At 41.9% G+C, this 144,179-nt stretch overlaps 1 protein-coding gene across 2 annotated transcripts; it reads left to right on the forward strand.

The window, feature by feature from the left end:
* Positions 1-28,958: 28,958 nt before the first annotated feature.
* On the forward strand, positions 28,959-95,743 carry SH3BGRL2 (SH3 domain binding glutamate rich protein like 2). Of its 2 annotated transcripts, XR_010599496.1 has the most exons (5): positions 28,959-29,236; positions 57,202-57,387; positions 82,300-82,380; positions 83,959-84,151; positions 94,404-95,743. XR_010599496.1 is itself a non-coding variant. In XM_005299608.4 (4 exons), exons 1-4 carry the CDS (start codon positions 29,192-29,194, stop codon positions 83,971-83,973), a joined length of 327 nt encoding a protein of 108 aa, XP_005299665.1. In that variant the 5' UTR covers positions 28,959-29,191; the 3' UTR covers positions 83,974-87,864. The 2 variants fall into 2 exon arrangements, 1 of the variants encoding a protein (XP_005299665.1); XM_005299608.4 differs by lacking the exon at positions 94,404-95,743 and having other exon boundaries at positions 83,959-87,864.
* The last annotated feature ends 48,436 nt before the right edge of the window (positions 95,744-144,179 follow it).

The raw sequence follows: 144,179 nt of genomic DNA on the forward strand, positions 1-144,179 counted from the left end.
ACCAAATTCTCAGATGAGGATCTGCTCTCAAAGTGCATAGGCTGTTTATTTTGTTGTCTTAGGTGAAAAAGAGAGATGGCTAGGGAGAGAACTTGGGGTGTTTTTACCACTCCCTTTTATATTCAGTCACCATTTGAAATGCATTTTCCTGAGCGTTACTCCTAGATAAAGTTCCATCTTACTTTGAGGATGGAGACCTAGAGTCTGGTGATGAAAGAGGTCCCATTCTGTTTGCTAAGATGCAGATCTGGTTGTTCCACCCCCACTTCTTTGCCAAAGGATGGCCCATCAGCTTCAATGACTCTTGGCTAGAGATGTCAACTTATCCATTGTCTCTGAGAAACAGGTTTACCCAGTCCCCAGGCTTATCTGGTAAACACACTTCTGTCATGAATTCAGCTTATGTTCATAACTTTACATATAATGTTGCTATATACATTTCACCATGATATTGACCAGCAAGTTATTAGTTTTCAGATGATACCTCACAAGGCATGTTTTGAACAAAGATTACAGTAGGGTGTGAATACAGGGATGCACTCAGTCACAGGAGGTAACTGGGTGGTTAGGGGTGTTATGTAGATGTAAGCCAGACCTGAGAATGGGATTCACATAAGCCAGCATGCTCACCTAAAATAGCTAAGGGAGATGCCAAGCTAAGGGGGTATGTGCTAAGACTCACCCACTCTCTCAAAGCTAGTCGTCTAAATCCAGTTGCAGGGAGGCACCTCCCTTGGCATTATGGATAAATAGTGAAAGAATCACTGGGCGAGAGAGAGACTGACTCTGTAGCCTAGTGATTAGAGCATTTGCTTGGGAAGTGGGAGACCCAGGGTCCAGTCACCCTGCTTCAGTGACCTTTTTATTTATTCACAGTGAAACAACTTCTTCAGGAGAGACTGGAGGAGCCCCGTATCAGAATATCCTGTAGCTCAGTGGCTAGGGCATGTAACTGAAATCCCTGTTCAAATCCCTTCTCCTCCTCAAGCAGAAAGGGGACTTGAACTGGGGGTCTTGCATATCCCAGGAGAGTACCCTAAGCTGGGCTCAAGGTTATGAGGGAGGTTGTCCTCCCCGCTCTTGCTATTTGGGGTAAGCTTGTCTATAGGACCCAATCTGGTAGGTGAGTTCTGAGCATGCTTACCAGATTGGGCCCCAGAGGCAATTTAGATAGAACACAATCTTCTTCCAGTGTGTGGTTTGCCCTGGAGCTTGGGCGTCTTGACACCCGCAGTGGGGCTGCAGTCTGTAGAAACATAGGTGCCTACGGAACTTTTACTGCAAAAATATAGGTGCTGAGTGAGTTTAGATGCCTAGTGTTTGGAGGCAGCTGAGTGAGGGTTTTGTGAATTCCAATGGGACCTGATACTGGGATTTAGGCCCCTACAGTGTCAATGAGGTACCTGAATCCTTTTGTGAATCCAGCCCTAAGTTTTTTGTTTGGGCATGAAGGCTTTCTAGATACCAGGTTCTTTTGTTAAAAAATGTATGTTGGAATATTCTCTGGCATGGTTAAAACATTTCAATGAATCATAAACATCACTCACTTTGTTTTACTGCCCTCTATGTATAAAAGTGTCTTAAATACTAATACAAAATAAAGTTTTTAAAAGTCAATCTGATTCAATGGGAACTATTTGTGGTCTCCTTTTAATGGTAAACTCTTTAGTCCAAGTAAATCACTCTGTCGCTGCAGGCCAGAGTGTTCCCCCCGTCCATGACTCACCTGGTCACCATCCTGAGAAGTGAGAAACCCAAGGTCACTCACAAGCTTGTCTCCCATGCCCCACTAAGATGACCTGAAATCTCTTCATTGTTTCCTTTCTCAAGTGCTTCTGAGTCATCCTTTCAGATTTGACCACTTACCTTTTATCATTGATCATTTATTTTTCTTTAGACTTTCCATTGTTATCAACTTTCATCCTATGGCTATTTGCAGCTCCCGCAACAGGATTTTCTTGTGCAGCCTCCAGATTGCAATTGCATTATCGTTGCTTCTGGCATTACTGACATTCCTTTTGTATCATTAAGAGGCAACAAAGAATCAGCTTCCATGAGCTGAACTGAACTTGAAGATGTACAAAAGAAGCACATTTGGCATTGTTCATGCTGAATTATTTTCAATAATTGCTATTTTCCAGGTCTCTGTAATGTTGAAAGATTAAGGGGGAAATAAAATTTAAATACATTTATATATTTCACACCACGTGTCAATTTCACAGTTTTCACTAATTTGTCAAGATCTTTCTTCTAATTCACCTGTTTTGATTTTGAACTCATAATTAGACTTGATTGTTGAGATACACTGTGTGAGTGTAAAAAGCAGAGTGGTGCTGCTCATTCACAAGAATATAATTTTGGAAACCAATGAATTAACACTTCTTCGGGGTGGAAGAATACTGCAACTATTCAATTTCTGCAACTGTGAATCAAACAGTTCATATTATATATGCATGTGTATAATCAAGATTCATATTAATACAGAACAAAGCCAGGTACTAGTTATGGAGGCATGAGAGATATTTTATGGGCAGTTTTTTAAAAAACCATGATCTCGTACACCAAAAAGATGCTGAAGGAAGTGAGTGGTAGCAAAAACTTGATTAAAAAGAATTGTTTGAAGGAGGCATTTGAATGCAGTATGTTCTTTTTCTAGTAGCCATGTTTCATGCAGATTCTTCAGGATGTTCTTCCTAGTGGTCTTCTATTAGATGAGGATATTTCCTAATAGCAGTCTTTGATAACTTTTATACAGGTAAGTCACCATCCTTCTTGGAAGACAAACATACCAGCTCTGGGAATTTGTTTTTTGCTTTTTTTGTGTAATCTATAGCTTCTTATTTTGTTCACAACTATTCATATTTACAACCTTTGCCAAAAATAATTTAAAAGGTATGTTAGTGGTATGACCAAGTAGCTTAGAGGCATGCTTTAGTACAGTGACAAGGGAAGTTACTTCTGAACATCCATTCTTTTTTAATTTTACCTTTTCATTTCTATTGCAGAGCTACCACATACATGTTGCTCTGTCCATGTAGAAATCAGTGGGATAAAGCAGTGGCTCTCAACCTTTCCAGGCTACTGTTCCCCTTTCAGGAGTATGATTTGTCTTGTATACCCCCAACTTTCACCTCACTTAAAAACTACTTGCTTACACAATCGGAAATAAAAATACAAACATGTCAGAGCACACTATTACTTAAAAATTGCATACTTTCTGATTTTTACTATTTAATTATAAAATAAATCACTTGGAACATAAAGATTGTACTTTCATTTCAGTGTATTGTATATAGAGCAGTATAAACAAATTGTCTATATGAAATTTTAGTTTATATTGACTTCACTAGTGCTTTTAATGTAACCTGTTGTAAAACTAGGCAAATATCTAAATGAGCTGATGTACCTCCTGGAAGATCTCTCTGTATCCTCAGGGGTATGCGTATCACTGGTGTGAAGGCTGGAGTAAAGAGATCACGTCAAATGCATCTGTGGCATAATTGCTTTGAAGGCAATGGGTGTTACACTAAGGAGAAATTTGGCCCAATTCCTTTATGTGGCAGAAAGCTTTTCTGTTGCCCTGTTATTACAATGTCTCTTTATTCAGATTTAAATGTATTACTCTGACCTGGGCACATAGGAGCCAACTCCGTGGGTGCTCCGGGGCTGGAGCATCCATGGGGAAAAACTAGTGGATGCTCTACACCCACTGGCAGCCAAGCTCCCCTCCCACCCCCACCTCCTCTGCCTCACCCCTGAGCACGCCTCATCCCTGCTCCTCCACTTACCTCCCAGCACTTCCTGCCAGGCCGCTGCCAAGCAGCTGTTTGGTGGTGTAGCAAGCTCTAGGAGGGAGGGGGAAGAGTAGGGTGACAGACGTCCCGATTTTATCGGGACTGTCCCGACGTTTGCTGATTTGTCCCGTGTCCCGACCTACCTTCGGTTGGGACGTCCAGCACAGGCGGAGCCCGGAGGGGGCTCATGCCCTCCCCCCCTCACCCCCCGCCCAGACTCCGTGGAAGAGACAGAGCGAAGGCAAGCTCGCCACCCAGCTGCAGGCAGTGCTGGGGTCAGGCAGGCTGAGCGGCGCCCCGATCCGCAGGGCAGTGTGAGCCAGCTGCTTTGTCTCGGAGGGCCTGGTTGCTGCTGCGGGAGGTGCTGGGAGGCGCAGAGGTGTTAAACTCCCCGCCCTCTGGTTACCTGGTGGGCTGGGGACACCGTGCTCTGCTCTCCAGCCAGGTAACAGCTGCTCTCACAGCCTCTGCCTCTTCCCTCTTCCGTGTGTGGAGTCAGCGAGCGAGCCATGAAGTGAAGATCTGTGTCCGTCAGCGGACGAGAGCGGTTACGTGGGAGAGTGTTTGTCCCGTTCGCAGTGTAGGCCCAGCTGCTGCAGGGCTCTCCAAGTCACCCGCTTATTGTTGGCACCTTGAAAGACTCAAGTTGGCAACATAAGCTGGTGCTGGGGGAGCCCATCCCGCTCCTGCAGGGACTGACTGTTGTGGAGATGAGCCTCCCCCTCAGACAAGCAGCACTTCCCCTTTAAGAGGTCCACTTGGCTTCGCAGCGTCCCCTCCCCTTCCTGCAACGCCTGCGAGTGCGGTTCAGACGCAGAGTCGCCACCAGAGCCTGGGCTGGCCTGGCCCGATGGGCAGCCGGGACTAGGCTGTGGGCTGGCAGCGGCAGGAGGCTACTCGCCGGGACTCCAGGCTCACCAGGGCCCAGGACCGTGGGATAGCGAGTGTGACGGAGCTGGCCAGGGACAAGCTGCAGCCCTGCTGCCTGCGCCCAGTGGGGCCAGGGAGTGCAGCACAATAACCCAGGAGGAGGGAGCAAGGGGCGTGGACCTCTGGCGGACGTGGTTTTTTTTTTTTGCTCTGCCCCCCCCCGTGTCCTGATATTTCCCCTGTGTGATCTGGTCACCCTAGGGAAGAGTGGGAACATGGAGCGATCAGGGGAGGAGATGGGGAAGAGGCAAGGCCGGGGATTTGGGGTAGGAGTTGGAATAGAGGCAGGGAGGAAGCAGAGTGGGGACTTTGGGGAAGGAGTTGGAATGGGAGTGGGGAGGGGGCAGGACAGGGGCAGGGCCTCCTGGAAGGGTGGAGTCGGGGCTGGGCCGGGGACAGTGTGGGGGTCTAACACCCACCGGTGGGAGCAGAAGTCGGCGTCTGTGCCTGGATGAAACCTTGTTAGGGTTGAGTTAAAACACCATTGAGTCTGCTAGATGTGAACTCATCCTTCAGCATAAGCCCCTACCTAAGACAAAAGGAGTATGTGAACCCACTGTGACCAGTGGTCACTGGATGAGTAGTTTTCTGTTCCCTGAGTGACCAGAGCACTAGAGTAATCAGGAACCTGCTAGAATCAATTAAGGCAGGCTAATCAGGGCACCTGGGTTTTAAAAAGGAGCTCACTTCAGTTTGTGGTGTGAGTGTGAGGAGCTGGGAGCAAGAGGCGCAAGGAGCTGAGAGTGAGAGGGTGTGCTGCTGGAGGACTGAGGAGCACAAGCGTTATCAGACACCAGGAGGAAGGTCCTGTGGTGAGAATAAGGAAGGTGTTTGGAGGAGGCCCTGGGGAAGTAGCCCAGGGAGTTGAAGCTGTCATGCAGGTGTTACAGGAGGCACTATAGACAGCTGTAGTCCACAGGGCCCTGGGCTGGAACCCGGAGTAGAGGGTGGGCCCGGGTTCCCCCCAAACCTCCCAATTGACCTGGACTGTGGGTTCTTCCCAGAGGGGAAGGTCTCTGGTCTGTTCCCCAACCCACATGGTGCATCTCTGAGGCAAGAAAATCCGCCAATAAACGCAGGACCTACCACGATAGAGGAGGAATTTTATCACACCACCCAGGAGCTTTTTGCTGAGTATTATTTTGGGTAGGTATGCATAGAAGGAGGAAAGGAGAACAAACCAAAAAACAAACACAAAATAAAAAGTTGGGAAAGAAAGAGCCTGAAGGAGCAGCTGAAAGCAACCAGTGGCTGACCATGGAAGAAACCTGGGAAGAAGTTTTTGGGTCAGGAGTGCAGGCTGAAAAGAAATACTCTTGGTGCTGTGAGCAGAACCCCATTTATCTAATCAGGGCCAGCTGGGATAATCAAAAATTTGGATAATCTGGAGAATGGGCAAGTGCAAGACTGAAGCGCCATCTAATGGCCACAGGAGAGATTGTCCGCTTCTGGACCTGTGTGCACTAGTTGTTTGGTTAAACAGAGTTCTAATATATTTTATTCCTTCTGCATTCAGAGACACAGGACTTCGTACATTCTTTGTAAATAAACAAAACTGCATCAAAGAAATACCTGCCTATCACCAGTTTCTTCTAACTGGAACAACCTACTAGACGCCAAATTTTTGGCTAGCTGCTTGTCAAAAGAGGCAACAGCATCTTCTTTATTCTATTTTTTTGATCCAGTAATTTAGTAACTTGGCAATTCAAAAGGCAACAACATACACTTGTAAAGCCTTGCAATCTATACATCACTTTATTGTAATCTTCTGTCAGAATTAAACACCATTAAGCCAGCAACCTCATCTTCCCATTTCCAGGATCTGTAATAAATTAAGTTTGTATTTGTCTTAATGGTAAAAGCCAAGATAATGTTTTATTTATATGATGTATCTATATAGTGTATTGATTGCTGTAGCTTGTTTTACGGGTGGTTTTTTTTTTCTTTCCACTTTTGTAACTGAAACCATCGATCCCTTTTTAGGACCTACTACATCATGAGATCAATCATTGTAAAGTCTGAATCAAAGCAAAGACATTGATTGAGCCAGCACTGGAATGCAGCAGAAGAGAACAACAGGGAAGAAATATTTCAGATAGTCCTTCTTAGGGCCAAATCCTAGGGCTGTGTGTATGCAGTTTTAAGGGGGAATATAAGCCCATGTGGTCATGTATGCTGTCTGCTTACTAGGTTGCACTATCATGAGAATGATCTTCCTGCCCTACAAGTGGGAGGGAAGAAGCTTGGCTGGAGGGAATTCTTGCTCACTATACAGGAGTAAGGGCTTGAGTATTGAGCTACTTTTTTCCTCCTGTGACACGCCACTGATTCTCCCCTTCTTTCTGTCCCAGATGTATTTAGGATCTGCAGTTTTAGGACTGGGGGAGAGAAAATTCAGAATAGAGTGCTGAACTTCTTAATGAAAAAATAAAAGCCAGTAGTTGGAAGGGAGGTTGATCACTATGGATGGCCTCTATCTTACTCCATCATGGGCTAGTAGCCATTGGTGAAAAGGGAAAAAGCTTTTTTCTGATGGACTCTGAATCCTCTCCCTACCTCCTACTTCAGTGTGAGATCCTTTTGTCAGTGAGGGGCTCACAGTCTTTGGGTCTATAGGAGACTCACAATATGCTTAGTACTTCTTGGATATTATCCTTAGCACCCTGTAGAAGAGTCAGGCTTTTCCCTGGGCCAGGGGGAACAAGATGTGTGACTATGAATTTTAAACAGCCACCCCAGGATTCCATTAGGCTTGCATATCTGAGGAGTGGGGCCTGGCTGTGAAGGAATGCACCAGGATCAGGATTAGGCAGCAATTTCACTTAGCCAGAGAAGAATCCATTGACAAATATGGATATACAAACTTATCTTAAACATGATTTATTTAAGTATGACAAGTAAACATGATTTTAACATGTCCAGCAAACTTTGGATAAGGTCCAAAGTAGAAAATACTTTATTCACAAAATAAATATTTATCACTGAGGGCACATCAGACAAGTCGCTTAGGGCTGGACCCAAAGCTCTTTAAAGTCAAACTCTTTAGCAAAGCCATTTGAGTCTCCTCTCCTAATGTAGGTTTTCCGTTCCTCTGATCATCCTAGTAGCCCTTCTCTGCACTTGTTCCAGTTTGAATTAATCTTTCTTAAACAGGGAGACCAGAATTGCACACAGTATTCCAGATGGGGTCTGACCAGTGCTTTGTATGATAGTAATAACATTTCCCTGTCTCTACTGGAAATACCTGATGCATCCTAGGATTGCATTAGCTTTTTTCATGACTGCATCACAGTGGTGGCTCATAGTCATCCTGTAATCAACCAATACACCCTGGTCTTTCTCCTCCTCCGACTTCCAACTGATACGTCTCCAGCTTATACCAAAAGTTCTTGTTGTTAGTCTCTAAGTGCACGACCTGGCACTTTGCACTATTAAATTTCATCCCATTTCTATTACTTCAGTTTAGAAGGTCATCCAGATCTTCTTGTGTGGTATTCTGGGACTTCTCCATATTGGCAATCCCTCCCAACTTTGGGTAATCAATTGAGGACTTAAAACATTACTGTCTGGGACAAGTATCCCAAGAGTGGCAAGCCACAGCCACAAAACTTTATATATCTGCTGTTGTTTTTTATCCCCGCCCCACCAAGTTATGTTTTTCATATAGCTAATTTATACTCCTCTTATAGAATTCTTGAAATACAAATAAATTTGTGCAGCATGCTCAACACACCCTGACTGTATATTACTGCTTCCTTAGATCAGCCACATTCCCACATGGCTAAGTCTTCTCCCAGCTGGGGCTTGTTATTTCAGTTAATTCCACTGAATTCTTACATTGCAGGCCAGGCAGGAAGGGCCTAAACCCAATGCATCGTTCCATCCTTGCCTGCCATTGCTAACCCTGTGTGGTGTCATTACATCTCCCCATCGTCCATTAGCCAGGGAGAGCGGACACATTTGAGCTTATGATTGAAGGCTTGAAGCCCGTCGCGGCCAAAAAGCAGAAGCTCAGCAATGATTTACTTCTGTAACCCTCTTCAGAGCCTAATGCAGTACTCTGAATACAGTTGCACTGAAATGCTCTAGGTGGAGCTTCAGCACCGACTGAGGCATTGAATAAAGTATGTCCAGGAGCCAGCTGCAGCAAAATCTAGCATATCCCTGCATTTCTACCTAATTCTCTCCAGCTATGTACAAACAAACAAAAGAACCATTTATAGAGAATTAGGAATTGAACTAGTTTTTCCTTTCTTATGAGCTCTTTTCTTTCACTTTTGATCCAATGAACATATTTCGGTGTAATTTATTTTATTTAATAAGACCAACTTTTTATTGGGGCTACTTATTCATCTCTTAAAATGTGTTTATTACCACCAAACAGTAGGGAACACTTTCCAAAATAAAATTATAGGTGGTAGTTTCCAAAGCAGTGCAGAGATTTAGACATTTAATGGAAGAAGTGTGTCTAAATCCCCTAAACTGTTTTGAAAATCTCAACCTTATATTTTAAAAATAGGTCCTAATCTGTACTGAATTCTGTGCCAGTAGGCTATCTGCACAGAGTTCAGTCCAAGACCAGGGCCTCAATAGACTATAAATTCTATGGGGCAGGAACTCTGTTTATTCTGTGTTTGTAGGGCCTAGCAGAATACATAAGAATAGTATGACACAGTATTGCCAAAGGTCCATCTAGCCCAGTATCCTGTCTTCTGACAGTGGCCAATGCCAGGTTCCCCAGAGGGAATGAACAGAACAAGTAAGTATCAAGTGATCCATCCCCTGTCGCCCATTCCCAGCTTCTGGTGAACAGAGGTTAGGGACACCATCCTTGCTCATCCTGGCTAACCACCATTGATGGACCTATCCTCCATGAATTTGTCTAGTTCTTTTTTCAACCAAGGAGGGCTGGGGATGGCCATGTGTAGGGAATGAAGCTCGGCGGAGGAGAATGTGGCTTGGAAGAGTCTGGATACATGGGAGTTAGGCAGACCAGGGGGGTGTGTGACCTGGCACCAGTTGGGGGAGTCCCTAGCCCCATCACCAGTGGTTTACCTCTCCGCTGGCTGCCCCGGGTGCCTGAAATGATGTGCCTGTGCTGCTGGGGAAGGGTACGTGACTGCTCTTGCAGCTCCCCTTTGCTTCCCCATCAGAGTCATTTTTCTGCGGGGAAGCAAAGAAATCTGCAGGGCCCATGAATTCTGCATGTGTAGTGGTGCAGAATTCCCCCAGGAGTAATATATTGATTAGCAACTTAGTTGTCCATTATCATACTAAATATATTTGGTTTTAACCACTAAAGCTCCATTCTGCAAGTGTTCCACTAAGGCAGATCCTTATACCCACCTCAAGTCCTACTAAAGTCATTGTAGTTCTGCACAGGTATAGGGCCTGTGATAATCAGAGCCTTCCAGAAAAAGAATCTGGATCTGACTTGCCTGATTCATCCTGTTTTTCTAAATCCTTTTTTTCAGCTCCTATTCATCCACTTAGGAAATAAAACATTCAAGTCAATCCATGTCCTAGAAAATAAAAATATCCCTTTGGTGAATCATGCAGAAGTTAGCAGGTTATAATGGAGCAGCCTTAATGCCCTTTTCTGTGAGTACCAGTTAAAAGAACATTTTAGAAAGAATTCTTGTCAAGGTGTTTTTTATATTTAAAAAAATATTTTACTATATTTAAAATAGCTTACTGGAAGCTACCAATTAAATCTATTTCATTTATTAATGTTTCCTCCTGTATGATGCCTAAAATTTATATCACCTGCATAAAGCCTGAATAATCGGATGTGCAGGAGTAATATTGACTCCCCAGCCCAGAGCCAGGGTGTAAGGATAGATTGTAACCTCCTCCCTGTGACTCTACCTGCAGCTCCTACTCTAATTTTTCAGAGTTAAATAAAGTCTCATCCCTTCTTTGACACCTCTGTGAGGTATCAAGGCCACTGAATCTGTGTAATCATGGAGCCTGTAAACCCTGACCCCTTCCTGATTTCAACCTCTGGTGGGCTAGCATGTAGACCCCCTTTACAGACAGGAGTCAGACAGCCCATTTGTGTGGGTGCTCTACCTACAATTCAGCACAGGTGCAGATGAACTGGTGCTGGTCAAATTTTACTCCGTGCATATATATGGGTTTGGTGCTTGGATTCTAGGGTGATGAATGTGGTATCTAGGCTGATAGTGATGGGAAAATGGCACTGATTTTTAAAAAAATAAAAACATCTTTTTAAAGTATTTAGCTTTTTTTCTGGGGATGGATACGGGGGTGGGGGAAAGTTGGAGAGGCTCAACATGGATATTAGATAGATATTTTAAAATATTATATTGGCCAAAGTGTGTCAGAGGAGGAGAAAAGGGAAAGAACACAATATTATTGTTGTAATTCTTAACTTTTCTATCCCTTCTTCTTATAGAAGAATCACAGCCATCAGATCAGCAGCTTTTAATAAAACTGCTCGTGCTTCTAATCCATTAAGATTTTAAAATTTCATAACTTTTTTTGAAACAGGATGTTCATTTTCTATTTGAGAAAAGTTAGATCTGACATGACAGTTGAAGATCATGTGACCCCAAACAAAATGGCTGCCAATATACAGTAAACTGAACAGAGGTGTACAATTTCTACAGTATTTAAGATTAACCTCATTACATAACTGGCTTACATTTCTAATCCAATATATCAGACTCTAAATATACCATTTCAAGCCATTTGCTTTCCACACAAATAATCACTGGAGGTTAAGAATGAGTAAAAATATGTATTAAAAATATGTTTTATTAAATTACTGAAGAATTGTCATCTTGCTGGAACATCTTGCATTGTTCTGAAATTACATAAATAGAAGCTACCTGCACCCCTGGTGAACCCAAAAAGGAAAAAAATAAACTCTGGAAAATAAAATATAGGAATATATATTTACATAGAGAGATTTTCTGAAAGCTGTCACTGACCACCTACCAAAGATCTAACTTCAGAGGCATCACTGTAGGTTTTCAGACATCTCATTTTTTAGCATTATATTTCATTCATTAAGCATAAATGGAGTCACTGAATGATTGGCAGGGTTTCTGAATAATTCCTAACAACTAAAACTCACTCTGGTTTGTCTCTCCCGACATTGCTCAGGGGCAGGGGCTTTGGGGAAGAGGTGGAGTTGGGGTGGGAAGAGGCAGGGCAGAGCAGCGGGCACCCCACTAATCCCCCAGACTACCCTGGACCACATGTCCCCCTGAATCACAGGGCCCCCTAAAGTGCAGGGCTTGGGGCAGTTGCCCCAGCCCATCCTATGGATGGGACGGATCCATTTGGGCACCACCAAAAATTATACAAACCTGCCACCCATGAATCCTACTGCAACACGCTGCCCTCAGAGTGGTGGGAGATACCACTCCCTTCCCTTCCCTGGGTCACTTCCTACCAGTTCTCTAAACATAGCAGTCCCTGTGGCATCAGGGTCTCCAGGTTCTTCAGCACCTGGCACTCCCAGGGGTTTCCAACAGCCTCCGGTCCCCAGCTCTCTCTGGTAAGGGTTGCAACTGCTCCTGGGCTGGGGCCTCCACTGGGCATCCTCCTTCCTCAACTGCCACCCCTGACTGAGCAACTATGCAGGCTTTTATACTTGACTCCCAGTTGGAGCATGCCCAGCAGAGCCTCAGGGGCTTGGCTTCTTCTGCCAGCAGGGAAGGGTTAACCCTTTCAGTCCCAGTGTGGGGCCAGTCTGCCCCATCACACAGAGGAAGAAGAGTCAAATCTTGGGTGGAATTCACCAATGGCATAAGACCCAAACACAGAAGAAATGACATAATCCAGTTACACTAGAATGCTAGTGTCATAACTATAAAGGGAAGGGTAACAGCTCTCCGGTGTACAGTACTATAAAATCCCTCCTGGCCAGAGACTCCAAAATCCTTTTACCTGTAAAGGGTTAAGAAGCTCAGGTAACCTGGATGACACCTGACCCAAAGGACCAATAAGGGGACAAGATACTTTCAGATCTTGGGGGGGGGGGGTGGTGTGAAGTGAAGGCTTTTGTTTGTGCTCTTTGTTTGGGAAGTTGTTCGCTCTTGGGATTGAGAGGGACCAGACATCAATCCAGGTTCTCCAAATCTTTCTGAACAAGTCTCTCATATTTCAAACATGTAAGTAAACAGCCAGGCAAGGCGTGTTAGTTTATCTTTGTTTTCTCAACTTGTAAATGTACCTTTTGCTAGAGTGTTTATCTCTGTTTGCTGTACTTTGAACCTAAGGCTAGAGGGGGGTCCTCTGAGCTCTTTAAGTTTGATTACCCTGTAAAGTTATTTTTCCATCCTGATTTTACAGAGAGGATTTTTACCTTTTTCTTTAATTAAAAGCCTTCTTTTTAAGAACCTGATTGATTTTTTTCCTTGTTTTTAGATCCAAGGGGGTTGGATCTTGATCCACCAGGAGTTGGTGGGAGAAAGGAGGGGGATGGTTAATTTCTCCTTGTTTTAAGATCCAAGGGGTTTGGATCTGTATTCACCAGGGAATTGGTGAAGGTCTCTCAAGGCTACCCAGGGAAGGGAATTAGCTTTGGGATGGTGGCAGTGGGCCAGATCTAAGCTGGTAGTTAAGCTTAGAAGTTTTCATGCAGGCCCCCACATTTGTACCCTAAAGTTCAGAGTGGGGAAGCAGCCTTGACAGCTAGACATCAGCGAGCTTGCAGAAAGCTACTTCACACACAGGCGCTATATAAGAGGCTTCAAGGGTAGTTCTCAGCACAGCACTGCAGAGAGGGTGTGCCTAATATACAGAGAATGAGTCCACAGGTCCCAATCCTGACAATAGAGAGAAATCGCACTGCATCACTTCTAGGGCAACATATTCATTTGGGAGGGGCTAGTCAGAACTGAGATAGTTGTGGCAGAACCTGTTTGTCTCATTTGTGTCCATGAGGGCTCTTGGATAAAGCTCTAAGCTTGAGTCTCTCCGTGAATTAAGAGTCAAACGGGTGGACTGCAGCTGCAGGTTACTCCTGGGGGAATTCTGTGCCACTGCACACATGCAGAATTCATGTCCCCCACAGATTTATTTGCTTCCCTGCAGAAAAATGACTTTCTGACAGGAAAGCAAAGGGAAGCTGCAAGAGCCGTCATATACCCCTCCCCAGCAGCCCAGGCATATTGTTTCAGGCACCTGGAGCAGCTGGTGGAGAGGCAAATCACTGGTGGGAGGGCTGGGAATGCCCTGGACAGTGCCATGTCAGACCCACCCCACCCCTGTCTGGCCAACCCTTGTGCATCTGGACCCGCCCAAACCTCTCCATTGAGTCTCACCTCCCTGCACCTGGCCTCCCCAGAGGTGGGAAACCCTGGCTGGTGGCTCCTTTCCTGTGCCGGGCTCAGCTGCTAGTCCCAACTGGCTTGGGAGAGGAGGAGGAGCGCACTCCACACCTGTGTGGAGTGGCCAGGGCCAGACCCACCCCTAAAAACCTCTCCCAGCTCCACACCCACCCAGCTGCTCTTCCATTCACCCAATCCCCATGCATCTGGACTCCCCCCTTGCCCAGACCCCCTGCCAAGCCTCACCCACTGCACCCGGAACCCTTAGTGATCCCCACACCTCTGCATTTGTATCCCCATCCCTGCACCCAAACCACCCTCCACTGAGCCCTCTACACTCGAACCTGTCCCCCCAACAATCCCAGACCCTATGTACCTGGTCCACCCCAACAAGCCTGCACCTGGACCCCCACCCCACTGAGACCCAACCAGCTGCACTTGAACCCCCAACCCACCATGCCCAACTTCCCCAGCACCTGGATCCCCCCACTGAGCCTCCTACACCCAGACTCCCCGTTGAGTCCCATGTTGCCACACCCAGACACCCCCCCCGTGCTGAGCCCCAACTACCTTCACCTGGACCACTCTACAGAGCGCCATTGCCCCTGCATCTGGAATCCTACCCCAACGAGTCCCTGTGTATCCAGATCCCCTGAACCTGGATCCCCCGCCACTGAGTCACTCACATCCAGAGTGCCCCGCAGAGAACCCTTTTGCCCCACACCTGGATCCCCCCCAAACTAAGCCCATCCACACCCGGATCCTGCTGGGCTGAGCCAACTAATCTAGACAATAGGAGATGCTGACAACAGAGCGCAGTGGGTCTGGGGCTGGCCCGGCCCCTGTGCTGTGTCTTGGTCGAGTGCAGCCTCCACGCCGGATATGTGTCTTGGAGGGGGAGAGCTGCAGGGTGATCTTCACTAGCATGCTGGAGCCTCCACATTTATTTATTGACAAATAAAATTTGCAGAATTTTAAATATTGTGTGCAGAATTTTTATTTTTTTGTGCAGAATTCCCTCAGGAGTAGCAATTGTCCTACTTGTTACCCTGGTCAGTTGTCACAGGTAAAGACTTTCAAACCTACCAGGTGGCGCTGAACGGGTTATGAATCTTGCTCATGTTTGTAGAATACAAGAAATCCAGTTCTTCTGGCAGCAACAGGGAACTTTGGAAACTAAGGTTCAGATCCACAAAGATGGTTAGACATTGCAATACTGAGCATCATGGTGCCTACCTTTTAGGTGCCTAGAAATATCACAAGAACAACACTGTGATCCACCAAGCCTAAGCTGGGTGCTTAGGCTCCCAATACAATGAATGGGGAGATACAGGCGCTTTAGAATGTAATCTACCAAAGCTAGCATGGTAGGCTGGGAGCCACCTAATCTAGCCAATAGGAGATGCTGACGAGAGCTCTGCTAAGCCCCACTCCTGTCATGGAGATAGGTGCATATGTCTGGGCTATAGGGAGGTGCCTAGCTCTCTAGTGATCCATGAATGGAAGCATAGGCACTGACTCCGTGGGTGCTCCAGGGCTGGAGCACCCACAGGGAAAAATTAGTGGGTGCTTTGCATCCACCGGCAGCCAAGCTCCCCCCGTCCTTGCCTCCTTCTCCCCTGGCCCAGTGCGCCGCATCCCTGCTCCTCACCTTCCCTCCCAGCGCTTCCCGCTGCCCCCCTGCCTAACAGCTGTTTGACAGTGCTTAGGACTTTCCAGGAGGGAGGGGGAGGAGTGGGGACATGGCATGGTCAGGGGAGGAGGCGGAGAAGAGGCGGGGCAGGGACTTGAGGGAAGGGGGTGGAATGGGGGTGGGAAGGGGGTGGGGACTTTGGGGAAGGGGTGGAGGCGAGGATGGTGCAGGGGCGGGGCTAGGGGCAGGGGGGCTTGAGCACCCACCGGGAAAAGGGGAAATCGGCGCCTATGAATGGAAGCAGCTGCCTGGAGTCAGTCTGCTTAGGTGCCTAAGATGTTTCTTGTGTGAATGAATTAGGCACCCGCTTCTCTCTATACAAAACAGCTAGAAGAGGAGGCAGACACCTTATAACCCAGTAGTTAGCACACTTGCCTGGGATGTGGGAGAACTCAGTTCAATTTCCATCCTTTCAGCTTGAGAGGAGACAGGATTTGAATAGTGATTTCCTACCTCTCAGGAGCATGCTCTAACTGTTGAGCTGCAGCATATTCTGATGTAGGAGTCTCTGCTGTTGAAGTTGTTCCGCTGTAGACAATTAATGAAAAAGTGATTAGAGCAGTGGGCCAGGACCTGCGATCTCCCAATTCCCAGATGGGTGCCCTAAACACGGATTACAGAGTGTGTCTCTCTCTGGCCCATTGACTGTTCTACTGTGGATAAATACATAATAGTCTGAGACAGAGTGTCTCTGTGTTATTTGCTCTACTTGTCACAATGCATATTTGCTGTAGGTGTCATATAGATAACAACTGCTTGCGGAAATATTGGCAACTAGGAGCCAGTGTAGTAGGTTAACACCCCAAAAGATAGGGGAGGGGAAAATATTTCTGTTTGTATGATGAGTTTGGGTTTTGTTCTGTTTTGTTTTGCTTCAGAGAACTTCTTGGGCCTACCCTGAGGCCCACCATGTAAATAAAGGAAAATAAAACTTGAGTGAACAGAAAAACCCTCTGGAATTGGATTTCTTTACTCCAGGCCCCCTACTGCCCAAGGGAGAAATGCTGAGACTGATAAGGCAGTACTCTTCCACAGTGTGTACAGACCACAAGTGAGACTGGGGCTCTACTGTACTCACGTAGCAAGTGACAATGCCTGCTCTGCAGAGTACACAGACTTAATAAGGGTTGGAGGGGAAACAGAGGCAAAGAGAGGTGAAATTACTTGTCCAAGGCGAGGCTACACAGCAGGTCAGTTGCAAAGCTGGGAATAGAACCCACGTGTCTTGAAGCTCAGTCTAGTGCCCTAGCCACTGGATCACACAGCTTGCCATGTCTTATTTATGAAGGGCAAAAATTCAGAGTTGGTCAGAGGTGACCTGTCTACATATCCTCACTATAACTTTGCTATCTTACATTTTACTATAGCTGTCTTGGGCCTGATTCTGGAACCCTTAACACTGAATAGCACTTACTTGTGTGACTAGTCCTATTTACTTCACAGGTTGCTACTTGCATGAGTAAGCACTATTCAGCATGCATGAGAGCTGCAGACTTGGACTCTAAATAACTGGACTGGAAAGAAAGCAAGGCAACTATTCTGTGAAGGGAAATCTCAACACTTATTGGGTCTTTATTTCTATCTCCAATACTGTTATTCTAGCTGTGAATCTTCTGACAAATAGGTTCAGCTTATTTTGGTGGTGATGGGGGACATACAATTACTTGATATTGTCCCCTTACATTTGATCTTCTTTCATGAAGTTAGATGGCTATTGTCTTTCCAAAAGACTGTTTCCTGTTTTCCATCTTGTGCATCTAACCAAAAGAAATGTAATTCATTGATCTGGTTCTCACAAAAAAGTTCATTAATGGGCACTTACTCTAAGCCAAATCATATTGCGATCCTGGAGAAACAGATGGAGGTTTCAGGGAGTTGGAATTCTGCTTAGAAGTACAACTTCCATATTACAGTTTTTCAGATAGGTCACTTAAGAACCAGTTTAGGAAATAATTTTGTATATCAATGAATGTTCCCAATATTATTTAGAACACATGCATCTCTCTCTTCCAAAATACCACTAACTGGAACGTACTTTTATATATATTTATCATTTTTGTAGTATTTATTTGTGTCACCGGCTCAGGTAAGTTTGCTCTCAAACTCTGCAAGCTTTTAAATCCTTCTCAGCTAGGTCTGATCCAAAGCCCATCAAAGTTAATGGAAGGCATCCCAGGGACTTCAGTGGGCTGTGGTTGAAGGACTTACCCAGAATGTAAACTCTTTGCTTAATCAATCAAATTCCACCTTAAATGTATCAGTACAAATATATTAGTATCTGGTAAGACATTTTGGAAAGGTTCCAGATCCTATAGATGCTAACTGATTGGGTATTTTATCTACATTCTGTGTAAAAATTATTGTTCTCTATTGTTTTGTTGATATGAACGCATCCACTGGGCCAATAAATTTGAGACCAACACGACTGAAACGTATCACCTGCGGTGGTCACCATTAAAAAGTTAATATTTACCCACGTCTATCACAGATTCTTGAGGTACAGGCTGCATTTGTTGTGTAGCCTGGGTTCCCCTTCCCCGATTCAAGTCCTTTGTCGTCCAGACAAGGGAAGGTGTTGAGTTGTGGGGAAATGAAGACAAATCATGACGTCGCTCCCCACTTTATATAGTTTCTCCACATGGCGGGAACCCTTTGTTCCAGGCTAAGTTCCCAGCCCAGTTTGTGGAAAAATATAGGTACCAAAATGGAGTTCAGTGTCATGTTGTCTGGTTACATGCCCTTGCCTGCCTTCCTGAGTCAGAGCAGCCATTATTCATAGGCTGGCTGAAGCTTTCCCAGGTGAGGACAAACCTTTTCCATGGTCCATTGTCTTTACTGATGGGCGATTAGCACTGTTTAGCTTCTTTATTGTTGTTCCTGAAAGGTTAGTTGTGGGTGTTTTCACAACATCTTTCAGTAACACATACATAGAAAAACTTCATAACTTCACATACAATGATAACAAATACAATCCCACAAGATATTAATGTTTAGCAGATCAAGACTTTTAGAACAATACCTCACAAAGGATACTTTGTACAAAACATATAATTATATGACAGGGGTGAATATGCGGGTGCCAGAGTGTTGCTTTGGGGCACAGAGTGTCACAGAGTATTCCAAGTTCTAGCTACATTTTATAGTTTTAGTTGGACACATAGGTTGGTTTTTTTGTGGGGTGGGGGGTGGGTTGTTTGTGTGTGTGTGTATATATATATCTCACTGGATAAGCCTAACTTTTCAAATTAGGTATGTGATAGTACTGTTTGTGTTTACAAGTTAAAAAATTGCTCTCTAGGAATATTCTCTAATATTAAAAAACACCCCCAAACCCATGCACCACAGTTGCCACTATGTGCCACAGTTACTTCACTGGAACATTCTGGGAAAACAAACACCATGGAGGCATGAACGTAGCAAAAACATAGTATTGTTTCTTATTGGAGTGTATATGCATAAAAAGAGTGACATTTACCCCTGTACAGATGATCCTTACAGGCTTGTGTATCACTTAAGTCCCACTTAAATCTTATTTTAACCTAGGTGGTGCCTAGACCTTGTGTGGGTCTTCTGCACAGAGGTGAATTTCCTAAAAAAGTATCGATTTTTGCAAGTTCCATTCCACCCTGTTGCAGATTTAATGACAAATCCAGATATGGTCATTAAGTGAGTGCAGCTCTATGCACATCTATGGAACTGCACTCACCTACATCAGGTCTAAATTTGGCCCATAAATGTATGTGGTGTTGTTTAATCTCTTTTGTGCATATGATGTGTTTATGAGAATAAACTTGTCCTTTCTCCATTGGGAGTGTGGAAGCTAGGAGAGGTATGGAGAATGGAAAAAATCATTTTACATTTCCTCATACACTGATGCTGGTCTGCATCCCCAAAAATGTCAAGTATTGGGAATTGAACAGGAAAAAAACTTTTCAGCTTGGGTCAAAGACTAATTTTCAATTTAGTATTTCATGCTTTTTAAGTTGTCAACTAACCAACACAGAAAATCACTTCCATCACATCTCACATAGTATCTGAAACAAAAACCATAGGGCCAGATATTATCCTGGATTGAAGTCAATGAGAGCCACATATCTGTCACCAAGGGTGGAATTTGACCTTTAGTAACTGAAATGCTTCCTATTTCCATCTCTCCAAGTTTGTCCTTTCAAGATTTCCTTTAGCTCTTTATGCACAAGCCATGTTTGGAGAGAGTCCAGAGAAGAGGGACAAAAATGATTAAAGGTCTAGAAAACATGACCTATGAGGGAAAATTGAACAAATTGGGTTTGTTTAGTCTGGAAAAGAGAAGACTGAGAGGGGACATAACAGTTTTCAAGTATGTAAAAGGTTGTTACAAGGAGGAGGAAGAAAAATTGTTTTTCTTAACCTCTGAGGATAGGACAAGAAGCAATGGGCTTAAATTGCAAGGGAAGTTTAGGTTGGACATTAGGAAAAACTTGCTAACTGTCAGGGTGGTAAGCACTAGAATACATTGCATAGGGAGGTTGTGGAATCTCCATCATTGGAGATTTTTAAGAGCAGGTTACAGAAACACCTGCCAGGAATGGTCTAGATAATACTTAGACATGACATGAGTGCAGGGGACTGGACTAGATGACCTCTCAAGGTCCCTTCCAGTTCTTTGATTCTATGATTATTACTATTTTCTAAGACAAAAGACTCCATAACATATTTTTTCATGGCTTATCGTTCTCTTGATCAATTAATGGCTGAATAAAATAAGTTATGATTCAGTAGAGCTACATATTAGGTATATTGCTCTTATAATTATTTTAATTTGTCTGGTTTTTGCATTTATTTCTACTTTCTACACAACCACTCATATCTATATTGAGTAACCATGTGATTTTTTTTTTTTTTTGCTTAACAATAGTCTATCTTCACTCATTTCTCCCCCTCAAAAACACACATACCGTCTTGTTACCCCCAATTGTCACATCATGTGCACATTTGTCTGGCAAACTCCTCTTTGGAAGGGAGATCATTTTCTTCTATCTGCCCTATATATAAAGCACCTAAGAAACTTCTGAACTCTGTAATAATAATAAATAAGGTAGACTTCTCAGATTCCTTGGCATGAGCATTTTACAAAAGTTGCCAATATTTATTCAGCTAAGTTTCTTGTTCTGTATAAGATGACTCACTCGTTGTCCACATTATACATATATTATTGCTGACTCACTTCTTATGTGACTCATGGAAGAAATTAGTCTTCTGTAGTGGCTTGACAGCAGAATTGGAAGGGCATTCCATGTGCAGAGGGAGGCATGGAAAAAAGATGTCTGGGAGAGAAGCAGACATATGGAGTATCAAAACATGCATCATTTGCAGAGTGGAAAGGGGCTGCGGAGATATGATTTAGTAAGAATAGTTTTTAGCATGACTTCTAGGAGGATGACTGTGGTATCTTGAAACAAGATGTTAGTTCATAATTTAGATTTCATTTGGGCCTGTAAATGGGGGGATGATATTGTGATTCTCCACTGTTAACTTTACTCTTCATTTCTTCTCCAGTGACATTGGTTAGTAAGGGCTGCAGAAGTGAGGAGTTTCCACCAAATGGTCTTCATTATTAAAAGAACTTGATTGTGCAGTTTTGCAGTAATCATCACAAATAACTTCAGTGCCTGAGAAGTGTCAGTGACACAGGGAGTAGTGGCATTTCATGAGGGTAGAATCTGAAGACTGAATTGCATGGGCTAAACTGGGAGCTGGGCATTTTGTACAGTGTGCAGCTGAAAATATAGAACCTGTTGGATATCTTAAAAAACCCCACAAAAATAAGAGTGTAGGCTTTGAGGAGCAGGTAGCTGTGTAAGTGCTGCAGTGGATTTTTAAACACAAGAGTGCAAACTGAACTCCTAAGCTTCAGCAGTATGTACATTTAAGGAAATCTGAATAATTAAAAGCACACAATGTCTGAATAATGCTTTCCTCTCCAGTTTCATTTATTACAAATCAAATGCCGGGGATTTGTCAGACTGTGAACATATTTGGAAAATGTTTTCATTGTTGTCTCTTTTAAAAGTCTTTAGTATGAAGAGTTTACGGATTGGGAAAAGGCAACCATGACTACCCACTGCTAACCATAGCTTCAGCTAAAGGGCAGCATCTGGAAAGGGCAAAATTTTTATATTAAGTGGTGGGTCCAGATAGACCAGTTCTCTTCCAGATTCTTTTAATTTAATGGTAAACACTAAATTTTATAATTACAGGAGGACACTGAGTGGTGGTCATTAATGGCCATAAATAAGATTGTTCACAGTAGTTGGTCTATGGCTTTGTGCACATTAGTAGCCAGTAACGCATATTGTGGGGGTGTTATTACTTAAGTATACTTTAAAAAAATGCATAAGCTCTTGTATTGGCGTAAGTACAACAACACTCTTCTCTAAGCCAATCAGAAAATATTTATTCTGTAATAACAGAGTAAACAATTACCACTGAATTTCATTGCCATCCCTCATGTTAAATGGACACCCATCAGGTGCGTGGTATAATAGAAATAAAATTAACGGAATGAAACATTGTCATGGGATCCAGGATACCTGCTTTAAAAACAAATGCTGAAATTACTTTTGATAAATGTTTTGGCATTATCAAGAGGTGTACTGTACTTATTTAGATTTGAATACAATAGCCTAAAAGAAGGCCTATCCCAGGCTCCACGTGCTTTTGACACCAATTAAAAATACAACACAAATCATAGCCAAAACCAAAACAGCAGCACCTTTCTCCCCTTCCCCACATGCTGCTAGTCTCCCTCAAAATTATTCCACCTCCACCAGCCTCAGCCCTCCACAACTGCTTACTCAAATGTTTTGTCTTTTGCAGTGGGCCCAGGTGATAGACAGGTTCAGGGTATTTCAGACCAAAGCAGGGGAAACTTTATCTTGGGACAATGGACATTATCACTAACACTCAACTGTGGGAAAGGTTATGAAGTGTTTGGAACATAATTCTCTAGTTATAGTCTGAGCTGCCCTGAAGAACAGAATCTCTATGAAGCTGAGTTTGCTACTGGAGGACTCCAGTGTATTATATAAAAACTTCAGTGCTTTCTTGCAAACTGTAGGATGATCTTGAATGATGACTTGTTTGACTTGTTGTGTGTGCAACAATGAAGTTGGGATATTGTGCACAATACATGGCTGCACCATTTAATAAGTGAACCCTGAGTCTCCTGAAGAGATTAAATTTAAATCTTAAAATATACTGGGGCTTCTGGGAAGTGTATTCACCATCAGCTCCAAAATCTTCATCTTATCCACTTCTAATAATGTGCACTCTCTCTTTCTAGCTAATATTATATAGGTGCCATTATTAGATAATTGAATGAATCTAATCATTTACCATACATCGCCCCCAACCCTCTTAATATGGTTTAGTGCCTTTATTTTATCCCTCCTTTTTCTTGGATTGAGAGGCGGGGAGTAGTCCTCCATATCCCTGCTGGAGCCACACTGGTCCTTTTTCTTTGTTTCTTATCTATTTCACTCTGTGAGGTCCAGCATTGTAGCCATATTTCCACCCAGAGAAGACTGGTCAGGATGCTCACAGCCCATTAATGCCCCTCTTAAATGTACAAATACTATTGCTGCGGATTAATGCAAGCCACTCCTTTCCAACCAAGGTGGAGGGCACAGCCTCCTTTTTATTGTCATCCATCTTACTCAGCCCTAGGATAGAGATTCGATTTCTGCAGGTTTTTGGTTTATTATTTCTTCACAAAGATCAGACAAACATAAGATTTGGAAAAAAGAGGTGCGACAATTAGAGGTGTCAAGAAAACAAAATATGAAAGCAATATACCAAAAAAGGTTACATGGTATGGAAACAGAATTAGGCCAACAAAGCCGGTGATAAAAAAGGATACCAATGAATTGACAACAAATGCCAAAGAGGTGCTGATATTATAGACGGGGCATTTTGACAAAGTGCTGAATCCTGTCTTTTATCCAGATGCAAGCATTCTACACACCCTAGATGAACAGGGCAGCTTGCAAGGCAGAATGGATATCAGCACTGAACCACCATCTGAAGAAAAAATAGAGCAGAGAAGCAGTAAAAAATTGGGAAAGCTGAAGGATTAGACAATATAACAGCTGAGCTGCTAAAAGCCTGCAGGACAAGTGCTATCAAAGTAACAGGAAAAAATATACAAGAAGGTATAACAAGAGGAGGTATCAGATGACTGGCTAAAGGCAATAGTTGTACTAATCTTGAAGAAAGGAGACAGTGCTGATCCAAATAATTATAGAGTTATAAGCTCATTGCCAGTATGATGAAAGTAATTGTCAACAGATTAAGGCCAGTTTTAGAGGAAGTGTGCAACTTCTGACCAGGCCAAAGTTGCATTTATCGGATATTCACATTCTGACAGCTGATGGGGAAAAAAAGCAAGAATGGGGATTAAAGATGTTTACTGTTTTCATTGACTTTACAAGGCATTTGATTCAGTTTGGAGGGAAGCATTATGGAAAGAAGCAAAATCATATGGCTTTCCAGATAAGATAATTGCAATTACAAAAGTTATGTACGAAGATTCCTGCAACTGCCATAAAAAATGGTGGAAAATAAAGCAACTGTTTCAAGTCAAAGTTTTGTGAAAGACAAGGGGAAATGGAATCGCCATCACTTTTCATCATGTTCTGAAACTGGACCTTAAGAATGTTAGACAAGTTGAAAGGTGTGACATTGGATGATCTAGAATTAGGCTCCTTGGTTTATGCAGATAACATTGTACAGCTAGGACGCACATTTGAATTAATGATGATAGTATTTACGAGCTTGGGAAATTGGTGTTTTCTATTTGGATTTCAATAAATGCCAAGAAGATGAAGTGGTTGCAGCTTGGAAAAGAGACAATAGGTAAAGTATTGAAATGCAGCAGCAGTGAAGTTGGGGGGGAGGGATAGCTCAGTGGTTTGAGCATTGGCCTGCTAAACTCAGGGTTATGAGCTCAATCCTTGAGGGGGCCATTTAGGGATCTGGGGCAAAAATCTGTCTGGGGATTGGTCCTACTTTGAGCAGTAGGTTGGACTAAATGACCTTCTGAGGGTCCCTTCCAACCCTGATATTCTAAGTTGTAAAACAAGCTGACTCTTACATGTACCTAGGAAGTTTGATCAGTGCCAACAGTTCCTTCAAGAAAAAGGTTAAAAGAAGATACACCTTAGCCACCAGTGCTGCACAGAAACTGATGAAATTATAGACTAATAAAAACATTACATTTGGCACCAAAATAAAAATTTATCAAAACAGTGTACTAACAGTATTACTATATGGTCTGGAAGCAGTTGCGTTACATGAAATAGACATCAGAATGCTGGAGTCAATAGAGATGAGAATTCTTCAAAAACTGGCAGGCATAAGGTGGAATGATTTTAAGACAAATGAAGAAGTTAGAAGGAGAGTGGGATGTGAAATCAGGATATAGGATTGGCTACAACAAAAAAGATGAAGATGGTGAATACACTGCAGACAAACAGATGATAGGATGCCAAAGAAAATAATGCAAACACAGTTAAGCGACTGACCACTGATTAGATGGTGGGACACCGTATGCAGGGACATGACCAGGCTGGGTTTAAGGGAAGAACAAGCTATGGACAGGAATGAAAAGTGATGCTGTTCTGCTCCAGGTTTCTGCAAAGATGTTTTGGGATGAAGAGAGAGATATTTCTTCATTGCCCCTTCTCTAGAGCATTGGCCTGTACAAACAATCTTCAACCACAACTGGAATCGGCTCGTCAGCTACACATCTGCACACTCACTTCTACCATCCTCTGTTTCCCAGATATTTATTTTTGTGCCCTCTATTACATTTGTAGCAGCACAGTTTTGTTTAATCTTCCATAAAGTACTGGTATAACAATGAATTATTTTTACCATGAAACCTTTTTTAAAACAATCATAGTTTACATTTTCAACTTGTCTCAGAATGCAAATATTTCAGCCTTCCCTGTAAACATGAAAAACTGCTCATAAATCATTTGAACAATATTTTCTTTTATGGCAAGTTTCTTACATTCAACCAAATGTTTCTGCCATTTGGTTTCCAAGCATCTAATGTTGTACATGGAATGAGAGTCTGCTACAGGATATGGACAGGAGTGGCTGCAGAAACTGACTTTAAGGGCTAGTCATGCAAAGGTTCTGCATTTATATGATTTCTTGGTGTAAAATTTCACATGGCTGCTAGCTGTTTATCTCTAGAGAGTTCATAGTATCTCTGTATAGTGTACACACAGGCTAAAATGCAGATCTACACGATTATGTCTCTGTAATTTCTCAGTATAAAATTTCTTATACTTAACCATTGCGAGTTGAATGTTCTTGGTCCCTTGTAGGATAGGATGTTTCATATGCATGGACTATAAAGAGAAATAAAAAGCAATCTGGATTTGCAATAGTTTTCAACCTATGGCTTGTAAAATTTTATACTGAGAAATTACAGACACAAGCCCTGTGAGTGGGCCCAAACTAATAGAAACTGATTGCAAAAATTGAGAATGTGACAATAGAAACACATTGAAATGAGGCATGCTCTTAATCAGAAGAGAGCAAAACATGGGAGAGATATTCCAGTGTGTATATTACAAAACTTTCAGGGCTAGTGATGCAGATGGATAATGAGAGAGAATAAAGGGGGATGAACTGTCAGGAATCGTTTGATCTCTTGTCAAAAGTATTTGTGGCAGAGCAGACATAAGACCACTGTTCCCGTTCATTGCCTGCCTGATCACATCCGTCACTTCTTTTCAATCGCTGCATTCAAGTCCCCAAAAAAATGTTATTTTTATCTGAAGTTGTACATGAAACACAGATTTCTTTTTAGCTTTCTCTCATTGCTGTAGGCACACATCAAAGTATTCATTTTAAATGGAAGATAAAGGCAGCATTTGTTTAACATCAGAAGATGGGCCCAGACAAAATCTCCATGTCTAACCCCCGCTCAGATATTGGGGTTGTCCAAACTTACTTAAGCCCAACTCTATTTACAGTAAGACATTAAAAAAAAACCTATGCAATTTAAACCAGCTCACAATATAATACCATGATTTATAATTAATATCCCTAAAAATAGAAAGAAAATGCTGACTATAAAAACCAAAATGTCAGCAATAATCCAGATGCACTTTCAGAATATTTGAATACAGCATTTAAAAGGTTTTAAGAGCCTTAAAGTACTCAAGAATATTTTATGTGGAAAGTCCTCTAACTTCTTAGTAATGTTGCCTGAGGCTACCTAAACAAATAGAACAAGCTTTTCTCTTCCCGTAGCTTCTCTTCCCATGGTGAGTTTATTGCAGCTCTGTAATGCAATGATGCAACATGAACTCTTTGATATATTTTAAAAGACAGACATGAAACTGGAGGAAAAAAATAATGGATATGAGATATGTGGCTTTGGAACTTAGCAAATAATAGAAGAAACCTTAATATAAGAGAAAAATCTTACAGTATTTTGCTGCCAGACTTTAGTAGCATGTTAGCATTTTAAAATTTTCTATTTCCTTACTGCATTCTTTCCAAATATACAATAGTTTAATTGGATTCAATTCCTGGCTCTGTTAAACAATCTGACTGAGCACATATTAGGACTGTTCGTGAGAGGCGTTGAGTGACCTCAGCTTCAGTTTACTCAAATCAGAGTTAAGAACACTCAGCACCCCACAGAATTGGACTCTTAATCGCTCTGTACCTCAGTTTCCCTATCTGTAAAATGAGATTAATAATACTTCTCTCCCTCACAGCAGCGTTGGAAGGCTAGAGTCACTAATATTTGTAAAACATTATGAGATCTTCAAATGGAAAATGCTGTATTCATTAGGCCTGATTTGGCCTGTTGTACTTTACCAATAAATATTTAGTATGGCCAGACTAGGAATATCAGGATAAAATACTGAATAGAGAACATTTAGGTGAGATATTAAGCTAAATAATTTTCCAAAGTGAAATCTATTAGATTGTAGAATCAGGTGGGAAGTCATAAAAGTTCCACCCTTAAAACCAGTCTGGAACACCACTGGAAGACAGAATGTAGAAAACAATCCTGCATTGAAAGGAGAGTGGACTAATCTGTGTAATGGGTAATGTCCATCAGATTCTTATGACCACCACCCTGCCATCAAGAAATGTTAACAGATTGTTCCTGGTTATACAACAACTAACCATAATTAAAGTTTTGGCTCCTTTGGGCCCTCTGCTGGCTCTTCACCAGCAGTTACCCAGTAACTGCTGTGTGATGGGTTTCAGAGTAGCAGCCGTGTTAGTCTGTATCCGCAAAAAGAACAGGAGTACTTGTGGCACCTTAGAGACCAGCAAATTTATTTGAGCATAAGCTTTCATGGGCTACAGCCCACTTCATCAGATGCATAGAATGGAACATATAGTAAGAAGATATATATATACATACAGAGAACATGAAAAGGTGGAAGTTGCCAATATCAACTCTAAGAGGCTAATTAATTAAGATGAGCTATTTATCACTATAAAAGTTTTATTTTCTCCTGCTGATAATAGCTCATCTTAATTAATTAGCCTCTTAGAGTTGGTATTGGCAACTTCCACCTTTTCATGTTCTCTGTATGTATATATATATCTTCTTACTATATGTTCCATTCTATGCATCTGATGAAGTGGGCTGTAGCCCATGAAAGCTTATGCTCAAATAAATTTGTTAGTCTCTAAGGTGCCACACTTGGCATGTAGGCAAAACTCAATGTGAAAGAAGCCCTTATTACGGATGTACTTTAATAATGCTGCGGATTAAAACAAGCTATTAGGCACTGTGGCCTGTATCTTCAAAAATGGTCCTTACTTGTCTCTGTTCCACTGTTGATTTGCTAGGGTAGCTAGATCATTGGCCATAAATAACTGGGGTGACCAGCATGCCTAGCACACTGTGGTACTGAGCCCCCCAACTCAGGCCCAAGTCAATGGGAGCTGCGGGTGTGCTACATGATCCCTGGGAATCAGTGTCCCCTCTGGGGGGGCACCAGAATTTGAAGACAGCCAGAATTAGAGGCTACTAAGTAGGTTGTTCCCCATTAATCTACTTGACCTGTCGCCCCCCCCCATCTGGGAGGTGCAGGTTGCCCCCTGGAAACACATCCACCAGCTGGCAGAGCCGCAGCACTACAATTCCCAGCAATCATTGCGCACCCTCCCTTTCCCCCCTTCTGCTTTCATCTCCTGCCTCCCGCTAAGCTCTGGGTGTCTGAGCTGCGCTGCCGCTGCCCAGGCGAAGCGGGAGTCCCCAGGCGAACGCTGTGCTGTAGCTGCTAGAGCGTCTGGGCTTCAGCGGGGTGAGCAAGGCGGGCTAGGTCCTGCAAGCAACTCCCCAGCTCGCAGCAGCGGCTTACAGCTGCAGGAGTGGGAGCTCCCTTAACCCTTTCACGTCTCCCCTTGGCTGGAGAGAAGCGGCGAATGAAGTGAGGATGATTATCCGGGTGTTCATCGCATCCTCCTCCTGCTCGGTGGCGGTGAGTGATGGGGGCGTGGGAGGCGCACCTGGAGGTGCAGAGGGGCAGGCGATAGCTGAGGCCAGCTGGCTGCTTGGGATCCCGAGCCACCCACGCTGCTATCGCTAAAGCTGGCTGGGGGTTGGCTTTTCCCGGCTGCAAACATTCAGCGCAGGAGAGAAACACACAACTCTGCCGCTCATCAAGTGTTTGGAAATTCCAAGGAACCACTTGGATTTGGGTGCTGCTAGTTGCTTAAGGGACCTACATTTCAGATAGTAGTTCGTGGTGAACAGGGGTGCCTTTGTTGATGAGATTTGGTGGGGTGGAGTAAGAAAAGAGGTCTCAAATTTGAGCTATAAATTCCTTGTTTATTTGCGAAACTACAGTATCTGAGGAACTGCCTCATACAAGAATTATTGTTCTTTTTAACCTCTGAGGATAGGACAAGAAGCAATGGGCTTAAATTGCAGCAAGGGTGGTTTAGGTTGGTCATTAGGGAAAAACTTCCTGTCAGGGTGTTTAAGCACTGAAATAAATTGGAGCCGAAGACCTCTCGAGGTCTCTTCCAGTTCTACCATTCTATGATTCCCATAATTTAGTTTAAAAGCAAGCAGAACAGGATACCTGCTTGGTGGTGGTGTTTTTTTTATTTAAACAAAGTGCATTTCCTAGTTTGATTATAAGAGTATTGCTGTGATCGATTGTTCTTATCATGGAACAGCCCTGCCTGTTGTTATTCCACCATTTCCGTGCTAAACTGGATTTAGACTAGAATGCGTTAGCATTAACTGTAGCATTGCTTCCAACATTATTATACTTGCAGGGCCGGCTCCAGGGTTTTGGCCGCCCCAAGCAGCCAAAAAAAAAATAAAGCTGCGATCGCGATTTGCGGCGGCAATTTGGCGGAAGGTCCCCCGCTCCCAGCGGGAGTGAGGGACTGTCCACCAAATTGCCGCTGAATAGCTGGAGGTGCCGCCCCTTCCCGAGCGGCTGCCCCAAGCACCTGCTTGCCAAGCTGGTGCCTGGAGCCGGCCCTGTATACTTGGTTGTAGTCAGTCTTCATCTAGCACTGGCATACAAAAACTTTACTGTGAGAGAAAATTTATTTATGCTGTCCCACTTGTTTTTTGTTTTTTAAAATCAGCCTGCCTGCTTTAAAATAAAAGGTATCTAAAATGTGCAGGGGGGTCTGGGGCCATGTGTGTGTGCTTGGAAAAAAATAAAATGACTAAAGAAAGTATAACAAAATTGGTGAGCTGACACTTAAAAAACATTATCTTAACTCTTCCTTAAGTTACTGATGAGATTTCTTGAGTAAAGTAGCCTAGTTTTACCACGGTTAGTCACGTCCCATGGATAGAGAAGGGGAGTCTTGCAACAGCATTGCTTTAGTCTGAAATATGTGTTTTTCCTCAGGGCACTGTAACAAACAAAATAAATTCTACTGATAATTACAAATTATTGTAAAAAGCAACAGAGGGTCCTGTGGCACCTTTGAGACTAACAGAAGTACTGGGAGCATAAGCTTTCGTGGGTAAGAACCTCACTTCTTCAGATAAGAAGTGAGGTTCTTACCCACGAAAGCTTATGCTCCCAGTACTTCTGTTAGTCTCAAAGGTGCCACAGGACCCTCTGTTGCTTTTTACAGATTCAGACTAACACGGCTACCCCTCTGATACACTACAAATTATTGGAGTCTTTTAGAAAACCCCACAGACCAGCCTCAGGACAAAGGCATATCTGCAAGTTAACAAGTATTTTGAAGTGGGCACAACTCTTTCCTTGAATTAAATTTTGAAGGGCATCAATCATTATGTCCTTTGATTGATAGTAGCTGAAGTCCTTAGTTTTTCTCTTGGCTAATTAATTATGCATGTGACCTATAAATATCTATATTCCTATTTAAAGTGACAGCTTATATTTCCATGAAGACAATCTGAATGTAAATGCTCATCTGAATGTGTTCTTTAATGAGAAACATCAGAGGGCTTCAGATATAATTGGTATACTTTATGCTTGAGCAGTGCTATTACTGGCATTCTTATTTTTTGTTTGTTTGTAGAGAGACAGTGGACTTTGTTCCTGACTGAAGGTTTGTGTATTCTCTTCCTTTGGTCTTTTTATTGTGCACTGTTTGTGTTCAGGTCAGTGGCATGGTGACAGGTTTGTCGTCTGATACAGTTTGGCATGAAGTGCTTGGAATGCTTAGTAGTTGCATACTTAACAGCTAATACAAACTAATTATCCATTTCAGTAGCATATTTAGCAAATACAGAATCTCTTGAGAACTTTAACAGAACATGTTCACTGAGCATTCATCATAGAAACACAACCTCCCATTAACTGTCAGTCAGTTCATATTGTAGTTTCTCATATTTATTTCAAACAATAATGACCTATTTCAGCTTTTGGGTGGGGCTAGAGGAGGAGAAGCTTGATCCAGTAATCACCAGCTAGAATAGTTAGGAATAAGAATGGCTAAAGGTCCATCTAGTCCAGTATCCTGTCTTCTGGCATTGGCCACTGTTAAGTGCTTCAGAGGCAATGAACAGAACAGGTAATCATCAAGTGATCCATCCCCTGTCACCTGTTCCCAGTTTCAGGCAAACAGGGTAGGGATGGATGGGCTAATCTAGCTAGTTATTACCTGACTGACAAACAAGTTAATTTTTACACCAAGATAAGCAGCAGTTAGAGATTCCCTACCATTACCGTGCCATCCCAGTTCTGTGGTTGAAGTGTAGTTTAATTTTCATGTCAATTCATCCACTGGCTTTTCTGCTTTGGTTGCCAGCAGTAGGGCCAATTGTGATGGTGACTTAGATCAGTGGTCTTGGCAGGAGGAGGTTTTTTGTTTTTTTTTTGGCTTCGCGTCAGTTTGGGCGGGAGTCAGTGGTTTTTTTTTTTATGCTTTGGCAAAAATGGTAGAGTTGGCGTGGCAGGGGGTGCTTGCTCAAAAATTTTTTACTGATAGTGTTGTGCGGTTGGAGACCACTGACTTAGATGACATGGACCATTAGTACTGGACTGAGACCATCAACTCACTTCATATAGGCTATTGTACAGCCATCTGAGAGGAAAGACTTTCATTTGTTACTATCCTTGGCCAGAATAGAATAGGTGACATAGAGGGGAAAGGCAGTACAACCCATTACCAATTCCCTGCATTAGTAATACTGTACTCTAAAACAGTGAAGTTTTAAAACTTATTTCTTGATGTTTTAAAAGACCATTTTAGAATCAGGTATCAGAGAAGGGAAAGACTAGCTAGGGCAGGGGTCGGCAAACTCTGGCACGCGGCTCGCCAGGGTAGGCACCCTGGTGGGCCAGGCCAGTTAGTTTACCTGCCGCGTCGGCAGCTTTGGCCGATTGTGGCTCCCACTGGCCACGGTTCGCTGCTCCAGGCCAATGGGGGCTGCGGGAAGCCGGGGCCAGCACATCCCTTGCCAGCACAGCGCCGCTTCCCGCAGCCCCCATTGGCCTGGAGCCCCGAACCTGCCGACGCGGCAGGTAAACAAACTGGCCTGGCCTGCCAGGGTGCTTACTCTGGCAAGCTGCGTGCCAGAGGTTGCCGACCCCTGAGCTAGGTCATGTCCATCATCTTCCAAGTGCATGGAAAGCTTAGCCTGCATCTTCTCCTGTGCAATTCAGGACACAGCATTATCTCCCTGTTTGCCAGGGGCATTAGAAAATAATGAAACAACACATCTCCAGAACCCCACACCAACAGGTCTGGAAGGAACTGATGGTTTGGTTTCCACTCCTTATGACCGCTTGGGTGAAGCTGTAGGACATCCATACGTGTAGGACTGTTCTCTCAAGTGCATTTGCTAGTGCTTTGTCCAATCAAGTTTTACATGTCTTAGGCAATGCTTCTTCCACCATTCTGTCTAGAAAATTATTACTGCCCTTCTGTTCTGCTGTGGATGTACACCTCTACCCCGATGTAACGCGACCTGATATAACATGTATTTGGATATAACGCGGTAAAGCAGCGCTCTGGGGGGCGGGGCTGCGCACTCCGGCGGATCAAAGCAAGTTCGATATAATGCGGTTTTTAGCTCCCGAGGACAGCATTATATCGGGGTAGAGGTGTACTATCTTCTCTTTCTGTTCCATTGTTTGTAGATAAACTAGTTTGATTTAATATTAAATCATGCTAGTATGTCATTCATCGGAATGTTGATTAGTAAGAAAAGACTCAGATGGCTTGGACATGTCAAGTGAATGCTGGATTACAGGATCCCAAAGAATGTGCTATACTCTGAAGCTCGAGAAGTATTTAAAATAGAGGCAGACCACTGTGCAGATTTCATGATGCTTGCAAAGATGATTTAGTATCCTTTGGAATCCTTTGGATGATTGGGAAAGGAGTGAAGAATGTCACGCTGGCTAGCGGCATCAGCTTGTATGTAGATAGATGGAGCAAGGCGTTGTGAAGCAGACTGAATCGGGGTTTGTGATGACCAGCGTCAGAGGAAGAAAGAATCTGCTGCTCGGATTGAGAGCATCGTTAGTGTGTGGGTGTGGCCTATCTGTGGACGGGACTGTCACTCATGCATCGGACTCAGCAGCCATCAAAGAACTCATTGGCGCATACACTATGCTCTGTAAAGAGTGATGGTGCCATTGATTGAATTCTATTTACAATGTGAGCAAATTAAGATTTTTTTTTGTTATATTTGCAATTTTCATAATGCATATCTGAAATAGGAGTGTCAACAAAAGGAAATATGCAAGCATAAGAAGTTACAAAGAAATATCTTTAGACATTGAGACTTAAATTAGTGACTGATTCCTTAGAAGTACCTTAGATTGAAATGTACTCTCTTCCTTGACTGGCACTTGATTTGGAGCAAAGATGCTACATACAAATATAATGTAATGTGGATGTTTCCATGCCTGTGTTGTAGTACTGACTAGGGGATGGGCAGTTTTTGAAAATGCAAAACATTATGACTAGTTGGTATTTGCAGATATACAAATAAAATAGTTTTTTTCACAGTTATGCAAAATCCAAGGGCTGAATTCTGATATACCATCATTTTTAAATGTGTGTGATTTGTTTAAGAAATGTATACCTTTACTACCTGGTCCTTAACAGTGCACTGCTTTGTACCAGAGGCAAAATTCTGAGCTCTGTAAATCGGGAATAACTCCACTGATGTCAAATAGATTTAAATGGTATCAGAATCTGGCCCATTGTAGCTATATTTATAACATTTAGATCAATGTTCTGTAACAAGGCGTGTGGCATGACTGTTTTGTTTTTCATTTCTTAACCTCACTACTGGTATTTTGGTTAAATTACTAGTTATTTTTTTTTTTAAATAAAGATTCAGCGAGCCTCCAATACTGGGCTTGGTTTCTTTGTTATCTACCCAGCAATGTGTTGCCAATACTCTAACAGGGAGACTTAACAAACCTTCTTCCTCTTTAGCCTGTGATAAATCTGGTGTGAATGTGCTTGCATGGAAGGCAGGGTGAAGGACAGGGGAATCAATCATCTTATTTTCATTTAAACTAACCCCCTGTATGCTAACCACGAGGAGTGGTGACATTGCTTGGCAAGTATAATGGTCCAAGTTTACTCCAGTATAATTCCTTTGACATCTCCAGAATTATACCCAGGTTGAATTAAGTGCAATGAGCTGGAAATGTCTCTGAAAAATATACTAACCATTGCTAGCACAGTGTTCCCTTTGTTTAGATGTATCCTCACTGTTTTTTTCTTTCTTTTTAAATCCCTGACATGTGCAATCTGACCTAATCCAAAGAAAAGAAAAATGGTCTGTCTATAAATATATGTAGGAGTTCGAGGGATAAGCCCTCTTGGGGAGGGATGGTGAAATGGTATCCAGCGAGAGGTTGAGCACCAGAAGCAGCAGAGAAAATACCTCAACACTCAATTTTGGTGTTAGAATCCCAAGACTTCTCGAGCACATCACTGTTTCTAGCCCTGCGTATGGTTGATGATGAACTGCAATAGCTCTGATGGCTTTATTTTATTACAAAACCTGTAGATGCAAATGCTTCATGAATTTAAAAATATCCAGTAAAACACCTTTACTTGGAATGTAAATATTCCTTTCAATGTTTGCACCACACAGTCCCGTATCAGTGCTTGTGGGCACTATAGGAAACCCTAAGGCCTTGGGCAGACTAAAATAAAAGTTTTTAAAAATACCCTAGTGTAGACAGGACAAGTTGTAGTTTAACATGTTTGAGCTGGTGCAGTTGAAACCTAATGGGAAACGTCGTAAAGACAGCCTAGCAGGTTTTTGCTGGCCCTGCCACCTCTTGCTTCTTCACCCTATACTTCTGTCCCTTCAGGGGAAGATGTCCTGAACTCAGTGTGCTAATTTACAGGCCTGAGGCAGTGAGTTTTACCTTTGTGTGTATTTTTATCAATAGAAGAAAAGGTGATGGTTGCTATTGTAAAAAAGTTTTTATTTTTTCCTAGCAGTGGTTTAGTGTCTGTGTGCCAGAAAACACCTGTTCTGACTTTTCACCAAATAATTCTAGGGGACTAGAATTTGATCTTTCTTTTGCTTTACTTTTACGAAAAACCTATATTTTTGTCCACATGTTGCTTGTAGTATGATGAAAATTAGTTGAAGATTTGAAGATGTAAACAATCTAACATTCTTCACAGCTTTAGTTACCTTGGACTAATCAGGAACCTGGTTCCATGTACCCTCTGTGTCTGGGATGCCCACTGACAACATGCACAGAGGAGTTGCAAGATTGGGCCTCAACTTGGTAGGATTTCATTAAACAGATTCCAAACTATTGGAGAAAGTTTTAAACAGTTATTTAAACTAATGTAATTCTCCTCTGTGGTAACAATTTATTATAATAGAGCCATGTTCTTTCTCTACGTCTTTTTAAATTAAGCAGAATGATATTAAAGTGAAATTATTAAAATAATGGAATCCAGAGATTTAGTCCACCTGGTGTGCAATACAACATTTAAAAATAACTTCTCACTTTGGAATTTTGTATGCTTTCATGCGTTGCGAAAACCACTATGTTGAAAATGAATTGTATCTGCTAAATTACAAGCTCCATTCAGCCACATGGGCTATCAATGCTTGGGGGAGGGGAATGGAATGACACCAACATGAAAAAAGAATAGGCTTTGATAACAGTGATTAGAAGCTGGACTTTGATTTTTTTTACCAATGTGTAATGAAGATAATTATGGATTTTTTTTTTTAAGGAAACCTGATAGCACTGTAGTAATTACAGTATTACCATTGTGTTTTTTCTATTGTAAAGACTGGTTTGGAGAGATTGCTATCTTAGCTGTTAAGTTTTAGCTTGTTGCAGTTTTACATATAAATTTATAAGTGCAGATTAACTGGAATTTTTTTCCGTTTCCTGAGTTGGATTTTTAACAAAGTGGATATTCTAGTATTTTACAATGAAATTTGACCCAACTTGCTCCAAATGATTTAGACAATATTGTGTGTTATGAAGAAACACATCATCTCTCCATATTAAGGCTGAAGTTAGTTTCTCGTGATAAACCTGGATTTTCAACTCCTCTCTAATTTCTCCAGAACATTGTACCCCAGTTTTTGTAATCACAGAATAGTTTTTATTGAAAAATCATGCAAATGGTCTGAGAGGTTTTACTATTTACTTTCCAGAGATGATATTAATGCTTTTGTGCATCTTTCTATCCTAGAAACAGAATAGTCAAAATAAAAAATGATTTATTCTTTAGTGCTTGATAAGATTTCATTGGTTACCCTAATAATTTGGAGACGTCTACAACTTATTACACAAATACAATTGATCCTAAAAAACAATTGTGATATATATTAAGTATATAGAGATACAAGGTGGGTGAGGTAATACCTTTTTATTGGACTAACTTCTATTGATGTGGGAGACAAGCTTCTCACCAACAGAAGTTGGTCCAATAAAAGATATTACCTCACCTACCTGGCAAGTAACAGTTCTGCAATATTAAAATCAGGAAGAGACAACAATTTACACAAATCACTCCACTGACTTATTATTAAGCCCCCAGAATATTGGGAGCATTCTGGGCTTATAGTTGAACCAGTAAAGTTCATATGCATTGACATTTTAATTTAAGGGCATCTTTCTATTAATGTTAGCAGGCTTTGGATCAACCACTAAAGGTGTGTCTGCTCTGCAGATGGCCCGTGCCTTTGGGCTCGGGCTATGGGGCTGTTTCATTGCTGTGTAGCTTCCGGGCTCTAGCCCGAGCTGTGGGAACCTTGCACGGTGCTAGAACCCAGGCTCCAGCCCAAGCTTGGAAGTCTATATAGCAATGAAACAGCCCCGCAGTCTGAACCTGTGAGCCTAAGTCAGCGGGCACGGGCTAGCTGTGGCTTTTTCCTTTGCTGTGTAGACATACCCTAAGTGCTTAACTATTGCCACATTTTGATAATTTAATATTAAATTGTACCTCTCCGATGTTTGTTCAGTTTCTTCTCAGTCTGTAGTATTACTTCCTGTCAGAATCTTTATTTAAAAAAAAAAAAGTGGATAGACTCCTGTGGGTAACTAAAGAACATGGCAAAATCTACATGAGGATATATAATCTATGATCTTTGCTTATCCTTGTAAGCAAAGGTCAGTAAAAGTAACAGTAGTAGTTGTAATAATGCTTCAAGGAGGCACTGTTCTGATCATGTTCCCAAAAGTCCTTTTGAACATCTGTTTTGCTGTGACTTCTAGTGTGCTAAACTGCTTTATATTCAGATATGACTCCAATCTCTAGCAATTGTGTAACAAAAAGGTTAGCCCTTTTCTCTGAATTCACTCACTCTGGCATGATTGTGAAATGATAAAGAACAATTTTATACATTTTTAAAGATTGTTTCTTTAGCTGGTAGAACTAACAGTTACATGACACAGCTGGCCGATAAAGGGGCCAAGGTGACCACTAGTGAAAAAAAGGTGTATTCATGGGCTAGGCCATTGTCTCATGGAAGTCTAGACACTTACTTCATTCTTTATTGTCACTACTGGCACTGTTTGTAGAATATCCTTAATCTATAAATCACCATGTCTGCTAACTGAATTTGATTTCAATGAGTAACACAAAATTGGATTAAAACAGTTAAGGTTACTGACATTTAGCATCCACAATGCAAATGTGAAAAATCAAGGAAAAGCAAAATTAAGATATTCAAATCACATTTGTTTTGGAAATTGAAAAATAATCCATAACACATTTCATTTGTTAGAAAGCAGCTGTGTAATCCAACTAAAACCCAAAGAGGTAAGAGAACCTGTAGCTGTGTTTGTATTCAGCATCAGGTTTACTTACTATAGTGACAGAAACTTAGGCTTTGATCCTGAAAGACTTCAGTGCTGCTTTGTGTGGGTACAAGAGTCTATCCACACGCAGCTCACTGTAGGCTTTGGTCTTAGATGACTGGTTTTACTCCTATTACCCCCTGCAAAGCCAACAAAACCAAGAGAGTGAGTTGAATTCCATTCTATTTCATGGATCAATTGGATTGTGTGAAAGTTCTTATTAGCTACACCTAGGCAATCCAAAAGCCAAAGTGCCTATTTGGGCAAAGCATTCTAAGCAGCACAAAACTTCAGCATTTTTCCTTTACCTAGTTTCAATATTTTAATTATTGAAACAAATTATTCTAAAACAAATTGTAGGCATGAATTACATTGAATGCAGAGTGCCGACATTTTGTTAAAGGAAAATATCAAGTTAATGTCAGACCTTCTAGGCTGCAATGTTTTACTGTGTTAAGTATCCACATCAGATTTTATCTTGATTTCCTCCTTACTGCAGCAGCGTCTTGACCGTCGTGTTAGCAAAAGATGGTGTAATAGCTGCTGTACCAGATACAGTAAGGCCCCGATACAAAGATCCTTGATGAATTCAGTGGGTTTTGAATCAGACCCCAATTGACTAAATACAATGTTCACAGTATTGCATTGCAGCTTTCTGTGCCTAGTAATTAAACCTTAAGGGTATCTTATTTGTGTGTGTTTGTTTGGCAATGGGGGGGGGGGAGCAGGGACGAGTTGAAAACTTGAGTGTTCTTCAAAAAACAAAATATCTTCAGTTTGTATTTTTGCTAATGTTTTATATTGCTATTCCGAAATGTGAAACTTGTGCAATGTTCTAGGCTCCAGCCTGAAAGCACCCTATTGATGTAATTTATAAATGTAATATAATGCCCCTGGGGTCAGTAGTGGGGATTGAACCAGATAGAAAAGTTGAACCCTGTACTGTCTGAGCTAAAACACTCAGCTCTGTTAGGAAAAAAGGATGTAGGAGACTCATAAGCCTTGGTGGTCCAGCAAACCACACCGAGTAAATGTGGGTTACAAAATCAGAGGTCCGGGTCCAGCAAAGAGAATCAAATTTACTGCAAGACAATTATTAAGAGGGCAAGTGAAGTCTTAGAATGGGATTAGGAACCAACAACTCCATTTCCAATTCTGGATTTTTCACTAATTTTTCACATGGCTTTGGGCAAATCAGGTAGCTTTTTCTACATCTGTGTTCCCCTTGTAAAATCCCGATAAATAATGTTACAGGCTATGAACTAGCTTTTGATCATTTGAAATTTAAAAGGTGTGTGTGTGTGTGTGTCTCATGAAAAGCTGAAGGATGAATAGCTCTGTCTATTTGGAATCTGAGTCATCTAGACAGCATCTCTTTGAAATGCTTCCCCCTCCCCCTCCATGCACATCAAAAATATCAGAAATATCATTAGTCTTGCAAAGTAATGCAAAGGGAATCTGTTGTACTACAGGAGCCATAATAACTAGTTAATACACTGGATTATTATCTCTGTTTCTCATATTGATGATGATTAAATCACATTCCCTGTTACATCTTGCTGTGAAAATATTAAGCCATAACAGGAGATGTGATGAAGCCTTAGCAGAATCAGATGAACATATCTCTAGTTTAATACTGATTAACTGCAGACCCACCTCACCTTTCTTTATTCAGATTTATAAAATGACAGGAGGTGACAGTCCCGGCACTCCAGGTGGCATTTGCATTCATTTGTCTCCTATTTTGTTGCATTGCTATTTTGATATAAGCACAGAAAAGAAACCATTGCAGAGTCCCTCGTAAAGCCATGCAAATTTCTGATGCTCTTGTTACATTTGAGCCTGCAGTGACAGAGGCACTCTACCTATTTTTGCTTCTACTGCATTTCTTAGGTAAGGAAAGCATGTCTGATTCAAGGCAATTTCTATACTCATACTGGGGCTTTTATGTGACAGAAGTGTAATTTTACCAAAGCCAGTTGCATTGACTCCCAGTCCCCTGTTGTAAGTGCAAGACAACACCACTCACCTATGTGCATCTTAGGAAAAAAGAGACATGAGAAGCTAAACCCCCCCACCCCCACCCCAGCAGTATTACATAACCATTCACTACCTAGCTAAACCAATGGTTACTTGCCATAGCAACTGCTGCACTACGTATGCCACAGGAGAGAGGCACTCTTTTCAAAACAGACATCCAAATAGCTTGAAACACCTTGGACATTTCAGAGTTTAAGGAAAAATATGATGCTCCACTTTCCACTATCTAATCTTTAATACAGAGGTGCGACCTTAGGAGGTCCCATATGGTATGGGGCAGCAGTCTTTCCATTTTTATTCTAAATAGGCTTTGACTCCCAGAAAGCTGCTGCAGTGTCACTTAACCAGGCAGTTTGCCATAGCATAGTGTGTACAGTTAGCGCTCTTCCTTAGCGATTTCTAATGTGTTTATTACTCCAGTAGCTAGCTAGCTATCTTTTTAAGAGCTCAGGGTATGGGGGGAGGGACAGCTCAGTGGTTTGAGCATTGGCCTGCTAAACCCAGTGTTGTGAGCTCAATCCCTGAGGGGGCCATTTAGGGATTTGGGACAAAAATCTGTCCGGGAATTGGTCCTGCTTTGAGCAGGGGGTTGGACTAGATGACCTCCTGAGGTCCCTTCCCACCAGGGCTGGCTCCAGGGTTTTGGCCTCCCCAAGCAGCCAAACAAACAAACAAAAAAAGCCGCGATCGCGATCTGCGGCGGCAATTCGGCGGGAGGTCCTTCGCTCCGAGCAGGAGTGAGGGACCATCCGCCGAATTGCCGCCGAACAGCTGGACGTGCCGCCCCTCTCCGAAGTGGCCGCCCCAAGCACCTGCTTGGTAAGCTGGTACCTGGAGCCGGCCCTGCTTCCCACCCTGATATTCTATGATTCTCTATGTTTGAATTGCTTTCAATAGAAAGTACAGGAACTCCTCACTTAACATTGTAGTTATGTTCCTGAAAAATGTGACTTTAAGCGAAACGATGTTAAGCAAATCCAATTTCCCCATAAGACTTAATGTAAATGAGGGGGTTAGGTTCCAGGGAAATTTTTTTCATCAGACAAAAGACATATACACTGTGTGATTATATATAACACATACACACACAGTATAAGTTTTAAACAAACAATTTAATACTGGTACACAGTGATGATGATTGTGAAGCTGGGTTGAGGTGGAGGAGTCAGAGGGTGGGATATTTCACAGGGAATGCCTTATTGCTAAATGATGAACTAACATTTGGCTGAGCCCTCAAGGGTTAACTCGTTAATGTAGCCTCACTCTACAAGACAGCAGGCATGGAGGGAGGGGAGAGAGAATCGCAGACAGAGACACACACTGTGTGTGTGAGAGTGAGAGATGCACATTTCCCCTTTAAGTAGCTGACCCCAGATTTAAGTACACTGCCTTGTTAATTAGATCAGCTTGTTGAGACCGCAGCTACTGCCTGGAAGCTCCCTCTGTCCTGAACCCTGTTGTGTGTACTCCCTGCTCTATGGAAATGGGGTAAGTGAGGTGCAGGAGCAGGGGGAAGGGGGAAACCCCCACTTCCTCCCTCCCCCTGTACAGCAAGCAGGAGGCTCCCCGGAGCAGCTCCAAGGCTGAGGGCAGGAGCAGCACATGGCAGTGGGGGGAGGGACAGCTGAATGCCGGCAATTGGTAGCCTGCTGGGCAGCTGCAGCACAGGGAACTTAGGGGAGTGGGGAGCTGATAGGGGGGCTGCCAGTCCATCCTGATTCCAAGCCCCCCCCAGCTAGCTGCAATGGGCTGCTCTTCCTGCAAGCAGTGGACAAAGCAGGTGGCTGCCAAACGATGTTAAAAGGGAGCATTGCACAACTTTAAATGAGCATGTTCCCTAATTGGTCAGCAACAAAACAACATTAACCGGGACAACTTTAAGTGAGGAGTTACTGTACTCTAAGGAAGAGGCACATGTGATGGTTTGGAGAACCTCATAGACTTTAAGGTCAGAAGGGACCATTATGATCATCTAGTCCAGGGGTGTCAAACTCAATTGCACAGGGGGCCAAAACTCAAAACTCGCGGGCCGAACAGTATAACCATTTATTTAACAGACTAAATATTTATGTTTTTTAACCATTAATATGAACCAAAATACAGGATATCATTCCAAAATAAATACATTTCAACTTAAAATATTTTGCTCTTCATAAAAAAATATCCTGTCAATACAATACATTCAAAATCTGTACATGCTGGAATATTAAAAAATCTGAAAATATAAATAAAAAATTGAATTTAAAGCAAAAGTATAATCATAACAAATCATAACATTCCATTTTCTTGTCCTATTTAGTCAGAGCCTGATACTTGGAGTCTTTTCTTTGCAACAAGTTCGTTTATGTTTGGGGTTAGGTTCTGTGTTGTGAAGATTCTCAGGATCGATTGCAGGTGTTCATCAGTGAGGCGACTCCTGTGTGACGTTTTGTTAATTTTCATCACAGAGAACAGCTGCTCGCACAGATATGTGCTGCCAAACATGGACAGGATTCGAGCCGCATGTTGGCGGAGCTGCGGCATCGCTTCAGGAATGAAGCGAGTGAACTGTGCTGGCCCCGCAGTGTCGTACTTTGCCTTCAGTGTCCCGTTACATTGCAGTTCTATCAGCTCCATCTGCATTTCTACAGGTGCGGTTTCCACATCGACTGCAAATGGGTTGCGAAGCAGCTCGAAGTTACTTTTCTGTGCCTCAAAGTCACTGAAGCGCCGTGCGAACTCAGTGCGCAGCGCGCTGAGTTTTTCAGCAAAGGTGGCATTTGGGAAAACTGTGGCACTTTCTTGGTTCCGTATTACTTGGCAACAGGGAAAGTGAGACAAGTTGCATTGGTGCATTTGTGTCTCCCATAAGCGCAGCTTCACTTGAAATACCTTCACTGCATCATGCATATCGGTTATTATGTGCTCCCGTCCCTGGAGTTGAAGGTTTAAAGCGCTAAGATGCGACGTTATGTCAGCCAGGAATGCCAACTCACATTTCCACTTTTCATCCCGCAGAACTGTGCAGTCTTTCCCCTTACTGTCCATGAACTGGCAGATTTCCTCTCGCAGCTCAAAGTGTCTTTTGAGAACTTTTCCCCGACTTAGCCACCGGACCTCCGTATGATATGGCATATCGCCAAACTCGCTATCTATTTCCCGCAGAAAAGACTGGAATTGGCGGTGATTTAAACCGTGGGCTCTGATAAAGTTGACGGTTTGTGTTACAGTGTTCATCACATGATCCATTTTTAGGACTTTAGCACTCAGCGATTCCTGGTGTATGATGCAGTGATACACTGTCAACTCACCGGCACAGTTCTCCTCCCGCATCTTTGAGCGCATCCTTCCCACCAGTCCATTTTTTTCACCACACATAGCAGGTGCGCCATCTGTTGTAAGTCCAACGAGTTTTTCCCACGGCAGTTTCATGTCGGTTACACTTTGAAATACATTTCCAAAGATGTCTTCTCCTTTCGTTGTCCCGTGCATCGATTTAATGTCCAGTATTTCCTCTGTTACGCACAAATTGGAATCCACACCACGGATAAATATCGCCAGCTGTGCAGTGTCAGTCGCGTCAGTAGTTTCATCCACGGCAAGGGAGTATGCAACAAAATCTTTTGCTCTTTCAATCAACTGTGTTTTCAAATCAGTCGCCATCTCACAAACCCGATTAGCAACAGTGTTTCTGCTGAGGCTTACATTTGCAAACGCTCGCGTTTTATCTGGACAAAGGACGTCGCACACTTTCATCATACAATTCTTTACGAATTCCCCCTCGGTAAACGGCCGTCCTGATTTGGCGATCTCTTCGGCCACAATGAAACTTGCTTTCACAGCAGCTTCACTTTGTGATTTTGCTTTGGTGAAAAACGTCTGCTGGGATGTCAAATTCTTCTTCAACTCCTCTACCTTTTGTAGCTTCTGTCCTGCGCTCAGGTTTTTGAATTTGTTCTCATGTTTCGTCTCGTAGTGCCGTCTTAGGTTATACTCCTTCATTATAGCGATATTACTCCCGCAAAGGAGACACACTGGTTTACCTGCAATTTCAGTAAACATATACTCATTCTCCCACCGGCTTTGAAAGCCTCGGTTTTCAGAATCAATTTTTCTCTTGGCCATTGTTGGGGTCTAGCTTTGATTTGATATTAGCGTTGTATACATCAACAGACCGTGAACTTGAACCGCGGCTTGCCGTTGGCGGCAATTGCACTGCATCATGGGATTTGTAGTGTGTGTTATTGGGGCGTCATATCACAGGGCCATTAAAAACAGATATATAAAACGATTTCGCGGGCCGGATATAATTGTATGGCGGGCCGGATGTGGCCCGCGGGCCTTGAGTTTGACACATGTGATCTAGTCTGACCTCCCGCATGATGCAGGCCACAAAAGCTGACCCACCCACTCCTGGAATAATTCTCTCCCTTGACTCAGCTGTTGATGTCCCCAAATCATGCTTTAAAGACTTCAAGTCGCAGAGAATCCTCCAGCAAGCGACCCCTACCCCATGCTGCGGAGGAAAGCGAAAAACCTCCAGGGCCTCTGCCAATCTACCCTGGAGGAAAATTCCTTCCCGACCCCAAATATGGTGATCAGCTGAACCCCGAGCATGCGAGCAAGATTCTCCAGTCAGACCGTCCGGAAAAAAGTTCTCTGTAGTAACTTTTAATATCCCATCATTGACCATTGTTACTAATTACCAGCGATGGCACGTTATTGACCTACTGACTAAAATCACGTTATCCCATTAAACCATCCCCTCCATAAACTTATCAAGCTTAATCTTAAAGCCAGAGAGGTCTTTCGCCCCCACTGTTTCCCTCGGAAGGTTGTTCCAGAACTTCACCCCTCTGATGGTTAGAAACCTTTGTCTAATTTCAAGCCTAAACTTCCCGACGGCCAGTTTATATCCATTTGTTCTCGTGTCCACGTTAGTACTGAGCTGAAATAATTCCTCTCCCTCCCTGGTATTTATCCCTCTGATATATTTAAAGAGAGCAATCATATCCCCCCTCAGCCTTCTTTTGGTTAAGGTAAACAAACGGAGCTCCTCGAGTCTCCTTTCATACGACAGATTTTCCATTCCTCGGATCATCCTAGTGGCCCTTCTCTGTACCCGTTCCAGTTTGAGTTCATCCCTTTTAAACATGGGAGACCAGAACTGCACACAGTACTCCAAATGAGGTCTCACCAGTGCCTTGTATAACGAAACCAGCACCTCCTTATCCCTACTAGAAATACCTCGCCTAATGCATCCCAGGACCGCATTAGCTTTTTTCACGGCCATGTCACATTGCCGACTCATAGTCATCCTGCGATCAACCAGGACTCCGAGGTCCTTCTCCTCTTCCGTTACTTCCAACCGATGCGTCCCCAGCTTATAACTAAAATTCTTGTTAGTCATCCCTAAATGCATAACCTTACACTTCTCACTATTAAATTTCATCCTATTACTATTACTCCAGTTTACAAGGTCATCCAAAGCTCCCTGCAGGATATCCCGATCCTTCTCCGAATTGGCAGTTCCTCCCAATCTGTCTATGTACAACTTATGAATTCTGGTTGATTTTATGAAATTGCTGTATCACTGAGTGCCTCAGTGTATGCGGAATCCTCGATCTGCTCTCAGAGCTGGTATCATGCCTCTCTCAGACAATGGACATTCATTAACCTGCATGCTTCCATTCAGATGGAAGCACTTTAGGACACTGGGATGGCTGAAGGTTAGGAGGACCAGTTCTCACTGAAGATAAGGGTGGGGGGTGTGTGGGGGGAGAGGAAGAGGAGCAGTGGAATTTCCCCAGAAAGGGAATAAAGAGACTGAGGTGTTGGTTAAAAGCAGAGAAGGAGTCACAGAGAGGAACAGAAGGGTCAGGCTTTAGGAGCCAAGGAGGACCTGCTGACTGCAGACCAGCCAGCACTGAAGGAAACTGACTGCGAAGGTCAGAGAGACTCCATGATTCGGAGGATAAGCCATGAGCTGGAGGAGCATGGTCCTGAAGAGGGGGTGAAGGCTCCAAGAGGGAGTTTGGGTGCGGGAGGGGACTCAGGGCTGGGGCAGGCGGTTAGGGTGTGCGGGAGGGGGGAGGGTTAGGGCTCTGGTTGGGGGTGTGGGCTCTGGGGTGGGGCCAGGGATGAGGGGTTTGGGGTATGGGAGGTGGATCCAGGCTGGGGCAGGGAGTTGGGGTGCAGGAGGGAGTGCGGGCTCTGGACAGCGCTTACCTCTGTGGGCTCCCAGGAAGTGGCAAGATGCCCCTCCCGGCCAATGGGAGCTGCAGAGCCAGCGCTCAGGGCAGGGGCAGCGCACGGAGCTCCCATGGCCATTCCTACACCTACGAGACGGAGGGACATGCTGGCAACTTTCTGGGAGCCGTGCGGAGCTGAGTAGGGAACCTGCCAGTCCTATGCCAACTGGACTTGTAATGGCCTGGTCGCCATCAGAGTCCCTTTTTGACCAGGGGTTCTGGTAGAAAACTGGACACCTGGCAACCCTAGTTCTGGGAAAGGATGTGCTTGAGCTATTGGGGTGTGGAGGGAGTCAGCACTAGTCCTTGGGACCTAGGGCAGCTGGCTATGGGGGTCCCAATTCCAGAAGGAGTATCAGACAGAGAGGCCATGCCCAGGAAGTGTGCCAGAGATGTCATAGCCATAGTCTATGCTGGAGCGTACTCAGATGAAGGAAAGCTTGAAAGCACCCAGGCTCAGCATCTGGGTCCAAACAAAGCAGTCTGGTGAGCATCCAGCAGGAGGAGCTTAACTAGAGCTGTAACAGTGCATTTGAAGCCAAATCTGTGCATACAGGTTGCTGAGAAGATAAAAGTATGGAGGCAAGGCTACAGCTCGTTCAAGAAATCAAAGCAGCTGAGAAGACTGAATGCATCTTTGTGCCCAGCACCTGTCATTTGCCTAGCTATGCTAGTACTGGAAAAATGTGCATACTATTTTGCAACTCCAGGGATTAATAAATGTGTATATTTCCAAACCCAGATGACAGCTAAATTATATCCATTATTTCCAGTGTTGGAGACTAATGTTTCATTTGTAATCTAGCAGATGGTTAAGTAATTTTCAGGAAAATGGCTGAAAAGCAGGTATTATTTTCTTGTATGTCTCCAATACAAGATTTCTCAAGCTTGTCAGAGGATAATCTGAATCCTTTATTTAGTACTCTACATTTAACTCCCTCTGATACCACTCTCCTTTGTTAAAATGTCATATTTTTAACAAGCATTTTGCATGTTGACAAAAAAATTGAATCTAGCAAAGTCTACCTTCCCCATCAAAATGTATTTTGTACATATACTGTGCAATCACAACCCTTAATTCAGTTACTCCTAACTGACAGGAAGGTTTTTCTCCTAATTAATGTAATTTGTTCTCTAATCTACATGTGGCATAATATTTACTAATGTGTATTATCCTTCTATTTTGTTGTTTTCATTTCAAGGAATACACTTCTTCTCCAGTAAAGCCTCCGTTCAATAAGGTAACTGAATGTTTCGAAAGTTGGGGAACTGAAAACTAAATCCCTGATCCTGCAATGTACTGAGAGGACTGATCCCTGAATATTCCTGGCAAACTTTACAGGATTACGTGGGCGCAACCTGTCCTCCTTGTGAGGGCTCGATCCTGCTCTAGTTTAAGTCAGTGGGTGTGTTGCCATTACATTAATGAGCAGGATTATGCTAAGGCCAATAGCTCTGCTAACGTAAGGGCTGCAAGACAAAACCACTGTTACATGATTTAGATGGTATTAAAGAGTAGAATCTTTTACAAGTTTGTGGGGTTTTTTTAAATTAAATGTGAGGTTATTAAATAAACTAAGCACTTTACCATCCTGGTTATTAAGGGGCCAATGCTAAAATCCTCACTTAGAGCTCCTACTATTGGTCAATGGGAGCTTTGCCTGAGTCAAGGTCTTAGCATAGGGCCTGAAGAGCTTTTCATGAAGCAGGAGGAGGGATGCCATTTATTTTTTATCATCCGTTAAAATTCTTTATTGTATGCGGGCAGTAACTTTAAAAAATGTTTCCTTTTAGTACAGGACAGTCCCTCTTTTATAGCAAGATATTTAACTCTTCCCACTCCTTTACTTTCAAAAAGCTCTCCTAGTCTCCACTTTTTCTTCCCATGCAGCCCCACCTACACCTATTCAGTGTTGGCAGGTATGTTTGAAGCCACCAAAGAATTCTACCCTGAAAAAATAAACTGTGTGAAGACAGTGAGCCTGACTATTACACTGGCACATGTGGTACTGGATACAGATCCAATATGTTTAAATTTGCAATCAGCAATTATGTTTAAATTTGCAATTAGTCTTGACAGTTATATTTCTGTTTTGTAATTTTCTCAAGATGTGGGCACAAGTATCAGTTACTCAGCATTTGCTAACCTGTAGCTAGTTGAAGCAGATTTGGTAGCAGCTTTTAAAAAGCAAGGAGCTGCTACTTCCTAGTATCTTCACAACTTTTTAAAAATTAAAACAATTGCTGGTGCTCTCAAAACAAACAGTGAATGTGCTGCAAGCCCTGGAATTTATTCATCAGTTACACTGTAAAACTGCAAGCACAGACCACATTTAACAAAATTCATGGCCAGAGTGTGTGTCAGCAAAACATTGCTACAGAATCATTTGACTGATAAAGCACATAGCATTAGCTCAGAATGCTTGCTCTGAATAAAGCACCTCCCCTCACTCCTGAGTATTTACTGCAAATGAGACATGGAAATAGGTTTCTCTGCACTGTTTCTTCCCCTCTCGTGTAATTTAAGGCAGCAAAACCAAGTGGTGTAGGAGCATACTAAGTACTATCATAGAAGGAAGATATTGGTAAGTAACAGTCCCTGTGAAATGTTAAGTAAACATGATTTAGTCCTGCCTGTTACATATTGGCTCCAACTCAGAATCCAGGTGCTACAACATGGCATAAAACCACCTTTGCCCCACCCTTTCCCATAGTGCTGCCCCTTTTGTTCTTTGTTTCTCAGGTGGTGTGGCCCAGGATCTAGCCAAGTCTCATTGGAGTGCTATACATTTTCAAAGCAATGGCTGGTTGAGGAGAGTACTGGAGCCCGAACGGCGCTCCAAGCAGCATTGTTCCCTAGCAGAGTGGCAGATTTTCAGAGCAGCATTAATGCCTGCCTCAAGGCTCTGAGCCCTTCCTCCCATGATCTATAGCCTGATTTATAGTTTCTTTGTGAGGTTACTACTAAATTGTCTGATTATGAATAACAAACATTTAATAGCATACTCAGTAGCCACTATCGTACAGTGCCACATGTCGAAGTCTCAGGGAAACCAATTGCGAGGGTTGTGGTGGATGCTCCATCACTAGAAATTTTTAACTCAAGACTGGCTGTTTTTCTGAAAATGATGCTCTAGCTCTAGAAGGAATTAATTCCGGGCTTTCCTATGGCCAGTGATATGCAGGTCAGACTAAATTATCACAATGGCTTTATTAATCTATGAATTCATACAATCTGCATAAAGGAAGTAATAAAATTCTGTCTTCTGTAAAAGTAAACAACCAAAGTCCAAGAGGAATATTTATCAGCATCTGCAATGAGCATATAAACAATAAGCACAGTAGAACAATGGTTCTCAAACTGTGGTCTGGTGAGTGTTTGCTGCTCATACAATGCAGTTTCTCTTTCCTGTCTTCAGCTGCTACGTGTAGTTTCGTTGGAAGACAGCACTGTGTACGTTTGTGCATAGATCATTAAAAAACCCACAGAACCAACATGACGGTGGCTTCTACTTGCTCTGACCCCTTTAGTTTATATTGCATCTCCCTCCCACTCTTCCTCTGTCTTGCCTGTTGGGGCTTGACTTTGTATGCTCTCCATAAAGTGATGGCAAAACTCATTGATTTTAGTGGTACAAGACTGGGCCCTTAAATTGTAAATTCATTGAGTCTGTGACAGTTTTTGTTTGTTTGTTTGTGTGGATTTTTTGGGAGCGGGGGGACAGTAACTGTGCTTAGTACAATGCACTTCCAATCGTAACTGGGTCTTTTGTGCTGGATTACAGATAGTAATTATTGTTTGCAGTGCTATTGTAGCTGTGTTGGTCCCAGGATATTAGAGAGATAACGTGGGTGAGTTAATATATTTTTATTGGACCCACTTCTGTTGGTGAAGGAGACGAGCTTTCAAGCTACACAAAGAAGAACTGTGTGTAGTTCAAAAGCATGTCTCTTTCACCAACAGAAGTTGGCCCAATAAGAGAGAGTACCTCACCCACCTTGTGTCTCAGATTCAGTAGAACCTCAGAGTTACGGACACCTCAGGAATGGAGGTTGTTTGTAACTCTGAAAAGTTCGTAACTCTGAACAAAGTGTTATGGTTTTTCTTTCAAAAGTTTATAACTGAACATTGACTTAATACAGCTTTGAAACTTTACTATGCAGAAGAAAAACACTGTTTTGAACCATCTTAATTTAAGTGAAAAAAGCAGAGAAGCAGTTTCCTTACTTTGTCAAATCCTTGTTTTAAAACTTTCATTTGTTTGAGTAGTTTACATTTAACACAGTGCTATACTGTATTTGCTTTTTTTATTTTTGGCTCTGCTGCTGGTTATTTGTGCACTTCCAGTTCCAAGTGAGGTGTGTGGTTGACTGGTCAGTTTGTAACTCTGGTGTTCATAACTCTGAGGTTCTACTGTAATAATAATCCTTTCCTAACAGTACTTTTTCATGTGACCGATTGTTGTGTTTCGCTAGGAATGCTATTGGTTTGTCTATGGGTGGGGGGGGCAGTATTTGCACTTGTGAATGAGGGTGGTGCATGTCTGCAAGATAATTTCTTATTAATAAGAATTAATTAACCCTGTGGGACAATGACCATAAATAACTGTATTAATTGCATATTTAGATGTATATTCAGAATTGGATTTACATGCTTTACTTCTACAGACAAATTGTACCACTTTAACGCTAGTATCGTTTAAAGCAATACAATTCTCTTAGTGAGAGCTCAGTAATATTGGTATAAATGTGCTTACACTTGTATGGGAAAGGAAATAACTATTGGGGCTGGCTGGAAAACAATATTTCTGTTTTGATACTTGTTTTCATTTCAAAGTGGAATATATGATAGAAGAGAATGAGAAGACCAGTGGTTAGGGCACTCACCTGGGATGGGGGAGACCCAGGTTCAAATCCCTCCTCTGCCTTTTTTGGCAAAGGGACCTGAACCTGGGTCTCCCACATTGTAGTTGAGTGCCCTAATCCCTGTGTCATACAGTCTCTCTCTCCCTCTCATTGGAGCTGTTCCATTTTGTATAATAAAATATTTATTGGACCAGAGAGAGACTAACTCTATAGCCCAGTAGTTAGGACAACTCATATGGGATGTTAGAGACCCAGGATCAAGTCCCTGGACTTAGGCAAAGCAAGGTTCAAATGGCTCCTCTGCCTAATTTAGGGGACTTGATCCTAGGTCTCTCGCATACTAGGTAAGTGACCTAACTATCAGGCTACTGGCTAATCAGGGGTGTCTCTGTCTCTCCTGCAGGTGCCTGAAACCCAGTCAGGCCTGCAATGTGTATACCAACCACTTACCACAAGGTGGTGTATCTGGGTCCTGGTCTAAGAATGGAACTGGGAGATTCCACCCTGGGACCAGTAAGGGCAGAATATCTGAGGAGGGAGGGTTGCACTCAGAGAGACCAGATGGGGAACAGAGGTGCAGCTAGCCCTGTAACAACAACTCCCTACCAAAGAACAAATGCTATATGAAAGAATGTGTCCACACTTTCTATGCTCCTTCAGACACCCCCAGTTCAGAAATGGCTAGAGTTCACCAGATCACTTTGATTCCTCTCTAAGTATCAGGCCAAATCCTGTTCCCATTACTCATGAGTCCCACTGAAGTTAATCTAGTGTCTGTTTTTAGAGATGGAAGTAAACCGTTATTTAAGTTCATGAACTTGTCTATCTGCCCACCTCATGGGTGGTGATGAAATAATACAGAAATCCTAGGAGAGACGGTTCTGAAAAGAATCTAGTGGCTCCAGAGGGACTGAATGGCTCTTGGGTACAATTTACTGCAGGTTGTTATCATTTTAATAGCATTTCGATCAACAGTCACACCTTATAATGCACAGCTACCAAATCTATTTTTCCCCTCAAAGATAAATTGCTTACATTTAAGAGATTTACAAAACATTTACTTATCTTTTGTAAAAACACTGTCTGAACACTAACATGGTAACAGAAGACGCTGATTTAATAGTTTTATATCCACAACATGTTGCTGACCTATTTTTACTTTGGAAGAGTGGGGGGAAAAAAGCTTATGTAAAGAAAGTATTGGTAACTGATCACCACTTTCTGGAGACAGACATACAGTATCTGTGTCAAGACAGATAAACTTAGACTTCCATTTGAACAAAAAAATAGTAGTCCTCACATATCCATTATTTCCATGAAGACTTTCATTGTGCCTGCAAAATAAAAGGGCGTGGTATTTCATTATGGAGTCTGATCCCCTGAAGATGGTAGTTCCCTTGGGTCAAGCTGATGAAACAGTTGTTATATCTGCCTGAAAAACATTACAGCATAGGTTTCTAGTCATAGTCCCAATTCTTTACATTTCACTTGCACTCAGATTTCTAAAGACATATTGATCCTATGTTTATAGGACAAAAAGGTATAATATCTAGCTAATTTCTTCATAAATCCCAAACTCTTCGACATTTCCTTCTGTCGATAATACAAGTATAAATTGTCTAAAATTAAATGTAAAGATTACATATTACAATATTTCTCTCTTTGATCAATATAACAGAGGTCACTAGAATCCTGTGGCACTCCAGAGCTAATTTTTATATTGTCCTTGGTTAGAGCCCAAAGCATTGCTGCAGCAAATGCTATGAAATTTGGCAAATTAATTTATCTTTGATAAGAATCTTAGAATCAGAATGAATATACTACACCAGTGATATATAACATGGTTTAAAAGGTACTAATAGTAGTATGCAATGGCCATTAATTCTGCTTGACAATCTGTGTTGTTCCATCATATGGCCTAGGGAATATCAGATAACTTTTTGATAGTACACGTTTTCATTTCAGTAGGTGTATCTTTGTCTGTTTATATCAGCAATGTAAATTTAATACATAGCATTTGTCAAATTCTAAATATTCCAAGTTTGTTACACATGTTAACTGTATCAATCCTTGCAGGAGCAAGTATTAATGTTGTCATGCTATCTCAAAACCAGAATGTCTTGTTTGATGCATCTGCATGGTCTCAATGTTTTTTCCATGTTATAAAGAAAACTGATTTGTTCTTGGAACTTCGGCTAAACAGGTGGGCAGCGCAGAGCAGAGTTGAGTGTATTTTAAAAATCTTTTAAGTTCAAGGGTGAGTAAATTTTAGTGTCTTGCAGTTCTCCCTGAGGGAAAAATTGCATTAATATTTCTCTCTGAGTCTAATCACCTATACAGCATGGGGATAGTAATTCTGATCTATCCCAGAGAGGTGTCATGACATTAAATTAACTAATTTTGTGTGCAGCATATTGAGGTCCTTGGATCAAAGATGGTGCAGAAGTATGAAGCTTTATCATCATCCTGATTTTGTAGGATCACAAGCTAGGCTCATCAACTCTGACAGCTGTCAATACTACTCTAGCACTCTACACTGAGAGATGTCTCAGGATGCACCAGGCTATTGGGGAAACCTCTACATGTATTCCCTGCTAACCCAGTTAACTCTCCTTTATCCTACAAAATCAGAATAAGGAAAGGAGGTAAGTTCTCTGCCTCCTGGAAATCCGGAGGTGGGAACAAGCCATCCATTCCACTGAAGAAAATAGGAGCCAAGTCACTAGGCCATCTTTCTCCATTCCCATTTCAGTAAACACAGGGGAGGGCAAAGTAGAGGATAGGCTTGACTTGTTGGAAATGACAAGTTCCTGTGAGGGCAGGGGTGACCTAGCCTGGTTCTTGTTGGGTTTTGCGGAATCATTGGTGAATCTGACCGTGTTTTGGGTTAACGAAACTTTCACATGGATCTAAACAGCTTGTACATATTCATTTTGTTAGACCCTCTTTGAAGTAGCTTTTAGAAACAGTACATGTGCTTTAGCATTGGATGCCTTTTCATTTGCTGGAGTAAATCAATAAAACACATGAACAAGAAATAAGAATCTTGACGTTTCAGTTCACCATTGCAAAAGCCCCATCTATCAGATGAGCAATTTCACCAACAGATGAGTGACAAACTACATAATTACAGCAGTTCTGTGCATATTTACATGACACACTGTTTGTTGCTGTTTTGTAACCCTGATAGGGAGACCAGCTGCAAAAATGAAGTCTACATCTGGTGTAGATGGGGATTTCTGTTTTTCAGTTTTATTTTTGTGACTTGCAGTATGGATTAACAATAAAACCAAAGACAAAGTGCATATGTACTAAATGATCGATCAGCATGTATAATATAGGAGTCAAGCACTGAGCTCTAAAGATTAATACCGTATTAAATTGTGATGACTTTTTTACTATGTTAAAGGCAAATTAGGATCATGCTACATAAAAGGTAAAGGAAATCCAAGAATTTTCACTTTGTGTGATCAATACAGCAGTTGAGGATCTGATTAAATCTAAGTTGCAATTGTCAGTTGTCCGACAGGTCAGCGTCCAAGACTAATGGAAATTGTTAGGCAGAATGAACATTGTGGAATGGGAAGGAATTTTATTTTTAAAAATCTTCCATTGCACATGCAGAATTTCCAAGGAAAACCCTCCTGCAATATCATCCTAGTCTGCACATCTTTACTTGAACAAATATTTAATAAAATGGCCAGTATTAAGAAAATCTCAATCTCCATTTCAGATTGAAGTTGTCTCTCATCTTCTGTTGTAAGTTACTGAGGATAAGAACTGTATCTCTCACTTCTACAGTCACAATATGATTCCTTTGAGTTTAATGTCATAGTACAAGAAGTCATTTTACTTTTAGCATTGTGCTTTGATTAGCGGAAAAATGGTGGTAATGATGGTAATTGAGCTACTACTTGTATTTTCTGCATACAGTTTTAGAAGATAAATTTGGTATGACAGTGATTGATCTTTCATAATGTGCATTGTTTGAAAAATCAGTATGGCATACATAAAAGAAGGAACCAACCACTGAATGAAACACAAATTTATTGAATAACTGGTTAAGTTACAAGGAATACACATATAAGAGCCAATCAGTTTCCTTCTGCAACAGAGCACATAAATGTTCAGACATTTTAGAACTACGTTGTTTTGCAGAAATTGGACCAAACCCTCTTGGAGATATCCATGGTCTTTGTTTCAAAGAGGACATAATTATTTCACCACTGGAAGTCATCTGAATATGAATTTTTACTGTAATCTGTAATAAATTTCACTGGAGATTATTATTTTTGTGATCTGATGTATCAAATAAATCCAATATGAAGAGTGGTGTGACAAATACAGCTAGTACATGCACTTGAAAAACTAATGGTTTTTAAATACTGTCTGGGTCCTATGATACCCAAAGGTAACATCCATCCACCCGTAATTTAATCCAACAGGCAAGTGGATAGATCTTGCTCCATAGTATTTTTATACTGTAAAAATCTTAAATATAAGTTTATCTCCACACAGTATGGCTGGGAATCATGTTTGAGTAGTCATAGTGAACACAGTGTGTAGCCCCTTTTAGGTGGAATGTGCCTTAGTAGAAGGATCTGGGACGTGCTGGAAATAGCGTGAAGCTGGTTGTATTGCAGAACCAATCCTGGCCAAATTAGTAAACCCGAGGCTTTCCCTCAATCTCGAAGACTCTATGGCTATGTCTTCACTGCAAAAAGGTGTGTTTTTACAGTTATCCCTTTTATACAAAATGCCTAGTGAAGACAGGGCACGGGCAGGTTTTTAACCCCAATGTAACTAGTCAAGGTAAACACTGGGAGGGGTGTGTGCGCTGTGGTATAGAGTTGACTTTGACTAGCTACATCAGGGTAAAAACTACCTGTGTGCTGTTTCTGCTAGGAATTTATGTCAAGATAACAAGTTCTATTAAACCCTCCCCCCCAAAACAAAGCCCCCACAATGCACCTCCCCCCTTTTTTCAGTGAAGACAAAGCTGGTGTGAGACAAGACCATCCCCATCTCAGAGCATGTGCACATGTTCTGTATGAACCTAAGAAATGAATAAACTGTGTTCAGGAAACTCTCAGCCACATTTTAAAAGGTAGACACTTTGGAAATCTTACTAGGTGCCTATCTGCATCTTTAGGTGCCTAAATACCTTTAAAATGTGGCCAGTAATGCATGGTGAATCTGCAAACCAGCTACCCTTTTATCTTTGACTTATTTGGAGTACAAGCCAGGTGTTCCTCTATCACAGGCATCATTTTAAAGAAAAAAACAAACCCAAAACTACCCCCCCCCTCCAAAAAAAACAGCCAACCGCCTAGAAATGAGGCAGAAGTTTGTAGACTTTCGTAACTTGTACATAAAGAAACTGCAGTGTTAAGTCACATAATTTTAACTTAGAAATATTTGATGTTCTTATTGAACTTTTTGAGCTTTGAGTAAAAAATAGACAAGCATATTCAGGCTTGTAAACATATCTTTAGTAATGATGGGCTAGCTGTGATGTATTCTCTCTCTCTCTCTCTCTCTCAGATAAAGAAGAGGCAGCAAGATGTGGTACGATTTCTGGAAGCCAACAGGATAGATTTTGAAGAGGTGGATATCACAATGTCGGAGGAACAAAGACAATGGATGTATAAAAATATTCCTGAGGAAAGACAGCCTGCACAGGGCAATCCACTGCCACCCCAGATATTTAATGATGATCAGTACTGTGGAGTAAGTAGCTTTGAGGTCCAGACTGGTTACATTAAGTTAGTGTTGACCATTGAAATACAAAGTCATCAGTATCAAACTAGTTCAAAAAGTGGAGAGTTGGGGCTTGTGTTTTTATATATATATATAATATGGCAGCTCTTCATCTCTTGCTTCTTCAATCCCTTGACCAGCGCATCCTTTGGGAGGCGGGGTGTGCATATTGGCCTGTTGGGAGATCAGTAGATTTGACATCTGTTGGATGACATGCCCCCCAGGAACATAACTGGAGGCAGACAGGGGTTGTGTTTGTGGGTTGATGCAGCAGGAAAGTGAGATGGGTGGATAGGTGGGAGTGGATGTCTTGTTTATAGCGTGCAATGGGTTAAGGCAGGTGGCTGTCTGGTGGAGGTGGGTAACAAGCGGGTCTGTACAGTGTCTGGGAGATGATTCAACCCTTAATCTAACAGATGGCGTGGTGGAAAGGTTTGTTGCAGTTGATAGATGGGTGAGCTTTATTGTATGGGGAAGAAGGGTAACAGCAGTTGCTCTTCAGCCATACCATGTGTGGCTCGTTGTCTGTTCCTATTTATTTGCAGTGGGGTAGCTCTAATCCCAGCTGTGCGAATTGTGTCCAAGCAGTGCGGTGTGCAACAGGTCCAGTGGATGGGATAAGTATGTTCCTAAGACATGAGGGGATACTTGGGCCCTCTCACTTATGTACAGTGGAACTTCCACAAGTGTACAAAATTTGGTTAATTTGGGGAAGGGATCTGAAATTTTTGGGGACGCCAATTTTGCATCTTTTTTTGGGGTTCCTTTTATTAGTGCATTTAAGCATGTTTTATAATAACTAGCTAATTCCAAACACAAGTTGTGTTTAACTAGATGGAAAGAGTCTCCCATGTGTCACGAAAATCATCTTGTTACTATATCTCTGCAGTTGATATCTGTTTTGGTTGAGGAGACCTAATTCTGTTACTGTTGCTAGACTGCACAATCTGTGAACAGCTTTAAAGAGCGGCTTCTCTTTGAAAAGAGACTTGGCCTATGTCTTTCCTGACAAAAAGATGTTTACATCATAAGATAACTAACACACATTAGCAATGCTGCTGTAAAAACATAATGGAGACAAGCCACTTTAGTTTTACGGGGAGATAAAGTAGGCAAGATCAAGGGGTGGGGGGGAAGGGAGGTGTATAGTGCTGACCTTGCCTAGCAACTTCCCAGTAAACACTATAAGTGTCTTGTCTCCACTTGGGATTTTATAGTGAGCTAGCTGTTGTGTGTTTAGTTTTCTTGCTGTCAAACACACACACTTTAATGTCAGTGAAGACAAAGCCTTAGTGAAAATGGCAGTGTGTAGGGTTCAGTGTTTTTTGTGTCATCGTGATTTCTAAATCCAATGTGCTCAGCTTACAAAGGTCTGCTTATTTTTCCAACTGCCAGGTCTGCAAACTCAACATGGCATCAGGATGCTAACCTGGGTATATTTTCCTCTAGCTTAGGCATTATCACTAGCAATAAAAACTATATAGGCCAGATCTGCTTGTGGTTAGCTGTGCAACCCTCTTATCTGATTCCTTGGATTGTCTTTTTTCTTTATGCGTTTGGGTGAGAGGGAAAAAGCTAACTAGATGCAGTTTTTTTTTAGATTGATTCACTAGGGTTGCACAGGTGGACACGGTCCTACAATTGGATCCAACTGCTGATGTATAAGCCTCTATAGGTCACTTGCATAGAAGTGTAGGTTCTATAGTGATAAGATAATTAGTAAAAAGTAATGAGGGCTTTCCCCCCCACCCCTTGGTAAAAATCAGCAGATACGACTATGAATACACACTGGAACTAGACCTGCTAAGTAGGAAGGTGGCTTTTGAAGTAGTCACTTTTCAGAGTATAATTGCTCTGTAAAGGGAATATTATTCAGTGTTTACATTAGATAGCTTGGAGATTAAAGTGGCTGAAGCAAACCAATGAATGATCTGTTCTGGTATGCTGTCTCTAATCGTACCTAATGCTGAATGGTTCACAAGATGCAAAACAAACATAACACACCTAATTGCGCAGTACACTACTGTACCACCACCTGCTGATTAGCTCCTGCCCTAAAGCATGAAGACTCCAAGCCCTTGTAATTGTGTCTGAGTTAGTTTACTGCAGATGTCCTCATAGATCTGCCTAGTGCTGTTTCAGTCTTTCTGCAATCTCTGCCTCACAATTGCTCAGTAGTGAGCTCCATTAGTGGGATGTTGCAATAATAACAGTACCTATAGTCTGAAAGTAAAATTCTCAGACTGACGGCAGCCATAAACCCACATCAACATGAATAATTTAACAGTCCAATTTTGGTGCCAGTGTTGCTTAATATTGTAGTCATTTGTATGCTATTGGAATGTGTTGCCTCGTTCCAGGGACATTATTATAGCATCATAGATGTGTGTGGCACTTGAGACAAAAAAGAGACATGAGGACCAGCTCCTTTCATTTACACTGGTTTAAATATGTAACTACTTCAGTGTAGTTACTCTAGCTTACGCTATGTAAATGAGAGAAGTTGGCACATGGTCCCTTCCCAAAGGAGTTTACAATCTGTTTGATGTTGCATAAAGAACAGTTAATAACAGAGACATTTGAGAGAAGAAAGGTGAGTAGAGCACCACAGTTGCAATAATATACAGCCATTTTCCCCAGATGGGGTGCTTGGTCTCAGTGGGAGAACTTCAGAGCTAGAAGGATCATTTTTAATTTCAGCTCAATGCTTACATAGGTGAGTGAACAGGATTAAGTTGACTGGAAATGACCTACCCAGTCTAAAGCCTTTTGTGTTCAGGATTACTCATTTGTCTGATGTAGCACTAGTGCTCATGCTTTAAATGAGACTTTCATTGGTCTGATTAGGTTTTTTGAAAAAAACAAAACAAAAACATTTTTAAAATAGGGAATTCCACTGTGTTCGGTTACCTAAAGAAGAGCAGGCTTTGAACACTTCTCGCTCTGCCTGTCTCCCCCTCCCAACCATTCTAGGGCGAAAGTTAAGTAACTAAAAACACTTTTTAAAGCAATTCTATAAACTTTTTTGCATTTAGCAAAGATCAGTCGCAGAGATAAGTCTCTAAATTGGTCAATATAGAAGTTTTAGAACAAGGATTATAATACTTAAAACTTCAATGGTGCTTCATATTTTAATCCCTGATTAAAACAGAGCATCGTTGCTTTTATTTGAGCAATAAAATGTTCCTGCTAAGTGGGCCAGGCCTTAGTTGCCAGTGTGTTGGCTCCTGAAATACTGATCTGTATAATTACATTATTCTTACCATTGGCTGTCAGCAGGTTACTTGTCTGTCCTTGATTTATCAGCACACACCTGTGCAACTGAAGATGTCACAATTTTTTCTGGGCTCTCTGTTTCTGCCTGCTCAAGGAGCAAATGTTCTGATGATCCAAGTGAAGGCAAGAGGATTCCGTAAATCTGCTTGTTCAGTATGTCACATTTTAAGGTTATGCCTGTAATGTCTCCAAACATTACTGAGCTCCAGTGGAGTAAGAAGACAGTGCAGGAAGATAATAAATCCCCCGAAGAAAATGTTGTTTTAACAGCAAGATAAAAATTCAGAAAGTTGAATATAGTGTTCATGAGCTCCAAAACAAAATTAATTGATTATAGAAAACTTTCATGTTTCTATAATTAATAGTGTGTATCATTATTATATACACACATGAAATGCTGTGGTGTGGTAGTATAAAAGTGAAACCACTTTGTAGTTATGATTACTGGTAAGCCTTTATTGTATACCACACTATCAAGTATTCTGCTATGGTAGAAATTTAAATAATTTAAAGTATATCTATCTGTATCTGTCCCACTTGCTGTACAGTCTTCTTCCCCAGTCCTTTGAACTCCCTATGGGTGGAGAGATCTATCTATGCAGAGTTCATTGTAGGAATGGAGCCTTGGTTATCATGAAACCAACTGTTCAGGGCTGATGGAGAGCCATAAAAAGCTCCAGAAATGACCTAAAATTACTCTTCTATACCTAAAAATGTCATGACTTTAAAATCAGACACCAGGCCCTCTTAGAGCTAGAATTTTGGATTGTACTGGGAAGCTGGACATCTTCCCTTTCCCAATGAAATAAAACTCCATTTTCTAACTGCAGGGCTGCAAATTAAAACTTTGAAGTAATGACATTTTAACGTACAGTACAGAAAACCTGGTGCAGGAATGAATCTTGCTTGTTGTATGTCTCAAGTGGAAGCATCTTTTCCTTTTTCCTGGGGGGAGTGGGAGCTGAGAAGGAAATGTTTTTATGGCAGGTTGTTCCTTTTAAAAAAACTAACAAACAAAAAAACCCAGAGTTGTTTCTTGGAAGCTGCTGAGGAGGGTTAGTATGGAGTAAGTCCTGAGGAAATGATTGCCAGGCAGAGAGCAATGGAGGCAATCCTAAGTGCATGATAAAGATTCATAGAAATGTAGGGCTGGATGGGACCTTGAAAGGTCATCAGATCCAGCCTCCTGTCCTGAGGCCAAGTAAACCTAGGCCATCCCCAACCAGGGCTGCCCAGAAGGGGGCAAGTAGGGCAAATTGCCCCTGGCCCCACAGGGGCCCCCACGAGAATATAGTATTCTATAGTATTGCAACTTTTTTTTATGGAAGGGCCCCCGAAATTGCTTTGCCCCAGGCCCCCTGAATCCTCTGGGCGGCCCTGTCCCCAACTGGTGTTTGTTCAACTTGTTCTTAAAAACTGCCAACGATGAAGATTCCACTGTCTCCCTTGGAAGCCTATTCCAGAGCTTAACTACCGTTAGAGTTAAAACGTTTTTGCCTAATATCTAACCTAAATCTTTCTTGCTGCAAATTAAGCCCATTACTTCTTGTCCTATTGTCAATGGATGTATTTTTTTTATCACCTGGCTCTTCAGTTTATCACATAAGTTTCAGCTAGACCTGGCCAGAAATTTTTCATCAAAATGTGTTTTTTCAACAAAATACCACTTTTGTTGAAATTTGAAACATTTTGAAAAGTGTCAATTTTGACTAACATCTGTGGATTATTTCCCCCCAAAATGAAAGATATTTCATCTTGGAAAGACTTCATTTTGGGGATTTCCAACATTTTGTTTTGAAATTTTTAAAAGTATTTTCATTTTTTTTTTACATTTTTTATGCTACTGCTGAAACTGACATTGTAGTTGAAATATTAAATTTTTATTTTAAATATCATTAGGACCAAAAACAAATTTCAAAATGTCATAATTTCCCACAAACCAGAAATTCAGAGTTTTGACCAGCTCTAGAATCAGCTCCATCAGGCTGTGTACATTTATATTACAGAGAGAAAAAAAATAGAGTATTTGCCAAAATACAATATTTGCCAAAGGAGAAATCAGTCAGGACACAGACAATCACTGTGGCACTAATCTTCCTAGCTCATTATTAACTTGAAAATCTCATTTTGGTATGTTTGAATGAACTTAGAAAGGTTCATACGTTTAAGACAGATTTGACAGATAAATTCTGTCTTTCAGAATTGTGTTTTTCTTCTTATTTAGAAGTATTTCAATAACCAAATCAATAAACCCGCGTTGGTGTTACATGTCAGAGGTGGAAAGAGGACTTTGGAAAACTTCAAGAATCGCCCTCAGAGTTTTTGCCCTTTTCTCTCCACAGGGACTGAGATTAGTGGATTTGCATAGGAGACAGGGTATGAGATCATCAAACCCTACAGAGCTAGAAGATCTGCAAGGAAAGCAAGCTCCATCCCTTTAGAGCTCGGGGCATCCAAGGAGAAGGACTGTCTTTGCATATACATCTATGCACCATCTCCTCACTTCTGCTGAGCCACTCTGCCCTGGGAGCGGGTGTGGGAGGATGTTCTAGTGGTTAGGGCACTAGCCTGGGACTTGGGAGTTCCAGGTTACCCACTCCACCACAGACTTCCTATGTGACTTTGGGCTAAATTCACAAAGGAACTTAGGCGTGGTGATGCTGAGTGGTGCCATGCCTAACTTTTAGGCACCTAGAAAAATCACTGGGATTCACAAAGCCTCTGCATCATCTTGGGATTGATGTCAGGCTGTCAGGTCTATAATTATCTAGCTCATCCCATTTATTTCTTTCAGTACTAGCACAACATTAGCTTTCTGTGTGGGATCAAAACCTGCAATGCTTTTCCTATTGTTGACTAAGGCTTTTTTTGCCCTCCCCCCCCCCCCCGCTTTTTTTTTAAAGTACTTTATTTGTAAATGTCTCATTGAACAATCTCTTATGCAAGCTGTGCCAGCAGCAGGCTGCCCCTTTCAGGCCAGACAAGGAGAGTTTGTAACTAATCCTGCAGTCTTCACAATGTTATAGAGAAGGAAAGGTTTCACTGGATAGTGCTAAAGTTATGGCAGCTGCCCACTGACCATCCTTGAAAATGGCTTATTTTAATAGCTTTATACAGTTATTTCAGGTTTTAATCTTTCATGCGTAACTAACTCATTTTGTCTGAGAGGCTAACCAGCTGCATTCTCTGAAGTTCTTTTGTTCTGCCACTTTTGAATTAAGGGTAAGCAAAAATGGTCTCCCATAATTCAAAAATAAATTTAGCATTTAGCTTTCAGTAAAACAGACATAAATTGCTGGCATGAGACTAAGCATGGGACACTTCAGATTAAAAGGATAAAAAACAGGTAATGGAGATCTGCATTTTAACTATTTTTTGCTAGTGTGAGAGGCACATAGTACCCAATATCCTTGGACTGCAATCTAAATTTGCATTATTATACAAATCAGAAAATCTCCATCTTGTCTGTTAATGTGGGGAAGAATAACTTCCAAGTAGCAGCCCTTTCTTAAGTTATACCCATAAAAGCACCACAGCCATCCCTGTTCTCAGCCCTCAAGGCTACAATAAATTTCATCTAATACAGTAACCTCTGGAGGGACTTTGCTACAAATGGAAGCTTTACACAAAGGACTGATGACCCATCCCAGCTGTGGATGTACTCCAGAGAGTTGATTTGAACCTGCAGATTATTCTGTCACTGCTGCAAGCCCGAACCAAAAACTTTGCCATTACTGTATGTAATTGATTCCATTTAACCAATTCTATATCTTTTTCCTTTTATGAATAAACCTTTAGATTTTAGATTCTAAAGGATTGGCAACAACATGCTTTGTGGGTAAGATCTGATTTGTATATTGACCTGGGTCTAGGGCTTGGTCCTTTGGGATCGAGAGAACCTTTTTTCTTTTACTGAGGTGTTGGTTTTCATAACCATTCGTCCCCATAACAGATGGCACTGGTGGTGATACTGGGAAACGAGTGTCTAAGGGAATTGCTTGTGTGACTTGTGGTTAGCCAGTGAGGTGAGACCAAAGTCCTCTTTGTCTGGCTGGTTTGGTTTGCCTTAGAGGTGGAAAACCCCCAGCCTTGGGCTGAAACTGCCATGCTTTAAGCAATTTGTCCTGAATTGGCACTCGCAGTTGGATCCCACCAGAGCCAGCATCGCTACAATGCTGCACAAAGCAGCTGCTCCCCAGCTCTGCCTCTTCTCCATGCTGGCAGGATACCATTCACCCCAAAGCTCCTGGAGCTCCAAAAACGGGGGTGAGTGCAGAGAGAGCAGCTGTGGGCTCCACGGAGCTATCACATTCCTTCCCTCTGCTACTCCCTCAGCCCATGGGTTGCTTTCAGAGACTTTCAGCCCCATGTTTCCCCTTTCTGTTTCATGGAGAGGAGCACAGGCCCTTAAGTGAACTATTTGACAACCAACATATCTGGTCTTAAAGTAGAGAGAATCTTTCAACAAATCAGTTAAACAGAAAAATGCTACAAAAATAATCTGAGGACTTTTCCTTCCGCAGAGCACTTATTATTGAGATCAGTATTGTATTAATGTGGATGTTTATACAGGAAATACATTCCAATTTAATGCCATTATTTGTGGGGGGAGGGAGAAGGGAGGGGTTGTTTTATAAACAGTAGTGAATCATGTGGTTTGAAGATGAAAATGACATGTGCTTTACTCTATAGACTCTGCTATATTTTTTGCTATCTGGCTCAGTTCCATCGTTTTCCCTCCTTCAGCAAAAGCACAAAATCAAGGAATGAGTTTGTTTCTGCTGCTCCTTAGCTTTTTATACCTGGTAAACCAGCTTCTTCTGGCAAAAGAATTGAGTCCCTACAGAAGTAACTTTACATTCTGTTGAATTAAAAACACAGAAGCTGGAGAAACTCTTGTATACGGCTCTTATATTTAGATGAGGGCACTGTGCTATGTGAAATAATTTAGGCTCTTTATTTTAAAATATAGTTACAAAAGATCATTTGAAAATACATTTTGCATAATTTGTTAGATTGTTAATCTAGATTTTGTCTTGTTCAGATTATTTTTGATGTTTAACACAAGTATATCATCTTAAGCACAAAAGTCCAGAACTGTAAATGGCTATTCAGTACCCAATTACAAGCAGTTCACTGCACTTTCCAGGTAGGAGCCCCAGATTCTCTTTTCTGAAATGGAAAATAAATTCTTGTCAGTATCCCTAAGGCAGAGGTTCCCAAAGTGTGGTATGCGTATGTTTGATGTTCCATCAATGCACTTCACAACAGGGTTTTAAGAAGGTGGCACATAATCAATACAGTTTGGGAATCGCTGCCCTAGAGGATGCTTAAAAAAGACCATACATCTTTTAAAAAAAAAAACAATACTTGAAGGGTTATGACTACTTCAGTGGCATAGTATTCTCTTAGGGGAGTACAGTATAGTGCTAGAACGGATGAGCCCATTGACTATATGACAGTGGCAATTGCGGACACTCAGTACTGCACAAGATTTGGGCCTAATAGTGTACTAGTATAATACCTAGAGGAAACCATGGCAGTCAGTGTACTAGTATAATACCTAGAGGAAACCATGGCAGTCATTGATCAGTTTCCAGAAAACACTGTCAGAGTGATGGAATTATTAGAAGATGGTACACTGTATGCCCTACATATTTCAGTACAGCATAATTCCATTTCTGTTTACTTTAATGTAAAGACAAGAAGGGGAAAAAGTATTTTCTAAGGGTTATCCTAGACCAAAGAGATCTACTCTGTTTAAAAATTATGAAGGAGTTAATACAGTTTCAGGTACCATTCCTGCCCCTCATTTCCTTAGCCAGTTTTTGTGGTTTTATAATCACATTTTTCTATTCTTTAAATACTTTCCCTGTGTCTGTGTGAAAGACCCACACAAACAGAGAAGAGATTATCCAGGGGAACCGTCAGTCATAAAGTAAACAAACTGGAAAAAAATCCCTTTTCCTTTTATAGTGCTCTGAAGTATCTTACACCAATATTAGGTAAAATGTTCTAAGAAAAAGTCTGGATTTTGTTGGTGGTGATGGTTTATTTTTTTTTTAATTCATTTCTTTTAAAGTTACAGCTAGTGTATTCAAATTATATACTTTTAGGGAAGTAGTCATCATTTCAAATGTGTGCAGACACGCTAGTACTATAGGTAACATATCTTTAACAGCAGTCTTGGGTAAGAGGAAGGTTACCATAGTTCGTCATTCATCACCTAACTTTAAAACAAGACAACTGCCACCTTCCCAAAAGACACAGGCTTTGCACTTGTAATTTTAATTCAGTAATGATCTTATCAAAACAAATTCTCCCTAAAGTGGCAGCAGGATGCATTGGAGAGCGCAGAGAACTGGGAGTCAAGAGACCCATGGTATTCCTGGCACTTCCACTGATGCAGGCCTGCAATACATTCTGCATCAGTGGCCTCCTGAGCCCCACGTTGAAGTCACGGGGGGCACTGTGCTGAATCCATTGCAAGATTGGGGCCTTATTGTTTGATTTGCACAGCCTCTTTGTGCTTCAGATCCCCATATTATAGATGGGGAATAATGATACTTCTTCGCTGGTCATTAAGTGCTGTGATATTTGAAGGCTGCTAGATTGTTGCTGAATATGTTATTGGTGGACATCAGTAAGGCCTGGTCTACACTACAGCTTACGTATCAGAGGGGTAGCCGTGTTAGTCTGGATCTGTAAAAAGCAACAAAGAGTCCTGTGGCACCTTATAGACTAACAGATGTATTGGAGCATAAGCTTTCGTGGGTGAATCCCCACTTTGTCAGACACATGCTCCAATGCATCTGTTAGTCTATAAGGTGCCACAGGACTACAGCTTACGTTGACCTAACTCTGTAAGTGTCTACACTAAAATGTCACTCCCACCAATGAACTTACCCACTACACCAATTTAATAAATCCACCTCCACGAGAGGCGTAGTGCCAGTGCTGATGTAGTTATGTCAACGCAGTGTCAGTGTAGACATGTTGCTTACGTCGACTGTTGCTGCCTTTCAGAAGCTGTCCCACAATGCCCCACACTGACAGTTAAATTGGTGCAAGTGCTCCTGGTGAGGACGTGCACCCCAACACAAGCACAGCATGGATGTGCAAAAGCCGTTTAATTACTGCGGTGGCTGTACGTTGCTGTAACTTATGTCGACATAATTTTGTAGTGTAGATGTACCCTAAGTCACAGTGTGTTATCTATTGTCCATGTAGCAGAGTTATTTCTAACATCTATCCCCAAGCATTTGGAAGCTTACCAAATAAGGAAATTAGTGAAAAATGTCTAATCTTTGTGTGAGTAGTAGATTGCTTATGTTACGTTATCTCTTAAGAATCCTAGCCTAGAGATCTTATCAGAAGGTTGGCTAATTGGAGACTTTGCTCTGTGTTGTACAGACATAATCTTTTTTTTTTTTTTTAATATCAACTCAGTCTCCTGAGAGAGCTGTGCTGAATAAGAGTTTCCATTGTAACCCTAATCAGATCAATGTGTGTGTGTCATCTGTCCCACAGAACTGAATTGCTCTTTCAGTCAGGATGCTGATGTCTCATTCTCAGTGACATACAGTATTAACTCAGTGAGAAGCAGACTGCTGATTTGGTTTATTTCAATTAAGAGTCCCCCCCCCCCTTTGCCTTTTACTATTTGTGTAAGATCAGTTGCGTTGTCCCTTTTTTTAAGAGTTCTGATATGACAATCATTTTTAATGCAAATAAATGGTTGCCAAAGTGAGACTGTTTACAAAATAAGGCATTGGAATAGGTTTCCCTTTTAAGTGCTCTTATAATTATGCTTATGCTGTTTTTTTAAGTCTCTCTATTATAATACATGGGGAAGCTAGATTTTTTTAAAAAACTTTTCTTGCATCCTGGTAAGTAAAGCTAAACACCTGATAACTGCTGCAGATTTGTTAATCAAATGGTAAGTGGGCTTCTTTTGTTTACTACAAAGAAAAAACAAAACAAAAAATAAAAAAATTATTTTTGTTTTAAAATAAATATATTGGGAAAACTTATTTACAACTACAATTTACAGCCTCTACAGTGCCTTTTATAACACATTTATTGTTAATAAGCAGACGTATATTTAGTTGGTATTCATAAATGGAACCTACTGAAAATGTTTGCTTTGATCTGGTGCCCATAAAATGTGTGAATGGTCGTCTGTAACTTGTCTTTTGCTGCATAGCATCTATTTTTAACACCACTGAACTGCAATACTGCTTAGCTTTTTGTGCAGAGAAAAATCAGTTCTCTCAACATATATAGTATCTATTTAAATGCACTTCAGCGTACCCACTTTCAAAGACTTAACACAATGCCGAGGCACATTAATTATGGCCTGTGTTCATAATCACATCATTTGTGATCCCATCTCTTGGCACTGGGATCAGAGCTCAGAGCACGCAATCGTACATACCTCCCTCTGGATGCTAGCTGTGATGGTTGTATGTGGCAGAAAAAAACAAGTAACTGAGGGAGGAGCCATGGAATTGGGACTTTACAGAGGAGGCAAAGTCACCCTTCAACCTCCCAATTGTCAGCAGCTCTCATGTTGGAGTGGCTAGGGGTAGGATGTACACACATGTACTGAAACTGGCATAAGAAGTCTGCGGTGTAGCCAAGAACTGAACCCACATTTCTCAAGTCTGGTACCATAACCACTAGAACATGCTTCCTCTCATAACACTCTGGCAGTTTCTGGCTAATGTAAACATTAATATAATTATCATTCCTTTATTGCATTATTTTTATTTTTATGCACTGTGCGGCAACCGCAGCAGCCATTGGCTTCAGTGTGAACTGCAAGTGCTCAGACCTGTGAAAATGAGGCTATTAACAGATTTTAACATCATTCATACTTAGCTGTCACTACACATTGCAGTGGATCTTACAAACCAACAATTTGTAAGGTTGGGGGGATAGCTCAGGGGTTTGAGCATTGGCCTGCTAAATCCAGGGTTGTGAGTTCAATCCTTGAGGGGACCATTTAGGGATCTGGGGCAAAAATTTGTCTGGGGATTGGTCCTGCTTTAAGCAGGGGGTTGGACTAGATGACCTCCTGAGGTCCCTTCCTACCCTGACGTTCCATTAATTTAATTACAACCATGGAGGAGTATTTGCAGAGACCCTGCATATGACAGTGTCTTTGGATAGGGCCTGTTTCTCCATTCTGGCTCACTCGCACTCTACAGAAGTAGACAATAGGGGAAATATGGCTTTATGAGGCCTCTGTACTTCTCCTTTTCTGAGGCCAGCCAGGGTTCAAGTTACTGCAGCCTTGGAGCTGTTTTCATTCTTTTATATTAAAAATAAAACAGAGAGAGATACAGATTATTAAATCATCTGGTCGATTCCCTGACTGTTCCTACAGCATATTTTTTAATGCTCCATCTAGTCTAGTTTTAAATGAAGTCAGTAGTGAAAAGTCAGAGCTTAAGAAGATTCATTCCATATTTAGGAAATGTTACCCCTGCAACAGTGAACTTGCTTTTTCCTTAGCTTACTTTCATCTCATTATTCTTTTATCCCCTTTAAACCATCCTAAACAATCACTTTCCTCTGACCTGCCATCTTCAGTTACTTTTAGACCGTTTTCCTAGCCGCCTTAGATGTTACATGTATTTTGTTTAAGTCTTTCTTCGTAAGTCAGTCTGCTCAGTTCATTGATCATTCTTGTTGGTCGTCTCTATTCACTGAGTTTTATTGACATTTGCCTGCCACTGAAGTCTCCAGAATTTTCTGCATTAACAGGACATAATTAAAAACTTGTAAAATACTAATGAACATAAATACATTGAAAGGGATATTATCAATGCTATATTTATATGCAGTGCATACAGTGTGGTCCTCTCAGTATTATCTAGACAGGATTATCCCTTCCCTGGTCTATTATGTGATACCTTTGGGTAAGGAGCCCAAAACTGCATTGGTCTTCTCATATTAGTAATGTTAATATTGTAGAGGCACTTAACACATGCACAAAATAAAGTATGTTATTTTATATATATAAAAACACACACAAAATAATCATTATGGGGTTATATTTATTTATTTAGGCAGGCCAAATTTTGTCAAGCTCGATAATATCCTTTTAAACGTATTTATGGTCAGCAGTAGTTTACAAAGTTACCACTTGTATACTATTAAATAGAACTGGTCAAAACTCAAAATCTGACACTTCAAAATTTCTTTCATCCCGAATTAGAATGAAATCAGATTTAAAACTTTCCTGCATTTTCCAACAAAACTTGTCTTTCCAAATTTTTTGACCAGCTCTATTATTAAGCAATGACGATTTCTTCAACTCAGTATAAAAGTGTCATAGCATCTTTATAGCTTTTAACATAGTTATATAGTGAGAAGCATGTCATTGGCTAATTATTTTTCATGGCTCAAAGTGTTCTGCTCTGTGTTAGATGAATAACTAGTTAACTATGTAAGCTGATTTTATTTCCTTTCAAACATCTGCTAGTTTGGTCTTGCCCATTGTTTTTAACCTGGAAAATACTTTTCAGAACCAAAATGGGTAATTCCAAATTCTTCTGCAGGGCAAGGGGTGGCAATATATTAAATCAGCTCTGGGCCATTTTATAATAATTAGCACTTAAAGAATGCTTTTTGATCTGAAGGTGTCAAAGCACTTAACTTTTGTAAAGTGACTTTCCCAACGTTACACAGCAAGTTAGTCAGAGGTGGGAGTAAATCCCTATTGTTCTGAATTCCATTCACAGACTCTGTCTCCTGGATCAATCTACACTTTCCTGCTGAAGTAGGAGGAAAGCAAGACAAGTAATATAACACGATAGTGGTCTCAAAGCCAGTCCTGGAAATGTTTTCTACTGAAGTAATAGGGATGTGGATATTGGTAATAAGCCACCTTTTCAAAAAAAAACAAAACAAAATACTTATAGTTTATCTGTTTAATACAGCTGTCAAGGCTGTATCCCCACTTGAACTTTAGGGTACAAATGTAGGGGCCTGCATGAAAACTTCTAAGCTTAACTACCAGCTTAGGTCTGGTTCGCTGCCACCATTTCCCAATTGGATTCCCTCCCTGGGAAGCCTTGAGAAACCTTTCACCAATTTCCTGATGAATACAGATCCAAACCCCTTGGATCTTAAAACAAGGAGAAATTAACCATCCCCCCTCCTTCCTCCCACCAACTCCTGGTGAACACAGATCCAACCCCCTTGGATCTAAAACAAGGAGAAATTATCCTTTCCCCCTCCTTCCTTTCACCAACTCCTGGTGAATACAGATCCAACCCCCTTGGATCTAAAAACAAGGAGGAATTAACCTTTCCCCCTCCTTCCTTTCACCAACTCCTGGTGAATACAGATCCAACCCCCTTGGATCTAAAAACAAGGAAAAATTAACCTTTCCCCCTCCTTCCTTTCACCAACTCCTGCTGAATACAGATCCAACCCCCTTGGATCTAAAAACAAGGAAAAATCAATCAGGTTCTTAAAAAGAAGGCTTTTAATTAAAGAAAAAGGTAAAAATCATCTCTGTAAAATTAGTATGGAGATTAACCTTACAGGGTAATCAAACTTAAAGAGCTCAGAGGACTCCCCTCTAGTCTTAGGTTCAAAGTACAGCAAACAAAGATAAACACTTTAGTAAAAGGTACATTTACAAGTTGAGAAAACAAAGGAAAACTAAGACGCCTTGCCTGGCTATTTACTTACAAGTTTGAAATAGGAGAGACTTGTTTAGAAAGATGTGGAGAACCTGGATTGATGTCTGGTCCCTCTCAGTCCCGAGAGCGAACGCACTCCCAAACAAAGAACACAAACAAAAGCCTTCCCCCCACCAAGATTTGAAAGTATCTTGTCCCCTTATTGGTCCTTTAGGTCAGATGCCAGCCAGGTTACCTGAGCTTCTTAACCCTTTACAGGGAAAAGGATTTTGGAATCTCTGGCCAGGAGGGATTTTATAGTACTGTACACAGGACAGCTGTTACCCTTCCCTTTATAGTTATGACACGCCCCCCAAATCACAGATAGTGTTGGACGTTTGGTTCCACACTGGCTGTGATTTCTTCCTGGAGTTTTAGGAGAAAACGGAGTTAATAAGACACATGTACCTTTAGACATACTACTGATTATATAAACACTAACAATATCTTTTATTCCAAGAACAATTGTTAACCAGTTAACTCTGGGAAACTTTCCCGGGAGAGTGCATCAGCCACTTTGTTAGAAGCTCCCGAAATGTGTTGTATTTCAAAATCAAAATTTTGGAGAGCTAAACTTCACCGAAGAAGTTTTTTGTTATTTTCCTTGGCGGTATGAAGCCACTGTAGCGCAGCATGGTCTGTTTGTAGTTGGAAACGCCGTCCCCAAACATATGGGCATAGCTTTTCCAGCGCGTACACAATGGCATAGCATTCCTTTTTGCTGATTGACCAATGGCTTTTCCTCTCAGACAGTTTCTTACTGAGAAACACGACAGGATGGAATTCTTTATCCGGTCCTTCCTGCATTAAAACTGCTCCCACGCCTCGCTCGGACACATCTGTGGTTACTTGGAACGGTTTGTCAAAGTCTGGGGCCCTTAGCACAGGGTCAGACATGAGTGTTGCCTTAAGCTGGTTAAAGGCCTTTTGACACTCATCAGTCCACTGAACTGCATTTGGCTGGTGCTTTCTGGTTAGGTCTGTCAGCGGGGCGGCGATTTGGCTGTAGTGGGGTACAAATCACCTATAATATCCAGCCAAGCCTAAGAAGGATTGGACCTGTTTTTTAGACTTTGGAACCGGCCACTTTTGGATAGCATCCACTTCGGCCTGTAGGGGATTTATAGTTTCTTGACCCACCTGGTGCCCCAGGTAAGTTACTTTGTTTTGGCCTATTTGACACTTTTTAACCTTAACAGTTAGTCCTGCCTGCCGGATGCGCTCGAAGACTTTTTCCAGGTGCTCCAGGTGCTCTGCCCATGAATCAGAAAAAATGGCCACATCATCAAGGTAGGCAACTGCAGATTTTCCCAATCCCGCTAGGAGACCATCTACAAGTCTTTGGAAGGTGGCGGGTGCATTTCGCAACCCGAAAGGGAGTACATTGAATTCATACACCCCTGCCTGGGTGACGAAGGCTGACCTTTCCTTAGCGGGTTCATCTAGTGGTACTTGCCAGTACCCCTTGGTTAAGTTTAAAGTAGAGATGAATTGGGCATGTCCCAATTTCTCCAATAGCTCATCTGTGCGTGGCATTGGATAGTTGTCAGGACGAGTTACAGCATTTAGCTTACGGTAGTCCACGCAAAAGCGTATTTCCCCATCTGGTTTGGGAACTAGAACCACTGGAGATGCCCATGCACTATTAGAGGGGCGGATTATACCCATCTGTAGCATGTTCTGGATCTCCCTTTGTATAGCAGTTTTGGCATGAGGTGACTCCCGGTAGGGTGGGGTTCTAATTGGGTGAGCATTACCTGTGTCAATGGAGTGGTATGCCCGTTCGGTCCGTCCTGGAGTGGCTGAGAAAATTGGTGCAAAGCTTGTGCACAGCTCCTTGATCTGCTGTCGCTGCAGATGTCCAAGGGTCGTGGAGAGGTTTACCTCTTCCACGCCACCATCCTTTTTTCCTTCGTAGTAGACAACTTTAGGCCACTCTGCGTCATCTGTTTCCTGGGCTGTAAACTGGCAAACGTTTAATTTTCTGGAATAAAAGGGCTTAAGAGAATTAACATGGTATACCTTAGGCTTTATGTTGGAGGTGGGGGAGGCTATGAGATAGTTAACAGCTCCTAGGCGCTCCTGGACCGTGAATGGTCCTTTCCACAACGCTTCCATTTTATGGGCCTGGAGCGCCTTTAAGACCATGACTTGGTCTCCTACTTTGAAGGACCATTCTCTGGAATGTTTATTATACCAGGCCTTTTGCTCTTTCTGAACATCCTTTAGGTTTTCTTTAGCAAGGGCTAAAGAGTGTCGGAGGGTGCTTTGTAGGTTGCTTACAAAGTCTAGAATGTTAGTTCCTGGAGAAGGTGTAAACCCCTCCCATTGCTGCTTCACCAACTGTAATGGCCCCTTAACCTCGCGGCCATACACAAGTTTAAATGGTGAAAACCCTAAACTGGGATGTGGTACAGCCCTGTAGGCGAAAAGTAACTGCTGCAACACTAGGTCCCAATCATTGGAGTGTTCATTTACAAATTTACGTATCATGGCCCCCAAAGTTCCATTAAACCTCTCCACCAGGCCATTGGTTTCATGGTGGTAAGGGGTGGCAACCAAGTGATTCACACCATGAGCTTCCCACAGGTTTTCCATGGTTCCTGCCAGGAAATTAGTTCCCGAATCTGTAAGGATGTTGGAGGGCCAACCTACCCTGGCAAAAATGTCTGTTAGTGCCTGGCACACACTTTTAGCCCTGGTGTTGCTTAAGGGTACTGCTTCCGGCCATCGGGTAGCAAAATTCATGAAAGTCAGTACGTACTGCTTTCCTCTGGGTGTCTTCTTTGGGAAAGGACCCAGAATATCCACAGCTACGCGCTGAAATGGGACCTCAATTATGGGTAGTGGCTGGAGAGGGGCTTTAACCTGGTCTTGGGGCTTTCCCACTCGTTGGCACACCTCAAAAGACCGGACATAATTAGCAACGTCCTTGCCCATTCCCTCCCAGTGGAAGGACTTCCCCAACCGGTCTTTGGTTCTGTTCACCCCAGAATGGCCACTGGGATGATCATGGGCTAAGCTTAAGAGCTTTACCCGATACTTAGTGGGAACTACCAACTGTCTTTGAGGATGCCAGTCTTCCTGGTGCCCACCAGAAAGAGTCTCCTTGTATAAAAGTCCTTGTTCTACAACAAACCGGGATTGGTTAGAAGAGCTGAGATGCGGTGGGGTGCTCCGCGCCGCCACCCAAGCTTTCTGAAGGCTGTCATCTGCTTCCTGCTTGGCCTGGAACTGTTCCCTTGATGCTGGAGACATCAGTTCTTCCTTGGACTGTGGACTGGGGCTTGGTCCCTCTGGAAGCGATGCAGGTGCTGGGGCTGTTTCCATTGACTGTGAACCGCTGTCCGCTGGTGCACTATGTTGTATCTCAGGCTCTGGCTGAGCCTCCTGCGTAGGGTTATCTGCTGCTTCCGCCAGGTCAGGCTCGCTGGTGCCCTCTGGCGTTGGAGTTGTAGATGGGTTTGCAAGCGCTGGACTCAGTGCTGGCAATGGTTCTGGTGCTGGTTGTGTTGCCAGTTCCGGTTCTGGGACTGGCTTTGGCTGGGTTTCGGGGATTGGATCCACTACGGCTGTTGCAGTCGTTGGCAGGGGATCCGGTTCCACCACCTTTGTTTGGGTCTCTGGTAACACAGACGGAGCCCTGGTGGACGGCTCAGGAACAGGGATGGGGGTGAAAGCTTGCTTAGCCTGGCTGCGGGTGACTATTCCCACCCTCTTGGCTAGCTTCACATGGTTGGCCAAATTTCCCCCCAGCAGCATGGGAATGGGATAATTGTCATAGACTGCAAAAGTCCACATTCCTGACCAGCCCTTGTACTGGACATGCAACGTGGCTGTAGGCAAGGTTACAGACTGTGACACGAAGGGTTGAATTGTCACTGGAGCCTCCGGGTTGATGAGTTTGGGGTCCACTAAGGATTGGTGGATAGTTGACACTTGTGCCCCAGTGTCCCGCCAAGCGATAACCTTCTTTCCGCCCACTCTCAAGATTTTCCTTCGCTCCGAGGGTATAAGAGAGGCATCTGGGTCTGGGGATCTTTGTTGTGATTGGGGTGTAATGAACTGTAATCGGTTGGGGTTCTTGGGGCAGTGAGCCTTTATATGTCCCAGTTCATTACATTTAAAACATCGCCCTGCTAAGGTATCACCGGGGCGATGTTGGTTGGTGGAGACTGGTGTGGTGGAGTGAGAAGGCGTCTGGGGTTTCCCTTGGGATGTGGGTGGGGCCTTGGGTTGTCCCCGGTGGTAAGGTTTTGTTTCGGCTTGCCCCTTCTGATATTCGCTTTAACTGCTACTAGTTTTTTTCTTTTCTGCCACCTCCACCCATTTGGCTCCAATCTCCCCCACCTCAGTTACAGTTTTGGGCTTCCTATCTAGGATGTACCTTTCTATTTCCTCAGGAACACCCTCTAAAAACTGCTCCATTTTTACTAGGGAAACCAGATCTTCCAGAGATTTAACATTTGCTCCTGACACCCAGGCATCACAATTTTTGTTAACGTGGTAGGCATGCCGGGTAAATGACACATCGGGTTTCCACTTTAGGGCTCTGAACCGCCGACAGGCATGCTCGGGTGTTAGCCCCATTCTGAGTCTGGCCTTGTTTTTAAAAAGTTCATAACTGTTCATGTGTTCCTTAGGCATTTCAGCTGCCACCTCTGCTAAGGGTCCACTGAGCTGTGGCCTCAGCTCTACCATGTACTGGTCTGGAATGATGCTGTATCCAAGGCAGGCCCTTTCAAAATTTTCTAAGAAGGCCTCAGTATCATCGCCTGCCTTATAGGTGGGGAATTTTCTGGGATGGGAAGTGGTACCTGGAGAGGGGTTGTTAGGATTGGCTGGTGCATCCTGCTTAGCCTTTGCTACTTCCAGTTCATGCTTCCTTTCTTTTTCTCTCTCCTCCATTTTCTTTTCTTTCAGCTCCATAGTTCTCTTGTGAGCCTCCTCTTTGGCTTTTTTCAGCTCCATCTCTCTTTCATGGGCCTCCTTTTTGGCTTTCTCTTCTCTTGCTCTCTGCTCTGTCTTGAGTTTTGTTAATTGAAGCAGTCTCTGATGTTTTCTTTCATTTTCTTCTGCTTCTAGTTTGGCCAGTTCTATTTTTTTTTAGCTACTTCTTTGGTAGTAATTTTCCTGTTTTCTTGTGCTGGGTCACCCCCTCTGCAGTTGACTGAAACTGGGAAGCTCTCAGCTCTGGCTGCTGCTGAGTTAACAGAGACTTTCTAACTAGCTACTCCCGAGGATGTAAAAAGAAAAAAAAAATTCAGCTTGTAAATTCCTTTTACCAGTCGTTTGCTAATTGAACCCTTCTCTTAACAAAGGACCTTGTTAAAAAAACTTAACACCTCTGCCTTCAGGCAAGGAGAGATAAGATATGCATCTACTTCCAGCTCTGCTTCCCAAGCAGCTAGAAGGGAAAAAAAATCTCACTGGCTTTTGGGTTTAAAATGATCCCACCGCTCTGCCACCATGTCAAGGCTGTATCCCCACTTGAACTTTAGGGTACAAATGTAGGGGCCTGCATGAAAACTTCTAAGCTTAACTACCAGCTTAGCTCTGGTTCGCTGCCACCATTTCCCAATTGGATTCCCTCCCTGGGAAGCCTTGAGAAACCTTTCACCAATTTCCTGGTGAATACAGATCCAAACCCCTTGGATCTTAAAACAAGGAGAAATTAACCATCCCCCCTCCTTCCTCCCACCAACTCCTGGTGAACACAGATCCAACCCCCTTGGATCTAAAACAAGGAGAAATTAACCTTTCCCCCTCCTTTCTTTCACCAACTCCTGGTGAACACAGATCCAACCCCCTTGGATCTAAAACAAGGAGAAATTAACCTTTCCCCCTCCTTTCTTTCACCAACTCCTGGTGAATACAAATCCAACCCCCTTGGATCTAAAACAAGGAGAAATTAACCTTTCCCCCTCCTTCCTTTCACCAACTCCTGGTGAACACAGATCCAACCCCCTTGGATCTAAAACAAGGAGAAATTAACCTTTCCCCCTCCTTTCTTTCACCAACTCCTGGTGAATACAAATCCAACCCCCTTGGATCTAAAACAAGGAGAAATTAACCTTTCCCCCTCCTTCCTTTCACCAACTCCTGGTGAATACAGATCCAACCCCCTTGGATCTAAAAACAAGGAGAAATTAACCTTTCCCCCTCCTTCCTTTCACCAACTCCTGGTGAATACAGATCCAACCCCCTTGGATCTAAAAACAAGGAAAAATCAATCAGGTTCTTAAAAAGAAGGCTTTTAATTAAAGAAAAAGGTAAAAATCATCTCTGTAAAATTAGTATGGAGATTAACCTTACAGAGTAATCAAACTTAGTACTTTAACTCCTCCTGAGGGTGAAAGCAAACAACTGTCCTAGATAACTTCCCATTAGCCAAACTTAAATGAAATAATTTATTAGAAATTTGCATCACAAATAAAGAAAAACATTGAATTGAGAGATGAGTAGAAATAAAGAAGCATGCTTACATGGATCCTGAATAAAAGGAAAGTGTCACTAGACATAAAGTTTAGTTATAGAATATTGAATTACCTCGGCCTACAGCATTGCAGAAAACATTCTTTACCACAGCCCAAAGCTTTCCGCCTACACCAGTCATGTGTTCGAGTCTCTTGTACCAGAGAGCATCTGGATAAAATTGTGCACTTTCACATAGCTGTACAATGACCATTAACTTCAGTGGTGTTATGCGCTCTCTCTCTCTCTCTCTCTCTCTCTCTCTCTCTCTTATATATATATAACAGTAGCTATATATGTTCAGTCAGAATACATTTTTATTTTAGTTGAAGGGAAAGAACAAACAAGAAATGACAGAAGTAAAGTCTTCATGAGATAACAAATTACATTTTCCTCTAAAATGCTTCCCCAAATCTATCTCACGAAATGATAGCCACCCTCTGAAGACAGCAGACTCCTAGATGCCTACAAATTTGGTAGAAAAAAAAATAGAAACAAGTTATGCAGTGGCCTTAGCTGATCTGTAATTCAGGATGAAGCTAGTTGTTATGGACCTGATTTTAACACCTCCCCCCATCTAAATTCCTTGGAAAAAAATGAATTTTGCATGCCCTCATCCCAGGCAATCTGTATGGGAAGTCTTGTAAAAAACAGAAATGGAATTTTAAAGTTGGGGTGTCTTGAAAATTGAGGTGAAGAGAAATGTGACACATAGTTTGGCTCATAATGGTTGCAATCCAGCAAAGCATTCAAGCACATGCTTAACTCTAAGCACCTGAGAAGGCTTTTTGAAATAAATTGGACTACCAATGTGTTTAAATCTAAGCATGTTCTTGAGTATTTTGCTGCATCAGGGCCAGTATCCCCAGACAATGACCTAAAAACTCCAGATTTGTTTTGTTGGCCTTGCTGTGAAAATACTTAAGTGTTTTGTTTGACCTTTGTTGGCTTTATTTGTTTTGGGGGTGTTGGAGGAAACTGGGGAAGATACATTAACAGCTACTATGGTGAAGCAAGGAAGGGGTTAACTGGATGCTCGTAAATACAGGATTATAAAAAGTCAGTGGAATGCTGTCAGAAGGGTTCTGAAGGAGTCTTCTTCAGCAATTAGCCGATTGGTCGGCTGTAGCGATCATTTGCCATTTGTCCGTTTCTGTGCAGCCACAAGGGCTTGATGGGCCAAGAGTCCAATGTCGGAACAGACTTGATGCACCCATGTAATAGAGGGTCTGCCTCTGGGCCACATCCACCCCTCGGGTGGTGGAAGAGAAGTGATGAATATGGTGCTCAAGTGAGAGAACTGAAGATGAGTATGTTGAGTGGCTGAGACGTGGGTGTATGGAGACATGGATGCTGTGCATGTTAGGATTCGGTGTTAGAGGTGGGCTAGTAGATTTTTTTTTATCTGGGCTGAGAAGTTTTTGGAGACTCCTTCAAAGCTGAGCTAAGTAAACAATGCAGTGTGTATTTGTGATCATTCAGTATCATAAAGGGATTTATCCCAAATCCTACTGTGTTTATACTTTTGATTTTTGGAGTAACTGGTAGCTAAGAAATATGAGAATAGTAAATTCTGCTTGGCACATGCATTGTGCTTTATTTTTGAAATATGATGTATAGACATTAGGTATTCTACCAGCCTTGTGTCCAACTCATAAGTAGTTAGATAAACATTGGTATTCCCATTTTCTAGATTTAGGTGGGAGGGATGGAAGCTGTACAAGATATTAAGTTGATTGCCCTCGGTCACACTGCAGCTCTGGAACAGAGCCACAGAACTTCCTGACTCCCAGTCTTGTGCCAAATCTGTTAACTAGACCACCCACAGATTTTAAGGTGAGGTCAAGAGCTATGTGGTGGATAGACAAGAGTGGAGAGCTGTACATTCATCAGAAGCTCGAGGAGTGCTCGGCCTTTGACCTACTAAAAAATTAATTTAACTTAATAGGTTAAAGAGTTAGTTATACACCACGTGTTGATTTATCACACACCCATAACTTCAATTTTCATAAATCTGCAGAACCATTTTAAATCAGCACAGTTTTCTTTGTAAGTCTGCTTTAAATCCCCTGGCTCTTTACTTATTGCTAGGGTTGCCAACATTGTATTTCAAAAATAAGGGACTGTTTCCTTAGCAACCCTGCTCCACTCCTGCTCCTGATGTTATCATTATTATTATTAATAATAATTAGTACTCACCCACGTTTGCCAGGGGTATTTCTTGCTGCTTTTTGCAGCACTCAGCAACTCCAGATCTTGTACAGAAATGAAAAAATAAGGGACATCCCTTGTAATAAGGGACTGTTGGCAACCCTACTTGCTGTTCTTCAGATCTGTCTTTGTTCTATTGCCTAAACAAGATCAAAGGCGCCACAAGACAGTTCATGAATGGTTCCCCTGTAGTATCAATTCGTACATAGTCAGGGAAAACGATAATGACCTACGGAATAGATCTGTGCTATAGTAGAAACTTGTTTATTGGCCAAATCTGAAAATATGTTATCACTTATTTTTCTAAAAGGATACAGTAATTTCATACTGTCTAAATTACTGGCTAATGATTGCTGGTTTCAAAGGGTAGAGTGTTTAGGTATCTGTTCCATGAGAAAAGGATTGTTCAAGGAGTTGAGCTGATAAATATGAAATTCAGCAAGGGCCAATTTTTAAAAGGTATTTAGGTGCCTCAAGATGCAGATTGAAAATCCCACTAGGAACCTATCAGCATCTTTAGGTGCTTATATATCTTTAAAAAGCTGGCCCCAAGAACCTTTCAGACATTTCTTGTATATGCAAATTAATACTGATTTTAAAAAACGAACAAACATAAGGAAGTACTTCTTCACACAACACAGAGTCAGCCTGTGGACCTCGTTGCCAGGGGATGTTTGAAGTCCAAAAGCATAAATCATAATAATAAATCATAATTGAATCTGGGTTCAAAAAATAATTCGATCCTTTCATCAATGGCTATTAGCCAAGATAGTCAGGGACGCAACCCTATGCTCCAGGTGTCCCTAAACCCCCAAATGCCAGAAATTGGGACTGGACTACAGGAATAGATCACTCAAAATTGCCCCTTTCTGTTTATTCCCTCTGAAACATCTGATATTGTCCACTGTCAGAGGCAGGATACTGCACTGGATGGATCATTCATTTGGCCATTCAGATGCTGGAGGCTTTAGTTGATATCTGAAGGAAATGGAAAACTACAGAGAACCTAAATGAGAAATTGAACTCTTCCACTGGGTCTGGAATTCTAATTACATTTAGAATAATTGTCAGGTTATACAGCAGAACATGAGCAAGTATTTGACTGTTTTCCCAAGCATAGCTACAGATCAACCAGAGCTTTGATAGCATAGAATATAAAAATATAATGTGGAAAAACACCTTTTGAAATGTTAAATAATCTTTTCTCCTCTCTTTTCTCTAGGATTATGATTGCTTTTTTGAAGCAAAGGAAAACAACACGGTCTTCTCCTTTCTAGGGCTGAAACCTAGGTTGGCATCAAAGGTGAATATTGCATTTACAGACCTTTATGACTCCTCCTGCGATCTTCAGCTTGAATTTGCTTTGAGAGAAGTTGAGAGGTCAGCATGTCCATGCTGAAGCTCCTCTCTCTCTCTCTCTCTCTCTCTCTCTCCTTGCCAATATTCTACTAGTGAGCTATGTGAAATTGGAACAATAAACAGAAAAGCATTTTAGACCAAACAAAATCTTACCTGTTTTAATTTCTGATATCGAATAGAAGCTATAATTATCTTCTGCCAATTGCACATTAAAGGCAAAATTCTGCTGTTGTTACACCAGTGTAAATCCAAAGTGACTCCATTAGAGGGAGTCAGATTTCAGAGGGGCTGTTCTGGATTTACACTGGTGTATCAGCAGAACTTAGCCCTTAATCAATGACGTAAGTGCAGCTAAGGATGCAAAAACATCTTTGTCTTGCTTTGGAAATATTAGTCTGAGAAAATAGCTAACATTGGTCAACATTTGGTCAGTAGGTGTTTAAAAAAATCACTTAACTGATTCAGGATGTTGGTGAAACCACTTGATTATAGCAATTCCTTATGGGACAGTTAAAACTTGGAGGAAGTATGTATGTAGCAGGAAGTGAATAGGACGCATGGCACCAGTCAGTTGCAGTTAGCTTCTCTATTGAATAGACAATATAATTCCTGATATAGTACTGCTTTACCTGTTGTGATCCTGGACTATCTCATTGTCTCACTGTATGAGATCCTTTGTGCAATGGGCCAAACAGCTGGGCAAGTTTCTTTCCCCCTCGGATCCTTTGAATTTATTCTCCTCTTGCCACAAGTGCTATGTCAGGGCCAAATCCTGGCCCATGGCTTTCTATGAATAAATAAATCTCCATAAAGGAGGATTCCTTTCTTCTAGAGACTTGTTATTCCTGAATACTGTGCACTGTACAGGGGGTGAGGACGTGCAGAAGGAGATTCCTCTGGCAGCCACCTCTTTGGTTTTCCTTGCTCCCTACCTTCAAGCCAGGGTCCCAGGAAAAAGATTCCCTTCTGGCCCCCAAATCAGAAACAGCAGCTGCTTGTTGCTGTGTTATTGGAAAGCAACCTGTTGCAGGCCTGGAGAAGAGTGTGCATGTGAATTCCTCCAGAACAGTATGTGAATGATCTAGTTTTAAAATGTGAGGCAAGAATGCAGCTGGCCGTCGACTAAACTTTTAAAATGACCAGACAGGCTGGCAAGCATACAAAATAAATGAACATTAATGTTATGGTGTTGCTAGGTTCTTGCAGTTATACAGTGATCTTGGGTGTTACTTATAATAAAAGTGGGTAACGATTTCAGACAGAAGTATGATCTTCCAGTTGTTGCTGTCCCTTAGATATTGCATGGGAATGCTCAGGTACTGTATTTGGTGTGGAAAATTTCAGTTGTAATTGCAAATGCACAGTCCTCTAATTTGATATTTGGAAGGTATATTTGTTCATCCAGTTATACTTGTATGAACAAATATGAGTTCAAGCTGTAATAAGTATCCCCAGACCCAAAGAAGAATAAAGAACTACACAGTTAGTTGATTTTTGTCCTCCCCCTCCCTCTTTTAAACAGGAGTCAGAACCCTAGAAAAATTCTTTGAAGATTCAACAAGCACATCTGGATGAAAACCTTGTTCAGCACATGACTGCTTTCCTAATGGATCACTGTGATAAAAAGCCAATGCGAATCATCAATATTTTGCTTGCCATGGAAGAGGTGCTTTCCAAAGGTGTGAAATTAATGTGTACACAAAATGGGATAAAGGGTGAGATGATACTCCTTTTTTAAAAAAAATGCCCACTCTTGATGTTTCACATTTGTCTATAGATTACATTTTCACTGGCTTTGGTATTCTAGCAAATAATCTGTTTAATTCCAGGATGTTGAGGAATGGAAGTGTAAAATCTGTATGGTCATGGAAGGGGATCTGGCAAGAATGTGAATCCTTTATAAGTCTTCAGCTACTGCAGTCTGGATAAAATTAGTTTATCATGACAGTTATAGTTTTGATGGTTAATAGAAAGTGGTGCTAGTTATGATACAGAAGATGAAAAACAGCATGAAGAACTTGGTTTATGCCAAAAACTGCAGATTTCTGCTCAGTATATTTACTGTGCTGTCTATGCTAGAACATGTTTATAGCAATATATGTGGGCTACTAAGCTCTCTCATAAAAAATTCACATTACAATTGGCTGTTAAAAAACAGTGGTTAATGGGGAGGGGAGAGAACTCAAACTGATGCTATCTTGACATCTATGGGTTCTCCCCCCCCCCCCCCCCCACTGCAATAAAATTGGTCTGTTGATGTGTTTGAAAACAATTGTTTTGCTGGCAAGTACACTTTAACATGTGAGGTGCGTGTCAAACTCGTGCGTATAGCAGTTGAAAAGACATCATACAAAGCCATTACATAATATCTGTTATTTGGGTATGACTTTCCACCTCAAATTTTAGAGCTCATCATTTGGCTGTTTTAAAAGATTTCCAAAGTTATGGGGCTAATTCTGCTTCCCTTAATCACTTTCAATAGAATTCAACTCTACCATTAGCCCCATTGATGTTGGTAGAACTACTTCTAGAGGTAGGGCTCGATCTTGCAAATAACTTAAACACAGCAGTTGTCCTCATGATTTGAAGGTGAAATCTGTTAGACAATGGCATTGCTCACATGCTTAAAGTAAAGCTTGTGTATAAATGCTTTGCTGGATAAGGCCACAGTATCTGACCCCTTGCATCAGTTACTATTCAGTGTGAATAAGGGAAGCAGAAACTGCCCTGGGGATTACCCTGATGTAGCAGAGCCCAGTTTGGCTATGTATGACTTAACTATTTTTAAAAAATTGAAATTTTGAGAGTAGACTGTTTAGCAAATGGATTGTCTGTAATCTAGTCTAATTGCGTTTAGCAATGGGAATCCCTTTGCCCTGTTAAAATAACAGCTATTGAACTTCATAAATGTAGCTTCTGCTCAACTATGGCAGCTTTCTTCCAAAACAATTTGATGGTCATTTGACTGTGCTATTCCAGTAAGTATTCTGGCTTTGCTGGGCAAATGGCATATGGCCGCTAAGTGTGGGGGGGCAGCTTTCCTGCAGTCACCGGAATGCCTGGGCTATATTTGGTGGTGGCTAAGACGCCTGTCAGATACCTGTGTGCTGGAAGACTGTTTTTTCTCGTAAGCATGCAAGTGAGCACACAGGTGACCCACTCTCGATATAGTGACTCTCCTATGTGTAACAATTTCCATATGCTACTATAACAAGTACAGTAGTTTGTGAAATTGGAAGACTGCTGACTCAGGTCAGATGTGAATAGAGGCACAGGGATAATTCTGCAGGACTGACATCCATAGCTCTGTCAACTGTTACTGCTTTGTGAAGAGAGGTGGTTTCCCTTCACTTAATTAGCATTGTCTCAGTTTACACATACTCCACTGAGAACTCTGCTGGCTGTGTTTGTATTAAAAAGAAAATGCTAAAAATTACATGAGTGGAATTTTGTGAACCGAATTCTGCTTTTGATCTTCTCATGCTGCTCCTATTGAAGTAAAAGGAGCCACACTCCTACACTGAGCAGAATTTTGTTCTGTTGTTATTTTCATCAGCCCCTGCTCTGGATTCCTCTCCTGGGGGTGCTGTAGCCAAGGTTTTCAAATAGAAATATATTTTTTTAAAATAGTAATATGTTGCCTATGATAAAAGTTGTGTTCATAGTTTTATAATCACATATTTTATGGGGTCTTAACTTCACTGTACAAATGGATTTGGCAAATCGGATCTGAGCCAGAGATCCATTTTGTTAAAGTTAACAAAATTCTGGACAACTGTTAATCTGAGTGCAAGAAATTGTCATCCCCTTGCAGTGTTAAGTAAATGAAATTTACATAGTTGCACAGTAAAACAGAGAGAAGCCATCCTGGATTATGCACATACTTGATTTGTTGTACATTCAGAGAATTATGTAAGGTCCCAATTCTGAGGAAGTTTATGCATATGATTAACATCATTGGGTGAAATCCCAGCCCCATTAAAGTCAATAACAAAACTTCTGTTGATTTCACTGAGGCCAGAATTTCACTCATTGAGTTTAACAGAACTCCTCCTGTGTTTAAATGTCCACATGTTTTAGGTCTAAAATTATAATTGAACAGAAAACCAGTATCATTATTACTGTTAGGTAAAAGGGCTTCTTTAAAAAGATTAGTTGTGGACACTATTTATCTGGAAGACAAGAATAACTCCAAAAATGTCCATTTTGCTTGCACAGATTGGCATTATAAACCCATTTAGAGAAGTAATTTTCTTTTGATCTTTTTTAAAGCTGTAAGTTGCTTTAATTTGAGTTTTTTCATTGAGTTAAAGCCTTATTTTTTTAATTATTATGTAGCCTTTTAGTTTGTTACAAAAATTGACCTGGATTTCTTTTTAACCAGTTTTATAGTTATGAAATTTGTTAAAAACTAATTAGTTTTAACTGGAAAGCTTTGTTGAAGGTAGATGCAGTAGCTGAAACAAATGCCAAGTTTATTAATTTTTTAAAATAGCATAAAAAGTTACATCAAAGAAACAATGGGCTAGAATCTGACCCGATGCCAGTAGTTACCCCAGTTTAAACACAGGCAGAAAATCAAAATCAGGTCTAATGCGAATTAAACCTCAAAACTGTGTATACAGCTAAAGCTGCCATTAAATAAATGGGAATTTGGTTTTGCAAGGAATGTAAGCTCAGGCTTTAAAGTCAAATTCTATCCGCCGACGTGTGTGAATGATTCCTGTACACTTCAGTGACAGACCTTGTGTATGCACCAAGGCAAGAATCTGGCCCTTACAATGAACCATTAGAGATCCCTTTTGCTTTGGCTACCTTGTAAAAACTCAATGCCATCCACTTCACTAGCTATCACTTACTACAAGAACTGTAATCAAGAGAAAATGTTTGAATTGGGAGGGTGTGCACACAGCCACTGAACCAGTGGTTTTAGTAGGTATGTTTGTTGTATTGTAACAAATGAGAGGTGCCACAAAGCACTGGAGAGTGTCTTGGCTGAAGTAGGACTGTTACTACAGAAGCTTATTTTTTTTATATATATATATATATATATATATATATATATATAAGAGAGTGTGTGTGTGTGTTTTGGTTCCAAGAATAAGAATTTTAATAGGGTTGAATCAGTCTGATAAACTTTTAAACATCTTGTACTTTCTTTTAATTTAAAGAGTAAAACATTTTAAAATAACCTTGCTTTTGATGATTCAGGTCAAAGGCCAAGACTTTGAAAAATAGAAGCCTAAGTTAACCTCCTGAATCTACTTGTAATGTAAAATAAATGGCCTGATTTGCAAAAGTGCTGGCCTCACCCAGCAGCTCACATTAGAGTCACTGGGAGTTGCTAAGTATTTAGCAGCTCATAGAATCAGATCATTTTGTTTAGGAGTCTCATTTTTTGACATGATTTTCAAAAATAGGGGCCTAATATTTGTTAGTGCTGCTGGCCACAGAACTGTTTTAACTATTGTTTTCAACTGGTAGTGACAGAGGTGGTTTGATTTAACAATAAAGACTCTTAAAGATGGTTGTTAGATGTTACATTTCTGGGGTGCGGTTTTTCCTTGATTTGCTTAGCCAAGAAGTGCTAAATCCTGCTAGTCTTATTTGCTTGACTAGTTCCACAGATTTCATTAGAACTATTTACATGAACAATGCAAGGAGGATTTGGCCTGTGATTATTTTCATGTGTCTAGAATAAAAATAGTAGAAATTGGAAAGAGAAAAGAAAGCCTAATAGATCAGCTAGAGCAGTGGGTCTCAAACTTTTTTTACTGGCGACCCCTTTTACATAGCAAGCCTCTGAGTGCAACCTGCCCCCCCCCCCACCCCTTATAAATTAAAAACACATTTTTATATATTTTACACCATTCTAAATGCTGGAGGCAAAGTGAGGTTTGGGGTGGAGGCTGACAGCTTGCGACCCCCCCATGTAATACCTCACGATCCCCTGAGGGGTCCCAACCCCCAGTTTGAGAATCTCTGAGCTAGAGCATTCCCTGACCTTGGGTATTCTACCACTGCACAAAGTCTGTAGTTCAAACTGTTCCTGTAACATTCCTGGACATCACAAATACAGAACTGATGCTCCCTTTGATAACATAAATGTTCTACATGGATTTGGGGAAGGAGGAAAAGTACAATTTGAGCATATTCTAGACAGTCTAAAAATTATTTTTTAAAATTATCTTAATTAAATTATATACTACACCAGGGGTCGGCAACCTTGCAGAAGTGGTGTGCCGAGTCTTCATTTATTCACTCTAATTTAAGGTTTCACATGCCAGTAATACATTTTAATGTTTTTAGAAGATCTCTTTCTATAAGTCTATAAATGTAACTAAACTATTGTATGTAAAGTAAATAAGATTTTTAAAATGTTTAAGAAACTTCATTTTACAATTAAATTAAAATGCAGAGCCCCCTGGACCGGTGGCCAGGACCCAGGCAGTGTGAGTGCCATTGAAAATCAGCTCGCGTGCCGCCTTTGGCATGTGTGCCATAGGTTGCCTACCCCTGTACTACACCATCTCATAAATAATGGCTGAATTCAAGGAAATCATCAGAACCCTGCAGTAAAATATGCCAAAGAAATCAGTGAAATAACACAGTTAATTCACATACAGTTCCGTTTGGCTGCAGCCTACTAGTCTGCCTGAATCAGCCCATGATGGATAGGAGCATCACAGTACTGTCGTAGCTTCCAGCAGAAGGATGAGGCCTGTCCTGCAAGATTCTGAGCACCCTCTATTCCTATTGCCTTACGAGGTAATCACAATGTCCCGAATACTTTCAGGAACAAGCCCTAGCCCCAAAGTGTTAAATAGGAGCAATTCATTAGCTTGTGGTGTTCATTTTAAGTACTGGATTCATTCATATGAGTGCCAAGGGAGTTGGGGCAGATCTTCAGTTGGTGTCATTGGTCATAGCTCCATTGAAGCCTGTGGAACTATGACAATTGATACCATCTGAAGATCTGCACCCATGTTCTAAATTTTCATGAGCAGTGGGGTTTTTTTACATATCTATATTTAATGTATAAAACTAGGTTTCCTTAGGCTTATCTGAAATAAATGTAACCTACTGTTTTGACTGGGGCACTTTCTGGTGTTCCGTATAAGATATTAAGCTAAGAGTCTAAATTGGTGTAATTTACTCTGTAAGGGGCTGACAAAAGGTGCAAGTTGCATCATTTGCAGCTCCCTTAGAGCCATTCTCTATCATGCAATTTACACCTCCCTTCCTCTCCTCCAAAATTGCCTCATTATCTTTGGCATAAACATTGCCATGAACACTGTACTAATTTGTAGATTCCTATAGCCAATGTAGAGAAGTATTATCCTCGGATAAGGGAAATAAGAGGTCTCAGGCACACAGGGAAGTCAAGTGTGCAAAGGCAATGCTACCCATACGGTAAAATGGGCCAGTTCCTCAACTGGTGTAAGCACGGAGAACTCCTCTGAAGTAAATGGAGCTTTATCAATTTACACTAGCTGAGGATTTGGACTGGAACAAGTATGTCTAAATAGCAAGACTGGAAGGAGGTTATGATTCAGTGTATCAGATTTGCTGTATGTACCATTGAGCAGAAACAACCAGATTTTGCTGAAGGGATGAAAATTAATCTAGGTTTGCAGAGTAGCTTGACCAGATGTCCCCTCTTATTCCCACATGTAGTATCTTTTCTTCCACTTAACATATGCATGCTTTCAAATCATAAACCTACTAAAATATAATTCTGTACACAGAGGTGCCATGCATTGAATTCATTTAGCTTAATCACCACATATGATTCCTCTCTGATTGCTTTCATACCTTCATACCTCCTGAACATTGTGTGTGCTCTCCAGGGCATGTGCACTAAGGGTGTCTAATATCTTTACATTATGCCTGTAGAAAGCTTTTTCTCCAGGACAGGGCTGACAGTTACCTGCAGTGTCCCCCAGGTGTTGACGACTCATTTAGTCTGTTTTACTCATCAAAGATCGCCATTGAATAAAAAATAATTTTCTTCCATCAGCTGCAAAATTTACACGAAAATCTTTTAAATAAAAATATCAGGCAGCAAAATACTCAATTCATCTCAGTTTGTACTCATTTTTTAAATAGCTTCCCCAGTTCCTATCTCGGTGGTGAGGGATGTCTCCTGGATTGCAACTTTAGCTTTATTTTCTAAGATAAGTCAATGGAAGGACTCTTGATGTTAATTTCATGGGCATTCGATTAGACCCATAGTGAAGTTAGATTTTCACTTACTTATGTTTGTCATACATGTATATTACAGTAAAAAACATCTGTGACTTATTTAGTGTTATGGCTCTTAACTTTATTATAAACCAGTTACTTTCATAAATTGCTACCAGCGTACATAGTTCAAGTCCACAGTGAATTAACGCTACACAATTTAATAGAGCTAAAATCAACAGGGTTCTATAGACCTTACTCTAAAGATTGTCATGAAATGCCATGTATTTGTGTATTTATTTCATAAACACATACATACTAGCCAGAGCAGTAAACCACTTAGGGTACGTCTATACTACCTGCCGGATCGGCGGATAGTGTTGGATGTATCGGGAATCGATTTATCACATCTTGTCTGCACACAATAAATCGAACCATGAATCGATGCCCATACTCCACCTCAGCAGGAGGAGTAAGCGGAGTCGACAGGGGAGCCGCAGCAGTCGACTCACCGCCATGAGGATGGCCAGATAAGTCGAACCAAGATACTTAGACTTCAGCTATGCGAATAGTGTAGCTGAAGTTGCGTATCTTAGTTCGAACCCTCCCACTAGTGTTGCCCAGCCTTAGATTCTCACATGAAAGCGAGGCAGAAGTGAAGGTCAGGAGCAAAACCCTGGTGAAATGTCTTCCATCCCCAGCTGCTGGATTGTCCCAGAAGCTAGCGTGGGGGCTCCACCCTTCATATTAGCCTCAGACTTCTTGGTGCCTGATAAGCATGAAGTCCCCAACTCCCAGAACTATATCAGTTTCCATTTGAAATATTATTTCTACAATGATAAGTGCTAGAACCTTAAATTGATGCTGTCTTTTTGAAAAGAAAGCTTAAGTTCTGCAGTAATGGCCCCCACGATTGCCATGGAAGATTTCCTTCTCTCTGCTGTGTGTACAAGTGTATTTCTCATGCCCTGCTCCAAGCGCATAAATAACAGGGAGTGAAATATACAGCACACTGATTCTAGGGTATAGGCCTTCCCCAAAGCTTCTGCAATTCCAATTCTGGCTATTTAAAATATTTATCATAAGCAGGTAAACAGTAGATGCCATCATTATATAGCATTATACATTTCTTAGACGCTCTGGTTACCTTCTCCAGAAATGAGGAAGAGTTCTCTGAAGCTCAAAAGCTTGTCCCATCCACCAACAGAAGTTGGTCCAATAAAAGATATCTCACCTACCTTGTCTCTATCATCAGACATTAATATACTGGGCTTGACTATCCTCTCACTCAGTGGTGTACATCAGAAGTAATTCCATTGAAGTTGCTAGACTTCCACCAGTATAAACTGGTGTGAAAAGACAATCAGAGGCAGTAGTCTTTGTGTTTAAAGCAGCTTCCAGAAACCCAAATGGGTTAACTTTGAAACAAAGGATTAAATGGTTAATCCAACCGACTATTGGGAGAAGTGGTTTTCATACAAAGGAATATGATTTAAGCAATTTTCTTTCTGTTATTTAGATGTTTTAGTAATCTGAAAAACAGAACTCTGTTTTTAGACAAGTCATAGGAAATCTTTGTGACTTGAGAGAAAGCTTCTCTCTTTTTCAAACCTCATCCTCTAAAAACTACTTTATAATGTAGTATAGTCTAGCAGTCAATTAGTGAAATACTGAGCTTTTACAGTTAATTTTCTTGGTAGTCTGTTCAAAACAATCCTGATTAAAAAACAACAACATGCTGTTGTCTATTAACTTAAATTGTAGGATTCTATTTCAGGACTCTGCCTTCTGTTACCTGTAAGAACAGTGCTATTTTACGGTTTCAAAGCACTTTTTAAATTCAAAGGTAAAAATAGCAATTCTCAACATCAGTCAAATTAAAAAATGACTTCAGTCCTATAGCATTCTGTCTCCGTTTATTTTATTTCGGACCAGGTTTTCAGAAAAGGCTCAATTTAGTTTCTGATCTTGAATGCACAATTTTGCATGTGGCATACCTTGAGTTTAATTCTGGGCAAGTGATATGTTAGGGCTTGAGTAAAATTGGCCCAGTTGAAGCCAATGGAAACTACCATTAATCTTAGTAGAGTCAGGATATCACTCCATGTTTTGAAAAGCTGATCCTTTGCTGGCTCATCAGCACTCTGTTGACTGTCTCACTGCAGAGCAGAACAAGGAGAGAAGCCAGCCACCAAGGCTACTACAGTAGAACCTCAGAATTACAAACATCTTGGGAATGGAGGTTGTTCATTGAAATGTTTGTAACAACTGATCATTGACTTAATACAACTTTGAAATTTTACTATACAGAAGAAAAATGCTGCTTTTAACCATCTTAATTTAAATGAAATATGCACAGAAACCCTTTCCTTACCTTGTCAAATTTTTTAAAAGCTTCTCTTTTATTAGTTTAACACAGTACTGTACTGTATTTGCTTTTTTGTGTCTGCTGCCTGATTGCATACTCCAGGTTCCAAATGAGGTATGGGGTTGACCAGTCCGTTTGTTACTCTGAGGTTCTACTGTTTTATCAGCAGCACCACCTTACTAACGCACACAACTGCAGGCAGGATTCAAGAAGCAACAGGAAGAGAGCCCAAAGCAGGGAAACTTGAGAGGAGAAAAGGTGCAGGCAATTACTCAATAGGCAGCAAGAAATAATCCGAGAGAGAGAATGGCAGGGAGGAAAATCAAGATCGGGGTGGGGGAAGGTTAGCCAAAGGAGGGCACCGACTGAAGGTGGAGAATGGAACAGAAACAGAGCAGAGTGAAGAAAGAAAGGGATGGATGAATGGAGAGAGCTTTGGAGTGGTGGAGGAAGAAGTGCAGAAAAGTTCATTGGAGGGAAAGCACTGGGAGATTGAAGAGTGAGGCAGTGAAGGAAAGTAGAGAGGAGACCAAAAACTAAGCTAATTTATTCTATAGAAAGCAGAGTGCCAAACTGTCACTAAAACATACTCTCATAATGTATTTGATTTGTAGGTGGGCATGTACTTCAGTGACATGTGAGGGATTTAGGACACCTAGTTGTGGATAAACGGTGGTCATTAAAGCCTGGTGTTTGTCTATGGGGTACAAGATATGGTCTGACAAGTGCATTTTAAGCATCACACAGCAGGGATACTGCCTTTTTGAACACTTTCATATGTATATGTGGCATTTGGGGGTTTGGGCCATTTATGATCTTTATACAATATAACTTGTTGCATTGACAATTTATGCTAATCCAGAATTCCAAATACACACCAGAAAATGTAGGTTCTGCCTGTGCACGTATGCATTTGTTTTGAAGTGTCTTTAGCTTCTACAATGGAAAAAGTTGTATTAAACTCTTGAAGAGTTTCTAAGGATGCCAACAATGCTTTTCCCCCTTTTTTTGACACCTTTCCATTGCTCAGATGACTACAGACCAGCAAGTAATAGCAACATTATGATACTTTGTTTTATTTTCTGTCCCTTTCCTAATATACTGTTAGCCTTTTAGAACACTGCTGTGTATTAAGCTGAAGTTTTCAGAGAACTATCCCCAGTGACTCCAAAAATCTCTTTTGAGTGGTAACAGCTAATTTAGACCCCATCATTATATATGTATAGTTGGGATTATTTTTCCCCAGTGTGCATTATTTTTGTACTTATCAATGTTGAGTTTCAGCTGCCATTTCCACCCCTCCCCCATCACCCAATTTTGTGAGATTCCTTTGTAACTCTTGTTAGTCAGCTTTGGACTTAACTATTTTGAATAACTAACTGCATCATCTGTAAACTGTTTATTCCCTTTTCCAGATAATTCATAAATATGATGAAGAGCACAGGTCTCCATACAGATCCTTGGGGGATCCCCCACTGTTTTCCTTTCTCCATTTGTGAAAACTGACCATTTGTTCTTACCCTGTATTTCCTTGTAGTACCCTTCTACATACAGAAATGACACGGCTCCCGCAACTCTGCAGATATTATAGTGGCACTCTTTCTGGATCAGATTGTCTGTTGGTGTAAGTCTGCATAGCTTTTCTGATGTGAATTTACATCAGTTTACACCAACCCAGAATCTAGCAGTGTCTCTCTCACAGCTAGGTTTTGCAAACTCATTTCTATACTATAAAATGTCAGTGTTGTGGATTACTAGGGCAGCCAATTCCAGTCATGTGTACAACTGCACAATAAACAGCAATGAGCACTTCATGATCACTGCCTAACAAGGACAATGAGCTGCTTCCAACTGGATCCATGGGCAAGTGAGTCATTTTCCCGGCAAGCAATCGTTGAAGGATTAAGAAACATAATAAGCAATATTAGAAATATAAAGAACTGTTATGTTGTCTGCATCCATCTGATCACAATGTCACACTTATAAGTGAAACTGCAATAAATGACATTTGCTGAAGATAAGTTTGCTCTAGTGCCAGATAGAGATTTCTTTTTAGTTTGTTAATGCATTGACTGTTAGCCACTTTCTTAGTTAGTGGAATATTGATATCTCACACCTGTCTTGTAGGAAGTGAGTAGTTAGCAGGTTTGATGACCAATGTGAACACTCCCCAGAAAATGGCAAGGGCAGCCAATTCCTTTTCTAGTGACAGTGCCAGCTGTCCTCAAAAGGTGAAGTTGCAAGAATCCCAGAAATGTAATCCTTTCCAATAACTCTGTTTGTGGTAGGTGCAAGCACAGTCCCACCAGGTTGGACCCAAGTCTTACAGCACATACAACCCACCCCCTCTCATTCAGTGTTTTTAAAATCTGTTCTGTGAAGTAAACAACCATGTGTGAACGGTGACATTTACAGCTCTTCCCACTGATAGTGCAGTGCTGTCATAACACCACCCATGGCTCTGAAAGTCCATTAGTTTACTCACTGTGCTAGGAATGGAGAAGTCCTTTTCATTTTGGCTAGTGTTAACTTTACATGTGTTTTTTTTTTTAAATAGCCTGTATTCCTTCTGTATAAAGGGATTGTGTACCATAACTTTCTGTACATAGTACTCTCATCTGAAACACTGCTATATATATATATATATGCAACTGATAATTACACTTAAATGTGATACCAACAGTGTACTGATGTGTTCAAATATAAGTTTTATAATTTAAATTGTCTAATTAAAGCTATGTCTGCAGTTCTCTTATTTGTGTCAAATTTCTTTGCCAATTGACGCTTACTGTTCTCTTATTGCTATTGACACATGACAATCTCTGCTAAATGCAAAGAATTCTAGTGGAGTAAGTCTCCCTATTTATTGTGCTGGCACTAACTCCCATCTGTCATTTCAGGTCATCTTGAAAATGGCTTGTGAATTTGTTTGTTTTTCAGGTCTGCTGCTGATATTAATTATATAATCTTCTGCAAGGTAGATGCTTTTGAACTAACAAGTTTTTTCTTTTAAAAAACAAACAAACCCCTCTCAACATTAAAAATAAATTGGCAGAAACTGACTTGGTGAACAGCTTTCACAAAGCAATTTAAAATGAGTTGTTAAGATGAAGTGATCTTCAGAAGTATTTTGAGTATCCAGCTTGTATGTCAAAGCTGCTCTGCAAAGTAAATATAGCCATGTGTGAGGAGTGTTTACTTAGTAGCTGTTCTGATGACAGGCCTTTCATTGTCTAACATTATATAACCCATCATGCACATCCCTTTGCTTCAAAGGCTTTTGAGCTTGCAGTGGTTTGCTGCCATGAGGTCCTCTCCTCTGATTCTCATTTAAACCCTGATCCTGCCATGAGCTCCATGCATGCAGGCCCCTGTTCGCATTCAGAGTGTCCCTATCTTCAGTAAGGCTTCCACATCGATGCAGAAAACTGCCTGTGAAGAACTTGTGGAGGCAGGGCCTTAGAGGTCCTGGAATCTGGTCTCCACCCTATCCCAGAACTCAAACTGCTCTTTGCAAGGACACGGTCGTTTCCAGGTGGAAATTTTTAAAAGCAGTGGCATATCAGCAAACCAAACTTCACAAAGCACTTCCATCAGCAGGGAGTTAGGAGAGTAGTACTGCTTTTAGAACAGGAGGAGTATTTCAAATGTAGTTAAAGGAGGATGTAGATGACTTTTATCATAGATTAACAACATGGATAGCTTTTTCCTTTCAAACAATTTTTTCATTATACATTTTAAAATGTTGCAGATTTATTTCTAGTTAGACCTCTGATTTCTTATTCTTTGGATCCAATTCTGACTTCATGCTTGGTTCAACAAGATGCTGAGCACTCTGGCCCCAATCTAGTAAATCTCTTAAGCATGTGCTTAATTTAAAGCATGATGTTAGTTCCTTAGAAGTTAAGCATGTGAGCAGTCCTATTAAATTTAAACTTGAGTTTCAGTGCCTTGAGAGATTGGGCTAAAGTGCTCAGCAACATGCAGAATCCAGCCCTGTGGGTGAATTCCTGGCCCCTCTGTAGGCAATGGCAAAACTCCCATTGACTTCAATGGGATCAAGATTTCATACCAGTATATCTGAGATCAAGATCAGCTCCTCTGGCTGACAAAATTACTGCTTAATAGTTTAGAGCTACAGTAACTCCTCACTTAATGTTGTAGGTATATTCCTGAAAAATGCAACTTTACACGAAACTGTTAAGCAAATCCAATTTCCCCACAAGAATTAGTGTAAATGAGGGGGTTAAGTTCCAGGGAAATTTTTCCACTCCACAAAAGACTATATCACACACACACAAATTTAAACAAACAATTTAATACTGGTACACAGTGATGATGATTGTGAAGCTTGGTTGAGGTGGATGAGTCAGAGGGTGGGATATTTCCCTTACTCCTAAATGATGAGCCAGCAATTAGCTGAGCCCTCAAGAAAGAATCCTGACAATGGTATTGGTTTATTACTAGATGGAAATGGTAGAATTATCAATAATGCAGAAAAGGCAGAAGTGTTCAATAAATATTTGTTCTATATTTGGGAGAAACAGATGTAGTTATACAACACTCTTTCCATTCCATTATTATGTCAGGAGGATGTTAAAGAGCAGCTCCTAAAGTCAGACATTTTAAAACCAGCAGATCCAGATAACTTGCATTCATGAGTTTGAAAAGAACTGGCTGAGGAGCTTGCTACACCTGTTGATTTTCAATAATTCTTGGAACACTGGGGAAGTTCCAGAAGACTGGAAGAAAGTTAATGTGCCAATATTTTAAAAGGGTAAATGGGATGATCCAGGTACTTATAGGCCTGTCAGTCAGATATCAATCCCATACATGATAATGGAGTGGCTGATACAAGACTCCATTCATTAAGAATTAAACGATGGTAATATAATTAGTGTCAATCAACATGGGTATATGGAAAATAGGTATATAGAAACTATCTTTTGATGAGATTACACATTTGGTCGATAAAGGCAATATTGTATGTAATATACTTTGCATTTGTACTGAATGACATTCTGACTGAAAAACTGGTATGAGACAAAATTAACATGACCCACATCAAGTAGATGGAAAGCTGGCTAACTGAAAGGTCTCAAACTAACTGTAAACAGGGAATCTTCATTGGTGGTTGTTTCCAGTGGGGTCCCTCAGACATCAGTTCTTGGTCCTACACTAATTAACATTTTTATCAGTGTACTGGGAGAAGACAAATCGACCACCGACAAAGTTTGCAGATGACACACAAATTGAGGATGTGGTAAATAACAAAGAGGGCGGTCACTGATACAGTGCAAGCAAAAAATATGTTTAAATATTAATGTATATATTTATGAATAAAGTTCTATATGGGGGGAGGGATAGCTCAGTGGTTTGAGGATTGGCCCTCTAAACCCAGGGTTGTGAGCTCAATCCTTGAGGGGGCCATTTAGGGATCTGGGGCAAAAAAATTGGTCCTGCTAGTGAAGGCAGGGAACTGGACTTGATGACCTTTCAAGGTCCCTTCCAGTTCTATGAGATAGGTATATCTCCATATTTGATTAATTATTAGTATTATAAGAATATAGGCTATACTTACAGAATGGGGGACTATCTTGGGAAACAGTGATTCTGCCAAAGATTTGTGAGTGGTGATCAGTAATAAGCAGAACATGAGCTCCCAGTTTGATGCTGTGGCCAAAAGGGCTAATGTGACCCTTGGGTGCATAAACAAAATCTCAAGTAGGAGCAGAGAGGTTCTTTTACCTCTGTATTTGGCACTGGTGCAACAACTGCTGGAAAATGTATCCAGTTCTGGTGCCTATAGTTCAAAAAGGATGTTGCTAAATCGGAGAGGGTTCAGAGAAGAGCCACAACAACGATTAAAGGATTAGAAAAATATGCCTTACAGTGATAGATTGTTAAAATAAATAGGCTTCAGGAGCTCAAAGAAGATTAAGAGGATTAGTATGCAAGTACATGTATGGGGAACAAATACTTAATAATAGGCTCTTCAATCCAGCAGAGGAAGACGATGCAATTGCTGGAAATTGAAGCTAGACAAATTCAGACTAGAAATAAAATGTCAATTTTTAATCCTGAGATTAATTAACCAATGGAACAACATACTAAGAGTTCTGGTGGATTCTCCATCACTGAAAATTTTAAATCAAGAGTGAATGTTTTTCTAAAAGCTATGCGCCAGGAATTATTTTGCGGAAGTTCTGTGTTATACGGGGGGTCAGACTAAATGACCACAATGGTCCCTCTGGTCTCAGAATCTATTACCCCCCGCCCCCAGGCACATTAGCAGGCAATACTCCCCCACTCATAAGCATGGAATCCATGTGTAACAAGAAGAAAACGTTTATTAAGAGGAGAGGGACCATCACACCAATGACTCAAAAGAATGCAAATTATAAGTAAAGCAACTTCCTCACTGTTTCCCACCTTGCAGGATGAAAGTCCAGTGGATGAATGTCCCTTTAACACACCATTCTCCCTTTCCCTCCTCTGCACCCCACTTACAGTTTGTTGTCCAAGGTCAGCAAAGGCTCAGAGTCCAAGGGTAGATTCAGGTGGGTCCACCTCCAGCCTCTACAGGTGTGAGGGGTGGGCAAGTGATGCCTCTGCTGCTGCGGCTATGTTGCTGCCACCTCTGTCGCTGTTCACCACTCTCTGCTGCTCTGGGATGTCCTTGGTCTGATCCTATAGTGCCCAACCACCTCACCCAGTTATTAGTAATCACAGTGGCAGGATTTACTGGATTGGGGCACCTTTGGGGCTGCCATTAGCTGCAAGGCCATGTTCTGAGGTTCTACCTGCTAGGCCAGTTCTTAGTGATTTCACTGGGTAGTGGGGAAATCTCCTTGCCTCTGTTTTCTCCACACCACCTTTGAGCACAACACTGTCTCTATACCACATCTAAGGCTTAGCCCCTAGATCAGCATATAAGTGATTTCAGTTCTTGGGAAGAGATAAGGCCCATCATTTAAGTCTATTTAGGTTGGTCTTTCAACAGTGGAGAAGAAGGCCCAAATAGCATCTCAGTCTTTTAAACAGAATCCGCACCACCAGATAGGAACATCTATCATCCTCCCCGTTAGAGCGTCACTTGAAGTTCCTTTACTACCCCACACTTGGCAAGTGAGGTTAGCATTATAGTGACCCCCTCAATTAGGACATATTAAAATATTTTCAGAATGCTGATCAAGGGCCCCAAATAACATCCATAGTGCTTATTCAGTCCTAAAACTACTAGCCACGTAATGTACAGCCATGATTCATCCAATGCATTGAATTTGGGACCCTACCTCTGGCATTGCTTCATTGAGCTCCTGTTCATTTTTGTTAGATGGGTTGTAAATATTATGGTGTTTTCCACAAAGCCTTTGAAATGGTTCACAGTTGTGACCTATTTCCACATCGCTGTTGCAAAGTGATTCATAATACCTGTTGCACTATATTGTTAATGCAAAATTTCCCCCATGTTTCCTTCATTGAGTTACAGTAACTCAATCAGATGTTCATGGTCTGACTGAGCGATTGTTCTTGGCCAGGTAATAAGCAGTTCAAAATACAGCCTCGTCTATGACTCCTGAAATTGCTTCCAAGGGTCTTTTTAGCACATTTGCTTTCCTCTGCTCTTGGATTATATGCACTATCCCATGAGCTTTGGAATCCACCTGGCATCCCTCAGAATTGAAGTTAACTTAATATTTCTACTTTTATTGCAAGACGCTTCAACACAGTAGTTGCACCATGCATTATCAAGAGAAACCCCTTCTTTAAAAACTCCAGTTGGCCCAGGCAGCATGCAAGACAGATGTGGTCACTTTAGAAAAGCTTTAAATAAAATATCCCAGTGCAGCACTAATACCACAGCCATGTCGCTTATTGCTAACATTACAACAGTCAAAGAAAAAAGCCAGGCACACTGCAGGTCAACAGATGCACCAGTTAGCCATCATTCTTACAATATACCCCACACAGAGAGAGTCAAAACATTTTGCATTAGGAGACAGAAAATGTGAAAACATTCTTTGGATTTATAACAATAATACCAACACCGTCTGAAGGCAAGCTACAAGGTGTATGGAACACTCATTTAGAAGTATACATATAATTTAGTATAAGAACGATTTGAAGAATGTGTTAGGTTTAATTCATATACGCAATGCTACCTTGTGAATTCACAGCATTAATGCGTACTCACCGAGTTCTCGCCTTGCAGTCCAGTCAAGAGTACTTCTCCTTAAATTCCTTCCACTGGTTTTGTTTCCAACTATCAGGCCAAAAGTTGAGAGCATAAGTCGATGACCTAGGTAGCTGAAGATTCTGGTCATTTCCAACAGCCTCAGTTGAGTCCACAATTGCTTTCAGAATTTTCTACAGCTAGGAACTGTTGGGCTTCAGAAACCAAACTCAAACTTGTTGAGGAAACATTTGGTTTCTTTCCAAAAAATGAAAAACAAAAAAAAAACAAAAAAAACCCACCTTTGCTTGCTGATGTTTCATTTTGTACAAAATAAAAATTCAGTTTAATGTTTACAGTTAATAGAACCTTGTCTGGGTGGCTATTTTTTCTCCAAAGTAGAAGGATATGTAATAAAATAGTTAAGTTTGTTTTTAAATAAAAGATTGTTTGACTTTAATATAGATATTGTATCCGTTTTATAAGCAAGATAGTACACTCCTGGGTTGCGTGTTGTGTTTCAACAACCTATGGTTTTGTTGGTCTGAGTCACCCCCTGCTGCCCTGTCACACCTCCAGTGACCCTCAGGAATACTACTGCCATATCCCTAGCAGAGCATTGAGCTGGGCCTGGCCCCCAGGGAGAGCTGGATATAAGGGGACACTGGGTTGGAATCAGCTCTGGGAATGCATACACTCACCCTTAAGTCTGGCCTTTGCATTCCTTGCCACTGGCTCAAGTCAGCTCTCAGGCAGAGGGGGAGGGGAGTCCAACACACATCTGTAACTGTGAGCTGAGGTGGGAGGGGCACAGCCCAGGGTTGGAGGGGAAGGCAATGGGATCTTCCCCCAGAATGACGGAGACTCATGCTGCCTCGGAGCCCAGACATGAGGGTGGAAGGAGAGTAAGAGCTCACCCATCCCTCTTAGCCAGTGCCCCCCACAGCCAAGGAGGAAGGGAGCAGTGCCGCTGACTGCCCCACTAGGGCCAAACCTGAGCAGTGCTTCAACCCCCTGCACCAGATCACAAGGGCCCAGCAGTTAAACTCTATTCCCCAAGTAGGAAAGTGTGACTACATCACTGTTCTGGAGAATCCTCTTCCACCTCACCCAGATGCTCAGTCTCAATGATGATCCAAAGAAATAAATGGACGTCTGCTCCAGAGACTGCACCAGGTGTACCCTACATCGCCCCAGCAGGACAGGGATGCAGTGAGCAAGTAAAGAAAAAAAATAATCCATTCATCAGTCACCGAACTTCCAGAATTGCCAACAATATGAAGCAAAATCATAACTTCCTGTGACAGAGTACAGGAAGCTAACAGGTGAGCCAGCACCCAGATAACATAGGCACCAAATCAGTTCCTGGAGAGCAGGCGGATAGGGGATACGCAGCTCATTAGCTGATCAGGCTGCGAGGGCTGATGAACCAATTAGCCATTGGCTGAGGGGTATAAAATGACACAGGAAGGAAATTGGGGGTGGGGGGTGGAGAGGAGTAAGATCTGGGTTAGATGAGCCCAATGTGGGCTGAAATCTCAATGAAAGGGAGACCTGTTCCTCGCTGGCCCTGTGGGAAAAGGCTAAAGAAACTGTAAATACATTGCTGTGTGAGACTGAAGGGGATTTAAATAAATTCACATGAAGTTGCCACCTACTAGACAGAGTCTGAGAGGTTTCTGGGGCATCAGAGGCTAGGGACAGAGCATGTCCCATTATGCTCCCCAATAATATAGTTGATCTCTATTTGATATGAAAGAGCCCCAGGAAACCACATGAGCAGAGAAGCCCACACACAAACACTTGTGCTGCCCCCTTACAGCTCTAACATTCCAGGCTACGCTCATGTAAATAGATCTTAGAATACGCCCTGTAACGGTGCGGGACTCACCCCTAAAGCACTGCCTGCTGGTTATCGCTGGGAATTAGCTCATCCAGCCTCCGGAGCACCCTCTGCAGGACGGTGTCCCGCTGCTGCTTGGCCCCCCATGTCCCTCTCAGACCCAGTGCCCCATTATCTGGAGTGCTGACCCCTGGCAATACCCCCACACTCTGCCTCTGGGTCTCCCCTCAGTTGTAGGCTACTGCTAGTCACCAACTAGCCCCCACTCCCTGGGGCAGACTGCAGTATAAGCCACTCATCATAGGCAAGGTTGGGTCTGGACCTGCTGCCTCTGCCTAGCCTTGGGCTGTCCCCAGCAACCCCAGTAACTGTTTGGCCTTCTACTAGGCCACAGCCTGGGGGGTTTCCAGGCTAGAGCTCCCCAGTTCCCTTGGCCTTCCCCCAGCCCTGCTCCACTCCAGGTACCTTCTCTAGCTCCCTGCAGCCAGGCCTGTCTCCCTCTACAGCTAGAGGAGACTGTGTCAGTTCCTGGCTTCACTGGCCTTTATAGGGCCAGCTGGACCCTGATTGGGGCGTGGCCCCCAGCTGAGGCTGCTTCCCCCAATCAGCCCAGCTTTCCCCCTGCCACAGCCCTCTCCCAGGGCTGTTGTTAACCATTTCAGGCCAGGAGCAGGTGACCACCCCGCTACACTCCCACTCCCCAAATGTGACTCCTGATCCTGGGTGGTGTCCTCGCAAACAAACCGCCACTGCCTCTGGCAGTATAAAGGGACCTGGGCGTAGGGTAACTCATAGTTACACCTATTTTAAGGCCCCTTTGCAATGCCATGGTGGTATAAAGGGGACTTAGTGAAAATGAAACTAAGTCTTTAAGTTACTATGGCCTTAAAGTTTTGCTAATTAGAACTATAATAATTCGAGATGGTAAAATATATTTCCCACCCCTCCCCCCATGTGGAGGAAAAGAATGAAAAGGGGGCAAAAAATCATTTTTGTGGAAAAACTGAGCATTTTTCAATTTTTGAGGAAAAACAGAATTTCAGCAAAAACTTTCCTTTAGTCAAAAATGAGTTTTCCATTGAAAAAAGTTTTGATGGAAATGTTTTTGACCAACTCTAGTGTTAACAAGATGCTGAGCAGCCCCAACACAGGGAGCGGCAAGGAACCCAGCACCCCACCACCACCACCACCAACACCACACCCCTCTCCCCACTTCCAATTTTAGAACTTCATCTTACATAATGAGAGTGGGTGTTCGATCTCGTAACTTTGATGGTCCCCATCACTAGAATTAGCATACATGCGCTTCACTCTCTTCCACATAAAAACATAGAATGGTGTAAAATGGGCAGGAGAACCTGCAAACCATCCTGGATGTAGTAGGGGGTTCCCCCTCCATCAATACAGTTCCTCCGATTTAGGGGGATAGCCTCCTCCTAATTCCCCTCGCCACAATTTTGATCAGGCAGTAGGAAGGTCCAATGAGTTACTCTTTTTTAACACCTTTGTAGCAATCCATTTTGGAGCTGTCAGTCAGGACACCATCAGGCTGCACAGCTCCTTGAAACATTGTCTTGCCTGACAGACAGTAAACTATAGAAGAACCTGCCCCTGTTGCCATAGATAGCAATCTGGTGGGGATGAAGCCATAGCTGTGGGGCGGGAGGGGTTTGGAGGTGTAGGACTAGGCATCACACAATGCTTTGGCAAGATTACCTCTGAGGTAGACGCAACTCAGAAAAAAGGACCTATCTTTGAATGTTCATGGATCAGAGCCTATCAGCTATATATAAACATGCATACCAGAAAAATGTACTTAAAAATAAATAACCTTAACTGATTTTTGTTTAAGACTCCGCCCCTTTACATATTGTTAGAGGACCAATTTTATCCCTGATGGAATGGAGTCTAATAGAGTTACACCAGCGATGACATTGACCCATTAGGTTTCACAGGTATGTATTAAAAGCACTGACTAGATGACCTGTGTGATGCTGACATCTAGAGGGCTGAACAGAAGACATGTTATAGCATGATCAAATCTTGGCCACTATAATCTTTGTAATAAATGATGTGACAAGTAGAAAGGTGTAGAGGAACCCTATCAATTTAAATGGCATATGTTCCAAGGTATAGTCAGTTACCTGCTGTTAAACAGTTACAGTTAGTTTTCAAGCACCCAGGTGCCGGGCAGACCAAGTAAATCCCTGGTCCCCAAAGAACAGATATGGACAGTGTAAGAATGTGAGTCAGAGGTATCATGTGTAATCCTTGTTATACCTTTGAAAAGCTGTGGACAGAGATGTTCCTAGAGCTGCCAGCTGGTGTGGAGCCCAGAGATGCCTCCCCATGGTCACTAGCACTGCAGGCAGCTTTAGGCAGTACTCTCCTCCTTGCATTCTTCAGCATACATAGCCAGAATACAGCGCTTCCAGATGAGGTAGGTGCCCAAAATGCAATGGGGAAGTGCCATGGTGGTGCCCAGTATGTTCATCTACATGTGTTTGTTCAGGGGCATGGTAACATTTGCAAATAAAATCCAATTGCTTTCCAAAATATGTGGGCTGTGGGTTTAAGGCACTTCATTAAGCTCAGGCACTTCCTGCTTTCCCTGAAGGTAGGGCAACAGAGCTGGGGACAGTTTAAAATTTAGAAAAACAAAACACCCCTCTTTCTATTCACATTGTTTTGTAAAACTCTTTTTAAAAACAAATAAAACATGAGCCAAACACTGCAGATTTGCTCGCACCCTCTCAAAGAGGAGCTTCTGCTGCGTGCCAGTAATTGTGTGACATAGTGGCAAACACTGGAGCTTGTTGGATGAAATTCACTGCAGTGCAGAGGGCCCTCACAAACCCCTGGGCACCACTTAAGCTACATAAGAACATAAGAAAGGCCGTACCGGGTCAGACCAAAGGTCCATCTAGCCCAGTATCCCGTCTACCGATAGTGGCCAATGCCAGGTGCACCAGAGGGAGTGGACCTATCAGGCAATGATCAAGTGATCTCTCTCCTGCCATCCATCTCCATCCTCTGACAGAGGCTAGGGGCACCATTCCTTACCCATCCTGGCTAATAGCCATTAATGGACTTAACCACCATGAATTTATCCAGTTCTCTTTTAAACTCTGTTATAATCCTAGCCTTCACAACCTCCTCAGGTAAGGAGTTCCACAAGTTGACTGTGTGCTGCGTGAAGAAGAATTTCCTTGTATTTGTTTTAAACCTGCTGCCTATTAATTTCATTTGGTGACCCCTAGTTCTTGTATTATGGGAATAAGTAAATAACTTTTCCTTATCCACTTTCTCCACATCACTCATGATTTTATATACCTCTATCATATCCCCCCTTAGTCTCATCTTTTCCAAGCTGAAGCGTCCTAGCCTCTTTAATCTCTCCTTATATGGGACCCATTCCAAACCCCTAATCATTTTAGTTGCCCTTTTCTGAACCTTTTCTAGTGCCAGTATATCTTTTTTGAGATGAGGAGACCACATCTGTATGCAGTATTCGAGATGTGGACGTACCATTGATTTATATAAGGGCAATAATATATTCTCAGTCTTATTCTCTATCCCCTTTTTAATGATTCCTAACATCCTGTTTGCTTTTTTGACCGCCTCTGCACACTGTGTGGACATCTTCAGAGAACTATCCATGATGACTCCAAGATCTTTTTCCTGACTCATTGTAGCTAAATTAGCCCCCATCATATTGTATGTATAGTTGGGGTTATTTTTTCCAATGTGCATTACTTTACATTGGATTTACTTTAGTTTACATGAAGCTAATTTAAACCCTTAACATTGAAGCCTGAGTGGAAGACCCTGAATGGGCCCCAGTGGCCAGGGATGAATTTCACCCACAGACACCCCCGCACAAATAGGGAAAATGGGCATTATGCAATAATCACTCTTCAAAACAAGGGCTGGCAGCACTTGGCTTTTAGCTTCATGTCCCACTGTGCAGGGCTGGCTCCAGACACCAGCACACCAAGCAGGTGCTTGGGGTGACCAACGGAAAGGGGCGGCACATCCGGCTCTTTGGCGGCAATTCGGGGGCGGGTCCCTCAGTCCCTCTCGGAGGGAAGGACCTGCCGCCGAATTGCTGCCGAAGAATGAAGTGGCGGCGGTAGAGCTGCCACCAAAGTGCCGCTGATCGCGGCTTTTTTGTTTTTGTTTTGTTTTGTTTTTTCCGTCGCTTAGGGTGGCAAAAACGCTGGAACTGGCTCTGCCACTGTGCTGTCAAGGCCTCAGTGTCCCTCAACCACAACATCGCCCCTTATGTTACTACTTAAACTAGAGACTGCATTTTTTCACTAATATATTTTAAAAAGCAAAAAATGCACCCCACATCAATTGGAACAGCATATGCCCAAATGCAAAATAGGATTCTGTTGCTTTCAGAGCTCTGCAACCCGATCTGTTACTTTGTGAAGTGTTTGCTCAGTTCATTTTAGGAACTTGTTCCATTACCTTTGATCTTTGTTATGGAATCAGAAGATGCTCCTTTGAACTGCTGGACATGAACAGCAAATGCCACTCCTGCCTCAGTTACAGTACAACTGTGACTGCTGATTGGTTGCTGACAGAATCAGTAATTGATAACATGTTTAAGATGTAATCATCAAAGGTTGGGTTAGATGCAGGAAACTGTGTCTGTCATTAAAAGTAAAGTGGAGTCTTTCAGAGACTGACTTCAAGCTGTAGAGTTGCATGTTTGCAATTTAGAAAATTCCTCCTCTGGAATTAACTCCAGGTTTCCCAGAGTTAGTTAAAAAAAAAGAGGCTAATTGTATCATCCCAAGGCAGAGGGTTTGGTGCATAATGGAAGGGTAAGCCAGTTGTTTAATTCAAGGCTAGACAAACTTTTTAAAATGACAGGACAATTAACTTTTCCCATGCTTTTGGTTTGTCTCATGGATTTATTGCAGTGACGTTAACAAATGCAGCTAACGCGTTCTAACCTGTGTAGTTGTTTCTTTGAAGCTACATGAAGCTTTGGCTAAGTAATAGTCTAATCAGATAGCTCTCTCTTCTGCAGATTTCATAGTCCAAAATTAGATTAATTAACAAGAGAATTTACTTTTAACATTGACTAAAGTATTGGTAAATGAATAAAAATTGAATATATTTTTACAATAGCTTTGAAAGTCTCTGCTTTTCCAAAGGAGAGATGGGAGCTTATTATATTCACATCAGTTAAACGAAACATCTCAGATATCAGAATCAGAAGTGGGACGAGTGTCATTCTCTTCAAATATACAATATTTCTTATTTGTAATATCAGAAGAAACTAAGGCTGTGTGCGCACAGCGTTGTGTTGGCGGGAGAGCTTCTCCTGTTGACGCAGCTTCTGCCATTAGTGGAAGTGGTTTTATTATGCCAATGGGAGAGTTCTCTCCCGTCCGCATGGAGCGTCTTCAACCGATGTGCTGCAGCAGTGCCGCTGCCGCACTGTACGTATAGACATGCCCTAAATTAATCTGAAAGAGCACCACCAAGTTATTATCAGACTCAGGTAGTAGCACACCATAGTACCTGAGATCCAAAACTTTTATCACATGACTATTCTAACTTTCACTTGATGTCATCTTAAAGGGATGGGTGATAATGTATATATGAAAAAAATAACATGGCATCATTCACCATGGGTGAAATTCCCACATTTTGAGTGCTTCAGTAATGAATAGTCATTGTGCTGGCCCCTGAACAGGAATGAATTTCATCTTGATTGAAAAACTGTTGTTGCCTATAAGCTGTTGAGATAAATATTGTATTCCTGGTATATAGGAGCAGGCAAAAGAAGAAGAACATCCTTGCAATGTTCATAGGAAGAGGGCAGTAGAGTTATATAGAATTACTGGTTCCATTTCAATAAATATTACATGGTATATTTTAATTTGACCTTCGGCATGTGCATTTGTTGTGTATGTTAAGTAAAAACGATGAGTAAGCTCTAGAGCATACAAGCATGCTATAGAGACTGAAACAATTTGGTTGACATAGCCTTAAAGCAGATCTCTGACAGCCTTCAGCTATTCTAGTCTATTTATAATTAAAGTACATCAAAGAAAATAAACCTTAAAAAGTGTAACAAGTCTGAGATTAAAATAATTAAAAACAAAGCCAGGGCTTCCTTTTAAAATGATTTTTAAATAATCCCTTTGCTTTATCTGTAACTATAAATAGTGGCATTTTCCATTTCTTGTAGCTGCAGTAAATTACTAAACTAGAAATGACACAGAATGACCCTCATTTTAATGAGATTACTGCATCTGGAATTGCCTTTTCCTAGTTCATCTGCAGTAGCATCACAGCAGAGTAGGAAGAATGCCCTGTTTACAAGAAATGAAACCATGGCACCAGGGATAATCTCTTGTGAAAATATTATTCTATGTAGAACCAGAAACCAGGCAAGAGCCAAACCAGATCTTTACTGATACCAGATCATAAAATCTCACTAAAGGCTAAGCGTGCTAGAGCTTCTGTATACCATTGTCATTTTATCCAGTGTAACCACATTAAAGTACTTTAAAAGAGAGGTGGAACAACTCAAGTAAGTCTGATAGAGATCAGCTCCTCTCCCTCCCTGCTGGTCAAAACACAGAGAAAAAACACTTTAAAGTGTTTTGTGATACTCTTTATGAAAGATGCTGCTTAAAAATAAATTTTATCTGGAAGTAAAGACAAATACTAAAGCAAAACATTACTCATCTCGGCTCAGGAACTGGAGGAACTCAGGAACAGCCATCAGAGTAAATAACACTCTGCCCTTTTTAAACAAAGCATAGGATTATAGTATTTAATTTCCACCTTTCCATCAGCATTTTACTAGAGCACTGAACACAATGGGCTTAATTCAAACATAACTCCAATAACTTCAAGATTTGTGTGAAGCTGCAGCAGGAATACATTTGGCCTTGGTTATTTATTACACTGACAAGGATGGCTTTACTATGTGGGAATGTTAGGAAGTTGCCCAGGGCAGCAGACATCCCAGAGCTTGTCATGGGCATTGAGCATAGCTGATCTAGATATGTCACCAGGAGTGTCTCTCCGCTGCGCTCCTTGAGATAGAGCATTCCTACTGAGAAGAACAATCTTGGTGAGTGACAGAGGGGGGCTTGTAGTTGGGTTGCCTAGGCAATGCCCCCTTGTGGCGTGTCAGGACACAACTCCCCAGCTGCAGGTCTCCGCTGATATGTTTGTCTCTGGGAGGTTGGAGGCAGCGGTGCTTTGGCCCGCCAGCCAGCACATATACTTCAGTCCTACCCCTTCCAGGGTCTTAAGGTTCAAAGGAAATCAGGAACAAAAAACCACAACTCAAAACAAGGTCAACCCAGAAACCTTCAGTAGGACCTGACCCTTTGATTCAGGGCGTGTCTTCAAACAGTCCATGCTCCTGCTGATCCCCCAGGATCTGGTTGTCCCTTTTAGCAGGGGTTTATCCAGTTGGCAAGCCAGTTCAGTCTTTGAGCAGCAACCAGATTTCTTTCACATCAGGACAAATGGAGCCCTGCTCTACTGCCTGGTCAGCTAGTTCTCCTCCTTGTAGATCTCTTCTCCAAGCCTGCAGGTGTCATGGGACAGGGTCAACTGGCTTCACAGGTTCTCCTTAACCCTCTCAATGCCAGTGGACAGCCTGTCAGTCTCTTTAACTCCCTCATTGCCAGTGTCAACATGGGTACAATCCAGACCTAACATTCATGTCTAAAGACCAAAGTGGTAACACTCTCATTGTATCATGTGAAGTACTATTGGCATTTCCAAAGAGCCAACATATGCCTATAATGATCTACGTAGGCATCAAAATTCCTGTGTTTTTTCTGAAACAAATACCATGATGGAATTTTGCTAACGTTGATTGGGTTACCTACAAACAGACTGTTGAGAAAACTGCTGAAAGGATTTCAGCGAGACCGGAATGCTATTAACGGTTCTCAGGGCTCCTGAAAGTAGCAGGAAAGAAGAACATTCCCCAAGGCTTCCGGAAAAAGCACACTCCTTGGTGAACAAGAGAGACACAGGAGTTACTCCAGCAGTACAACCAGACCAGGAGCTCTCACACCATTAAAGCCCTGTGTCGTCAGATGCTACCGGTGTGGTGCTCTGCCCTGTTCAATGTTGATATCAGTCGGCTGTGTGCATGTTCCCTCTGTGTGCTGCCCCAGCTCTGCGCAGATAGCTGACACAGCAGACCCCGAGAGAACCCCAATGACCACAGACTCTTGTAAGGTACGAAGGCACCCGGGCCAGGTTTATTGTCGAAGAGAAACACAGTCTCCAGCTCCCCGGATTAGATATCCAAGGTGCTGCTAAGGTGCCGCTAGCTAGTACATATGTGCTCCCTGACAATGGACCGGCTCATTGGACCGGGACTTTCCACTGCCCCTTAGGCCAGACAAAGATATCCACTCAGGGTGCATTCTTATACACAGGTACAAACAAGTTACACATCACTCCTGATGTATTGAGGTGCAACCCCACTCCAGAGCAAGGTACAACCCCACTACGAAGTAAGGTGCCGCCTCTCACCTTGTACATGTTGGTTCGAACAAAACAACTCTATCCATCATATTATGTCATTGGGATGGGTCAGCTTGTTCCTTGTTATCTGTGTGGAATGTACAGCTATGTGAATGTTCTGATATCTGGTGTCCAGTACCTTTTAGGTATGTCTCTTTTTGCAGCATCAGCCCTTTCCTTGCCAGCTTCTGTGAGCAGGGCCTGCCTCTGGCTCACAGCTTAACTTTGCTTTATGTTAGCAAAGTCTTGACCATTACTTTAGTTCAGGTCTTAGGCCTCATACTGGGCCTCTGATAAGAGTTATGTTTCAGGGCCTCATCTTATTACACCCTGCTACACTCCCTTGACACATCAAGATGCCAGCGCTGGCTTGACTGTATGCAAAACCTTGATTTTACACATTCAAGCCTGGACCCTACTGCGATGCCTAGGGGCCGCTAATCCCACCAAAAATCCAGCCAAACTCAATAGCCTCCAAACTGGTGGAGAATACAAAAGGACCACTTGAGAAACACACAAGAAGAGAAGTATACCAACAACTCTACCAGTCACTTGCATCAATCCTTTGAGGAAAACCTTCCACTGTCAGCATTGAGGAAGTAAAAGAAGGACTTGCTGTGATGAAAAAAGGGAAGACTGCAGGCCCTGATGGCATTCCATCAGAATTTTTCCACCATCTCAGCCCCAAAGGACTCCAATGGCTAGCAACATTGTACTCCGCTACCTTAAGGACAGTACAAATCCCTGAAATATGGTGTGAGGCAATGGTAATTGCCATTCCAAAGCCTGGAAAGCCCAATAATAAAGCAGGAAGCTATAGGCCAGTTTCTCTACTATGCACGACCTATACACTTCTTTAACATATCATCCTCAAAAGAATACACCCTTTTACAGAACCAATTATCCCTGTCGAACAGCCAGGCTTCCAGCCAAAACTTAGTTGTTGTGACCATGTTCTAGCACTCACAACTCACATTGATGCTGGCTATCAAAAAAACCTAAAGACTGGTGCAGTATTTGTCAACCTGTGATCTCCGTATGATACTCTGTGGATTAAGGGCCTTTTGCTGAAACTTGCTAAAATTATATCTTGCTACCAAACACTTTGCTTGCTGTGCATCATGTTGAGTAACAGATGCTTACGGGTGTACCTGGGTAATGAGACTAGCTCATCCTTTATCATAAACAGTGGGCTAACACAAGGCTCTGTACTTGCACCAACATATTTACATAAGTGACATGCCTCCAACTAAATCATGACAATTTGGATATGCAGATGATCTTGCCATGACAATCCAAGCATCAAACCTCCATGACATTGAGAAAGCATTAACTGAGGACCTCCAAACTATGGAACAATACTTCCGGAAATGGAGGCTCAAACCAAACCCTTGAAAAACAATAGTAAGTACATTTCATCTTCATAATAGGAGTGCCAAAAACACAGCAAAAGTAGCTTTCTGTGGTAAAAATGTGTGACACAATTACACTCCAACATATCTCAGTGTGAAACTCACCCACACCCTCACCTTCCATGATCACCTTGAGAAGATAGCTGTAAAGATAAAAACAAAAGCCAACATAATCCAGAAACTAGCAGGTACAACCTAGTATGCATCAGCATTGGTGTTGCGAACATCTGCAATAGCACTTGTATATTCAATAGCTGAATATTGTGCACCGGTATGGAGCATATTTAGCCACACGCGACTTGTGGATACCCAGCTAAATACAGTAATGCAATGCATCACAGGAATCCTTAAGTTGACTCCAACACCATGGCTACCTGTCCCGTTTCACATCGCTCCACCGCCGATACACCGAACTGCTGCAACATTCCGCAAAGCTCAGTGAATCCAGGAAAACAGATGTCTTCCTATTCACCAAGAACTTGACAATGCCCCTCCACCCCCAACATCTTAAGTCCTGCAAGCCTTTCTGGGAACATTCGTTTAGCTTCATGCAATCAGGCTATGATCAGAAGGAGGCTTGGAAAGCAGATTGGGCTAAACAAGACTTAAAAAATACAGAAGGTTCCTGGGTTTGACCTTCCACAGTCATCTTGATCAACGCTGAACTGAATTTGAACCAACCATGGTAGATGCAGACATCTAATGCATAAATGGAAAATCAATGACTCTTCGTTGTGCGAGTGTGGTTCCCCATGACAAACCATTGAACATATCACTACCTACTGCCCAATTTATGAATATGAAGACGGCATTACTGCAATAAATTCTGCTACTCCTGATGTAGCCATTTGGCTCAATCAACTTCAGGTGAAATTGTAGTTGCTACTCTACCCCAGCCATACGAAAGAAGAAGAAAATTGCTGGGAGGAGGGGGGGGCTCTCTGGCCCATCACGGGGAGGTGGTCACTAAGGCCCTGATCTTGCAAACATTTGTGTCTGTGAGTAATGTCAAAGATGTAGGTAAGCACTAAGAACATAGGAACGGCCATACTGGGTCAGCTAGATGTGGCAATGCTAATGACCAAAATTGCACCTTGGTATCCACTTCTTATTCTGCTATTTTCACTGTTTACTCAGCCATTGTCAGCCTATTTTATTGTATTAGTATTAAAGTATATTTCCAAACCTGATCTTTATATTCCTACCCTTCAGTCCTCTGAGTTAAAGAAAATAGTCTTTAACACTTAAATTCATTCTAGGAAGTGTATTTTCTTGTGTTATTTGCTATTAAGTGACTACAAAATCCAGTAAATTAATAAAAAGAATAAATTACCACATCTTTCCATTGATGGAAGGTAAAGGCCTTGTACCTTTATTTATATGTAAATCAGTTACTATAAAGGAATAAATTGCTGAGAGCATTCAGAAATGTAAAAATATGTATTGATAACAGCTTCAGTATTAAAAGAATTATACAAGACTGGAAAGTTTAGTCTCTGCTACACATCACCACCTGAATATATTCTTTCTTTGGGGATATACACATTTAAGAAGATTTATGATTCCTAACTAACCAGATGAATTCTTCTCAATATCATAAACAAACTACTTTCATTAAAATGAACAAGAAGTCATTGACTATTTGACAGATTACATGCACATTTGGAGTTGTTACATACTGCCAAATATGCATGTAGCATTTCCCATTTCCCTTGCACATAAAGAAAAAGCACACGTACATACAAACAAAGATACCCTATTTCCATTTTAGAAAAGAGTCCTAAAACTAAAAAACAATCTTAAGTGTATTCTCTTTAGTTATAGTCTCATTCAGAAATATTAGCAGAGTCCTGTTTTGGAGCATGAGCTGTCATGGGTGAATACCCACTTCTTCAGATGCATGTAGTGGAAATTTCCAGAGGCAGGTATAAATATGCAAGCAAGAGTGAGTCAGGCTAGAGATAACGAGGTTAATTCAATCAGGGAGGATGAGGCCCTCTTCTAGCAGTTGAGGTGTGAACACCAAGGGAGGAGAAACTGCTTTTGTAGTTGGCTAGCCATTCACAGGCTTTGTTTAATCCTGAGCTGATGGTGTCAAATTTGCAGATGAACTGAAGCTCAGCAGTTTCTCTTTGAAGTCTGGTTCTGAAGTTTTTTTGCTGCAGGATGGCTACCTTTAAATCTGTTCTGTTGGTGAACCACTGGCCATCACATACAGTCCCCAGCTAAAACCTCTCCAACGTATCATCAGTGATCTACAACCCATCCTGGACAATGATCCCTCACTTTCACGGGCCTTGGGTGGCAGGCCAGTCCTCTCCCACAGACAACCCGCCAACCTGAAGCATATTCTCACCAGTAACTACACACTGCACCATAGTAACTCTAACTCAGGAACCAATCCATGCAACAAACCTCGATGCCAACTCTGCCCACATATCTACACCAGCGACACCATCACAGGACCTAACCAGATCAGCCACACCATCACCTGATTGAACTAACCTCGTTATCTCTAGCCTGACTCACTCTTGCTTGCATATTTATACCTGCCTCTGGAAATTTCCACTACGTGCATCCGAAGAAGTGGGTATTCACCCACGAAAGCTCATATTTCAAAACGTCTGTTAGTCTATAAGGTGCCACAGGACTCTTTGCTGCTTTTACAGATCCAGACTAACACAGCTACCCTTTTGATACTTCAGAAATATTGATTCTAAAATGTAACTATGGGTGCCCATATCCTGTGCTCTGACAGTTCCATATACTACATAATATATATACATATACGTATGGAACATATATTTAATATGTGTTTGTAGTGGTCCCTTGCTCTCAAGTGGGGAGGGAGGCCATTCCGCCTCATTGCATCAGGCAGCAGTACTTGGGCTTGGGCCCCGCTGGCGGAGCCGAGCACCAAGCAGTCCATAGCTCATAGCCTTCCAGCAGAGGCAAACAACTGTTAAGAGTCTGGAGCTTTAGCCCTCTCTGGTGGGGCAGAGCAGTAAGCAGTCTTTAGCCCAGAGTCTCCCGGCTAGGGCTGAAACCAATCAAGAGTCTAGGGGCATGGTTACACTAGCAGACGTAGAGCGCTTTATGTTAAATCAGCCTTCATAGAGCACAGTAGGGAAAGTGCTGCAGTCTGTCCACACTTACAGCTGACAGCGCACTAGCATGGCCACATTATCAGCTCTTGCAACGGTCACAGAGAGCAGTGCATTGTGGTAACTATCCCAGTATGCAAGTGACTGCAATGTGCTTTTTAAATGGGGGGGGGTGAGATGGAGTGTGACAGGGAGTGTGTTGTGTGTATGTGGGGGGAGAGAGAGAGAGAGAGAGAGAGAGTGGGTTTGTGGGGGGCTGAGAGCTTGTCAGCATGCTGTCTTGTAAGTTCAGACAGCAGCAGACCTCCCCCTCCCCCACCCACTGCCTCTCTCTCACACACACAGCATTCCACAGTAATGGTTGCTTTGTCTCGGAACAGATAAGCATGCCAGCTGTCAAATGGAGCTTTCAAAGGGTCTATCCAAAACAATGACAAGAGTGGCCACTTGACTTAAGGGGATTATGGGACGTTTCTGGAGGCTGATCAGAGCGCAGTAATGCAACACTGCATTCACACTGATGCTGGGGTGCTCCAGAGGGGGTGCGTCAAACATTATTTTACTCACTGAGGTGGAGTATCAGGAGCGCTCTAGCCGTGGAGTCAGAGCTCTCTACGTGCCTTGCCAGTGTGGATGGGTAGTGAGCTAGTGCGCCCGGGGCTCCTTTAATGCGCTGTACCTCACAAGTGTAGCCAAGCCCCAGGGCTCTGGCCCTCTAGGCAGGGCTGAGCAAAAGCAGACATTAGCCCACAGCCTCCTGGCTGGGGCAGACAGCAATTAACAGTCTATCAGGGAAGCTCTGGCCCTCTGGGTGGGACAGAGCAGGGAGCAGTCTTTAGCCTAAGCCTCTGGGCTAAGGCAGACACATTCAACAGTCTAGGATTCTGGCCCCTTAGGCAGAGCAGAGAAAGGGGGCAGGCTTTAGCCTAAGCCTCCTGGCTAAGGCAGCCAGCAAACACACAGTCTGGGCCCACAGTCTCTTGAGTGGGGCAAGCCACACAGAAAGCACAGGCCTTCTGGCCTAGGGGTGAATAGGCCACCACCCCAAGGGTGGGGTTGGCAGCAGGGGCTAGGTGGACCCAGGCTCACCCTACTCCACCAAGTCCCAGCACAAGGGGCTAACAGTGGTAGATGGTTCCACCATGGGTCAGCAAGGATCCCACCAAAACATGCTGACTCATGCTCCGGCAACAAAACCGGACTAAAGTCTGGTTTCCCTGGGCTACTTCCTACCATAGTCTGGGTGCAGGGCTCCATAATCCAAGGGTCTTCCATCTCCTTGAAGTACAGGGCTGACGGCTGTCCTGGCAACTCCACTATAGGGTCAGTCTCCTCCAGGTCAGGGCGCTGCATAGCATGGTTTCAGACCGAGTTCTGCAGCAGGCTGTAGATGTCTTCTTCCGTGGCTCTGACTCAGCTGAGCTTCAGGGTCCTCCCTTTATACTTCCTGCCCTGCCCCAGTACTTCCAGTGAGGTGGGTGGGGTGGGTTTGGCTTGGACCATCAGGGGGAGTGTAGTGGTCCCTCACTCTCAAGTCCAGAGGGCAGCCACTTCACCGCACAATAGTGTTCCATATATTAAAATGAGAAAGTGTGGAAAGGGCTTCCCATAAATATTTCCATTTCAGCCCACGCCCTCCCCACATCCTTAGAGAAGAGAGAGAAAACCCTGGGCTTTGCAGCATGCCTAAAAATTACAAATTTGGGTTCTTATGGACCAAAGAGGGAAGGGAATTTCAAAATGGAGGACCACTCAGAGAATGCTCTGCTAACAGCTCCCCTTTCATTTACACTGTGGGGCTCCAATTCTATCCCTTCAGACCCTTTTTGTGGTGCCATGGAATCCTAGGGAACTAATTAAGAATCAGTCCCTGCACTCTAAATTCAGGGAATGTAATTCTGTAAGGCTGTAATTGGGGGCAGGGATTCCTAATCGGATGGGAGGAGTCCTATCTCTCCTCCTTAATGAAACTGCAGATGAGAATGATGCAGAATTTTGTCCTAAATTAACTGGCACACACTGATATTGAGACTGTTTTGAGGGCTCAATTCAGCTCCAATGAAAGTCAATGGGGGATAGATCCACATAGGGACTTGGCTGTGTGAGTAACATTTAGGCATTGAGATCCTCAAAACCTCTTCTCAGCTGCCACGTTACCCTGTAGACACCTAAGTTGCTGCTGGTATAGTCCCCTAGGTCCCTATTTTCCCACTGCTAGGCATATACAAAATTGGCTAAATCCTGATGCCACTGAGCTTCCCGGCATCCTAACCTCCGTGGAATTCTCAAACTAGGCATTCCCCCATCTATCCTGCCTGTGGGGTCTGTCCTCCCTGGTTGGTGTGCTCCAAGCAGAGAGCAACCAGATCAACAATTTTCCAAGTAGGGCTGGCGTGTGTGCATTTGACAGAATAGTGAATAGCCCAGTGATTAGGGCGCTCACCTGGGAAGTGAGCTGTAAACTTCCCACTCTGTCTGATTTGAAGCAGGGACTTGAACTATGTTCTCCCACGTGAGTGACTTAACCACACTCCCTCCAGGTGAGTGAGGCTATTGGATATTCTAGGGTAGGTCTCTCATCATCTCTCCTGATGAAGCTGTTCACCTTTGCCTAAATAATTAAATATTTATTGGGCCAGAGAGAGAGAGAGACAGCTTGTGTGGTGGTTAAGGAGATTGATCAGGGGAAATGTAAAGTGAATTAGGGAGAAACAAACTTGAAAGATTTGTGGAAGGCACAGGGGACTTGTTTTTAAATGGTGGAACTATATCAGGCACAACTGAATTGGCAGAAGAGGAAGACAACAGGAATAAAAGTAATGTGGGGGGAAGCAAGAAATACAACAGCAGAAGGATGTATCATAGAGATAGTTAGGGAAGTAGCATGTCTCAGGGTTGGTCTTCACTACGGGGAGATCTATGCTGCTGCCATTGATGCAGCAGGGGTTGATTTAGCGGGTCTAGTGAAGACCTGCTAAAATGATGTCAGAGCGCTCTCCAGTCAACCCTGGTACTCCAGCTCCCCGAGAAGAGTAAGGGAAGTCTACCGGAGAGCATCTTCTTTTGATGCAGCGCAGTGAAGACACTGGGGTAAGTCAATCTAAACTACATTGACTCCAGTTACATTATTCATGTAGCTGGAGTAGCGTAACTTAGGTCGACTTACCCCTGGAGTGAAGACAAGCCCCAACAGATGAAAAATAATCAGGAAGACACAACAGAAAGGTGAAGTGATACAGTAATTAGGAAAGGAGCCATACAGTTTTACAAGCAGTATTGCTTGAAGGTCTTTTGGCCTCTCCTGAGCACTGCAGGGAGAAACCCAATCATTGCAGCAGCATAGGCTTTTAGAACACTTGTCCTTAAAACTCTTACCTTTTATGCACAGCAGAAGCCCTCTAGACTTGTTCTATTAAAAGGTGATTTTTAGCATGATTGTTCCTTTAATGTTTATTTATTTCAGTGGGTTCTGCAGCTTTTTAATACACATATCCTGGCTTGATACTTGGAGGGAGTATTCATTTAACACAATTATGATTTAATTATTTTCATTGCATTTTGCTTTTCCAGGCAAATGAAATGTTCCTGAATTGCCTATAATTTTCAAAGCCCCATCCTCCTTCATCAGATACTTGCTAAAAGTGTTTTCCTGTATGTCTCCATGGATATGGGCTGTGCATAGAAGTGTTGCTTTAATACGTCTGTTTCTTTATCTGTTATTCTTTCCAGGGAGCTTTGCTGTAAGAAGTTTCCCTTTAATTAAACGTATCTTGGTGTAATGGATTTCACATAAGTTATAATCAGATACAATCAAGTCTAGCTGCTAAAGATTCCTAAGGCCTTATTCTCATCTCACTTATCAAAGTATAATTACTGGAAATATATAGACTAGGATGAAATAGTCTGTGTCAACTCAAATAGTCTATATCCCTACATGGGAATAACCTACTCTTAGGTTATATCCTGAAGTCAGAGGGAGTTTTGCTATTTAGTTCAATGGGGTTAGATTTCACCCCTGGATTCCATCCTTCCCAACTTCTTAGGCCTGATCTAAACTAGGAATTTACATCAGTTTAGCCATGTCTCCCAGGGGTGTGAAAAATCCACACCTCAGAGAATTGTAGCTATCCTGACCTAACCCCTGGTGTACAGTGCTAGGTCAATGGAAGAATTGACCGCCTCACAGAGAGGTGGATGATCTATGCCGACGGGAGAATCCCTCCTCTTGCCGTAGGTAGGTTCTACACTGAAGCACTACACAGCGGTGCCGCTGCAGTGTTAGAAGTGTAGACATATCCTTAGAAACCCTGGGTAAAACTCTGGCTCACTGAAATAAATTGCAAAACTCCTATTTCCCTTTATGACAATATTTTGAAGGTGCTACTGATTCACTCACATTCTCGTATCTTTTCTCTTGTACTCATATCAGTGATTCATTTGCCAACAGTATTTTGTACTGAATCAGGCTCTATCCTTGAATATGGTGAAATTAGTGAATGAGGTCAGAACCACATTGCACTGCACAGTACTGATGGGATTCAGGAATAACACATTACATGTCTGATGAGAGTCCCTGGGGGATTCCTCCACACACATAGTTTACACTGAATCCCTTTGTTTTACTCATCATTATAATGAATATACCCAAGAAACTCATTTAAGCACTTCCATTCATCTCTTACCTGTCAGGTTCAAAGACTGATTTTATTATTTCAGGCTGTGCAGTGGAACTGACCTCACTTCATTTTCAGGGTTTTTTTAACCTGATATTTTCTTAGAGCCAGATCCAAAGCTCATTGAAGTCAATGGGAGTCTTTCCATTAACTTCATTGGGTTTTGGATCAGGATATTACACAATTTGAAGATTATATAAATCACTACTACTGCTTTAGGCAGGATGATAGCACAAATGACTTCCTTGGTAACAAACTAATGTATAAAGATAAATCGATACATACAGTAAATCTACTTCCTTCATCATTTCCTTTTAGTGGAAGTACAGTCATTACCCTGCATCTTTAAACACAGCTACCATATGCACAATTTAATGCTCAGCATCACAGCTGCTACAAATGCCACAGAGAATCAAGTTAAATATCTCAAGTGCTTTCCCATTGTTTCAGTGCAATGACTAAGGAGAATATCCCAGTTAACTTAATCAAATACGCTTCAGTGCTATCAGACAGATATAGAGAAGTTCCCACTCTTACTCTACAAATGGAGATTTAAGTCAAAAACAAAGGTATGAAACTTACTGCACTGTGGTGACTTTAGTTACTTAGGTCCAATTCTTCCCTCTGTTATATGGTTCACCCATGAAATGGAGAGAAGAATTTGGCCCTACAGCCTTCTTTTGCATTTCAAATGGTCTCAGAAATTGTAAGTTCAATATTCAAAGTAATAAAATAAATTCCTACAGTGAAAATAAATCTGTTGCACTGTTAATCTAACGTGGAATCAAAATCTGGCCTACCAAAATCAACCCTACACTGGCTATTTTTGCCTAGGGGGGGCAGGAAACACCAAGATGTTATCAATTCATACATTATAAGTCCAGAAGGGAAAAATGTGATCATTAAGTCTTACCTCCTTCATAACACAGGACATAGGATTTCTCTGAATTAACTCATGTTTGACTTTTTCTAAAGATATGTTCAAACATCCAATCTTGGTTTAAAAATTGCCAGTGATGGCGAATCTGCTATGACCTTTGGTAAATTGTTACAATCATAGAATCATAGAATATCTGGGCTGAAAGGGACCTCAGGAGGTAGAATGGGGAGTTCAGTTGGGGACATGTGAAAAGATATGTAACATTTGACCCCACATGCATCGAGATTCATGTCTAAGATTAGTGTTGTTGAAAATTAGTGTTGTTGAATATTAGATAATATTACACCTTAAAGCACACAGGTTAAATGATTTCTTAAAGCTGGAAGTGTGTTTTGAGACATATTGCATGTACTAGAATTAGCCAATATTGGAATAAACTAATAGAAAGGGTGTAATTTTTAATAGCATGCAGACTCCAGTTGATAATTTTCTATGATGAGTTTCTTGTGGTGAAAACAAGATAGATTATGGCTAGCCCAGAAAATATGCACAAGAGAGAGGGGCAGGTTATATAGTGCTTTACCTCCCCTCCCCCGTTGGATCCTGATGCTGGGCTGACTGGAGGGGATGGCATGATGGGACTGCGTACAATGGCATGTAGCCAATCTGCCACTGCTAGTAGCAAATATCCCACTGGCCAGGAATGCGGAGGGCTCTGAATTACTAGAGAGAATTCTTTCCTGGTATCTGTCTGTTGGGTATTGCTGAAATCCTCAGGGTCTAACTAATTGCCATATTTTGGGGTTGGGAAGGAATTTTCCCCAGGTCAGACCTGCAGAGACCCTGTGGGTTCTCTTCAGCATGAGGCATGGGTCATCTGCAGGTTTAAACTAGTGTAAGTGGTGGATGCTCTGTAACTTGAACCCTTTAAAGCATGATTTGAAAACTTCAGTAACTCAGCCAGAGGTTATGGGTCTATTACAGGAGTGGGTGGGTGAGGTTCTGTGGCCTGCAATGTGCAGGAGGTCAAACTAGATGATCATGATGGCCCCTACTGGCCTTAAAGTCTATGAGTCTATAACCAGATTAATTTTTCATATAGTTATATCATAATAATATTATACATGAATCCTCAGTAGAGATAAATATGCTCCTTCCTGCCTTCTCTGGCTACCTTCCAGGCCTTGGTTCTAATTTTCAAATTATAGAGGAGTTGTTTTTAGCACTAATACATGTAGGAGAGTAATCGTTAATCTATATAGTGCATTAACAAACTGACGCATGCAGAACGTAACAAAGAAATATTATACTGGGGAGGGGGGAAACCCCAAGCAGATATGATAATAGAGACAAGAAAAAAAGGTGTCTCTAAGAACAGGATTGATATGAAAAAACTGGCTCCCTTTTTTAGATCCATCAGTACTTGTATTCACAGACCTTAGGGATAACATTGAAGGAATTTTTCAAGGTCATTCTTGATGTCCTGACTGAAGGGAGGCAGTTGTTTGATTGAAGTGCTGAGGGAGGTTGGTTGGATTTGGTAACATTATTTGGGGATGGGAAGTTGTGGGGGGCTCTTTTTTTTAAACTAAGAATTATGGGCCAGATTTTTAGATGGCATTTAAGCATCTAAAGATGCAGGTAGGTACCTAGTAGACTTTTCAAAAGCACCTAGGCGTCTACCTCTCATTTATTTCAATTATGCAAATACTGTAATATGCCCCTAGATTGAAAGACAGGTACAGTTAATAAACTGAGACAACAAAAATCATTATTTCTTAAGATAAGATTGTTATCAGACAAAGCATACACCAATAGCATGTAACAGTACTATACAGTAGACCCAACATTTTCTCACTATGGCAGCGAACATGACATTGATTCACTTAATCAAGGTCCTTGGCTTGAAGCTGTAACAAATCAAGATAACTGAGATTTTACTGTGTAGCACTGCACTACAGACTTCAGGCACAATGACTTGAGAACAATTGGAGCTGCTGAGCATGCTGCAGAATCTGTCCCTTAATGCGTAAGTCTTTGTATGCAGCTTCCTCATGGACATTAACTGGAGTTGGGGTGCTCAGCACCTTTGGAAACTAGACTATTAATCTTTGTCAGCACCTTGTATACATGATTTTCATGGACTCTGGTATGTGAAGAGTGTTACACAAAATATTATGCCTCTATCTAATGTTTTTTGAAAAATAGTTGCATATTGTATTATTTTATAATACAGTATATTCTATAAGAAAAGATGTGTGATTATACAACTACCAAAGACTGTTTCATAATGCATATGCACAGGTGCAACAAAGCAATCCTCCCTTTGGCATTTCCAGATCTTTGAGTGCCTAACTAGTCTACATTAACGTTAGCACATTTTTAAAATTGTTCTATATGTGTGTCACATTCATACACACTCCATGGGTGGAATTTTCAAAATGCCCAAGAGACTTAGGACTTATGTTTAGGCACTTTTGAAAACTCCACCCAATATCAACATGTGTGTTCAAAGGGACATGGGGAGAGATCTCACTGCCTCTAGTGCAGTTTATCCTATCTGTGTATATTGCTAAACTGGCCCAGTCAAGGATGACTTATCCTGGGGTCATAAAGATAATACTGAAGAAGATTATTTGTTTTTTGACCTTTGAAATACATTAGTCTGTGCCACATGCAGATACCTACACAAATTCTTGGGGGGAGGGAGATAAATCCAGTAGCTCTATTCAGTTCTCCAGCAACAACTCATTTCAGCAAAATACTTCAAATTTTCTGGGATGCCTAAAAGGTTCTGCCCAGGCTGCTTGAACATACTCTCACACCTTGGGAAAAGAACCCCCTTCTGGAAGAGTGAGGTTTGGCTAATTAAGTTTCCACTCCATACATTCCCCACACCTCTGAACAGCAATCAACGGCCATTGGCTCTTTTAAAGCTATCTAATATAAGTTAATTAAACAGACATTTGACCCACAGTAGAACTTATGACATTTCTGTGAACTGGCCCTCTGTCAGAGCTGGTTTAAGGGAGTACCCTCTCCGCATGTGGGCAGTTATAATAAATGTCTTCAGCAAGCAAGTTTTTGTTATAATTGAATATAATGTTTATTGACTGGGCATTCAACCCAATCTGGCATTCTGCTTATAAAAAGTCTACAGCAGCACACAAAAGGGTCAGTTCATGAAGGTGTATTTTGAAAAAGATGGGCATCTTTCCTAATCTTCTATCAATGTGCCATCTAATAAATTAGTTGACATTCCGTGAGGGCATTGTCTCTCTGAGAATAATTAAAAGACATGACCATTCAACATTTGGTTGATGCTGGGAGAAGCAAAGTAGTCTTGTGGGCCATTTAAAACTCTGTAGGTCCAATTCTGTCTTTAGATAGATGGCTGCAACTACTACTTGTTACTACTTGTATTGATTGGAGGGTAGGACTGGGTCTATAGGTCAATTCAATAGGCAAATCTCCACTGATTTCAGTGAAGTATTAGGCTCAATATATTTTTGTTCAATATTCAATGCTCAGTTAAGATGGCTGGCATGGAAGTGGTGGGTTTTTTAGATGAAGTTTCCTTTGTCTTTCAATATTTTAATAAGGAAACGATATAGGACTTGAAATAAGGTAAGGCATGGTTTGTTTACTCACTCATACTTACAGCTTAGCAGACATAGGCCTGGTCCACACTAGGAAATTAGGTTGGTATAACTACATTGCTCAGGGATGTGAAAAATCCACACCCCTGAGCAACGCAGGTAAACCAACCTAACCACTGGTGTAGATAGTGCTAAGTCGATGGGAGAATAGCTACCCCTCTGGGGGAGGTAGATTACCTACACTGGTGGGCAAACCCCTCCCATCAGTATGGGTAACGTCTTCACTGAAGCGCTACAGCAGTGCGGCTGCAGCTGTGCTCCTGCAAAATTTTAAGTGTGAACAAGCCCTCAGTTTACCAGAGTTCTGCTGAATCTCAAGTTGGCAACTGTCTTCATGATGAAGATGACAGAATTGTAAGCCATGGCAACTATTATTATGAAATAATGTCTTATATCATTGTAATGTTAAAAGGGGCTGGGGAAAGATATTGCTTCACTGTTCACTATCCCTGAGTATCCAAACAGTAGTGCAATACTGTTATAGTTCAGGGAAAATTGCCCCTCTGTGATCCAGCAAGGGCACCCACTTCCAGCTCCCCAGCCATTGCCTCTCTTGGGTGGAGTTCTGCATCTCACTCCCTTCTCACTAGGGTATTTCCAGGTTGCACAGCCCCCTGACTTTCCTGTGATATCCCCAGCAAGAGACCAGCTGCCTAAGGAGGCTTCTTTTGCCTTCTCTTCAGAGACCTTATACAGTGTAATTGCCACAGGTGTACGTTACCGCACAACTCTTTTTAAGCAAGCACAGTTTTAAGGTAAGACCATTACAGACAAAATATACTAAACAATAACAGAACCCACACGCATGCTAATAAGCTCACCAGAGATCACCCTTTCACTCCAGCAAAGGTTCTGGTTGGTGATTAGTCTTTCAAAGTCCACATAGGGGGTTTTCCTGTAGTTCCAGTTCATCACAGCTTCAGCTGAGAACAAGCACATTCATGACTCTGGGAATCACTCATTTATCCCTTTTGGGCCTTGGAAGAGACCCCGAGTAGCTAACTAGCCAGACAGCGGTTATCTGCTCAAGGTGAAGATTCAAAAGGGAGGTGTGTCATTTGCATTCCCTTCACCCCAAGATTTTCCTAGGAAATCCACTTCACACATGTTATACCAAAAAGTCCTTTGAAGTTCCCAATACTTCCCAGAGATTTCATTAGCCACATCTCCTAGAGAAATTACATACAATTCCACAATAACAAATAAATAATACCCCGAAAGTATTTACAGTAATTCCATAAGGGTTGTCTGGGATATTGCCATATCTATCACAAATACCATCTTCTGGGACTTGTTTCTTTCTCATGAAGTTTGGCATGCAAGAAGACAGACCCCTTATTGCCACTGAAGATTGCTATGAATGATTTTCATTCCCATTTGTGGCAAATATTTATCAGAGCAGAAAAAAGAGGCTATATTTCCTTGCCTGGTCTTATGTTCCCTCTACTAAAATTCCCACTTAGTCATTTTCTGCATAATTCCTGGTTAGGTTAAAATGGCTTAACCACAACGAATGTTTGTCCAAAGTAAGCATCGAACCTTTGAAGGTTTTTTATGGCTTCCCTTACTAGGAGGCACAGCTGTCAGCTCAAGCTCCCAAGCAGTCTAATGGACCACATCTGTCAGCTCCTTTTGGGGCAATGAATAGGAGCTAAGGTCCAGGCACAGAGAAGGAGTTTAATACTAGCTGGGTTTAGCCAGACAGGTGCTACAGAAACATTTTTTGTTATTCACTAATAGAAAATCAAATCTTGACAGACTCAATGGGTTACTGGAGAACTAGTAGATTTACGAAAGACAAACCAAGCAAGTGAAGCCTGATTCACTGAGGGGGAAACTAATTTGTATTCTGATTATTTAAAATTGTCTTTTATTTATGCCTATTTAACTCAAATGCCTTAGAAACCCTTGGTAGAAGATATGTTTCTGTTATATATTCAGTACCATATTCCTTCAAATTAGGGCCAAGGAAGCTCACAAGCCACCCTCATGACCACCAAGGACTTCCCCAACACCACCTAGAAGATCAAACTCAACATTCCAATATTTCTAAGGTTAAAAAAAAAAGAATGCAGATGCACCCCACCTTAAAAATACCTTTCTTAAACTTTCCTCTCTCCCACCCCCTTTTGGTTTATTAAAGTTTCTGTTGTGTAACAAATAAAGCCAAACATTCATGATCAAAGTGGAACCAATGCTTCAGGGTTGATTCCACTGGTGGCTTCTTCTCCACAGTTGTGCAGCTTGATTTCCATATTATGGAAATAAGGTTTTAGAAAATTCAAAATAGAGCCACTAATTTTACTAGATTCCATTCCTCGATATGTAGTGGCTCAAAGAAGCCTAAAAATCAGATGTAATCATGTTTCTTCTGTATTTTTCTAATGGTTCTAATCACTGCAAGAAGAACTATATATTATTCATTAGCTTAACTTTCAGCATTTCATTATTCAGTCCAGAATATTTGTGTTTTAGATAAAATATGTGTTTTTATACAAAAGGAAAATACATGACATTTTTCTGACTAGTATTAATCATCTCTATGTAAAGAAGCCTTTCATTTGTGGTTACTAAGAATGTATTATGTGATTAGTCTATTTTAAAACACGATGAATGGAAATTTTACCTCTGTTCTGCCAATGAGGCAATTTTTAAATTCAAATTATATTTACATTATAAATAGTACAAGCTGACTTCATTACTACTAATAATATCATTTGTTATTGCTTTCTTGGCATCTGCAGTGTGCACTCCCCACACAAGTTGATTTTATTAGCTTTATATCCAGCTGTGGTGTTTACCTGACAAAACATTTGTATGCTATTAGTGCAGATTTTCCCTTATGCCTCTGACTCTCTTTGAGCACTGCTATTCAGGTACCAAGGACTAGCCAATATTCTGTGTGCTTGTGTCACATTGAAACAAATTAGTGTTCTTTCCTGGTTTAAATTAGGGTATATCTCCCCTCCCCCATACTGATCTACAGTATGTTTACTACATTAATCTTTCTGATAAACCCCTGGAGGTATGTACATTTCACTTCCTAAGCCACTTACCCACCCAAGTTTACATTAACAATAAATTAGGACAGCTGCCTCTCTGCAGTGAAGACACATCTTTTTTCCCATTTATTCATACCAGTTATTTTTCGTCAGAGCAGTGCTTCATTTCTAATAATACTTGATATCTAGATAAATGATGGTTGATAGTAGGCTCATTAAATATACTGCAGTACCATTTGCTTACTATAAGTTCTGTTTATCATAGAAGGCCTATATCTACAATGCATAGAGCCATAGAAAGAAAAGTGTAAACAAAAATAAAATTATTAGATTGCATATTTTACATCTTTGGTGCTTTCATTCTAATAGAAGACTTGCATTACTGGGGCATATAGAACAGTTAAAGAATAAAGGGCCAAATAATCTGTTATATTGGTCCAGCTCTGCTGATGTTGCACTGATGTGGGCACAGCGAGAAAGGTAAAATCCCTGCCCCCTCCATGAACCAGTGACATTCCTCCCACATACTTGTCTTCAAACCCGAGGTTTGACAGAAATTCTGAGTTTTAACTTCCTGTAATCTCCATTTGACATTCCCCTACCACATGGTAATTATATCACACATACACATATACACACACACAAACTAAATAAAAAGAACATTATTAAGGTTGTAAACCCAAACACTCAAAAGTTAGGAAACGTCAGATTTAAGGTTGCCTGTGGAACCTGAATTCAGTCACCTTGTGCTTGTGCATTCTGATACAGTCTTTAAATACATGCACACATACTATTTTTTCCATAGGATTCTTGCCTCATTCAGTGCACAGGATGGTTGGTGCTCACTAAATGAGCAGCTATTCAATATTTTGGTTACTCCTCACTGTTCATTATACATCCCTAAGCCTTATTTACGCTATTCAGTCCCTGCTCTGACGACAATTATTTATTTCATCATGGACTTTTCTATGGTGCTCACCACTATAATATTTCAGTGCTTCACAAACCTTAGTTTATTTTCACAACCTCCCTGTAATATGAAGGGACATCAATATACTCATTTTATCAATGGGGGACTGAGGCTTAGAGAGATTAGTGTCAAAAATATTCTGTAATTGTGGATGCCAATTTGACACACAAGCACTCATTTTCCAGAGAATTTCCAGTGCCATCCGGGGACAAAAGGGTCAGTTTGCCTTGGACACCTGTTTGAGAGGGCCCCCAAGCCCGTATGATTTGAGTGAGTGGCACTGTGACCTGGCACATAGGACCGCAGCACCACTCAAGTTTGGCCTGGCTGCCTCCGTCAATGGAGAGTTTCAATTTCAGGATGGGAAGTGTGAGGGGGGCCTCAATTTCAGATTTTGCTCTGTGCAGCCCTGAGCACAGCTCCCATTGACCTCCACTGCAGCTGTGGGTGCCCAGAACTTCTGCAAATCAGACCTCAGGTACGAAGTTGGACAGCCAGAAAAAGAGGTATAAAGTTGCCAATAGTTACCTATAATTAGCGGTTCATTGAAGTCTAAATTGTAAACTGTTAAAGGTCTACAGGTAGCATTCAATAGCAGCAATATTTCACTTCTCCCCTATACACAGACTATGAAATAACTGAAGTTCTCTGATATCATTGTGTAATAACTACAGTAAGTGTGCCTTTTTCATGGAAACCACTGTATTTTTGTGAAGGGTTGCACATAGTACAAGATAATTGTATTTAGCTTTTAAAAGAGAGCAAGATAAGATTTAGGCTTAGAATTTAATCCTGTCCTGGGACTTTGTACCAACAATTATTTTTCAATTTCATTTCTTAACTGTAATTTTCAATAGTGTTACTCTTGTAGAATCAGAAAACAAATGGGGTTTGTTACTGTAGGGTTGCCAATTTGGTTGGGTGTATTCCTGGAGATTTCATCACATGACAGAATCTTTAATTAAAGATTAATCTTTAATTCCTGGAGACTCCAGGCAACCCTATTAGTTAGTGAGAATGTTCACTTTCCTTGTATTCCATTTCCTCATACATGGTTTTGTACTGGAATCCAAGTGGTGACACTCATGTCAAGACCCATGCTCCTGCCTCTGGTGACTGCTGATCCCTCCTCTGGTCCTTTCCTGATCCCTTCCTGCCTTTTGCCCCCTGCCGCCTTGGGCCTTGGGTATAACTAGGACTGATAGGATGAAATCAAGATAACTTTAAGATGGAAAGATTGCCTAAGAGTGCAATCCATTAGACTGCCAAAAAGTATTCAAGGGATGTCAGAGACATTTAAAAGTAAATTGTAGAAATCATTCAATGCTGTACTGCAGAGAAATATCCTGCCCTAGCCAGAGGATGAACAAGGTGACCCAGCTTGTCCTTACTAGCTACCGTTTATAACAGTGCTTCTCAAACTGTGAGCCAGTTTGGACTACGTGGCTATGAATTGGAGCACACACCAAAGTGCTGCTCTGTAACTGCCCCATGTGGATGCTGTTGGTACAAACCAAAAGATACCTTGTTTACGTTAACATAATCCTGTTTGAAGAGGACTACATTAATGTGAACTCGGCACCTTTTAGTTCATGCTAGCAGTGGACACACAGGGCAGTTACAAACCATCACTTTGGTGTGCAGTGTGGACATAGCTTTAGTCTAGTGTATATTTTGCTATGTGTTTTTTGAGATTTGATTGTATTGTTGCAAATTTGGGATGATAACCCGGAGAACTGAGATGGTATCCTACTGGTGTGGATGGACAAGTCAAATTCTATCTTTCTGCTTTTACATATTTAAAAAATCAGGTGTTTTCTAAAAATACAAAGAAAGAACTGTACCTTAAATAATGAGCCACCACAGCATTTAGGCACAACGTTACAAGATACAAAGCAATTTTCACTGACTAATTTTCTATTTTACTAAATAAATCTCTGTGTTTTTGTAAACTGACTATGCTCCAGTTATCACTGGAAACACACTGCAAGTAGAAAATGAAATCCTGAAATCAGCAAAAGTAAAATGTTCCATTACGGCTTTTTAGAGTTGTGTTTACCAGAAAGAATTTGACATTCCCATTGGGAGCTAATCTTCAGTTGAGACCTCTGCCACTGCAGTTCTTTTAATGTTTTGTTTTATGTGCCTGCATATTAAATTACAGCATTAGGCAGCATTATTTAGTTTTTCCCAGGAGATCACATGCAAAACTGAAAAGTAGCTTTATACAGTAATTGGTATTTTTTGTTCATTCTTAGATTACAGAAATAGTAATTATTTTGTATCATCTTCCTTCTGTTTTATTTTGAGAAATTTTTGCTTGCTTTTCGTGGATTAGCTGCGTATTCACATGTATTACTTTGTTAGGGTTAGAAGAATACAAATTCACTAGCACATTGTGTCCCATTTCACTTTTTCCATCTTCTCTTAGGCAATTCACTACATTTACTAGCTGCAGGTAGAAACAATTGTAGCTTATGTCCCTCTTCAACCATCATATTTAAAAGTTTCTACTTTATTGAAGGTTAGGTTGGGTAAATATATATATGGACAATATTAATTTCATTGATCAAAACCTTGACAACATGATTGTCTTAAGCTTTGACAACACTTTAATTACTCTAACTGAATAAAGCTATTCATACTTAGTATCTTTTGTGGTTCTATCACTAACAGGATTAATACACACTCTAAACTAAATTTAGAGGATAGTGTTTTGTATCTTATGTCTTCTTATGTTTTGTTACCTCTAATGGGACAACATTGTTTAAACTCTAAATGTCATTTAAAATTCTATCTTTGTTCTCTGTATCGCAATATTTTGTTGAGCTAAAGAATAATGATAGTGGTCATTACTCAGTAGCAGCTCAACACATTACACTGATTGAGGGTGGAAGGAAGAAAAGGAGTGTTTTCTTATGTTTTCTAATGGTTAGGCAGCTGGTGTGCTATAATTACTGCTTATTATACTGATCTAAATTGTCTCATTATTACCCTTTGCTCCTCATGTCTGTTTGTTGTATTCTTTCCCCATTGTCTATAGTGTTAGTCGGAAAGCTCTTTGGGGCAGAGACCTTCTCTGCAACATTTGCACAATGGGCTGAGCACAATAGGACTTCTTGGCATTACCATAATGCAAATAATTAACCCTAGGTATGTAAGTATGCTGGCAGACAAACTCAGAGTTATTTAGGAAACAGCTGGAAGAGACTGAATGTGTATCTTTTGTAACAAACCCTTGTGGATGTAGGTGGAATATTAATATTGCGCTTAGCTGAGATGTGTGTTATGCCAAGATTCAAACTGCATTTCACAGGAATGCTGGCTTGAGCTCTTCTGTTTAAATGTTTCAGCTCCAGATTCAGTATCAATTTTACCACCTCCTAGTAAGCATAACAGATTTTAAAAGTTCCCCATTAAAATAATTTCACAAGATGATGTGATTAAAATAGACGGGGAGTGTTATGCATTGAGACTTAATCAGCTTCTTTTCAAGTGGGTGTCATAGCTTTTCTCCTGTCCCTGGAGTTAGTTACTATAGCTATGTATTTGGGCTTCTACACTGAAACAAGCTAATACTTTAGGTGCTTGTTGTGTCAAAACTAAAGTAGGTCAAAAGGAACATTAAAAAATCTTGCTATAATGATATCCTTCTCCCAAACCAGTTCCACTCCATAAGCCCAAGCATTTCCCCCCAAAAGCCTGGGAAAACAAATTAATCTTGCAGTATGCCCTGAATATCACCAACTCCTGGTGGACCAAGAGAAATGAATTCCAAAGTAGAGGATCCCCCACTAAGAATGCCCTGCCACTAGGCCTCTCCCAGTACAGCTAGGGACTGGTAGTTTTGGGCTATGGAGTGAGTCATTCTGCAGGGGCAGCATGTGGGGAGAGAAATCCTCCCTCAACACAAGCCAACAGAACTGCTCTGCAACCACTCTGAAACTCCTGTGGCTTCTATGACCCTCCATCCAAAAGGGGTTGGTGGTTGGGAAAAAGACAGTTACCTTTTCCGTAACTGGTGTTCTTCAAGATGTGTTGCTCATGTCCATTCCATATTAGGTGTGTGTGCTTGTCACATGCACTGGTCGGTGCTGGAAGTTTTTCCCTCAGCAGTAACTGTAGGGGACTGGTTCTGGCGCCCTCTGGAGTGGCACGCACATGTTGCGGTATAAGGGGCTTGTCTTTTTTGAATTTCATCTTGTTGATTTTAGACCACTTCCCCAATTTGTCAAGGTCATTTTGAATTTGAAATGAAACCATGTAGTTTAGTTTGCATGGTTCTCTTATTAATTATAGTAGTGCCTTTGGCAATGACCAGGGTAAGGGGATTACAACATGACTTTTTAATAAACACTCATTCTCTTTTATTTTGACTACTTGGGCTAATTTTGGCCTTCAGTTATGTCCACGGTATGCCTACTAGCAGACTACAAATGAAGGCCATAATTAGCCCAAGTAGTCCAAATGATATTTGATAAAGATTAGAAACATAATTGAGGGCTAAGCTAAATATATCAATGGGGCTGTAGTATGTTAAACTGAAACCCCGCGTTCAGGACCATGGAGAGCAGCCCTTGTTACGATAATATTAACAATGACGGAAGGACTCTGGATGAATGGACGCATAGGGTTGGTGTATATAAAACTTTAGCTAGCAAACTTGCTGTCAGACAAAACCTCCTCCTGTATTCAATGGTGAAACATCCAGTCCAAACTCCAGATCCTGGAGTCATGTGATTGTTAGAATCACAAGTAACTTATTTGAATGAAAATTTCTGAGTGAACTGCCCCATTCACCTCCATGTGGTGTTCTCTCCAAAACCCAGTGCTCAGCAGGAAGAAGCAGGGCAACACAGCCCCGTACAGACCATGTATGGCAGGCGGAGAAGAAGGCAGTTGGTCTGGTCCACTCATCCACGCAGATACACCCCAGATGCCAGGGTAAGTAATGGAGGTCCTTCCTTTGCCTGATGAGACAGGATTGCAGCAAGGAGGAGGGGGTCCTGATGCTGCTTTGGTGATGGGGGAAAGGGAGGGGTTCTCCTGCTGTCACTTCTGCTGCTGTCATCCAAAAGTAGGTGGGGCTTACTGCTGCCACCACCAAGGGGAAATGGAGATCTTTTGATGCCACCCTTGCTTCTCTGTGGTGGGAGGATCCTCATACTGCTGTATGGTCCCAGATTGCCATCACCCAACCCAGGGGCTTGGAATAGTTTTCTGGTGGACCAAGAATTATGATACTGCTAGTTTAGAAATAAGCCAGGACTGGAAGACACTTTTCAATACACTAAAGGGAAAAAAAGATTTCAGCAACAGTGAACAGATCACTCGCTGCTATTTCTAAAGGGATCTTCTGTTTCCCTACACATCTGGTGGGCCCCTTTACCAGTCACAAAGCTTCACACACAGGATACTAGACTAGATTTGTCAGGCTCCCAGTATGGAAACCAAACTGATGTGCTTTGCTTATTAAATAAGACACTACAAATGATACAAACCTAATAGAATAGTTTGAAAGTGTAATAGCTTACCAGATGCTATCTTACCAGACAGAGAAATCAGGTTTGTAGGGGTAAGAGAACAACCAGAATAGTATTCCATGTTGTCCATAAGTCCCCAATACAGCAAAGTACTTAACCACTAGCTAATCCCTTCCCTCTTCAGCAAGGCGTTTAAGCACTTGCTTAAGTCTCTGACAACAGCAGTGCCATGACTTCAGTGGTTCCTAAGTACGTGCTTCAGAGCTTTGTTGAAGAGGGGTGGGATTACCAATATGCTTAACCTTAAACACACAATGAAGTACTTTGCTACTTTGGGACTCAGCTGCTGATCCTCAGACTTCTATTCCAAATGAAAGCAGATAGGATCCATTTCCAGAAACTAGATGTCCCTTATTATTTCAGCAGGAACTGCATTACTTTTTGAATAGGTGCCTTTTTCAATTGGTCTATATTTTATTCCATTAACTGCCACTGAGTGATAAAAGTCAGCAATGGTTCCATCATAAAGTATCAGTTCATGCTGATGAAGGCAGCTTTGCATTGATTCAGTTCAAAAAAGCAAAATTCAAAGCTAAGATGGGTCTTGAGAAATACAAACATGTTCTGGTGTGGAAATGAATGGACTGAAGCCAGGCTTTTTTCACAGAGTGAGCGCGGTAGGTCAGCTCTCTTCCACAGCCTGTTCCCAACTGAGCTGGGCTCTCCCCTTTTAATCCCTAGCTCCAGGCCTGACATTGATTACAGGTTTAGAGGAGTGGGGCTGACTGAGCTCACAGTAGCTCATTAACCCTCTCCTAGCCAGCGTGTATGGAGGGGTTGCTTTTATGATTCTTGGCACAAGAGATCCTCCTATGCTGAACAAGTGTATATAGAGCAGCTCTGTGTTATTTAACAGAAATAGATTTTGTGATAGGATCATGAAGCTGAGTTCTCATACCAAAAAATGTCCAATGAAATTACTTACTACATGGAAACTGAAATGACACAATTCAGGGCCAAATCCTATAGTCCTTATTTCAATCAGAGTTTTATCCAGGTAAAGGATCACACACATTAAGTTTGGCGGGTGTATGTGTATGTAGTGGGGGGAGTTTAATTATTTTTTCAGAGCCAACTTTAATTCACCCAAAATGGAGCAGGTTTCAGAATCTTGAGACTCAGGGTATTCAGTGTTTAAGATACTTTAAATTAACATAAATGAATAAAACATGAAGTTTTTTTCTCTCCACTAATTTCCCCTTCCTGATGTTTATGTTGGGCCAAGGGTACCTAACAAGATGGATTTAATGTGCATTTTACATAGTTAAACTTGTTTGAACTTTCATTAACCAGGGACATTGCTCCCTCAGACCTGTCCATCTATAGTGATTCATAATTCAGCAGAGAATAGGTTTTACTGGCCTCACATAAATGCTTTAATTCCTTATTTGTCAGTCTTTGCAGACCACATGGATTTTCAGCGCCACAAAGACAGGCAACTGCTGCTTAAAATAACCCATATCCTGCAGCTTGTCTCTCAAGAGTTTATACATGAACATCTCTGTGAAGATTAATGAGACCGGGCTCTCCCCGCCTATTCATCTGACTGAAATATTTAAAGGAATACTAGACAAACTATGAGTAAACCTTCTTCTCTCAATAATCTGTCTGTCTTTAGTCATGATAAGAGAGATTTATATGAAATCTCAGCATATCAGAAGTCTGCCAGTGCCTAAATAAGGAATGCTTTTCTCTATTAAAAGAAAAACTTTAGTGTACAATACAAAAGTCTCAGGATCTTCACTTGAAGAAAATATTACTAACAAATGTATAAAACAGGCAGCAAAGTTATTCCTTGGGGCAATTTAAGGCAGCATCAAGTACAATCATTTTATTTTTCCATAATTTTCATAAGTGCATCTGCCAAAATACTTATACTTGAATATTACCATTCTTCCTTTATTGGGAAAAGTCAAGCAATGTTCTCTTCATCTTCCAGCATACTATATTCTTTTTTTGATACCGGCCCCTTTCCACCCCTGTCCCCCCCACCCCAGCAAACAGAGAATCAATCAATTTAATCCTAAAAGTAGCATAAAATCCATATTTGCAAGTAGTGCACTGGATCCAAAATCACCCTCTCCAGGGCTAATATTTAATAGAGAAAAATATGATAATTTAAGAACCTTTATTTTCCCATCTATGTTTTTGTTTAATGATAGTAATTGTAGACGCCATGACTCAATGGGAATGTTTGAGCACTAAAGTACTACTCAGCATGAGTATGAGGTGGGTTTGGAGAATTGGCAGCAGAATCAGCTTCTGTATGTCCAAGTTACAAATATAGAATATAATCACTTTAAGTAATAGCAGTAGCATTTCTGTAGTAGGCCCTGCTCCTGCAAACACATGTGCATGTGCTTTCTTTAAGTTAGCTTTAAGCATGTGCATGGTCTGTCTAGAGTATGTGTTTATCCTCACAGCACCCCTGCAAGATATGGAAGTGCTGTTATCTCCATTTTACAGATGAACAATTGAGGCACAGTGAGGCTAAGTGACTAGCTGAAGGTCAAAAAGGAAGTCTGTGACAGAGCATGGAACTGAACCCGAGCGAGACAACTGAGGCACCATTCACTGCAGGTGTGGGGGAGGCCCCAGGAAGTTTCCCTTTCAGACACCAACATTCATAATGTAGAGAGGGTCCTTGGAATCCCCAGCTAGGCCACCATCCTTCCTCCCCTTCCTCTTTCTGTCTTGCCAGGAGGTGGTGTACACAGTGCTCTGCAGCTGGGGCCCACGTCACATACCTCACAGAGTCAGCAGCTCACTCTCCCTCCTAATGTGTGAAGTGAGCAACTGACCAAGTGTAGCAATGACTCCCTCCTTCTTCCCTCCCTTCTTCCCTCTCACTGTGGGTCAAGTCCCAAGTCAGGGCCCCTTGTGGATACAAAGTATGCAGCCTGCCAGAACCAGACCTACTCTTAGCCTTAGAGATTGTTCCTTCATAACAGGGTTGAGGTTTACTGGTGAAGCATTCTGGGTAACCTGACTCTGCTGCTAGCTATAGTGCTAGTCAGACAGGACTGCTATCTCCAGGGCTCTTAATCAAGCAACTTTCAGATACACTACATTCACTTAAAGGGACACGGTCAGGCGACACTTAGCCCTAAGTTTAGGTTATATTAAAAAAAAGGTAACGTGTTTTAGCTTGGTGTGAACATTATTTTAATTTTTAATGGCACAGTTTTATAAACAGTCCCCTGCAATGTTTGCAAACCAAACATTACAGCATTGTACCAGTGCATGAAAATTTGACAATTGAGTGGGCAGTCTTAGGTTAGTTTCGGGTCAATTTTCATTGACCAAGATAAAAGAAATACACTGTGTAAAACAAGCATTACAAATAATGTGAAATAAACTACACTTAAAAAAATAGTAATAAGTATTGTTTGTAAATGGGGTAAGAACATTTCAGGGGATTTAAAAAGAAGATTTTTAACCTGACACTCGCCCTTTTAATTATTTTGAAAGAAAGAAAGAAAGAAAGAAAGAAAGAAAGAAAGAAAGAAAGAAAGAAGCCTGATAAGAGTGAGGTATTTCAGACCAGTGATTTGGCTGGCATCCAGAAGTATGATACAGTTACTCAATCACAACACAATTACACCTCTACCCTGATATAACGCGACCCGGTATAACATGAATTTGGATATAACGTGGTAAAGCAGCGCTCCGGGGGGGAGGGAGGGGCTGTGCACTCCGGCGGATCCAAGCAAGTTCGATAGAATGCGGTTTCACCTATAACACAGTAAGATTTTTTGGCTCCCGAGGACAGCGTTATATCGGGGTAGAGGTGTACTTAATCTCTATCAAGAGAAAAGCTATGATAAGACAGTATTGATTTAGGAGGGGAAAGGTTAGAGCACTATTGGTATAACCTGAACAAAAATGAGGCAAATGACATTCCCCTTGAGGAAGAGATTCCAGTAGCCTGCCCTTTGTGAAAGGGCAACACACAGGGCCGGCGCTTCCACTAGGCAACCCTAGGCAGTCGCCTAGGGCAGCAGGATTTGGGGGGCAGCATTTTGCTGCCCTTGGCAGAAATTCAGCGGTGGGGGGTCCTTCCGCTCCGGATCTTCGGCGGAAATTCGGCGGCGGGTCCTTCACTCACTCCGGGACCCGCCGCCGAAGTGCCCCGAAGACGCGGAGCAGAAGGACCCCTGCTGGCGAATGCTCAGAGGAGGAGTGCTGCCGCCTAGGGCGGCAAAAACCCTGGCGCCGCTCCTGGCAACACACACAGTCCTGCACTTTATATGCTCAGCTCTAATTCAGTTTAGATAATGTCCTGTCATCCTACAGGGATTTCCTCACCAGAGAGGGGGCAATAGATTTTTAAGGAATCTGTAGGGCTGGAAGGGGTGATTAGTGTTCCGATTCCCCCAGCCAAGTTCCTATCCCCTCCTTCAGGAGGATCCTAATCCAACTGAGGGCTCTCTGGGCTTTCTAAGAAGGGGGGGGGGGGTTCAGTGTGGTATGAAGTTCCCACTGCAACTAGACCTTGCAGGCACCATCTGTCCCAGTGAATTCAATGGGATTATTCAGGTAGGTAAAGCTACTCATAAGTGAGTGCTTTTAGAGTTGAGCTCTCAGATCGTAAACAATTCTGGGCAGGGGTGAGCTGGTAGAAGCTAGGCTGGATTTGGGGCAGTATGTGGCACTTTGAGACAAGCTGAAAAAGGTATTCTATAAAATGCTTCTTACATAGAAGCAAATATTTTAACTCAAAGCAAAATGACAGTTCTGGTTCCAACAAGGAAGGGAAAGCTAAAGTTAGATGGTGCCTTGCTGTGCTGTAGACCACTTTTCAAAAACATGACAAGAATAGTCTGTGCTACAGAATTGCACTTTTGCAACTTATTTGGGTGCAATCACAGTCAACTTGCACCAGTGCAATGGGTCCAGGTTATTTATCCTGACTCAGGTGCACACAACATGCTGTTCCCACACAGCACACCGCAGAACCACTGCTCGACTTGCAGACTGTGACACCGCTCCTACCAGTACAGTACAGAAAAGAGAGTGGGTGTGAGGTTGGGGTGAGAGGATAAAAGGGAAGTGGTGCTGGAAGGGAGAGAAAAGGAACATTGAAAGAGAAGACTTAAGGTGGGAATAGAAGGCAAGGATAAATGGCCAGGCATGGTTGGGTGAGAGCAAGGAATGGGTGGCAAGAGCAGGGAATCATCTAATTAAGAGTAAGTGGGTGGAACAATCAGTTAAACTGAATAGGCATGAGCAATCAGTTTGTACTTGTGAAATATACCCTACATGGGGTTCCAACTCATCATTATTAATTGGCCCTCTAGGTTCAGAAAAGACAGTTCTGATTAATGGCTCTACCAGCACGAGGTATGTGCAAAAGAAATTTCTCCTTCATTTGTTAGTAAGACAAACAATTTCTGACAGCAAATAATAGTAAACTCTTTGATTTTTACAGAAAAATACCACTCATTAATCAAAGAAACGATATTCTCAGCAGGTCCAGCAGTATGAGGGACCAAAATGGTGTTCATAAGCAAAGCAGAAATTGATTGCTGGGGTTCTCTGTTCCCGCTACATCTCTATCAGCAATTCACAACAGACATACAGTAATATCTAGCTTTATTATTCTTCGACCATTTAAATTAGTATTGAAATGCAATTACAATAACATTTGATAGGGCCATACATTTTAATTAACCATTCACATTTCCGAGATGTTCAAAAACAAAAGTAGTGCTGCCCATTTGTAATGAGTAAATCAAGACAGATGTGTTCCTGGGAGCTAATACATCAATAAAATGACATAATATAGCAAATCAAGAAAAACAAGGCCAAATTTGTCCCTGCAGTAATGTCACTGAAGTCATCCATTTGGCTTGTTATGTTTAATTTTACAGGTGCATCAAATCATTTGAGTTACAGCGGCCAGTGGTGTAGTCTTCTAATGTTCAAAATGGAACAAAAATGCATCAAAGGATACTCAATGCTCTTTTAATGCTCCGTGGCCACGACTCTGTCCTCAGTGAGGCCTCTCCTGTAACAGCATTTGGCCTAGCCCACCAAATTCCACCCCATTCCATGCTACTAGCTCCTCCCTTGATTTAATTCTGACAGTAGCATTGCCCTGGTGTTCTCCTCTGAAAATGCTGCTGTTCGAACTGTACAAAATGTTTGTGATGAGACCCCAAACAATGCAAAACTCACTTAAAAATAACCCAGCCCTCAAAACTCTGTCCAGATCTGTTGATGTGTTTGCTAAGATTTAGCATCCCAGGTCCAGTTTTGGACCAAACTGAGGAGATATCTGGGTTTGCAGGTAGATTTCATTATGTTCCAATTTGAGTTTGTTTAAACCTGAAATTTAGGTATGTGAGCCCACAGATCTTGCTGCTTGAATGTTCCAAAATGCAACCACGCTGCCCTAGTTTTTGCCTCCTCTTTGTTCATGCAACTGTCCTACATTTAACCCTTGTTAGCACTACAAAGCTAACCCAGCTCTTGGAGATGTTTTTCTGAATCACTGTTTTTCTGGATGTTTTTCTGAATCACTCATCAACAATGGTTAACTACGTTCTCCCAATCTTCCTCGTGCCTATGTTCATCCCTTCCCTTAGTCTTCTCCTTAGCCTCTCACTCTCCACTGGCTTTTTCCCCTCACAATGCAAACACGCTTTAGTCATTCCCATCTTAGAAAATAATACCCTAGATCTCACTTGCCTCTCCATCTATCATTCCATCTCCCTTCTCTCTTTCCTCTCTAAACTCCCTGTCTGTAGTTCTTCTCTTCCAATGCCCTCATAAACCTTCTCCAATCCAGTTTCTGTTCCTTGTATTCCACTGAACGTATTCGCACTAAAATCTCTAATGACCTCTTCTTAGCTAAAACTCAGAACCAGTACTCCATCCTCATCCTCCTTGACTTGTCAGCTGCCTTTGACAGCATCACCCATGCTGTTCTTCTCGAAGTCTTGTCTTCCCTTGGCTTCTGTGACATTGTCCACTCCTGGTTCTCCTCCTACTTCTCTGCTCTCTTCTTTATCATGCTCTTTGGAGGATCCTCCTTATCCACCCTCCAACTTTCTTTGGGGATTCCACGGGACTCTGTCCTTGGTCCCTTCCTCATCTCTTTCTTCACTTTATTTTTGGGTAGTCCCATCTACAGACACAAATTCAGCTTCAGTCTCTATGCTAATGACTCGCAGATCTGTCTCCTTCTATCCAAATGAAAATCTCAGCCTGTCTCTCTGACATCTCAACTCAAGGTCAACATGGCTGAAACAGAGCTCATAATCTCCTCCCCTCCTCTGCCAAGCCCTTCCCATTACATCCTCCAGGTCCTCATGTCCAGGCTAGGTCTAAATCTCACAGATGCTTTCTGTATAACATCTCTAAGATATGGCCTTTCTTAATCATCCAGACAGCTAAATCTGTCATCCAAGCTCTCATAAACTTGCTTGTTGGATACTGAAACATCCTTCTTTCTGGCCTTGACAAATGCTCCACTCACATCCATTCAGAATGCTGCTACAAAGATCATTTTCCTAGCCCATCACTTTGATCATGTCACCTATTTTCTTACATCCCTCCGCTAGCACCCTCTTGGTTATCACAAGCTACTTGTCTTCACTTTCAAGGCCCTTAATGGCCTATTCATCTCTCATTCACTGTTGAGATGTCGACTCCCTCCTTCAAGCATCCTGTGACGCCAGTCTCCATCGCCTATACAAATTTCCAAACAAGCACCTCTATGCTTTCTCTGATGCTGCCCTTCATGATTGTGAGGCGCTCCCCATAAACATCCATAAAACTAATTCATTATCTACCTTCAAAACCCATGAGCCCATGTTTTTACTTGACAACAGTTAAACTGCTGGTGTTCAGCAATAGCTGCTTATTATGCGGACAAATATTGTCTCATTGTTTACTTGTACAGTAACTCCTCACTTTAAGTCGTCCCGGTTAATGTTTCGTTGTTACTTTGCTGATCAATTAGGGAACATGCTCATTTAAAGTTGTGCAATGCTCCACTCTTACATTGTTTGGCTGCCTGCTTTCTCCACAGCTGGCAGCCTCCCTACGCTCCCCCTCCCCACAGCACCTCCCACCCGCTGGCAGACCCCATGGATCAGCATCTTCCCCCTCCTCCCCCACCTCCTGCCCGCGGCAATCAGCTGGCTTGCGGCGTTTTGGGGGCAGGAGGGAGGGGGGAGGAGCAAAGACTCAGTGTGCAGGCTCCCCCTCCCTCCCCTCCCTTCTAAACGCTGCAAGCCATCTGATTGCCCCGGGCAGGAGGTGGGGGGGAGGGAGGAGGAGCCTGCGCGCCAAGTCCTCGCTCCTCCCCCCCCCGCCTGGGGCAATCAGCTGTCTTGCCGCGTTCGGGAGGCAGGGGAGGGAGGGGGAGCCTGCATGTTGAGTCCTTGTTCCTCCCCCACCCTCCTGCCCCCTAAACACTGTAAGCCAGCTCATTGCCCCAGGTAGGAGGGAGGGGGGAGGAGCAAGGACTCAGCGTGCCTCCCCCCTTCCTTCCCTGCCTCCTGCCCATGACAATCAGCTGGCTTGTGTTGTTTAGAAGGGAGGGAAGGGAGGGGGAGGAGTGAGGACGCAGCATGGGAAGTAAAGCGGGAGGAGGTGGGGGGAGAGAAGAGGCAGGTCAAGGATGGGAGCTTGGGGGAACGGGGGGAGTGGGTGGGCTAAGGGTTGAGCCCCCCCGCCCCTGGTGCTTGCAGAGTAGGGGAAGCTGCCGCTGCTGCGCAACGTGCTTCTCCTAGCCTACAGCACCTTCAGCCTCCTTGCCTGCGTCATCTCCAGTGCCAGTGGGCTGTGCCTGTGTAGGGTAAGGCAGGGGCACCTCCCAACTATAATACAGTACCTGAATTAAATTGCTTGTTTAAAATGTATATAATGCCTTTTGTCTGGCAAAAAAAAAATTCCCTGGAACCTAATCCCCCCTATTTACATTAATTCTTATGGGGAAATTGGATTTGCTTAACATTGTTTCACTTAAAGTTGCATTTTTCAGGAACATAACTATAACGTTAAGTGAGGAATTACTGTACTTCTTCATTTGCAGTTAGATTGCAAGCATTTGGTCTGTGTTTGTACAGTGCCTAGCACAATGGACTCCTGGTCCATGGCTGGGGCTCCTAGGTACTATTGCAATACAAATAATAAATTAATAATAAGTTCCAGCAGCAGAATCTTTATTACTGGTGATGCCTTAGTCCTGTACTTGCTTTGTGGTTCTACTGCAGTGATTTTCAACCTTTTTTTCATTTGCAGACCCCTAAAAAGTTTCAAATGGAGGTGCGGACCTGCTTTGGAAGTCTTAGATATAGTCTGCGGACCCCTGGGTTAAAAACCACCATTCTACTGTATTCAGACTGAGGCTTCTTGCCATTTACAGCACCTCCCTTCTCTATCAGGA

The sequence above is a fragment of the Chrysemys picta genome, chromosome 3 (assembly GCF_011386835.1).
Source record: "Chrysemys picta bellii isolate R12L10 chromosome 3, ASM1138683v2, whole genome shotgun sequence".
NCBI classification, from domain to species: Eukaryota; Metazoa; Chordata; order Testudines; family Emydidae; genus Chrysemys; species Chrysemys picta.

Bases quoted from the DNA above. Each gene is read 5' to 3' on its own strand.
- SH3BGRL2 (XM_005299608.4), top strand. From the start codon at position 29,192: ATGATTATCCGGGTGTTCATCGCATCCTCCTCCTGCTCGGTGGCG. The intron at 29,237-57,201 runs GTGAGTGATGGG...TCTCTCTCTCAG, and splicing joins CCTCCTCCTGCTCGGTGGCG to ATAAAGAAGAGGCAGCAAGA. The intron at 57,388-82,299 runs GTAAGTAGCTTT...TCTTTTCTCTAG, and splicing joins ATGATGATCAGTACTGTGGA to GATTATGATTGCTTTTTTGA.